Here is a 144179-nt window from a genome sequence, read left to right as displayed (position 1 = left end):
GCTCCCCCAGACCTAACCCACTCGTGAAACAACAAGATGCCTGGGTGTTGTGTTTGAATGTGAAGTATCATCTCACAGGTTTGGACCTTGATCCCAGCCTGTGGCTGTGCTTAGGGGGCCTGGGGACTGTAGGAGGCAAGGCCTCTGGGGAGTCAGTGAGTCACTGGAGGCAGGCCTTGACTTCCTGCTCATTATCTGTTTTCTAAGTTTGGATACAGTGTGACCAGCCAGCTTCCTCCTCTTGCTGTCTCATCTTCCCTGACATGACAGAGTCGTCCCTCAAATGGTTAAGCCAAAACAATGGCTTCTTCTCTTAAATTTCGTCTTGTTAGACATGTGGTCATCCCTGTGGGAAAAGCAACTAGAAAGTGGCCAACCACCTTGTGCTAATTAAGGAATCATGGTGAACTGAGCAAGACGTGCATACCTATAACCTTAGCTCTTTAGAGACATAGGTTCAAGATATGTCACATATTTACAAAACTTGGCTTCGTCCTCTCTCTGAGACACAACTTCTACCATGACCCCCAAAACTCTGCAGATGCTGATGCATGACTGAAATGCCATCAGAGGTGTCCCCGGCCTTGTGGAGGTGCTGAAACTTGGATGTGCCATACTCACACTGGAGGATACAGCCTGCCATCAGAAGCCAGTTGGCAACAGCTGTGTGTCTGTCACACTATAAACCAGTACCTCGGCACTTGGGCAGGTCAGAGGACACTTCAGTCTTGTGTACCCAACCTTTCTAGTGCCACTAGTTGAGGTCCTTTCCTCATCTCAGTGGAGAGTTTCTTGCTGGCATTCTGCCTCTCCTTGGGCAGTGCTGCCACCATGGTAACTGTGCCCCTTGGCATGATGGACAGCCCACTCTCACTGCCACAGCTTTACCTACCTTCAATCTATCTGCTGGTGTCCCAACATCTAAAGCAAACAGTCTTTCTTAAAGGGGCTATTTTTTTTTAGCATACAAAGAGTACAGTTTCTAAGGGATAGCCAGTATACGAGGGAGTTAGTAGCCCCCGCGGGGTGAAAGTTCTAGGTAAGGGAGAGGAGTTGGAAAGCTGTGAACAAGATGCTTCGGGGACGTTCTATGAGGAGCTGTGATCTTCTGTTCAAGGACACAGCTGAGCAAGAGAAAACAGAGGGAAATACATAAGATGGGAAGCAAAGAAACCCATCACTCTGGAATCTGCTCACCTTCAAGAACCATTCACATACCTGACAAAATCAAATTGCCCACAGAATAGCGCTCATTTGCCTGAAGATATCACAAATAAAAATTGTTTTTAAAAACAATGAATAATGTGTACTTGAGGTAAGAGTGCTTTCAACCCTGAAATTTAATGGTGTTTGCACTCCTCACATTCCTAAATCTAAACAATGTACATCATAAAACCACCATAATATTTCATATACAAAAGGAAATTCTTCAAGATAAGAAAAACCAATAAACCAACTCCTATTTTTTTTTACATAGTTTTTTAACTTTGCTCAATCTTTAAGCCTGGTTATAAATTTCATCCTTTGAACAAGGCACCTCAAAAGCAACAAGATTAAGACACTTAAGGGACAAGCAGCTCTCTTAAGCAGCCACAGCCTTGTCTCGGGTGTGTGCTCCTGTCCCTTGGTCTTATCTTCCAAACTGCTCACACTTAAGCCTAAAGTGAGTACTATCTATCCCTTATCTCTACTTAATAAATTAGTTGGCATTATCCTGGCACATCCTGAAATTCTTTTCTGAACTGTAGACCAGGGCCCCATCTTTGCCTCCGTGAAGGCCTCTAAGCAGGGAGCTACTCAGGCTGCAGGAGGCACAGGGCACCTCCCCTAACTGCTACTGACTTACACCAGAAAAGGAGCTTTCTGAGGAAGGGATACTCAGTCTCACTCTCAGGATTCTGCTGAGGTGTCCCACGGGCAGTCCTTCAGGACACAAGAAGGCAAAGTGGCATGCTCAGCCCCAGAGTGGGTACCCAGCTCTGCAAGGGAGAATAGAAACCCAGTTACAGTCAGGTAACAAGGCACAAGCCTGTCCCCAGGCTGGGTTAGATCACACTATGTCAGGCCATCTTTGCCATGGGTCCTGTCTCTTTCTGCTTGCATAGTAACTGTATTGCAAGGATTTCTTGAACCATCTCTATTCCCCAGATTTTGGGGCACTGGCCCCTGAGGAGCTGGAAGCACAGAAAACAGTATGGTCTGTAAATAGCATCTCCCTTCTAATAAGTCCTACCTTACCAGTGAGTAGACAAGTAGACATGCAAATTCTGGGGCTTTCAGCAATATTCCTATTGTTTTCTCCCCTGTAAAAAATTAAAAAGCCAATTTTACCTCCACTGCCTTCAGTTCAATCCCTCTGCACCACAGACACCCAGACTTGGTGGCCTTTCTTTTGAATTAGATGTAAGAGCTGCCTTGTCTGTTGTGTAGGAGAGTTCACTGAGGGAGACTGGGAGTTTGACACTTAGGGATAGAACTCAAGGGCTTGCACATGAGCATGTGCTAATTTTAATATTCATTGAAGAATCAACATTTTCTGAAAATAATTATTTAGCAGAAATCTCATTAATTTCCCTATCAGGAGGCTCTTTGAATCTTTAAGAAAAATTTTCAATCCTACCCTAACAAGTTATGGATTTAGCAGATCAATAACTTATTTCAAGAGATTAAAAATAGGCACAGGGTCCTATGTTTGATCCTCAGCTCTGGAAAAAATGATTAAAGATTAGATTCCTTTTTATAGAAGGTTTGTAGAAAATAATCAGGCTGGTGGCATACTAAGAAAATCTGCTGTGTTAGCTTAGCAACTATGGAAATGTTAATTCCTTAATCAAGTTTTATAATCCCATCTTTGTGATTGTTCTATTGGTGTGGCCAGGACTCACAAACTCAATGAGATTTGTCAGCCATGGTATTTGGCTTCCTGGTGTAATCCCTGCTATTTTTTCAGCTCTGCCAAATACCTGGTGTAGAGAACATCAAATGCTGAGTAAGTATTGGATGGAAGGCCCTGGGTGCTTCTGAAGTCTCCTAGAGAGGGAGGAGGAGGAGAGGGAGAGAAAGAACGTGTGAGTTCCACCTCCAGAAATTGACTAAAGAAAACCAACCGCCAAGCCCCATAGGCTGGAAATACTCATTCACAGCTGCAGACTTGAGGAACTGCTTCCACTTTGATAAGTCAATATGTTATCTTTTTAAAATCGCATTATTAAAGGGCTAGCCCAGGCTAGTGCCCACTTTTCCTCTTTTATCTCCCCCCTCCTAAGCAGAATGTTTCAGAAGTTCAGAGTCTGCCCTCAGGATGTGCCATACCTCTCCTGGAGCCCTGCTGCACTGCAATCCACCGACTTCTGAAGCGCCTTGGTGCCTCTACCCGTGTAAATGAACTGTTCAGTTCCTTCGAGCTAATTAATCACCTCTTCCACAAAGGTTTTCCTGACTGGCTTAGCTGGAAATGAGGACGTCTACGTCTGTTTTTGGTGTAGTGTCTCTGTCGTGAGTCCTGATTCGGTGGTGTGTGGTGGAAGGGGAAGAGGGGAGGAGCGGAGTTGGAGAGGAGGGCTACAAGTTCTCAGGATCTGCTGCTATAGGACAAATAACAAGACAGCAAAGTGCGTCTTCTCCCTCTGTGGATTTCAAAGCAGTTAAGAAAAAGACAGAGGAGCTGGGTAGAGGTCCACATGTCAGCTTGATTGTGAGCAAATCTGGATTATAGGGCACTGCTTGGTCCTATAAAGTAGCCAGCTTGCTATTATCTCATGCTAAGTTGGATCGACTTACCCTACCAGGCCTGGACACAGCGAGAGTAGTGGAGATAGTTGCGTATCTCCCAAACAAGACTGTGCGGCACATGATCCACACCGGGTAGCACATGGGAATTGAGCCCGAAGGGGCAAAGGCACCAGTGAGGGGGTAGAAAATTCTCATTTGTGAGCCTGACGATCACAGGATGGATCAGGGGATAATCATGCCTACACACTGAAGGTATCACTATGGAGCCGGAGAGATGGCTCAGTGGTCAAGAACACCTGCTGGTCTTACAGAAAACCTGGGCTCAGTTCCCAGCACCCAAAGCCAGCTCATGATCATGGTTAAGTCCAGTCCCATAGGATAGTCTGCTGCCCTCTTCCGACCTCGGCAGGTGCCAGGTATGCTCGTGGTACACAGACATGCATGGGGGCATTATATAATTTGTGTATGCAAGTTACTAGTTCATCATTTTATCGCCTCTCTGGGATGAAATCCGCATGCTTGTGAGTAAGATAAACATGAATTCATGGCTTCCTGAAGTAAGATCGAGAACTACCTCCAGCTTCCACAGTGAAAGCGGGGGAGCTGTCAGACCGTTGGGGAATTGGAAGCATGGTCAAGGTGGAGTCGTGCGGGGACACTTTTACAGCAAGGAAAGATCTGAACACAGCAATCCAGAGTGAATGGAAACAGCAAGCGGCAGGACTTGAAGTGAGGGATTCAAAAAATCTGAAGGCCCAAACCTCTAAAAGCTTTCTGCTGAAGAGTCCTGGGACTTCGGGGAGTTCCTCCCAAGAATGGAGTCATTTACCTGGGAATGTCTGAAAGAGGGGTCTTGACATAACCAAACCATGCAGATACAGACTCTGGGGTCGGTTTCAGTTTTATGTCTACGGTGAGTGGAGCAGGGTAGAAAGACAGGAAACAGTAAGTGGGAAGGAAGGAAAAGGAAGCCCTCAAGCTGAGGTCCTCTTGGGTCTGAGAGTTCCTGCTCAGTTAAAGCCTTGCTGTGACTGTGACGGCTGCCTATGGATACACTTTTACTGTCATAGAAATGTTTCTAAGGACTTTAAGACAGCAATTGGTTATGCTTAAGGTCTAAAGAAATAAGATCTTCCTAGTTGTAAACCTGTAATTCACTAGGACTCTCTCAGAAACTGCATTTATAGTAAAGCCATGTCTTAATTCCTTGTGTAGACCTTGAGACCCAAGCTTTTGTCTTGTCTGGTTGCAATCCTAACCACCTCGGCGACACTTTATAATCTCTTTTAGTGAGAAAAGGGAGGAAAGCAGGGTAACAGTCTCTGCTACCTCTTGACATGCAGCTTGGGAGTCACTGAAATCTCTCTCTCTCTCTCTCTCTCTCTCTCTCTCTCTCTCTCTCTCTCACACACACACACACACACACACACACACACACACACACACACAACTTCACCTTGTAGAGAACTCTGAAAGAACTCAGGCTGTGGCCGGTGGCTGCATGGCGCTGTCTCCAGCCCTGCTCCACTGCCACTGAAATTCTTTCTTCCCTTTGAGGATAAAAAAGTTAAGCACTTCTAGGCCAGAACAACAGAGTCCAATCTCAACCCCTCCTTGTCAGGAAAGCAGGAAAGGCAGCATGTGTGAAGATGTCCCTAAGCAAGAGCCTCAGTCCCCTCTAGCCTTAAGGAGCCTGCTTGGGTCCTCTAGAGAACCAGAGCCAATAGGAGTAGGGGAAGGAGAGGAGAAGACAGACAAATAATGTCTATAGTATTTTCTCGAAGAACTGTGGGAGCTGCAAGTCCAAAACCAACAGAGCAAGCAAGCAGATTGGAAACTCAGGAAGCTTTAAACTTGAAACTGCAACTACAGGATTTCTTCTTTAGAAAATCTGATTTTGCAGAAAGTTTTCAACTGACTGGATGAGACCCTCCACATTCTGAAAAGTACTCTCATTCACCAGGTCAATGGAGTGTGGACACCAACCACATCTGCACAATAGCACCACAGTGACCTCTAGATCTGTTTCATTAGGTCACGAGATGCATACTTCTTCACCTTCTCTTCCCTTCGTGTCAGCTCCATCTACATTTCACTTTCAGAATCAACTGTTCTTACTTTTCCAAATATAATTTAATAGATTTTTAATCTGGGTGTGAGAATGCTTACCTGTAATCCCAGTACTTGAAGGAAGAGGCAAGAGGACCACAAATGTGAGGGCAGCCTGGCCTAGGCAATATAGAGAGACCATGTTTCTAAAGTAACACAAAAGAAACAGGCAAACAAAAATATGCGAACATATAATTATTAATATATTTTTTAATTATCTAACACAGAATTCAGGCATGGTGTTCTATTTGTCATGGAAGAAACTAAGGAGACTGAGACAGTAAGACTGTGTGAACCAGTGGGTTAGAGGCAGCATGGGCAATATCATGAGATCCTGTTTCACAAGAAAAGGGGATAGAGAGAGAGGGAGAGGGAGAGAGAGGGAGAGGGAAAGAGAGAGAGAGAGAGAGAGAGAGAGAGAGAGAGAGAGAGAGAGAGAATTTGTGACATAAAGATGAATGTAAGATAAATGAGTGCCCAGATCATATCCCTATAGTTTGACAGACTTCAGCCTTAACCTTCTTTGAACTTCTGTACCCTTTGTACCTCTGGTGTCCATCACTGGGTGATCTGTGATGGCCCTGACACCACAGGTCACAATGGTGCTGTGCTGCATGACCATCGTCTATGAAGAGAAGTCACCCCCAAACAGAAGGATCTCCAGTGACTGACCCGACTCCATTGTTTGTGAATCTATCTGACTCCACCCTGCCTTTTGATCAGTTATTTTCTTTCTGAGATCTCTTTGTATTCTTGGAATAATAGGACTGTAAGCACTTTACGAGGAGAGACTGAACCAACCATAAAGCAGCAGAAACTGTGTTGATGACAACAGAGCTCTGAGGGAGCCTGAGATAATAGAATGAGAGATGATTAAGAAGACTTTGGCCCAACCAAGACTGCTTGCCTTGCCAGTGCTGCAAACCCAGATTCTGTCCTTGTTCCCCCGCCCCCTTTTCTTTAAATAAAACCCTAAGGCCCTTGTCAGCTTCTCCAAGACAAACCTTGAATAACTAGACCTCTTTATTCTTCCTGGTGCAGCCACACTTGGAATAAAGATCATCTAGTGCCCTCACCCCCACATAATCTCTTTCTGGACAGTTGGCCAAGCAGCCTATGGGATCCCTGTTCCAAGGAGACTAAAGAAGCAGATCCTGGTGGAATGCTTTGGTTTCTTCCTTCCTGAGAACCCCTTTAGAACCCGATCCCATCCCCATTCCTAAATGTCAGCTCCCAATATCCAGAAACACATTTCATCTGGAACCTCCAATGGCCATACTTATCAAGTCCAGAGAAAATTTCCTATCAGGCAACACACATCCACCATACTCTTCTAAAATCCAGAGAGGAAACAGAAATCAAGGGACAAAATGCCCACTCAATAAAGACAAAGGCGGATATTAGCACCTAGAACTATAATCTTCCCAATCCCAGATGTCAAAATGATAGCATATAAACACAATCAATAACAGCCAATAACAACTGTGACTCCACTAGAGCCCAGAAACCCTACCACAGCAGGCCCTGAGTACTACCACATAGCTGAAGCACAAGAAAAAGACCTTAAAACCAACTTTATAAATATAATAGAGATCCTTAAAGAGAAAAATGAATAAATCCCTTTAAAAATTCCAGGAAAATACAAACAAGATCAGAAAATGGAAATAGAATTAATAAATAAAAACCAATCTGAGGGAATTGTGGAAATGAAAAATTTAGGTATTTGACTAGGAGCTACAGAGGTAAACTTTACAACAGAATGCTGGTTTAGTATTTTTTGGGGGGTGGTCTCTGATTCCTGTGCCTTCACTTGGAACTCTTTTCCTTCTGCTGGTTTGCCTTGTCCAACTTCACTGTGCAATGGTTTTTGTTTTATCTTATTATATTTCATTTTGTCATGTTTGGTTGTTATCTCTGAGAAGCCTGTTCTTCTCTAATGAGAGACAGAAAGGGAGTGAATCCAGATGTGAGGGGAGGTGGGGAGGAACCGGGAGGAATAGAGGGAGGAGAACCTGTAATCAGGATGTATTTATTGTATGAGAAAAGAATCTAATTTCAATAATGGGGGGTGGCAAGAGTAAGACTCATGATCAGAGCTGTGCCAGACAATTGTGTTTAAATTGCTCTGCCCTATCATGAAATTTGGAAGCAAATGAACAGAACTGGAAAAAAATCATCCTGAGTGAGGTAACCCAGACTGAGAAAGATAAACAGTATGTACTCACTCACAGTGGGTAGTAGATGTAAAGCAAAGGATAACCAGGCTATAATCCACAGCCCTAGAGAAACTAGGTAACAAGGAGGACCCAAAGAGGGATATATGGATCTCCCTAGGAAGGGAAAATAGATGAGATCTCCTGGGTAAACTGGGAGCTAGGAGGAAGGAGGTAGAAGGGAGGAGATAGGGGATGGGAGCATGAGAGATAGATACGATCGAGTTGGGGGATGAATGGAGAGGGAGAGCACCAAAAGAGATATCTTTTTTTTAAAAGATTTATTTATTTATTATGTATACAGAACATGGCGCCAGATCTCATTACAGATGGTTGTGAGCCACCATGTGGGTGCTGGGAATTGAACTCAGGACCTCTGGAAGAGCAGTCGGTGCTCTTAACCTCTAAGCCATTTCTCCAGAGATATCTTGATAGAGGGAGCCATTATGGGACCAGGGAGAAACCTGGTGCCAGGGAAACTCCCAGGAATCCACAAGGATGACCCCAGCTAAGACTCCTAGCAATAGTGAAGATGTCTGAACTGGCCTTCTCCTGTAATCAGATTGGTGACTACCCTATGTCATCAGAGAACCTTAATCCAGTAACTGATGGAAGCAGATACAGAGATCCACAGCCAAGCACTGGACCAAGCTCCAGGAGTCAAGTTGAAGAGATGGAGGAGGGATTATATAAACAACTGGGGAGGTCAAGATTGCGATGAGGAAACCCACAGAGAAAGCTGACCCGAGCTCGTGAGAGCTCACAGACTCTAGACCAACAGCTAGGGAGCCTTCATAAGACCAACCTAGGCCCTCTGCATGTGGGTGATAGTTGTGTATCTTGGTCTGTTTGTGGGACCCCTAGCAGTGAGATCAGGACCTGTCCCTGGCACATGGGCTTGCTTTTTAGAACCTATTCCCTATGGTGGGATGCCTCACTCAGCCCTGATGCAGAGGGGAGGAGCTTGGTCCTGCCTCAACTTGATAAGCTTTGTTGACTCCCATGGGAGAACTTACTCTTTCTGAGGAGTGGATGGGAGGGGCATAGAAAGGAGGTTGGGGAAAGGAATGAGAAAAGAGGGAGTGGAAACCATGGTTAGCATGTAAAATAAATTTTTTAAAAATTAATAATAAAAAATAAAAAATAAGTTGGTTTGTCCTGAGAAAGTTCTAGAAAGGGCTGCTCTATTAATATTTAGTATGTGCTTACTGATGTTTACATGTTTTCCTGACCATGTTTTGGTGAATTCTAACAACCTTCCTTGGATCATGGTTTTCTTCGCTTTATTCATGTATAAAAGAACACTGAAATTGAAGTCAGGTTGTCTGCAGCATTAGACCACAGTGTACCTCATTCTTTCATGTCCTCAAATCCCAGGTCTTGCAGACAGATCTGCATAGGTAGCTGAAAGGTCGACAATAAGGCAAGAACGATCTAACTAGAACCTCAATAGCACAGAAAATAGCACTTACACAAGAAGATGAGAATTTGAAGATTGTTTTAAATATCAATAGATATAAATCGTTAGTGTATGGCTGAGACTGGTGAAGACCATTAGAAACCACATCTGCTTTAAGGTCTCTCTTTCCATAGAAAAGAAAGGTGAGATTAACCATGCCCCACAATCTTCCTGCAGTGAGAGCTTGAGGATCAGGTGTTTTTATTAAATGGGTCTATCACAGTCCTTCACAAAAAAAGGGACCTTAGCCAAGGATGCATCAGAAGCAGTTTATTACATTCAAAATGCAGGGATATTGACATACTTTCTTCAAAAACATCAGTGTTCCAATAAAGAACTAGCAAGCTCCATTTGAGTTATGCTGGGCCAAAATATCCAAAATGCCAAGGACAACATTGTGTGACTTTTCCTGGCAATGCATGAACAAATACATGTTCACTCCAGATGGAACACCGATAGAGAAAAAGCTCCAGAGTCTACTGGAGTAGACCACTGGGTCCAGTTAACTTTAGTTGGGACGGGTACTTGAAGGATCGAGAAGCCTATGGATAAAAAACACAGAAAAGTGGCATCCCTTGGGTTTCCCTGGACAGTGTGTAAGCAGCCCAGCTGATGCCTGAGGGTTCACTGCTCTTCTAAACTGAGGGAGAAACTTTTACAAACCTTGGAACTTTTTTAGCTTCCTGGAACTTGTAAGTTTTGTTTACTCCCTAGGTTTTGTCAACTTCCTTTACTTTTGATTCTTAGGAGCCTTTCTCTTCCCTGCACAAGAGACTATTTCAGTGCAGAGAACATCTGCACTACATACAAGATTAGTTTCCTTGGGTCTGTTTCACCAGCTTAAATATCTGAGTGGGAACTGATAGCAGATGGATTGGCCAATCAAAACAGAACCAACGTAGTTGATCAGTATTCAACCTCCAAGATCCCTAAACAGCTCTAGCATATTACAACTCTATTAATGCAAAAATTGTAGAAATATACAATTTTCCCCATCTAATGACTAGTCATTCTGAGACGGAGAGTACCAAAGTCTGGAGTTTATGCCCACTTCACTGTTTAATAAGACATTAGCAATTGTCAGTGAAGCTTTAATGATAGTATTAAAATGCAAGCCAGAATAATTCATATACTATTCCATTACTTAGAAGCAGAACTTTTGTTCTGTGGAACAAAATCTATTCAAACAGCTTTATGCATAAATTGAGACAGAATAATTTGCATAAAACAGGTAATTAACTCCTGCTTGTGTGAGGCTTTAAAATTTACAAAGTGTTTTAACATAGCATTTCTCATTCAAATCTTATTAGTATGTTGTGGTATAGGCTATAGGCTGCATATTCAGATTTGCCATTACACAATCTAAAGACCTACAGTCATGGTTCTCAGAGTAGATGAGCACTATCCTAAATCTACAAATAGGCCTTCACAAGCTTGTTTCTTGATAAGACTATTGACAGCTTCCTTGAGACCAGATCATATTTAAATGATTCTTGTGCCTGTAATACATACGTTTGCCACCCACAAGCATTGCATATTGTGGGCAAATGTAATACAAGCACAAAGAAAAAGATGAAAAATAGCTCTAACACTAAGAGCCCTTAATTACCACAGAAAGACAAAAACAGAAAAAAAAAAGGCTGAAGATCTGCTACGCATAATAGCTATGAGATATTCTTAAACTGTTTTAATTTTTAAAATTAATTTGTTCCCTTGTGGGTGTGCTTTAGGATTTTGTATGTTTTGACATGTAACCAAGATAAATAAAGTATTTTAAAACATGAATGTATTCAAAATTGAGATAACTGCCAAGCATAGTGATACATTCCTATAATTCCAGTTCTCAGGAGACTGAGACAAGACTTGAAATGAAAGACTAGTCTGGGCTATATACAGAGATACCCTGCCTTCCCTCTATCTCCTCTCCCTATAAGGGAGAGAGAGAGAGAGAGAGAGAGAGAGAGAGAGAGAGAGAGAGAGAGAGAGAGAGAGAGAATTCCTAGGGCAAATGACCCAGCAAATCCTTAAGACAAAAATACATACATAAAAACTACAGCTAAAAAAAACATGATTCCATGACTCATTATATGGATTTATGCCAAACATTGTTGGTAGCCTCCATAAGATAAACAAAGAAATAACACTCATAAAAACAAGCAAGGAATCTAAATTCAAAGTAGTCAGAAATAAAATAAGAACACATATTGCTAAATGAAAATCAGTGGGCAGAGATGTGTTTCAGTTGGTAGAGTGCTCCACAGCATGCAGGATGCTCTGGGTTTGATCCCCAGCACTACATAAACCAGTGTTACACACCTTAATCCCAGCACTTGGGAGATGGAGGCAGCATAATGAAAAATTTGAGGTCATTCTTTGCTACTTGGTGAGTTGGAGGCTAGCCTAGGCTACAGGAAATTCTGTCTCAAAAAATGTAAAAATTAAACATAAAAGCATTGTGATTTTGAAATGATAGACAAAGTAACTTCTGCTGGGACTCAAAGGGAAAAAAATACTCTATAAATGTAAAAGTAGTCTGGGAAATTCACTGAGAATATACTACACAGACACAAAGAGAGCTGATTACCTATGGAGGAAAGGTGGGAGGAAGGAGGAAAAGAGGAGGAAAAGGGGAAATGGGGAAGACTCAAGTGAATGCTTGAGTGAAAGAGTGCCACAGAATTTCAAGATAGTGCATGACTGTGGACCTAAAGGTCTTGAAGCCAGCTCCTCAGGTTAGTGCTGTGACTTATTATTTAATAATATCTATTAACACTGAAGAAATCATTTCCCTAGTTTGACAGTTGCATAACTGGGAAGAAAGATAATTGTTCAAACAAGGACATTATGATAATTTTTAAACTTCAATATAATGGAAAAGCATAAAGTAGTTTAAAAATTGGGTCAAGAAAAATGGAATTTCAAGCTAAATGGCCATTTTCAAAAAGCAGTTTTTGGACTGGGGATTGTCCTTAATGGTAGAGTGCTTTATCTGGTCTGCACAAGGCTTTGGCTTTAATCCTCAGCACCACACCAAAAAACAAATAAATTTGTTTTTTAAAAAAATGGTTTGCGGCCGGGCGGTGGTGGCGCACGCCTTTAATCCCAGCACTCGGGAGGCAGAGCCAGGTGGATCTCTGTGAGTTCGAGGCCAGCCTGGTCTACCAAGTGAGTTCCAGGAGAGGCACAAAGCTACACAGAGAAACCCTGTCTCGAAAAACCAAAAAAAAAAAAAAAAAAAAAAATGGTTTGCAATAGTTTAATCCTTACCAAATGGGGATCCCTTGGTTGCCCACAATTTTATGGCACATTGTACTCAATGTTCAAAGAATAGAGAACTTCTGGTATATAAAATAACTAACTGATATGAGGAGTTAGGGAGCCAAACCAACTAAATGGTGTGGGGCTCTGCAAGTACAACAAATGAACCAATGGAATGGTGGCAAATGCTCAGACCGTGCACGGCAACTTGCCCCCAGGACAGAGTATACTAGGAAGACTTTGGACTAATTAATAACTTTTCTGAGAAAACAACCATGGACATCACTAGTGATTCATAAGATAAAATGTATGAGTCCTCTGTCATATACAGAAATGCATCTCAGAGGCTTTAATCATCAAAGTAGAAGGATAATTGTAAAGTTTCATAAGCTAATGCAAATATTTGTGTTATTGGCTGGAGTATGAATCTTACATATAAAATAGATAATAAATCCAGTAAGTTAAAATAGAGCCTCAAACAACAACATAAAAAGACTATTGATCTTGGTGTGGTGGCAACATGCCTTTATTCCCAGCACTCAGGAGGTAGAGACAGGTGGATTTCTGTGAGTTTGAAGCCAGGCTGGTCTACAGAACTAGTTCCAGAACATGTTCCAAAGCTACACAGAGAAACCTTGTCTTGAAAAAATAAACAAACCCAATAAGTGATCAGAAGCTGAGATACATAAATCATGGCCAACATGTAACCAAGATCCAGAGTATCAAAGGTGGCCACTGTCTTAGTTAGGGTTTTTATTGCTGTGAAGAGACACCATAACCACTGCAACTGTTATATAGGAAAGCATTTACATGGGGTGGCAGCTTACAGTTTCAGAGGTCCAGTCTATTATCATCATGGCGGGGAGCATGGTGGTGTGCAGGCAGATGTGGTGCTAAAGGAGTAACTGAGAGTCCTACATCTTGCAGGCAACAGGAAATTGATTGAGACACTGGGTGGTATCCTGAGCATAGGAAACATCAAAGCCCGCCTTCACAATGGCACACTTCCTCCAACAAGGCCATACCCATTCCAACAAAGCCACACCTCCTAATAGTGCCACTCCCTATGAGATAACTACCACAGCCACCAAGCCAATGGAAAGACAAACTACCAGGTAGCAGAGGATATGAGCAGACATAGTACAGAGAAACATATTCTGGAAACGATGCTCGTGCTCACAGTAAAGTAGACTACAGAAATCAAAACATCCACAAGAGACCGTTTCACACACATCAATCTGCCAGAAACTAACAATAGAAAATGCCAGGTGTTAGAGAGCAAGAGGGAGACAGAATTCCCCTGTACTCTTTGGGGAGTGGGGAGGGCTGGTGCAGCAACTTAATTTGACATCTAGTAAAAGTGAAGATGCCATCTCCTTTGTCAAGCAATTCCCTTGGTATATGTCTTGGAATTCTTATATACATGAAAGTGCTTAAAAACTGTGTGCACGCGCGCGTGCGTGCGTGCGTGCGTGTGTGCATGCGTGCATGCGTGTGCATGTGCGTGTGTGTGTGTGTGTGTGTGTGTGTGTGTGTGTGTGTGTGTTTGTGTTGAAAGCTCTGGGAAGGATGGAGAGAGTGACGGGGTGAAGAGAGCAAATCTTGTTGGATTGTTCCTCTCCCTCCCTCCTTCCCTCCTTCCCTCCCTCTCTCTCTCTCTCTCTCTCTCTCTCTCTCTCTCTCTCTCTCTCTCTCTCTCTAAGTTCTTCCTTGCTTGTGTCTTTATTTTTGGCTTTTTTGAGAGGTTCTCCCTATGTTACACAGACTAGCCTGGAACTGACCATGAAACTCAGGATAGTCCGCAACTTGCAACTTTCATGAGTATGGGGTTATAGGGCTTGCTCCAGCACCCCTAGCTGGTAGAAAACATGGAAAATATTTATTAAAATTTAGTTCTTAGTTGTGTTTGATGGTTTAGACCTCTGATCCTGGTACACAGAGACCAAGGCAAGAGGAATTTATGTTCAAAGCTAGCCTGTGCTACATAGTGAAAATCCATTTCAAAAAAAAAGTAAAAAATTGTTGATATGTTTCTTTGTTAGATAATTGCAAATATAGAGTACTTTCTAATCATAGTAGTTCCTCAATACCTTTATAAGGAAACTTCAACTTTTTAAAATTAACTTTTTGGTACTAGAAATTGGAACCAGAGCCTCATGCATAGTAGGTAAGTACTCTGCCACAGAGTTACATTCTCAGCCCTAGAAAATACAGAAAAGAGCAAGTTTGCTAAAATTCCATTGACTGAAGGAGAACAGAAAATTCAAAATCGCAGCAATAAAAATTGTCAGAACTTGAGGACAACTATCGCTTTCAAAATAAAACTCAATATTATACAATGAATTAATAGGTTATATTCTGTTTTTAAAAGGTATGTGGATGAATATGAATCTGGACATGAAACTGGAGTACACTGAGGCACAAAATAAGAAACTGTTTTCTTGGAAACCTCACTTATTTATGAAGCCATCTAGAAAAAGTGACAAACATCACCACACGCTTTCAAGGTCTCATTTTCTATTTCAACCCCTTTAGTGATTTCATATATGTGGCAGTGTCTGTGGGACCACATAAGAGTCCCCTGTTTGAGGCTGTGTCTTAGTCTCACCCCTGAATCTAACAGGTCCCAGCCAGGACATAGTAGCTTTTCTATCTTCATAGTATAAGAAACATTAGTAGGCTTTTCAGACAAACATGGTAAAATTTTTGTTTACAAAGAATTTGTATATCCTTATCTTACCTAGCTGGTAGAATCTTTATGCAAATGTTTTATCCCTTTCCAGGGTAAAACTGTTTTTATAGAAAGGTCCTGCTTTGCATTCTCAGAACTTAAGTGACCCAAGTGACCCACCCGTTCTGCTTTATCTTCATTTCTTTTGCTCCAATTCTTTTTAAATTAGTCACTCTCAAAAGACGGTGAGGATGGACTCCAGCTGTGGTAGTTTGGATGTAATGGGCCCCCATAAGCTCATAGGGTGTGGCACTATTAGGAGGTGTGGCCTTGTTGGAAGAAGTGCGTCACTATGAGGGTGTGCTTTGAGGTCTCCTCAGCTTAAGCTTCACTCAGTGTGACACTCAGCTCACTTCCTGTTGCCTGTGGATCCAGATGTAGCTCCTATGTCTGCTGTATGCTGCCGTGTCCCACCATGATGATAATGGACTAAACCTCTGAAACTGTAAGCCACCCAATTAAATATTCTCCTCTATAAGAGTTGCTGTGGTCATAGTGTCTCTTCACAACAATAGAAACCCTAACTAAGACACCAACCAATGGGAAAAGACACAGTCACCACCTGGTTAGAGTAAAAACCAAGTGCACTTTCCTATCCCAGTATGTTTGTCCTCCTACTTTTATGAGTAGCAAACCCTTGTGATGAGAAATAAAATTTTCGCCCGTTACTGCTAGGATTTGGTTGAATTATTTTTGTATGTATTTAGTCTGAAGTACTTCTCCTTCTATCTCTGTGATTCCTAAATTTGGTCTTTTAGTGGTATCCCTTGAACTTTTCTCTGTATCCTAGCATCCGTGAGACCAAGTATTTACGAGCACATCTGAACTCATTGTACAAAAAGAGCAGTACACAAATGTACTCATAAAAATGCCCAAACTGTAACTAGGCTGCCCTGCCTCATGAACAAATATGTGATAATAGAGTTGGAAAAGATAGAAAATAGAGGGGTGTGTGCACTGTGGAGAGTCAGAACTGGAGACAGGACAGTGGTGACAGGAGTGAGAGAGGGCTGAGGTTAACAGTGGAATAAATTGTTGCCCAATGAGGTCAACAGGGTGGTGTGCAAGCAGCCTGAAGCTTACTAAGACATGGACTCAGCCCCCAGAACGTGCCATCTGGCCTCAGGATAGTCCTGACTCTGGGCAACCACAGAAACCCGAGATGAGGAATGGTTCAATTTCTAGAGTGGACCTCCTCAAAATACCACCATGGTTCGTGAAGCCACTGGAGTTCATATTGGTGTCTGTGGTCCAGGTTGCTGCCCCAGGCCGTGATGATATGATGGATGTTCACCATCTGTGCCACTGACTGAATCCATGGTGATGTCTGTGGACTGTGCTGCCACCAGGGACCATACTGATCTGAGTGGCCTTCGCGGCCTCTGATGGTCTACTCCGTGGTCCTACTGATGTCCGGGTCTGTGTTGATGTTCATGGTCTGTGCTACAGTTTGAAGCCCTGTTGATGTCTGCAGGTCATGCTGCCACAGGGGACCATATTGATGTGGACAGCCTGTGCTGCCACCTGAGGCCGTGTTGATGTCTGTAGTCTGGGCTGCCTCCTGAGGCCTTATCTGGGTCTGTGATTCTACTGCAGCCAGGGGGCCGTGGTCTGTGCTGTTGCCAGAAACCATGTGGAAGCCCACAATCTGTGTTCCGGCTGACTGTGAAGGGCAAGGAAGCTGCTTTTGCCATGATGTAGATGACTGCAGATGCACAGTCGAGAAAGAGGGACATGGCAGGCTTCTGTGACAACCCTACCCCCACCCCAAAAAAGTAACAGCTTGAACAGGAAGCCATCAAAGAGACTACTGAAAAGTGTGGTAAGGATGGTGAAGTTAGCTCTCCACAATTCATGGCTTCTGGCCAGGGTGCAGAAGGGGTAGGACTCAGTCCTGTTTCAGGACAGTCCATTGAGAATTTGACCATGCTCCAGTGAACACATAGATAATAGAAATTGGACTTGTTTTTTTTCTTTATTTTTCTATTTTTTTTTATTTTCATTTTGAGGGGAAGGTCACAAGTGTTGGGGGTGGACATGGAAGGACTGGAAGTGAGTGTACTCAGGGATCATGGATAAGAATAAATTAAAACATTATGTTAATTTTTAATGCCCAAAATGTAACATTGAAGGATGACTTGTGGGTGTACTGCTCATAGAACAACTAAATGTACTTTTCACATTTTCATATCATTATTTTATCTTTCTCACTGTTTAAACATTCTAATTCATCTCTTTTCTTCTATCACTGATAATCCATCTTTTATTTGATCCATTTTAATTGATGGAATTTTCTTGTTGCATTTTTCATTTGACTTACTGAGTTTTTTATTTCTAAAATAAAAAATTTTTTCAGTGTTGCTATATCATAGCATTCCTGTTTCACACCTGTATTATCTTTCTTATTTCATGCAGCTGTTTATTGTATCCTCTTTGAATTTATTTCAGCTTATTTCTATCCTTTTTTATTTCATCCAATAATATTATAGTCAATCTTTTGGGATTTCATATAATGTACTCATTAGAGTCACTACTATGAAATTTATTTTTTAAATGATATTTCTACTTTGAATCTTTTATGTTTTTTAATGTTACTACATTGAGACTTACGCATCTTTGGGTATTTTGTTGATTAGACTTTTTATCAGCTATATTCTTTCAGTGGTAATATCTCAATATTCAAGTGGGGTTGGATTGTAATAGAGTTGAGGTGCATAGTTAAGAAATCAAACCTTCAATCCATTAAGGCAACACAATTTTGCATGTTCCCAGCTCAACTCAAAGAGAGAAAAGTCATGAAAAAAAGTGGATTCAAACCATGCTAGAAATTCCTGTTTTAATCAGCTGGGTCTGGCATGAACACCAGTTGCCAGACTGGCAGTGAGGCTGCCACACTTGGGAAGCAGCTTCCCAAGGAGCCACTTACACCCAGTTATGAAGAATGTTTAATAGCAATTCTTTTATTTACTCACAGCCCTAGGAAACACAAGCTAGGATCTCTGTAAGAAGACTTTTACTACTGAAAAATGAGACTATATTTGTTGGATCAGAAAATAGTAAAGATAATTAAAATTTGGTCTTTGCAAATGGTGGGTAACTCAGTTTGTGGCCAGATGTCTCTCTAGTTTCCAGGTTCCTTCTCTGTGATAATAGAAAGAATGAACCAGCTCATCCCTAAGGGCCATGGTTCTGTCTAAGAAAATATGGACTTTGCCAGGAACTATGAAAGATACCAAGGTCAAAATGCTAAACTGCCAGGCTTGGGACACATTTGTAATCGTGTTGCTGAAGAGTCGGCCCCAGCAGGCCAGAGAAGCTGGAGAGGAGATGTAGACTAGGCCAACTACTGGACAGACCAACAGCCACGAGGGGACTTTGTCTTTTGAGCCACAGCTTAACTCTTCGTTTTATTTTCCTCTCTGCTGACGGTTCTGCTCTCCTCCTTTTCTGTCCTGTTCTCCTACCTGATCTTTTCCTTCTTCTTCTCCTTCTCCTTCTCCTTCTCCTTCTGCTTCTCCTTCTCCTCCTCCTCCTCCTCCTCCTCCTCCTCCTCCTCCTTCTTCTTCTTCTTCTTCTTCTTCCCAGTGGTTTTTCTTCTATTTCTTTCTACCTCTTCCCTGGTGTTTTCCTTCTATTATATATCTTATTTTTTCTTATCCCTTTTATACCTCCTAAGACAAGAAAAGATTCCCTCACAACCACAAGTTACATATTCTCCAAAAATAAATTAAAATCCTCACACAGGAAGAAATCACATTATGATCACAAGTTCCATGTTTTCTTTAGACACCCACAAATAGTTAAACATTTTTGTATTAATTTCCCAACCATAACGTCTTTTAAAGCAATGATTCTTTTATAATTGATTAACGTAGTTTTAAGCAAGCCAAGTAAATTTTAGCCCCTTACTGGCAGGCAGCTGTTTGTGGTTACAATGTAGCAGATTTCTATTTTATTTCTTTACACACAATAGGGTCATTTAATTTCCTTTCGCGGCTTTGTTTTTTCAAGGTATATACCAGGGCCTGTGATTAATTCTGTAAGCTACATGACCAAAGAACTTGGGCCTAACCTTGGGTGTAAGGACATGATTGCTTTCTTTGATCATCAGCCTGTTTTTCCACAGGCAGAATTCATGGCTCTAGAATGGATGAAACTTCCTTGTTCTTATTTTCCATCTTCTGCAAATCTCACATCTAACAAAGGGGAAGGTGACTTCTAGTCTGCTTTTGTCTTTGTGTATCTCTTATTGGAGCAACAGGCAGAATAATCTAAACCATTTCCCTAATCATTTGTCTGTCTTAACCACCTGTACCTGTTAGGCTGACTCAGAAAGTTCAATTAAATAATAGATCCAACTAATCATCATTGCTCTTATAAGAATCATCTTCATTCTGATCTGCTAGTGAATTGTCGGGTGAGGAGGGGAATTTTCCCATGAAACAATCATACTAAACTGCAGTGGGATCCTTTCACATAGTAATCACCGTGCCAAACACAGCAGGAGCACAGCAGCAAGCGAGAGGGAGCACAGCAGAAGCAAGTGAGAGGGAGCACAGCAGAAGCAAGCGAGAGGGAGCACAGCAGCAGCAAGCGAGAGGGAGCACAGCAGCAAGTGAGAAGGAGCACCGCAGCAGCAAGCAAGAGGAAGCACCACAGCGGCAAGCTAGAGGGAGCACAGCAGCAGCAAGCGAGAGGGAGCACAGCAGCAGCAAGCGAGAGGGAGCACAGCAGCAGCAAGCTAGAGGGAGCACAGCAGCAGCAAGCTAGAGGGAGCCAACAGCAGCAGCAAGCGAGAGGGAGCACAGCAGCAGCAAGCTAGAGGGAGCACAGCAGCAGCAAGCTAGAGGGAGCCAACAGCAGCAGCAAGCGAGAGGGAGCACAGCAGCAGCAAGCGAGAGGGAGCACAGCAGCAGCAAGCGAGAGGGAGCCAACAGCAGCAGCAAGCTAGAGGGAGCACAGCAGCAGCAAGCTAGAGGGAGCACAGCAGCAGCAAGCGAGAGGGAGCCAACAGCAGCAGCAAGCTAGAGGGAGCACAGCAGCAGCAAGCTAGAGGGAGCACAGCAGCAGCAAGCTAGAGGGAGTACAGCAGCAGCAAGCTAGAGGGAGTACAGCAGCAGCAAGCAAGAGGGAGCACTGCAGCAGCAAGCTAGAGGGAGCACAGCAGCAGCAAGCTAGAGGGAGCACAGCAGCAGCAAGCAAGAGGGAGCACTGCAGCAGCAAGCTAGAGGAAGCACAGCAGCAGCAAGCGAGAGGGAACCAACAGCAGCAAGCGAGAGGGAGCACAGCAGAAGCCAGGGCATTCTGAAGACAGCCTTCCGATGTGGTCATCGGCACAGTCTCATTTATTCTGGAAGTCGAGGAAGGAGGATCATGACTCTGAGTCTAGCCTGGACTACATAGCAAGACATTGCCTCAGAAAGAAATCTATCTTGAATTTTAGATGCCTCTAAAGTCTACTGTGCTGTGGGATGTCTTTCTGTACTCTGTGAATATGTGTTGCTCTAATTGGTTGATAAATAAAGCCGTTTGGCCTATGGCAAGTCAGGTTATAGCTAGGCGGGAAATGGAAGAGAGAGACAGGAAGAAGAAAGGCAGAGGGGAGAGAGACACCAGCCACCGTCAGGAGAAGCAAGATGTGAAAATACCAGTAAGCCACAGCCACATGGCAACTTACAGATTAGTAGAAATGGGTCAAGTTGTAAGAGCTAGCTAGCAAAAAGCTTGCCATAGGCCATGCAACTGGTAATTAATATAAGCCTCTGTATGTTTACTTGGGGCCAAGCGGCTGCAGAACATGGGTGGGAGAGATTCATCCCGACCGCAGGGCTGGGCAGGACCAGAGAAATACTCAGGCTACTGTTATAAATTGAGGTTGTATAATTTCTGTGGCAAGCGCATACCCCGGTTATGGGGGAGAAATGATCACTCTTGGTTCAGACTTGGTATAACACTTATTCACACAATAAGATTACAAGCAATATTTATCCCATCTTCCAAGTGGAAGTGGGAATACCTCTCCAGGCATACAGGTCTGGACTCACCATGTCTGTTCCTCTGGATCTCGGGTCAGCCTGCCTATGGTCAACCTCGTCTGTGCTGAGGACAGGATCTTTTGTCCCTGGCAGAGGAGTCGTCGCACGCGAGGGCCTGACAGCTCTGTTGGGCTTGTCCGAGGCTTCCTCTTTTATACCCCTTTCTGGGTAGGTTCTAGTCTTATCACTAATTCCACACATAGCTTATCACTACTCCATTTGTGGTTTATTTATGTCATTCTATTGCTTATCACTCCTGACCAGGGTTGTTCACCTAAGTCTTACATGTTCCTTACAATTTCAAAATGAAAAAAAAAATCCTTCTTTCTTGAAGAAAACCACTGTTTTTGGGTTCCTACAATTATGATAAAACACCATAACCCAAAGCAACTTGGAGAGAAAGAGGTTTATTTATTATTAAAACTCTCAGGTCACACTCCATTACTGATGGAGTCAGGCCAGGAACTCAAGTTGGGGGCAAAAACTGAAGCAGAAGCCATGGAGGAGTGCTGCTTACTGGCTTGCTCCTCATAGCACGTTCAGCCTGCCCTTTTCAAAAAAAAGACTTATTTATTTATTTTATGTATATGAGTGTGCTGTCTACACGCATGCCTTTATGCCAGAAGAGGGAATCAGATTCCACTATAGATGGTTGTGAGCCACCATGTGGTTGCTGGGAATTGAACTCAGGACCTCTGGAAGAGCAGCCAGTGCTCTTACTGCAGAGCCACCTCTCCAGCCCCAAAACTTGTATAGTTTCTTTTTTTATTATTATTTTTATTTTATGTTCATTGGTGTTTTGCCTGCATATATGTCTGTGTGAGGGTGTCAGAGCCTTGGAATGGGAGTTACAGACAGGTGTGAGCTGCCATGTGGGTACTGGGAATTGAACCGAGATTCTCTGGAAGAGCAGTCAGTGCTCTTAACCACTGAGCAATCTCTCTAGCCCCATCAGCCTGCTTTTTTATACAACCCAGGACCATCTACCAAGGGGTGGTACTGCCCACCGTGAGCTCCACCCTTCCACATCAATCACTAACTAAGACAATACCCCACAGACATGCCTACAGGCCAATCTTACAGTGGTATTTCTCTCAATTAAGATTCCCTCATCCAATATATATTTAGGTTTGTGTCAAGTTGACCAAATTGGAGAATTTCATTATAAAACATTAATTTGTTAGCAATGCAAATAGAATAAAAATATTAATTTCAACATGTATATGAATTTTTATAAGAATTAGCAAATAACAACTTCATATATCATACTCCATTCCACTGAAGTTCTAATTAACTTTGGGGATGTCAATACTGAAAAAGCAGGCCTCCCCCTACCAGCTCAGGTATAGCTTGGAGTCTATTAGAGGAATTCCTGCAGCCCACATGGAGCCCAAGGGCACTATGTGTCACCAAGCTTCACAAGGCACTGCAATGGGAACACCAAGACCTGTGATCACTTTTTATGATCCCCTAGGGATGTATTATACAGTTCATCATGTTACTGATTCACTCACTGGAACTTAATTCTGTACTAATGACCAGGAGTTATACAGATCCCACAAATTAGTGTCCCAGTCCCCACAGGACCCCCACTACTTCTGACATCAGTCAGACAGCAGGGCTCATGAGCCATTGGCACTTCTGACCTACCTGCTATAAACTGGGGGATTTCTATGAGTTTCTCAGGGTTGTTAATTTTTTAGTCCAACTTATAAAACTCAGAAAGTGTTATACCTGCAATTATAATTTTGTTACAAAGGACACAGGTCAGGGCCAAATCTCTCCAGCTCCCCCCCCCAAAAAAAGGAGACATTGGCAATGATTATAAAGTCTTCAACTACCAGGAAGCTCCAAACATCCAGAGTTTAGATTTCAGGATGTAGACATTGTTGAGCAAACCATTGACCATCTGATCACACTTATCACTTAGAGACATGGTTTTGCCTTTTTGGGTGCATATTGCCAAAACCAATACAGGCCAGATCAGTCCTCCTTACCCTCAGACTAGGGTGTATTGAAATACATTTGAATGGAAACAGCCCAATTTGATGTCGTTAAAGGAGAAACTTACTTCACTGTTTGGAGTTGAATGTTATATGCAGCTCAATGCAGTGGGTGTCCAGGTTATTGGGTGCTTTGCTCAGGGTGGGGTGTGTGCACAGTCTATGCAGGTAAGAGTCTCAGGCTGCCAAGTGCATTATTACTAGAAAGGGAGTGTGAGGATAGCCTTAGACAAGTGGAGCCCGAGGTGGCTAAGCTATTCCTTATCCTTGCCTGCTTCAACATCACAGAAGAGGGGACAGAAAGAATGCGAGATCCAGAGGATGGGGGAGGCATGCTGTGAAAAGCATCTTCTGGACGTGATATGGCTGTTGCTCCCATGAACTCACAGCAGCTGTGGTTACCAGCACAAGACCAAGCCAGTCAACATTCCTACATGGATTAGAGAGGTGTTTTCAAGCCCCACCCCTACCTGAGGAGCTACTGTAGCTAGTGGATGGCTGCCGGGTCTGGGAGAGTCATTCTTTTTAGAAAGTGGTAGGTTTCCCATGTTCCACTACTGGTACACTAATTGGACTCTGAGTTATTAAAAACAGAAAACAGGGACATGAAGGTAGAAGGAGGGTGTTGGGGGAGCCTAGTAGGGACTGGAGATAAATATGATCATAATACTTTATATACATGTATGAAGTCTGGTAAGAATAAATAAAAAACATTTAAGAAATCTGGAGCTAGAGATGTGGCTTAGCAGTTAAGGACACTTGTTACTCTTGCAGAGGACTGGAGTTCAGATCCAAGTACCCACATTTGGAGCTGCACAACTTCCTGTGACTCCAGCTCCAGAAGATCTGACGCCCTCAACTAATCTCTGCAGACACTCACATGCACATATACAGACACACAAATACAAATAAGATAATATTTTTTAAAAATTTCTAAGTTCACTTATCAGTCATTCATTTATGAGACAAAGATAGAGGAGAGAAGGAAAGGAAGAAAATAAAAGAAAAAAGGAAAAATACAATCTGATGCGTCATGTGTATCTCATGAGGCAAGTATTCTTAATTCAATTTTTCAAATAAAAAAAAAGTGTGACTGAAAGTAACGTAAGTACCCAAGGTCACCCACTAGCAAATAGAAGAAATACAGTTCTAGCTCAAGTGTGTCTCCATGACTGTCTCTTCCCACTTTGAGGTTTGCCATGAAACTCTTGGTAAGATCATCAGAGAGCACTAGACAGGCTTAATGAAAACTACTGGGTACTGGATGTTCTGACACCAGTGTCTGAGGATGAAACAGCCTGTATGGAGCAGGAGAAGGAACTGGACCAAGAAGGCAAACACAAAGCTGCTCTACACTCCCCCACCCTGCTGCGGGATGTTCTGTATGGCAAATGTGTTGCTCTGATTGGTCAATAAATAAAACACTGATTGGCCATTGGCTAGGCAGGAAGTATAGGCGGGACAAGGAGGAGAAAAAAGCTGGGAAGTGGAAGGCTGAGTCAGAGAGATACTGCCATCCACCACGATGACAAACAGTATGTGAAGATGCCGGTAAGCCACGAGCCATGTGGCAAGGTATAGATTAATGGAAATGGATTAATTTAAGCTGTAAGAACAGTTAGCAAGAAGCCTGGCACGGCCATACAGTTTGTAACCAATATAAGTCTCTGTCTTTACTTGGTCGGGTCTGAGCGGCTGTGGGACTGACAGGTGAGAGAGATTTGTCCTGACTGTGGGCTAGGCAGGAAAACTCTAGCTACACCACTCCCAGATTCACAGCCCAAAGCTGTTGCCTTAGGACTTGGACTGAGCTGGGAGGTGGAGCACCTGACTGGGGTGAACAAAGCTACCTCAATTACTGTTTCTGTCGTTTGTGATGAAACGCCTAGCACAAAGGGCTAGAGAGATGGCTCAGCAGTTAGAAGCTCTGGCCATTCTTCCAGAGGACCCAGGTTTGATTCCTGGGACACACATGGTGACTTACAACCACCTATAGCTCCAGGGGGATACAATGCCCTCTTTAGGCCTCTATAAGAGTCAGGCACATGCATGGTGCAGACATGCATTCAGGCAAACACTCAAACACATTAAAAAAAAAAATACGTAGCAGAAGCAACTTCCGGTTACAAGAGTTTGTTTTTGCTCCACCTCTACTTTAGAGCATTCGGTCCAACGTCAGTTGGCCCCACACACTTGGGCAGAGCAGAGTGATTGGAGAAGACCACAGAGAAATCTTCACTACTTGGTAGACGCCAACTGACAGACGCAGCAAGAGTACCTAGTGTACTAAGGACCTAGTGTAGCCTCCAAAGATGACCACACCCTGTCCCTGCTTCCTCCAGCTCATTTCCAGACCCTCTCAGAACAGCACTACAAGCTGCAGATCAAGCATGCAATGCAGAAGGCTATGGGGGGCAGGGGATGACGGGCAGCTTCCATCCCAACCGTAACAACATCATAAGAAAAATACTGCCCTTCGTCTCCTGGAACCTAAAATTTCCAGGAGGGTAATTAGGCTCAGTAGGATAAAAACATCCCAATACAAAATAAAAAAAAAAAAATCAAATAAAAGTTGAGACATTATCTTTGAGAAAAAAATTAAAGTCTACACACAGATTAAATAATACAAAACACATACTAGGTTTGTGGTTGAAGAGATGGCTCAGGGTTTAAGAGTACTTGTTGGCTACTATTCCAGAAGACTCAAGTTCAATCCCCAGCATCTACATGGGTTCACAACCCTCTGTAACTCCAGATCCAGTGAATCCATCGCCCCTTCTGGCCTCTGTGGGTACTGCATGCATGTGGTGTACAGACATACACACAGACAAAACACCCATATGGAGAAAATAAATATAAATAAAATCTAAGAAACAACTAAGAAAAAGACATTTTCTAAGTAAATTTATGGAAAAAATGTGCGGCCCCACTATCTGTTCATCCAACCACAGTGTTTCTCTCTCTCTCTCTCTCTCTCTCTCTCTCTCTCTCTCTCTCTCTCTCTCTCTCTCTCTCTCTTCTCTCTCTCTCTCTCTCTTTCTCTCTCTCTCTCTCCTCTTTCCAACAGTAACCAAGTTTATAGAGAGTGTTATAGACTATGTAAGAAAAGATATACAAAATGTTATTTGATTTCTTTCTCTTTTATTTTTGTGGTTCTGGAACCCAGGGTCTTGCACATGCTGAGAAAGTATTCTACCACTAAGCTACATAACAAGTCAGTGTGACACAATTTCTATTCATAATTAACAGAGCCAGGCAGATCTCTATGAGTTCCCCAGGTGGATCTCTGTGAGTTCGAGGCCAGCCTGGGCTACCAAGTGAGTTCCAGGAGAGGCGCAAAGCTACACAGAGAAACCCTGTCTCGAAAAAAAAAAAAATTAAATTAAATTAAATTAAATTAAAAAAAATAAAATAAAAAGTCCAAACATGTGTCTACCCTTTGATACAACATTCATACTTTTGGGCATGTATTCTAAGACAAAGTTTGGCCTAAGAACTATGAAAATTAATTTTATGTGTGAATGCCTATAAAAACAGAATACCTAACTTGAGCCATTCTTGCATAAAAATTCTTTGCAATCATGAATATGTTTGCTACAACAGAGTCTGAATATTCTGAATAATTAAGTTAAATGAGCAAAGTGTGTGTTGTTTGTATTTACACATCTACATACATAAGCCACAAGTGAGCTTTTATACACTCACTTAAAAGGCCTGCAGCAGAGCAGAAGCCATGGTCTTATTTGGGGCACAGGGTTCTTCTTTGTGCATTGTGTTGTTCTCTGCTTTTCTGTTTCTATAACTTAAATCACACTAAAGTCAGAAAGCACCTGCTTTTGAGTTAAAATGTACACATCAGGGAAGGAGGCCCTATCTCACCTTGTCTGTGTGTAGTTTAGTCCTACCGGAAGAGATCATAAGAAACACAGAACAGTCTGGATGGCTAGAGGCAAACGCTGCCATCTTCACAATTTTGCAGAATCATCTTAAGCACTCTTTCCCAACAAAACACAAAATACGTTTCTAATAAAAATGATTAGCTTTAGATGACAAGCCTCTCACAATGCAATTAAGACGGTATTAAGATTTTTCAAAGGCACCAGCACAAACCATAACGACAGCATGAAATGCACAATAAAAAGATGAAATACAAGCCAAAACAAAGCTATCTCATTAAAAACATGAGATTAAGGTTGGAAATGTCTAGGCACTCATCAAAAGCCCTTCTTTCCTCTAGTAATAATTTTAATTTGAGGATGCCAACTTCAAAACAGCTTGATTTTTCCCTCCTTCATGGTGCTGTTTTTACTTAGGCACCTCTGAGGCCATGGATAGTTGTCTGCTAGGCAGAATGTGAATAGTGAGAGCAAATGTATTACTGTAATATTCAAAGGAAATAAAGCTAAGTAGATAGCATGCTTATAATTTAAATATATATTCCTATAAACATAATATAAATGGAGGCAGGTTTGAGCAAAACTGGCCCCTCTCTTGTCACCCATGTCTGTGTCCCAAATACTTCTCATATATCATGACAAAGTGGTCAAAAAAGCTCTACCACTGAGCTGTACCCTTAAAGTGTTTACCTCACCAAGAGCCATTATTGAAAAGCAGGTACTCACTGGAACATACTCATCTCTATTGCTGAGCAGAAACCACACCAGGGACTTTTGAAGAGGACATGTGGGAAGCAAAGGGTCACAAAGGTAGTCACTGTTTGCCAGCTCTGTGTGTGTACAGACAGTGAATACAGCCATCAACTTCAAAGTAATCCATGTGTTTCAAAATCAAGGAAGTGAGCACTTCATTTAATCATCTTAAATTATAGTTGAAAGCAGGCCAGAGGTTGCCTCCAATGAGCTACTTCCTCTATTAGCCACATGGTGGGTCTCTGTCTGGGATCTCTGGTGCTCCAGTTCCAAGCTCAGAGTCTCAGCAATGAACAGCTTGTGATAGAATGCCACTGATAAACCTTGCTTCTCTGGCCCCATGGGTTATGCTGTTTTTCATGCTCATCAGATATGTGACCCAGGTATACTCCATCACCCAAGCAGAGCCTTGTCACTGTGGATGAGCTTCACGGGCAACTCAATATACCTCCACATCAACTGTTATCTCTGTTATAGACTGTGTGTTTGGGCATCCCAAAACCCGTATGTTAAGGTTCCACTCCCACCCCCAGGGTAACAGTATTAAGAGTTGGGGGCTTTTAGGGAGATGTAAGTGTAGATAAGGACTTGAGGATGAAGCTCCATTGTAGATTAGTGCCCTTTTAAGCAGAGAGGGATCTGGGGAGACAGCTTAGTGAGTAAAGCTTGCTTTGCGAGCATGAGGACCTGAGTTTGAATTTCCAGAACACATGATCTATGGCTTGCATCTGTTCAAGTCTATAATCCTAGGAACAGCAAGATGAGAGATAGAGCCTGCCTATGCAGTCAAGTTCCAGGCTTAATGAGAGGGCGACCCAACACACCTGTGTACACCACATATTCGCACTCAAACAATGGCACACACACACACACACACACACACACACACACACACACACACACACACACACAATGGCAGGAGACATTATCATGAGCTGTTACAGGTCACAGGATTATGCAGTAATTATTCAGCCTTCATTTGATAAGGTCTACCCATTAGAATTAAGGATTCTACTGGAGGAAACCATCATGCAAGGCATTTTGGAATCACTGCCTTTTAAATGAATTGGCTGTTTTCTTGCTGTAAATTCTTGCTGTAGCCTTTTCCCATTTGTTACAAATTTGGGACTCATTTCCCACAGTTTAAGGGTGTTCTGATTATTTATTAGGCACAACTTCCCCTATACATTTGGGATATTTGGATAACATCCCCCACCTATGTGGGAAAACAGTCACATCGTCAAAACCTGTTTCCCACAACCAGGTCTTTGTTCCTTTCTCCAATGTAAAGGGAGATGTGTGCCTTCCTGCCATTATCTTCACTGACGGGCATTTGGTCAGTGTGAAGTGTCCAGGTAAAAGTATCTCATTTGAGACATTCTCAGATACCCGAGGACATAGAATTACAAAATGTCTGAATTTGTTGATTCACAGCCTTTAGATAGACAGGGAACAAGCATGCCCCGATTTCACCCCACTAGTGGATAGGAAAGTGCTGCCCCAAGCTAACCTCGAACTAACAAATTCTTAACTCCTTGTACTTACTTTCACCTCAGCTTACTAATCAGCTTATTATCTAACCACACGGTGGAATGCAGTATTACACACAAATTCCATTTTTTCCTTCTTAGATTTCCCTAATTGATTTAAGTCTCTCCCTCTCATTTGACCCCATTCCCTTTAAGAGTTCACTGAGGCTTTTATAAGTCACTCCCTCCTTGAGTCTTAAAGAAAGCCTGACAGTTACCTCCTTCCACAGTTCTTATTGGCCTTTTATAACACTGAAAGAATTCAAGCCTTGTGACCTTGCTTTGGCCAGAGAATTGTTGATTGTATGTGTATAAAAACCGGAAACTTCAGAGACTTGCTTGAACAAGAGAGAACAGCAGAGAGATGAGAGAGTTTACTTAGAACAATAAAGAGACATGGACTGAAAGAGCACAGTGCATAGAGTAATTTCTTACCCCTCAGATTGGATCCTTCGCTGGTTGTAGAGTCTCCTTTGAACTCTGGGAGAAAACCTTTGAGGTCAGCATTTAAAGGCTTTTATTAACACACAAAGTAACTACATCTACTGGGTGGGGATACAGCTACCAAGAGCCAAATCCATAGCTATATGCAAGCAGGTAACAGGACCCAGGAAAGAATAAAGCTGTCAGCATCTAAATCTTGGACTTCTAGGCCTCCAGAATGGTAGACTAAATGAGCTTGCTGCTTAAACCAGGCTATGGCACTTTGTTATAGTTGTCCATGATATCTAAGATTAAAAACCAATACGGAGAAGTGTAGTGCTGCCATGAAAAGTGCAAACATGGAAGCGTTTTCAGAGCATGGCCATAAGTAGAGGCTGGGCTTGTGAAGAAAAGAGGATCACATATGAGAAATGCATGGAGAAATGTGAGTAGCAAGGACTGTCCCTATGAGGTCCCAGATGGAAAGGAGCAGGCGTGCAACAGGGGAGAAAGGATGATTCTTGTTGCAAATGGCAGAGAGCTTGACTTAACTGTGATCACACTGTGATAGGCAGGGCTCTCAAGGGAGGAAACTGGGTCTTTGGGTGTGGATATTTCTAAGCAAAGTGTTGAAGAACTGATTTGGCTCCTAGTGACTATAGGAAAATCCCAAAAGAAGTAACTCCAAGGTAAGTCTTAAACAAAAAAGAATCAGAACTTAAAGACTCAGAGAACTGCCAGCCTGTCACTATGGAAAAAAGAATGAGACGCTCAGAAGAGAACAGCCATTTGATGAGGAGACTGACGTAGGTGTGGACCACGGATCAAAGCAGCCAATTGACAGACGCTGCAAATGGAGTGGAATTACAACAGAGAAACTACTACCGTGGACACAAAAGGAAACAGAACACAGGGCACGAGGAAGAAACCTGTGAGTATGAGAATTCCGCCTGAAAGAAAAGGCCTTTCCCTTGTGAGAGCACACCAAGAAGGCTGTCAACAGGAGAACGACCCTCAAAGATCCAAATCTCCTGGGACCTTGAACCTGGACTTACTCTGCTGTATAGGCCACTCAGCCTGAGCAATCTTACTCAGCAGCTCAAGCAAGGAGACCTTTTCATTTGCAAAGCCTTCTACTACCTCCTCTCGTTCATCGGTCCTTCCCCTTCTAAGATCTTGCCCTTTAGTTCTATATCACAGCAAAGTGCCCCCTCTCCAGCTGGTGCAGAGCTGTACCACCCAGGTCAGCAAGCCCTAGCTGCCATCCAGCTGCCAGTGGCTAAGCTGCAGATGTCACCTGAGACTCACATCCTCCCAGAGCAGCCTGATCTGATGGATTGGAGGTGCATGGCAGACACAGAGACCCAGAGCCAGCCAGACATGAGCTAATTCTAACAGACAATATTTGCCTATAGGTGCTACAAAGGATCTGAGAGACCTAATGCCAACATTTGTGTCGGGATCCAGTAGTGGTGGTCAAGGTCAGTGCTGGCCAGGTTCTTGGCCTATTTAACAAAAAATTGAAAATAAGAGCTGAGATTTTCAAAAGTAGCAAGACAAACTATATTCAAAGTGAAGCAGGAGTATACATTAGAGAGAGGTGTAGTGAAGACTGAAAGAAAACCACTACCAGTGAGTAAGGATACTCAAGGACTTGCCAGTGAGTGAGGATACTCAAGGACCTATCAGTCAGTGAGTGAGGATACTCAAGGACCTGCCAGAGAGTGAGTGAGGATACTCAAGGACCTGCCAGTGAGTGAGGATACTCAAGGACCTGTCAGTGAGTGAGGATACTCAAGGACCTGTCAGTGCCTGGGTGAGGATACTCAAGGACCTGTCACTGAGTGAGTGAGGATACTCAAGGACCTGTCACTGAGTGAGTGAGGATACTCAAGGACCTGCCAGTGAGTGAGTGAGGATACTCAAGGACCTGTCAGTACCTGAGTGAGGATACTCAAGGACCTGCCAGTGAATGAGTGAGGATACTCAAGGACCTGCCAGCGAGTGAGAGAGGATACTCAAGGATCTCTCAGTACCTGAGTGAGGATACTCAAGGACCTGCCAGCGAGTGAGAGAGGATACTCAAGGACCTATCAGTACCTGAGTGAGGATACTCAAGGACCTGTCAGTCAGTCAGTGAGGATACTCAAGGACCCAGTTATTGTTCGGTGCTTCCATTTAGAGGTTCAAGAGGAGAAACTGATCATTAACGGGTGTAGTTTGGGTGAGTCTGTGTTTTGATTGACAGACTAAGTAACATAATCATTTTTCTACTGTGGGTGCATGTCCCTTCCAATAATTCAGCTGATTTTAATCATATGCATGTCCAACTAATGCATAGGCATAAGATAATAAACAAAGGACTCTTGCTAAACGTTTACATAAGGGCTCACAGAGTCTGAACTAACACCGGGGAGCCTGCGTGAGACTGACCTAGACTGTCTACATATACGTGACAGTTGTGTAGCTTGGTCTTCTTGTGGAACTCCTAACAGTGGGATAAGCGGCTGTCTCTGACTCTTTTGCTGGCTTTTGGGACCCTATTTCTCATACTGGGTTGCGTTGTCCAACCTTAATATGAGGGGAGGTGCTTAGTCTCACTGCAACTTGATATGGCATGTTTTGTTGATATCCATGGGAAGCCTGTCCTTTTCTGAAAAGAAATGGAGGAGGAGTGGAGGGCGTGGAGGGTAGGGGACATAGGGGAGGGGCTGGAAGAGAGGAGGGAGGGGAAACTGTGATTGGGATATAAAAATAATTTAATTAATTCGAAATTTTTAAGGAACGTTCACTTAGGAACATGGTTTTGCCTTACTGCACAAGCACCGAAAATTAATTCAGGCTGGTTCTGGGTCCTTACAGCCTCAGGCCAGGATCATTAAGATATTTTTGAATGGAAGCTGTCCCAGTCTGCTGATCCTCAGTAGAAGGACAGGCTTATCCTGACAGGGTATACATGCAGCTCAATGAAGGTCGGAATCTGAGATTTCTCGGTGCATTATTTGAAGAGGGGTGTGTGTGCATAGTGCATGCAGGCAAAGAGTTAGGTGGCCAAGTGCATGTTTAGAAGAGGTGGGCATGCATAACCCAGGTAGGGTATCGCCCCAGGCTACTAAACTCTCCCCTGTGCTTGTCTGCCTCACTTTCATAGATAATGATCCCGGTAATTACCTTCTAATCCAAAGAGTCTACTTTCAGAGAAAACAACCTGCGACAAGGCAAAGTTAAACATCTCAGATCATCTGAGGCTGACCAGACATTGAATAACTTGCAACACTGAACTTCTACGTTTATACAACCTTGGGTTTTTCCTCACTTTTTGTTCATATATAAGTATATATGAATACTTGAATGTTTCCCATGAGGTAGGCACGGTGGTTTGTGGAAGGTACCTGAAAACTCCTGGAATGCAGACACAGAATCACAGAAGGCAGAGGTGAAGCAGCCATGAAAATGAGAACAAGGGATGCCAGACCAGGGAGGTGGAGAGGAGTTTCACAAAGCTAGAACTGCTGCTAGCCTGCCCTGCATGGGCCTTCCTTGGGCTTTCTGTCAGTTGCAATGGAAGCATAAACTGTGGCTCACAAAACCCACCACTTGGCACTCTCTACGTTCACACAAGCACTACGCCTCACTAACCCCTTGTTGATTTCTTGACTGAGTGAACAACAGTGTTTATTATTATTGTAGCCCCCATTTTCCTTGATCAAATCCATAGTCAGCCCATGAAAAGGAATAAGGACCTAAGAAGAGCCTGAGTCTCTGGCTGCCCAGCCCGACTCACCGGCATCAGTTACTTTTCTGTTGCCATGATAAATCACCATGACTGAAAGCAGGTGTAGAAGAAGGAGTTCATTCTGGCTTCTGGTCTCAGAGGGATAAGTCCAGGGTGGTGGAGAGGAATAGCAGCAAGTGTCAGGAATGGTGGCAGGAAGTGGAAGACGAGAGCTTACATCTTCAAACCGCAAGCAGGAAGTAGAGAGAGCAAACCGCAGGTCCGGCCAGACTATAAACCCTCAAAGTCCACCCCCAGTGACACACCTCCTCCAGCAAGACCTCACCTCCTAAACCTCCCCAAACAGCACCACCAACCGGGGATCAAGTGTTCCAATACTGGAGCCTACAGGGGACTTTTCTCATCCAAACTACCACATCTTGTGTTCTGTTCTCCTTTCTCATTCCAAAAGCATATCCATGTTCTTCCCTGTTAGTGTATCACCACACAAAAATCTTTAAAAATCCAATGAAATGTTTTTGACACTTTTTTAATATCATCTATTCAAAGAAGAAAAAAATCCACTGTGAGGCATGTAAGGGTTTCATAAACGTACAGCATCTTATTTGAAAGTTTCAGTTTAGAGGAGCCAAGAGGTGAATGGCAGGTCTATAATTATCCCTCCGCAGTCAATAAGCTTCAGATTGCTATCTGCTCCCAAAAGCAAAGAATTTTTAAAGTTTTTTTTTTAATTTCAAGTATTACATATTCATTAATTTGCTGTACCGTGGAGTTCTAGACACCGAAGGTATTTTGAGGTAATGTTTATGGAGTCAGTCTAGTTGGGATTAAAGACGGTCAGCATGGCTGGTTGGCTCCCCAAGCACAGCCAGACTGGGAGGCTCCAGGAAGCTTTCCACAGACTGCACGGCATTGATTTAACTTATCTCCTGATCAATACCTTCTTCTTAGCTATGTTTTCTATTAACTTATTGATTTGCATGCCTGTTAAACAAGCATTCATGTCATACCAGCAATGTAAATGCACATACCAGGTGCTAGGGAAAATGAGGCATGGCTCTGCACCTCAGGAGAGGAACTTAGAGAGACAGATGTGCAGACCCACCATGAAGAATCTCCAAACAAGTACAGCCACCAGTAAGATGACTCAGCCAGTGACAGCACTTGCTACCAAGCCAGAGCACTGAGTTGGAGCCCCAGGACCAGCATGGTAGAAGGAGAGAACCAATTCCCAAAGGCTGTCGTCTGACTTCCAAATGTGCACTGCGGTATGTGCATGTGCACATGCACACACACATGTACTCATGCACAAATTAAAAAAAAAAACTTAAATTAAAAATACAAACCGTCTAACAGAAGTAAACTCAGGCTGCCTGGGGGAATTCCAGAAGACAGCTAAACTAAGCATAAAGGAGTCCAAGGGTTGTCTCTCTGAGAAGGCAGCCTCTGGGCTATCTTCAACAGTCAGCACACATCACCTGCTCTTTGTAACTATGGTTCTGAGCCTGGTCCATCACCTGCCAGCTGAGCACCTGCAATAGCCTGCTAGTAGATGTCCCTGCAGTAGGCCTTTCCCCTGTGGCAACCAGAGTAGGCTTCTGAAAGCGGCCTGACTATGTCATCCCTCCAGTGGCCTGAAATGAAAAACTTCGGTGGGAGCCGTGAGACTTCTTCAGGGGATAAGTCTGAGAAGAGCACAAATGGCTCTCCTTGTGGCAAGGCCCTGGAGACCCTGACCCACTGGGCAAAGACCTGTGGACAGTTCACTGCGTAACTCTGGGCATGCCCCCGGGAGTGTGTGTGCTGCCCGCTCTCCTTGCTTTCACTATGCTGGTCATACTCCGGGCTTGAAAGAGTCATACTAGGTCATGAAGTTTAATATTACATATTTGCATAACTGTTCTGGAGAGAATGATTTTAACCACTAGAGTCTTTGAGAAATGTTATTAAATAGACGTTATCAGGAGTTAATGGGAACAGTCTAGGAACAGGGAATGAAGTAGAATCCACGCTTCCCTCGTTTCTAATAACTGTGCCAATACCCCAAGAAGTTAAGGAAGGACATTAAGAGCAAGGAATAAACAGTGCCAATTACTAAGAATAAGTTTCCAAGTTGTGTTGCCTGTAGGATAAATGGAAAAACTGGTATATCCCCAGAGGAGATAGAGTAGTACAGAACGCAGAATGGATTGATCCAGCTTTGGCTGGTGAGTTGATCGTGAGAACCCAGATCCTACCAGATATAAATATTAACCACTAGAGACAAAACTGTCTCTCTCAGTTTGCATAAACCACGTATGCTGCCAACTGGGCACACTGTTCTACGTGTACGTGTGCCTAGTAGAAAAGTTCCTTTGTAGCTTGCAAGACTGCTTATGCTTCTGACAATAGAGACATAGATAAAAAGGCAATGGCCACCAGTGGGCAAGTTGGGGGACAGAAGGGGGAAGAGGCAAGGAACAAATTGGCAATTATTGTAACCATTTTTAGAAACTTAGAAAATAAGAACTGATTGTGAAACTGTTCATGCAAACCATTGAAACTATAAAGACAGCCCAGGCTTTCTGGGGCCACTTGTTTGAACAACAACAGGTGGTCACAGTCTCTTCTTGGTGCCAACTTCACACATTCGTCCCAGGTCATCAAACCCATCTGAAGCAAGGCTTCCAGCAGTCTTCTTCAACATGTCCATAAAACATACATGATCAGGTAGGGTAGCTGGGGGAGTGTAGCTCAGTAGTAAAGTGTTTTCTCATTACACACACACACACACACACACACACACACACACACACACATTGTGATCTGGTAGCTAGCTACCTAATAAGACTTGTTTCTACTGCCTCCTCTGGCCCCAGCTTTATCCTCTATCCACACAATCCCCTGGACATTCCTCCTACACACCAAGCAATCTGCCTGAGGCCGGCCTGAGGATATTCTAATGGCTAACTCATTGTATTTGGCTCTCTGCTCAGGAGTCTCCTCCTTTGAGTGACAGAATCATCTAAAATAATACTCCCATCACTGCAAACTACCACTTGGCTTCGTTTCTCCTTGTGGTGCTTGTCATGTTCTAGCATGGTGAGCAGGTACATTATTTATCCTCCCTCTGTCTCTCCTCTTTGAAGTAAATCCCATGAAAGCAGAGTGTTATTTGCTTTGCTGTTGTGCCCCAGGACCTTCAGCAATCCCTGCAGTCTGTGGACACTCAGTAAACAAATAGGCAAAGCCATCGTATGTCCCAAAAAAGGGAAGGAAAGAACAGTGTCCAGAATGAAGCCCTTCACTCCCACTCTCATTGAGATAATAATCTATTCTAGCTAAGGACACAGCAAAAGGAAAGATCAGCTTTGAAGGGAATGCAGAGGGCAGGGGAATACTGGTCTGAAAAGCTTTGAAAATATTGTCAAAATTGGAGCCATTATACAAAAAGGCTTTTAAATTCCACAAGATCTAAGCGAATTCACACCCAGGGTCCATCTGAATGCACACCTTATGTCCACCACCAGCTTAGGGCCATGTTCTAAAAAAAGGCCAGAGCTGCTACACAAAAAAATCCTGTCTGGGGGAGGGGGGAGTCTTTTCTGATCAACAAGGTACGTTGGAACTGTTTGGAACTGAACTATGTGCCTACAGTAGGAAGTAATGGAAAAATCTTCCTGTAGAGAGTTAAGAGATAAGTGAGTGAAAGTACACACATGTGTATGTCTGTTTGTGTGCCCATGTGCACATGCTTTGGACACCAAGCCCAGGGTTTTATGCATGATAGGCAAGTACGCTACCACCAAGCTACAGCCCAACCCTGAGGGAAGAGTTCTTTTTTATAATACTTTTTATTTGAGATTGTAATATTATTACATCATTTCTTCCCTTCCTTATCCTCCTCCATTCCCTCTCATGTGTGCCTCTCCTGCTCTCTCTCAAATTCATCACCTTTTTCCCTTAATTTTGTGTGTGTGTGTATAATTTATACATAGATAATAAATTCCTAAATATAGAAATACAACTTGCACAGTCCATATGTTATATATATATATAAAGTGTGTGTGTGTGTGTGTGTGTGTGTGTGTGTGTGTGTGTGTGTGTGTTCAGGGCTCACCATTTGGTATTGGGTAGCCAGTTGGTGTGCTCTTCCCTGGAGAAGACTATTTCTCCCACTCTCGGCATTCACTAGTTTCCTGTAGTTCTTTGTCTCAGATTGAGACTTCATGAAGTTTCTCCCTTCCACACTGTCATGTCTAATGGTATCATTCTTGTTCAGGTCTTGTTTAGGCAGCCATATTGGTAGTCTTCGTGGGTATAGCTTTGCTGACATCTCTAGAAGACACAGTGTCACAGAAAACCCCTGTTCCTCTGGCTCTTACAATTTTTCCACCACTTCTTCTATAATGATCCCTGAGTGTTGGGTTCAGGAGTTGTGTGCGATATATATATATATATATAGATAGATAGATAGATAGATAGATAGATAGATAGATAGATAGATAGATAATATACATATATCCATTGGGACTAGGCTCCACAAATCTGCATTTTGCTCAGTTGTGGTTTTCCAAAATGGTCTCTGTTGCAAAGAGAAGTTTCCTTGATGAGGTGTGAGAACTGCACTTATCTGTGGGTATAAAGACAACTATTTAGAATGCAGTTAGAAATTATGCTTGTTTAGTAAGGTGGTGCTTGTAGATTCTCCTCCAAGATCCATGACTTCAACAACCCTGTGTAGTAGGCTGTGTTTCCCACATCAGGCGTGATTTCCCTCTTATTGAGAAGGCCTTAAGTCCAATTACAGAGCTGTAGGTTACCACCAAGGTATGAGTGCCACTACTGTATCCTTAGGGTTATTCATTGTGCTGGTCATTGTTGTGTTTCATAGGTATCATAGCTAGGTAGCAGGTTGATTCTCTCCTTTGGAGCCTTGTGTGGAAGCTTGCATTTGGGTACACTGAAAACCAGTCCTAATAAAGGAGGCTGGGTAAGAGTTCCTTGAAAGGCAGTAACCTACAATCCTACTCTATATTCAAGGGGTTGAGGGGTTGCTTTTTGATTGCAGTTTGGTTTTTTTTTTATTTGAGTTTGTTACCTGCCTTTAAATAATAAAACATTTCACATAAGAAATCATAGTTCCTTTTATCACGTGCACGTGTGAAAAATCTAGAACCCATGGCAGTCATCTAGATATGGCCCTCAGCTGAGGAGCACTCTGCAGTGTGCCAGGGTGTTCACCACAGCCTCTTCATCATCTCAGATAGTATCTTCCTTGGCTTCCTGAATCTGAAAAAAAAAAAAGGCTGAGATGTTTCTAAAGATAAGAGGTGCTGTGGTGTTTATCTACAACATCCTCCAAGGACCAAATGTTAAAGGCAGTGGTCCCCATTAGGCAGCTAGAAAGATAGCTAAAAATGAAACAGGGGATATGAGATGGGGAAAGCAATCCTTCGTCCTGGAATCTAGTCAAAGCAGACAAGCAAGAACTACATGATTATCACCAGCTGCTAAGGCTTTCCCCTCTTCCCATGTGTAAACCTGACATTTTCTAGAAATTCCACAAGAAACACCATTCATAGGAAAGTACATATAACCAACCCCCTTGGACAGCCCTAGTGGCTTCTTATCTGGCCAGATTTTAACTCTGGCATCTCCAGAGCCAAACTGTAATCAATATCCAGTATGAAAGAAGAAAACTGGGGTAGAGGAGGGATGGGGTACCTAGAACCCACTGAGCAATGAAGCTTCTGAAGTCCTATATTCAGCCACCACAGAATATGTGAGCTGTCTTTCAGGCTTTGAGAAGCCTAATTTCATCCTCTTGGCTATGTCTCACTTTTTTCTGAGTGCCTGTCTTTCTCTTAATCCTCATGGTTAAGACTATATTAAAATATATTTAATAAAAATCTTCCACACTGCTTCAAGTACTGGCTAGCCTTGAATTATTTTTCAGCATCAAGGCCATAAATCCCCATTCAGACTTAGTCCCCCTAAATCTCTAGGGGCACTCTGGTTTGTGAGGGTAACAGCATGGAGCTGTGTCTCTGTGCCCTCACCGCTGACACCCAGCTCACAGTTGTGGGGGGTTAAAAGCTGACAATCAGGTGGCCTCATGAGCTAGGTCTCTGAAGATTGTCTAATAGTGAATGATATGACAAGGTCATTAGCCTAGACATTCAGACTCTACACAGCTAAACAGAAAGCCAGAGGAAGGAGAAGTTGAAGATTCCACATGGAGGGAAGGAAGTCAGGGGAGCGCATTTAGAAGATTTTACATGGCCATAGAGAAAGCCAGGATTTGCTGTCTTACAACAATTAACTCTACCAGGTGCTAAGTAGGGGGAGGCGGTGTGGTATCTCGGTGATTTCATTATCTTCTACTAGGTTCCAACCCCTGTTGCCATCACCACACTGAGCAGCCCCCAGGTACACAGACCATACCCAAATCATGACAGATATTTTATTTTACCTGTCCACATTTAAGATTTGATTCCTGGCTTTAAAATTAGTCATTTTCCCGAGAGACAGGAAAATGGTAAAAAAAAAAAAAAATCAAAAATGTTCCAAGTAGTTATAAAGAACCATGAACTGTTAGATGGCAAAGGTCATTGCAGAAATGTAGAGTAGGGGCTCAGAAGTCACCTAATTCTCTCAGTACTGTAGGAGAGTGTGGGGGCCCACAGAGGCTTCCTAGTAAGGCCTTACTCAAGGTCAGAAAGTCTGAGCTTTGCTTTACCCAGCAGAGCTGTGTAAGGAGATGATTTGGCCATGAGTGTGTTTACCAGATGTTTTGAAGGGTCTACACTTGGCTGTATGGTATACTTGATCTTGCAAGGGGGAGATCTTTTGCCTCTCCCCTTTGTATAAAAAACCCTTTTGAATAAACAATGGGGCAGCTGGGTATTGATCCAAGGCCCTCCACAAGCTATCCTGTGTCTCTGTAATTCTTATTGTCCCTTTCTATCTTTCTACCTGATATTTCCTCATTCCTCTCTCCTCCACCCAAGGACCCTTCAAAAGGTGGGAGCAGGTCAGAGCTGGACTCCAGCAGACTCCCACAGAAGAGAGGAAGGAGGCCCAGAAGAGTCCTTGCAGGAGGCCAAAAGTAAGACTTCCCAATGCCCAGATAAGATCTGTGTCCCCACCTAAACTTCTGGGACGCACACATCGATAGCTCAGTCATTATCACAGTGTGGTACTCAGTGCTGTGTCCTCTCAGTGGCTCTCATTCTTAATGTTTCCAAAGGATTTTAAGCCTAAATATTAGCAAAAGACTCCATTTCTAACCATTTAAGATCAAATGAAAAATATCTCTGGAATATAGGAGGCTGGAATATGTTTATAGAATGGAGATCGGAGCTCAGCAAATTCTCTCCATGAAGGACCAGACAGTAAGTATTTCAAGCTCTGTTGACCACATGATCTCTATCAGAACCAAAGCCAGTCATGGACAAAATTAAATAAGTGGGTGTTATCATGTCCCAATAAAATTTTATGAGTTGCATTGAAAGGCAGATTTCATGTTATTTTGCTGTCCTAAACTATTACCTATTACTCTTTGATTTCTTTCTTTCTTTCTTCCTTTCTTTCTTTCCTTCTTTCTTTCTTTCTTTCTTTCTTTCTTTCTTTTTGAACCACTTAAAAACACAAAAAGCGTTCCTACTTTACTATCCTTACAAAGTGGGCATTGAGCAGGTTTGGCCATGGGCCATAGTGTGTGGATCTCTAGCCCCACACTGTGAGGAAATAAGAGAAGCCAGACCTGGTCCCCACAGCTGTTCAAGGCAACATACAACCCCCTGTCCTGACTGGCCTAGCCCCACTTTCTGTTTGCAGATTATCACATTCATCCCATGTCTCAGCACCTTTGAGGTGATCCTGTGGGGAGCACAGGGCAGATGTGCATGATGCATTCCTAATTCTTTCATTCTTTATACAAGTTACAATGACATCAACAGAAGAAAATTTTACTCCAAATAACACCTTCAAGAAATACTATTCTACATGCCGTGGGGTTTTATATGCCCTTAAAGAATGAAGTCATATCATCTGCAGGAAAACAGGCAGAACTGGAGATCATTGTGTGAAGTGAAATGAGCCAAATTCAAAAGGACCAACATCACGTACATATACTGCACCTAGATTTGGAAGGTTGTTTATGTAGTACGAAAGTAAGAAAGAGTTGTGTGGGGGGAGATTGAGAGAGCAGGAGTAAGTGATGGGGAAAACATAAACAAAGGGTAAGGCCAGGTATAAACGCACATGCCAAAGTCAGACCCACTGTTTGTATACTAACTTAAGAAAGCAATATAAATAGAAAATATTTAATGTTTATATTTCTCTATGCCTTTTTATGTATATGCAAACTTTTATGGAATTGGCATTGCAATGTACATATTGTATATTCTATTTTTTCACATAATAAGTCTTGGTGTTATGCTATATTACTAAATAGGACTCATGCAGAGTTGCTTTGCAGTGCTAGGAATTGAACCTGGGACTTCATGTAAGCTAGGTAAACATTCTCTCATTGAGCCAGGGGCTGTCTATGCTGGCCTTGAACTCACCACCCTCCTGCCTCAACCTCCTGAGTGCAGGGATGGCAGATACATGCCACCATACTCAGCCTCATAGTGAAGAGTTAAGATGCTCTATGATGATGCTTTTTATTTTCTCATTCAGTGGGCATTCAGACACATTTTTATCACCTAGTGTAGGGGAATAATGCTACAGGGGATATCTTTATTCTCTTTACCTTTATATTTCTAAAGATATTCCCAGATGTAAGATTATAGATAAAGGGACAGTAATGTTGATTATCAATAAACTCTGGAAATTTCTTTCAAATTTACACCAAAGCAACCATCCCAGACAGAATTCTCATCATCACAGAGATAAGAGTGTAAGGCAAGGAGCAGCCTGGCTCCATCGCTAACGCCAGGACTCCCTGAAGAAAGTCATTTCTCCTTCAAGCTCCAATGTCCTTATCTGTCTAAAAGGAAAATGATGTAGACATTTGATTTCAGACATGAGAGAGATGAGCTATGCCATGGTATTCACAAGAAATAATTTCCAGACATTAGAGATGATGTGGTGATGGGGGTGATGAGGAGACTCCATTGTGTGTGAGACTCGGATCATCTAAACTCGTGGGATGCTGAGTGATTGGCTGGAGAGAATTTCTGACTCTGATGCACAGCATTTGCTATTTGTCTTTGAGGGTACACAAGGATATCCTGGGACTTTTAATATAGTAATATTTCCTCCTTGCTTACTCTTTTTAAAATAATTTATTTAATTGATTTAGTGAGTGTGTGTGTGTGTGTGTGTGTGTGTGTTCACCTGAGAATGCCATAGCATGTGTGTGAAGATCAGAGGACCCCTTGCAGGAGTCTGTTTTCTGCTTCCGCCATGCCAGTTTCAGTTCTACCATGCCGATTCCGCCATGCTGATCTCAGGGGCCTTTACCCAGTGAGCCTTCTGACATCTCTTAAGGGTAGTCTATTTGCGTACTGACTTATCATATTGAGCATCAGTCAGTTCTGTCCTCTAGACCTGAGGACCACATTGAACAGCTTTAATCTGCTCTGAAACCCAAAGTTCAAGCTTTTTCTTCTCTTCACTGGTGATCACAACTATGGGTTTTGTCTTAGTTAGGATTTTTATTGCTACAATGAAACACCATGACTAAAAGTTGGAGAGAAAAGAGTTTATTCAGCTTACGTCACGTTCATCATTGAAGACAGTCAGGGCAAGAACCTGGAGGCAGGAGCTGATGCAGAGGCCATGGAGGGGTGCTGCCTACTGACTTGCTCCCCATAGATTGCTCAGCCTGTTTTCTTACAGAACCCCAGACCACCTGCCCAGGGATGGCACCACCCACCATGGGCGGGGCTCTCCTCCATCAACAGCTAATTAAGAAAATTTCTTACAGCAAGATCTTACAGAAGCATTTTCTCAAGTAATGTTCCCTCTTCAGACAACTCTAGTTGGTGTGTCAAGTTAACATAAGACTAGCCAACACAGGTTTCCAGCTCTCACACCAGCTGAGTCAGCAAGCCTGCCACAGCAACGATTCCTCCTAAAAGTGTTTACGTTGCCACTTGAAGCAAGGTGGAATAGTTCTCACCTGACTTTCTTTCTATTCATCATCTTTTATCAGAACTCTAAAACTCAAGATTAACAAAATCATGGCTTCTAACATGAAAGGCTGATATCCAGTGTGGAAACATATTGTTTCCTCTTTATTTCTTCTTGTAGAAAGGGATTATTTTTAAGGAAAGTCAAAATATTTAGAACAAACAAGAAGCTTCTTAAAACTAGTGACATTCCCAATTTTAGACCTCCATAGTACATAAGTATTTGTGCTCTGTGCTCTTGATACCCGTGAGTGCTGGTGGCATTTGCAGTTCCAGAGGGTGGTAGTTTTTGTATTAAAGTTCATTTCCCAATCCTGAAATCATGGTCCTAAGCCTAGCAAACACTAGAGAACATTTGTTGAACAAATGTCTGTACTTGAGTCTACAAGAGGTGCTGAAAATCACATGTCTGATACTAACTCTTATGATTCATATTTTGTTTCTCTCCCTAACTGACAATTTCATTTGGGGAATAAAATGAGAGACTTTAGCCAATGGGTAGCTGGGATTTCATTGCTTCCTACCTTCAGTAGCTGTGTCAGTAAAGATTCATTGAGGATCTAGTACAAACAGGGTATGCCTACCTCTCTACTCGTGAATGTCCCTTGTTGGAGAATTGTACATCTTCCAAAACACCATAGGGAAATTTCAACATTTTATGAGGGATGTGACTTTCATTTTACATAGATTCTGCTGGTGTTATCCTTAATAAGTAGACAGGTTTGTACCTATTGCACCACACTAAGACTGCCACACAGGGGTTTAAAAATTCTAGTTTTTGTTTTTGTTTTTAAGTTTGAAAGAATAAGGACAAAATTAGGTCTACCTTATGATTTAACAACATAGTTAGAAATAAAGCATTGTGTTGAAAACACAACAAATAAACATTTTTTAAATAATCCAGTTAAGCTTCAGTGGCCACATTTCTGCAGAAGAGGAAGTCAAGGTTCTGAAAGGCCTGTTAACACCAAGGCTTTGGCTCCATCGTGTGGCCATTTGGATTATTTTACTTTGTTTTTCCTAAGCTTCTTATGGTATCATTCACAAATTTAAAAGTGCATGTATCTAAGATTTACAGCATGATGTTTTATCTTTGTATATATTATGAAATTATGACTGCAATCGAGCTAATTAGCATATCCATCATCTCTCAGAGTAACCTTTGTATGTGACAATAAACTTTAAGTTGACAGTCTTGGAGCTGGAGAGACAGCTCAGCATTTAACAGCACTTGTCGCTCTTACAGGGGACCCAGGTTTGGTTCCTAACACCCACACTGGGCATCTTACAGCTGCTTATATAACTCCAGATCCAGGGAATCTAACACCCACTTCTGGATTCACACATACATAAACCCACACACAGATACACATATATTTAGTCAATAAAAAGATGCTAATAAAATATAACTTGACACACATATGATAAGTCATAATAAAAAGATACTCCTAAGTACACCATACATTATTGTTACCTGTGGTCACCAAGCTGCACTGAGTGTTCTAAAACACACTCATCTCATAAGTGAAGCTTTGGGCCTTGATAAGATCTCCCCACAGGGTCACACATTTAAATACCTGGTCCCCAGGGCAAAGTCTGGGGACGATGAGCCATCTTTGGGAGATGAGGCACAGCTGGAGGAAGTGCATTGCTGGACCATAGGCCTTTTGAGGTGGACCAGGATACATCGAGGTGATAAAGTGCTTGCCTAGAATACACAAAGCCCTGAGCGTGATCCGTACCATCATCACCCCAAAAATTAACAAATAAAATTCCAATGTCATCTGTCACAAAACTGGGGGGAGGGCAGCCTTTGTTTGCTTATTTTAGAGAGCCACGAAAGGCTCTAAATAGCCAAAGCAATCTTGAACAAAATGAATAAAACTGAAAGTCTAGAATCTGACTTCAAGATATCCTAGAAAGTTAGGGTGATCAAAAAAAGCACAATATTGGCATTAAAAACAGATATTCAGGAGTCTGTAAAGATGGCTGTCAGTAAAAGTGCTGCCAAACCCAAAGACCCAAGTTTGATCCTCAGGACTTGCACAATGGAAGAAGAGAACCAAAATCCTGTACATTACCTTCTGAACTCCACAGCTGTAGACACATGTGCACATGCACACCCAAGAATATATACATACAGACATGCATATGAGTGTGCATACACACACACACACACACACACACACACACAAAGTAAAAGAAAGATATACAAATAGCACAGAATAGAGTGCTCAAAAACAACCCCAAATATAGCCAATTAATTTCAAACAAAGGAGCCAAGAACTCACAAAGAGGAAAGGACTTGTCTTCAGCAACGGAATTTGAGAAAGAGAATGTCCACATGCAAAGAGCATGAAATTAGGCTTGCTTCTCATAAATCACAAATACTGACTCAAAACATATTACCTAAAGGTGTTTATTTACTATATATTAGGAAAACACAGAGTCAGTCTGGACACTAACTTGGGTAAAGATTTTTTTAATTAATTTTGTTCTTTGATAATTTCATATATATGTGCGTTATATATGTTTATATTATATATTTATATTGTTTATACATTCACATATAATATATTTGTGTACTATATTATTTATAAATATGTATATATGATATTGTTATATATTGTTATTTATAAATATGTATATTTACATATAAAAAATGCATTCTGATTATGCTCCCTTTCTACTGTCTCTTGTTTCCCTTCTATTCCTATCACCCACCCTTCCCAAATTCATGACTTGGTTTGGTTTTGTAACCCATTTAGTTTTACCAGGGCCATCTGTGTGACCATTGGATTGGAACCTCTCCATTGGTGCCCAGTAGGCTTATCAGTGGCTCCACAACTGGATGTAATGATTCCCTCCTTACTGAATCTACCAACAGAAAATAGTTCAGTAGTGGTGGTTACCACCACCTACCCCAAGCCACTCCTCCATCCAGGCCTGACTATCAGAAGGCCTATTCTTATACAGATCCAATACAGACATCACTATCAGCAGGCCCATTCTTGCACAGATTCAGTCAGGCATCTACAGTTGCTGTGAATTTGTGATTGCAATGGCAGTATCTTGCTCTCACAGCTCTTCTCCCTATCTTCTGGCTCATACATTTGTTCTGTCCTTTCTGCCATGGTGTTCTCTGAGCTTTGGAGGGGATGATTATAATGTCTTAATTAGGAATGGACACTCAGCCACCTCTTATTTTCAGCACTTTGTACAACCATGAGTCTGTATTCACAACCCATCACTGGGAGGAGACACTTCTCTGGTTAAGGCTGAGAGTAGCACTTGTCTATAAATATAAAATGTATGTATAAATAAATATTTAGAAGGCAGTTTAACTCTAGGTAAATTCAGCTAAGAAATAGTAATGAGTTCTCCCAGGCCTATGATTTCCTCAGGTGTTGACCAGTATCAGATCTGTATTCCCTGTGGAACGGGCCTCCACTCCAGAGACCAGTCAGTTATCGCCTAACAGCAGTGCCACTACTGCATAGGTAGCCATATCCTGCCTGGCCACTGACAGCTGGGTGAGATTATTGTTGCCATTTCTCCCCCAGCAGGCTGCATAGTACCTTCTAGCAAGACTCCTCTTCCTAAAGGCCCCATTCCCCCCAAACAGTCCTGCCAACTGGGGACTAGGTGTAAAAGTGTGTGAATTATGTTATGCCCAGATCACGACCCCAAAGTGACCACTGAAGACCATGGATGTCCAGAATGCAACAGCAAGGTTTGTTCTATAGATACAAGTCTAGACAGAGAACTTGTTCCTACACCCAGTACAGTGAGGCAGGGAGGAGTTGCTCTTTCTTTGTGTGGCTAACTATTTAAAGGCAAAAACCGCAAGCCCTTCAGGGCAGTTGGGGGGGTTTGGCACGGGTGCAACTCGGATTGGTTTATTTTTATTTTTGAAGGTCTCTGTTCTCTTTTAATTGGGTGAGGGTATGTAACCTTTGAATTTACTGGTTGGAGGTTACAATTATCATTTGGGGGGCAGTCTGGGACAAGTCCCAGGCTTTGTCCTTGAGCTGCCATGGGGGCTGGCTGGCCTTGCACGTACTAACTGTGGGGGCTGACTCAGTGGTCCATGCTCTGTCCTTGACTCACGCACATAGCTCTAAGTTGGTGAGGGGTCCCAGACAGTAAACAACTGGCTGAACTTTGAGCAGTCAGAGTACGTGCAGAAAGGGAGCTACTACAAGGACTATGTCTTTTGTTCATGGCCCTCCCAGAAACTGCTTGCTCAGTCTCAGGAAACTGAAATTGAGGCCTGATCTCTGAGAGAAGACTGACAGCCTGTTATGCATCTGCTTGGTCCTTTCAAATCACATTAAGGAATTACCATTGTCACATTGATGATTATGTTCTGGATCTCTCACAGCTGTTTTGTTCCTTTCTCTTCTTTCTACTTGGCTAAGACAGGGTCCTTCTTCTGTAGTTCAACCAGGCAGGCCTGCAGCTCACCATGTTGCCCTTTGGCCTCCAACTCATGCTAATTTTCTTGTGGAATATTTCTTTACACTGTGTGAATATATGTCACTAGCTAAATGGCCAGTAGCTAGGCAGGATTTTCAAGGCAGAGAAAATGCTGGGAAGAAGGTCAGAGTCGGGGAGTTGTCAGCCAATGCAGAGGAAGCAGGACGTGTACAAAATGAGGTAATGAGCCATGAGCCATATGGCAGCAAATAAATAAATAGACATGAGTTAATTTAAGTTATAAGAGCTAATTAAGAACAAGTCTAAGCTATAGGCCAAGCATTTATAATTAATAATAAGTCTCTGTGTAGTTATTTGGGAGCCAGTGGTTCTGACAAAAAACTCTGCCTACGTTTTGTTATCTCAGTTTTCCAAGTATTTCTATTACCAGTATAAGCCACCACACCTGGCTTCCTCTCTTATTGCTCTTTATTAAGACTTGCTTTTGTTCATGCCTCTTTACATTACATAGATTTTACTGTTATACTTATCAAGAGACTTATATAAAATATTTTATACTTATGATCATCTATTTTAAGTCAATTATAATTTCAATTGCACCCAAAAATTTTTTTACTCACTTCAAATCCCACATTGCTAAAATCAGTTTACTTTTTAAATATTAATTATCTATTAATAACTTTTTATGGTCATACTTAAACTTTTTTAGAGCCTTAGATATAAACACATTTAAGTAAAATCCTACTGATAATATAATATAGACTTTTTTTTCTGAAAGGGTAATACAAGAAACCAGAGCTGAATGTGGTGGCATATGCCTTTAATCCCAGCACTTTGGAGGCAGAAGCAGGAGGATCTCTGTGAGTTTAAGATCAGTCTAGTCTACATAGTGAGTTCCAGGATAGCCAGAGCTACATAGAGAGACCCTGTCTCAAAATTACCAAAAAGAAAAAAAAGAAACCAGAGTTTTACCGATAAAACCTGACATTTAGATTTGGTCTTACTTTTAGTGAAAAATAAACCAACATTTTAAAGGGAATAACAAATTCCCCCATGGAACTCTATGGTAACTAGATGATTAATGTATCAGAAGTCCAAAAATGAAACTACCGTGTTTTGTTCTGTTTACTGGCTCCTTTCATACTTCGGTGAACTGAAGCCACTTTAAGAACACACTTAGAACATATCTTCTGGGGATCTTTTAAGTGAGGAAGTTCATTTCACTACAGAAGAAACAAGGTTTGCTGTGAGCTGTCTTGTGTGTGCCAGGAACAAAACTCAGGTCCTCCGCAAGAGAAACACTCTAACCCACTGAGCCGTCTCTCCCTCCAACCTCAGTGCAGCTTTTCAACCAGCAGCTCTCCCTGCAGACAAGAGCGTGGGCAGGTGCACTTGACCCCAAGGAGGTCCTGTCCGACTGTGGCCTGGTAGAGCAGCTGCAGCATCCAAGTTGTGGGGTCTCTCCCCAGGACCTTTGTGAGCTGGATCTACAAACCAAGTCCCCTAAGCCACCTGCCTGCCTTTTTTCGTTCCTGGAGACTGAACTCTGAATTGTCTTATTCTTCGTGCCCTTCTCTACAATCTGTCTTCCTCTTCTGCCATCAAAGGCTTTGGGGCAGTTTGTGAGCACACATAACTGAGGTGTCATCTTGTATTCTCATGGAACGTTCATATCCATCATATCCTGTGGTTCAGTTTGGCTTTATGGAATCCAAAGGCAAAATATTATGCATGGCATTTCTTTGCTTAAAAAAAAATCTATTGAACCAACTCTTGAGGATTTCTACCTGCTGAACTTAAAAACATGCCACAGCATGAGATTAAAATCCTGTTGTTTTTGTGGATTTTGTTTCTTTGTGAAGGTTATTTATCTAACAAAGAAAGGTCTTGCTCTCTGTATTTATAGTGCTTGAAGAGAGTTTCTCTAAAGGTTGAGAAAATAAAACAGAAACTGAATAAGAGGCCCCCAAAGTTGAAATAGTCTAGGCCTAGGATGGGCTTTACAAGAACAGGGCCTTCATCTGAAACTACACAGTACAAATCCTGCTTCAAGCTCATTTGCATAATTGGCTGAACAGAGGTCTGCTATCTGGAAGCAGCACTTCCAGCTTGGTCCTTTCCGTTTTGTGCTGGGCAGCCCTGGCAGCTGGAACCCCGGCCGGCCCCTCGCCTGGCACACACCCAGGAGTGCTCGCACAGATCCCAGCTGGTGGCATATGGAACAATTTTACTGGAAGACTGCATTTGTCAAGCAGGTGCGATTGGGCGCCAGGCATTTTCCACGTGATGAAATCACATCCCTCAGCCTCACACTTCTTGATTAACTGACGGGGCTAAACTTCATTGTTTCTGAGCAAAAGCTTTCTATTCAAATCGTGTCTTACAGCAGAAGGAGCTGTCAGGCTCAGAGCAATCACGTTGACCACAGCTTTCTTTACAGTAAAGTGTGGCAGCTGCTGGGGTTGTATAGAAAGTGCACTGTGACATGGGGACCAAATGAATATCTTTGATAGCTGCTCTGCCACAATTGATGTAAAAAGAATAAATACACAATTGAGAAAATTATAGGTAGTCAGATCCAGTTATTTAATTAGCCTAGTCAATCTGAATGCACTAATGGCTTTATCCTTACCATATCTGCTTTTATGTCTGTCTTAAACAGTTATTATTCACCTGCTATAATGTGAATATGACTTGTCCCCTCTGAAACTCATGGTGGAAAATTGTTGGGGGCATCAGGGATTGAACCCAGGACCTTGCACATGCCAAGCATATGCTTTGCTGCTGAGCCACACACTCAGACTTGTGTTGAAATTTGATTATCATTGCAACATCGTTAGGAGCTGGGCCAGTGGAAGGTTATGGGGGTCATCAGAGGGGCCTTTATGACTGAACTCATGGAGACCAGCAGGAAGGGCTAGTTGCTGCTAGTTGCTGCTAGGCGGCTTGGTGCCCCCTCTCACTCTCACCATGTTCTCTCCTGGCACCTGCCCACCGTTTGTTTTTCCATCCTCACAAAGCAGCATGTATCCCTGGCTACACAGGGTCCTTGGTCTTGCGTGACCCAACCTCCAAGGCCATACCTAAGATAAGCTTGTTTCATTACAATTACAGTCTCAGATGTTTTCTTAAAACAACACAAAACCAACTGACGGTATTTATCCTCTGACTTTGTCTGTACACCAGTTTTCTTTCCTGCTTTGTCTTCTTCTTTTCCCTCCCCCCTCCCCCCATTCTCCCTTCCTTCTTTCCTTTCTTCCTTCCTTTAATTTTTAAAGACAGTGGTTAAGAACTTGCTATGTAGACCAATGCTTGCCTCTTCCTCCCAAATGCTGGATTAAGACATATTTCCTGCCTGGCTACACACTAGTTTTCTAAGTTTAAGCCTATATTTATATGATAAGTCCTCTTGCTGACAAATGATGTGACACATCCACACGTACATATACCCACATGTATGCATAAATATATACATGTACACACATGAACAAACACATACATATATACACACATGCACATGCAGTCATACACACGCATAAAAATACACACACCCACATATGTACATACAGATCCCCTGGTGAGCTATTGCTAGCCACTGACCCTTCCAGTGAGTCTGAGTAGATTGCACATTGGGTGTATGCTGATTAAAATACCTGCTCTCACTCTGATTTCCTTTATTCTCTCTCACTGGAGTTTTTAGGATTTGGGCATCCACTCTAATTGTGGTTTCCTCTCAAGGGTGCTCATTCCTGTGAAGGGAGTTCACACCTTGGTTCATCCTTTCACAGCCGTGCTCAAAATCCTTCCAGCCTCTTGTACCTGGGATTCACCTTTCTCTATTAGCTGCCTGCTGTGGGATGCCTTTCTGTACGCTGTGAATACGTGTTGCTCCCATTGGTTAATAAAGAGGCTGTTTTGGCCTATGGTAACACAGGATATAGCCAGGAGGGAAATCTTAGAAAGACACAGGAGAAGAAAGGCAGAGTGGGGGAGATGCTGGGAGCCACCAGGGGAACAGGATGTAACAGAACACAGGTAAAGCCACAAGACACATGGGCGATACATAGATTAATAGAAATGGGTTAATTTAAGATGAAAGAGCTAATTAATAATAAGCCTGAGTGTAGCTAGAGTTTTCCTGACTGGCCCACAGTCAGGACAAATCTCTGACACCTGCCAGTCCCACAGCCACTCAGACCCAACCAAGTAAACACAGAGACTTATATTGGTTACAAACTGTATGGCCGTGGCAGGCTTCTTGCTAACTGTTCTTACAGCTTAAATTAATCCATTTCCATAAATCCATACCTTGCCACATGGCTCTTGGCTTACTGGGATCTTCACATATGGCTTGTCATGGTGGCGGCTGGCAGTGTCTCTCTCTCCCAGCTTCCTGTTCTCTCAATTCTCCTCTCTGTTAGTCCCGCCTATACTTCCTGCCTGGCCACTGGCCAATCAGCGATTTATTTATTGACCAATCAGCAACACATTTGACATACAGACCATCCCACAGCACCTGAGCCATAGACCAGTTTGCGTGTTTATTTGGGACCAAGCAGCTACGGGACCCAGGAAATCTTCCGGTAGAGCTGCCCTTGTTTCTGGTCCTGTTTCACCGCCATTGTCTCGGTCATCAGCCTCAGTGTCTTCTTTCACCTGCAGCACACTCCCCAAACCTCATCTGCACGCTTTCAAGGCACTTTTCTCTGTTCCACCAACACTGGATGCTGCCTGCATTTTAATTTTATATTATCTGAGAATCCTTAAAAAAATAATTAAGCCTACTTGCTCTTTAATAAAGTATATTTCATTGTATTTTGTTTTCTTTTGAGGCTTTCTTGAAGTAGAGTAGTTGGTTGATTTTTGTTTGTTTGTTTTATATTTTGTTTTATTTGTTTTTTTTTACACAAGGTCTCACTCTAGCCCAATCCGGCTTAGGACTCATGATCCTCCTGTCTCAGCCTCTGGAGTTCTAGGATTATAGGTGTGTACCACCAAGCCCAGATCACTGCATTTTTAATGATTTATTGGTACTCTTTATATATTATGGAATTGGACCTTTTGCTACAATGTCCCAAGTAATTCCTTCCTTTCAACTATTTTTTTGCTACATAGATCTTCACTCTTCTCTAGTGAAACATCACTCCTAAGTTCAGAATTGTAAAAATATGCTGCTTCCAGGCTTGGTTTGTAGCTTAGAAAGCTCCTGACATCTGCAGGATCCTGTCAATCTCAGCAGAGATTAACTAAATAACTAAAAATAACTGAATAACTAAACATGGAATCCAGGTTCATGTGTTTGCATTTAGATTTTTTTTTTTACTGTTTTTGAGGGGGTTGTGGGTTTTGGTGGTGGTGGTGGTGGTGGTGGTGGTGGTTATTCATTTTGGTTTGGTTTGGTTTGGTTTGGTTTGGTTTGGTTTGGTTTGGTTTTGAGACTCACTATGTAGTCCTGTCCAGTCTGGAACTTGCTATGTAGAGCAGGTTGGTCTCAAACCCACAGAACTCCAGCTATTCTGTCTCTTGAGTGCCAGAATCAAAGTTGTGCAGCAGCACACCCAGCAGCTTCTGTTTCTATTTTTCTAGCATTACGTCACATCCAACTTAACCAACATGCATAAAACAACTTCAATAAATGTGTGAGTGTTCCCAGAAATGTGTTCCTAGAATTAACAGAGTGAGAAAATGAATACAGCTGGGCAAAGTGACTCATGCACCTGTCATCCTGTCACTTGAGAGACTGAGGCAGGAAGGTCTCACGTTCAAGAGCAGCCTAGGCTATAGAGTGAGACCCCACCACAAAAAATAAATAAACAAACAATGAATGAATAACTAAATGAACATGCCACTCAAAAGTGCTGTTCAAACAAATATTTATATTTAAATGTTTATCTCATCATGATTCATACCAGCTGAATGTGGAAACAAACCGAATGTCTCTCAAATGACAGACATGTGGAAAAACACAGCGTCATCTACCTCACTACAGAGTATGACTCAGTCATAGCGAGGATGAAACATGGATGCAGGTACAACCTGACTGAGCCTCGAAAACAGGAGCAAAGCCAAACATAGTTACTCAGTGTCAGGTTTCCTTGTAGACAGCAGGTTTAAAAATAAATAAATAGATAAAATGTTTTAAAGAACTAGAGAAATGGAAAATAAATAAGTGGTTTCCAGAGGCTTTGGGGACAGTAACAGCCAGTTTCATGAGTATGAGACTTCCCTTTAGGGTGATTTTAAAAACCTTCAGGAATTTTGAACAGATCAAATGCTACTGACTCCTGTGCTTTCAGTCACTAGGTTGATGTCATATGAAGTGTGTGTGCGTGTGTGTGCATTTGTGTGTATGTGTATGTGTGTGAGTGTGTGTATATATGTGTGTGTGCGTGTGCGTGCATGCATGTGTATGTATGTGTGTATGTGCGTGTGAGTGTGTGCGTGTGTGCATGCATGTGTGTGTGTATGTGCATGTGTGAGTGTGTGCACGTGTGTGCACGCGTGTGTATGCATGTGTGTATTGCGTATGTGAGTGTGTGTGTGTGTGTGTGTGTGCAAGTGCAAATATATCAGTAAACATTTGCTTGTTAGGTGGAGGGAGAATCACCTTTACCTGCTGGTGGTAGTTGAGGCACAGCTTGGAGGGTACCCAGGAAGTTACAGCACCATAGAAATAGCGAAGTATCACAGTCATGATTCCTGACCTTCCTTGGAAGGAAAGCCCCTCCCACCTTTCTCACAGGCTCCTGGCTGGGTCAGCTTGTGAGGACCATGAATTGCTTGGTTTCCACCACTGTTCTTCCTTGACTCTCGGTGTAAGAAGAGTGATGCTCGCCATGTTGGTCACTCTCTGCTGGACTCCAGCTAGAAGCAGGCAGCTGGTGGTGCACTGGCTGGGGGAAGCACAGGCTGAAGGACCTGGGACCTCTTCCCTCCCCAGGGCCCATCTGGTAGTGTCAGATGAGCTACCATATGGTGTCACTGCTTGTTTTTCTTAGTCACAAATTAAGCATTTTTGAGCACCTACTATGTGCCTGTTACTATTACTAAAATGAACATTTAGGATACTTTCAGGAACACAACTGACCAAGAATGCCAGCCCTTGTGGAGCTTGCCTCTGCAGAGGGTAAAAATAAACAAGGAACAAGCATCAGAAGAAAGTAAACTTTATATTATGTTACAGGGTCAAATGTGGCGTGGAAAAATGGAAAGGGAAAGAAACATTAAGGAGGATAGCAGGGTGCAGAGTTTAACACATGATCAGGGTCTGCCGCCAAGAGAAGAACGTGAATGATGATGTCATGGAAGAAAGAATTAGACCTCCAGCACTTAGCACTCAGCTGCAGCAAGCTGAGCCTATGGCCTGACCTGAGGCAAGAGCATACAGAAACAGCAGCACGAGGAACAGCTCACTGGGGACGTAGGTGACAGAAGAGGAGTAGAGATGAGTGTAGAAGTAACCATCTTATTCAATAAGAAACACAGAGCCAATGTAAAGATAAAAGCCCAAGAGGTCAGAGCTAAGAACCTTACCCTTCCTGCTTCAGCGATCCTCTTCAGCCAAGAGAGACCTACTTCCTGTGTGTTTGTCTTTATATAGACTTTCTGTTCTGCCTTTTCATTGGTTGTAAACCCAACCACATGACCACCTTGTCACTGCCTGTCTATACAGACCTCCAGGTCTTCTATGGTTGGTATTGAGATTAAAGGTGTGTGTCTCCAATGCTGGCTGTATCCTTGACCACACAGAGATCTACCTAGCTCTGCCTGCCAAGTGCTGGGATTAAAGGTGTGAGCCATGAACACTCAGCTCTACTATGGCTTGCTATTAGCTCTGACCCCCAGGCAACTTTATTTATTAACATACAAATAAAATCACATTTCAGTACAAATAAAATATCACCATAGATGAGACAAAATCAGAAAACAATACAAGGGGAACAAGAGCACATCCAGTCATGTTAGACAAAAGGTAGGACTCCCACTATTAGAATGACAGACACAAGAAATATCACAGGTTCTGAGCAGAGGCCTTGACTATGTCCTGCTTGAGTTCTGTCCCCGGCAGATTTCCCTCGAGATTCCAGGACACATGTTGCCTCCCAAATGAGGAGCTTTCTAGGCTCCTGTGCTTCAGTCTCCTTAACCATCCTCAAACAAACGCTGTAGCTACAAATTCCACATGGCTTTGACCTCCTTCATGCAGGGACAATTGGGTTGACTTGTGTCAAACTGCACAGTGACTCCCCTTGTTCCTGGCCAAGAGTCTCCAGGAAGCTGGCCCAACGTGTCTTCAAATCTTGTGGGATCTGTTTGCTCTCAATGTGGATGCACAGAGGAGTTAGTATCCGGGAGGATCCTTGACCTTGAACTGATGAACAAATCCTTCATAGTTCATCCTCCAGACAAACTGCTCCTCACACTGTCTCACTGGGTACATCCCAGACTCCTCTCACACTGTGCCAGCCCATAACTTAGACGACTACCCCTCCTTCCTTGGTCCTTCCTTACCCTATACCCTGCATCCTACACAACGTGTTTCCAAATGAACCAACTTCATACAAGCTTCTGTCTCTTGTTTTGCTTTAATGTAAGGATCCTAAGACATCTTTGTACACTTTCAAGCTTCACTTATATGTCTCTAAAGATTACTGTGAACCACGGTAAGTGCCTGGAATCTGCAACTTGTCTTTTTCACCTGTTTTGGTCAACAGCATGGTCGATACTGGTTCCTTTTCAGTTACTTGCAGTTTCCAGGCATCTTCTACTTCTTCCTTGCTGAGAGACAGAAAATGAGGCTGGAAAACAACTGAGTACTGGATTATAAATGTATGGTTGTACATCTGGCACAATAAACAAGAGAGATTTGGTGGCTGGTTTTAAACAGTGGATTGCAGATGGCTCCGTAGCAGGACACTTGCCTGGCATGTGCAAGTCCCCGAGTGCCATCCCTAGCACAAGGAGGAGGAGAGGACCAAGGACCAATGACAGCTTGGGTGGTGGAATAAGAAAGTCTGCAATCGCCGGGCGGTGGTGGCGCACGCCTTTAATCCCAGCACTCGGGAGGCAGAGCCAGGCAAATCTCTGTGAGTTCAAGGCCAGCCTGGGCTACCAAGTGAGTTCCAGGAAAGGCGCAAAGCTACACAGGGAAACCCTGTCTCAAAAAACAAACAAAAAAAAAAAAGAAAAAGAAAGAAAGAAAGTCTGCAATCATAAAGACTAATAACAAATGTTAGGATGCCTGCTGTATGACTGACACTATACCAGCTGCCAGGGATTCTGAACCACAGTGGAGTTGAGTCAAGGATGGTGGCAGCTGTACCCCTCAGTGAGACCCCTGGGGAAGCTGGGAATGGTAGGAGGTATGGATCTTAGGACCCAGTGGGTACAGAAGCAGGAGACTAGGCCAAAGGTCTGTAAGGGTCAAGAGAAGAAGAAAGTAATGGGTTTGGGAAGGGGCAATGAGGTGAGACTTTAAAACCTCCATTCCCTTCTCTTGTGACCCTCAGAGGGACACGTGGATAGAAAGCATAAGTACTCATCAATCAGTATTAACAGGGATTAGCTATAAATTCCAAGACAAATTGTATTGAATATAACATGAAATTCAGTCCTGTTTAATTTACGGGAACTAATTATTTTATTTTAAAATCTAAAATGACCTTAAAGTCTACAGTGAACCAAACTTCTATTGGTTTTACATAAATGTTAATATGGACCCATGGCTGTAGGCCTGAATAGTGAGGTCAAAGACTGCAGAGAAACTGGGAATTGGCAAGTAAGAGTTTTAGGAGTTACTGGAAACGAGATTCAGCATCATGACCCTAAACCTAGGGAGAATAATCTCATCAAAGTCAGAACCTGCCTCACACAGCATGGAAGGGTTGAAGAGGCTGCTGGAAATACAAATAAGCCAACCATCACTTCAGCCAACTCACACCGCAGAAAAATGAATACATGAAAACAAATGGAAGTTTTTTCCCCTGTTCTAAGTAGCTTAAATTTTCTATTTGATGTCTGTAAAGTGAAAAACTAATTACTCGTCTTACTTTTCATTACTAAAGCAGTTTTCAGACATAAAATCAAAGCCAAAATAAATGCAGAAGATCAAGTCAGGAACCAGGTCCAGAAATTATCTAGTAAGTGCTGCTGGTTTGTCCTTTCCTCTGACTGCCACCTAATTATAATGATGCATAGTGTCACCTCAGCACAGTCGCGCGTGTTCCCTTGGGCATATACCGGAGAATTAAACCCTAAAATTGATAGATCAGGACTATGGCTCAGTTGATAGAACACTTGCCTAAAATACATGAAGTCTGTGGTCAATCCATAGCACTACATAAACCGAGCATAGTTGCATATGCTTATAATCCCAGCACTTGGGAGGTGGAGATAGGAGAGTCAGAAGTTCAAGGTCATCCTCAGTTATATAGTGAGGTCAAGGCCAGCCTGAACAACCTGATACCCTGTCTAAAATAAACTAAAGGAAAAAGAAAAAGAAAAGTCAATACTTTGCACTAATTTAAAAAGCAGTTAAGCAATCCTCCACTGTACCCACTGTCCTCATGACTTTTGAGAAACAGTAACAGGCCTCACTAGTGTGGGAACGTGAATCCCGAGCATCCACACCTCACCATGCCCCCTCCAGTGTCTGTGGGTCGAACAGCAGAACCTGGTCTGGTCCAATCATCTCAGCTAAGGCAGTCCTGTCCCTGCTCCTTGATGGTACTGTCCTTCTTATGGCGCCAGCAGCTACCCCAAAGAAAATCACTCCTCAGAACTCAGCCTGACATCTCACTGATTCCTGGCATCCCATTGGCCCAAGCAAGATCCTGAGACCAGTATGGACATAGCAGCCGACTCACAGTGGGAAAGCATGCCCACAGCCTTTAGTGCAACCATCATATCCACTTTGGAGAATTCACCCAAAGAAAGATTTCAATAATATATATAAATATACATATATGTGTGTATATATATATATATATATATATTGTGTGTGTGCACAATTATATAAAATGATTACCATATGAAAAAATTAGAACCTAGGTATTCATAAATGAATACATCATGATATAAGAAAATGAAAGGTTTATAGATGTTAAACTTACCATTGATTACTTTGGGGACAGGGTATGTGTATCTCAGGCTAGCCTTAAGTTTGCTATGTAGCTGAGGATGACCTTGAATTTCTGTTCTTCCTGTCACCGTGTTTCAAGCGCTGGAACTACAAGCTCTTATTGATATGCCTGGTTTATGCCATTCGAGATCCAGGACAGGCACCAAAACTACACAGATTCATTTTATTGGTTTTTGTTTATATGAGTGTGTGTCTATGTGCAGGCATGTGCATGTATGAATGCAGCTGTCAAAGGATTCTGGTAGAGGACACTAGATCCCTGGGAACTGAAGTTACAGGTAGGTGCTCATGAGCTGCCTGATATGAATTCTGGGAACCAAATACTAGTTCTCTGGAAGAGCAGTAAGCAGTTTTACCCTCTGAGCCCTCTCTCTAATCCACTTTTTATTATGAGGACATTGAATGACATAATCTCATTCTTCTCTATGGCTGAACAGAATTCCTTATATCTTTATCCACTCATTTGCATATGGACATCCAGGCTGATCCCAGTGTGGCCATTGTGAATGGGCAGAATACACACGTGTGTCCAGGTATTTCTACAGCATGTTGAGTTAGTGGTGACCTTCAGAAATACACCAGCGGGACAGAGCTGAGTTAGAGGAAAGTTCCGCTTTTGAGTGTTTTGTGGACTCTGCCCTGTGTGACTGGACTAGTTGACCTCCCACCAGGAATGTGTCAGTGTTTGCTTCCTTTCCCGTGCTCACTGGCACTTGTTATTTGTTTTCTTGATGATTGCTATTCTGAGTGCAATGAAATGGATCTCAGTGTTTAAATTTGCATTTCTCTCATGGCTAAGGATGCTGAACATGTTTTGGTATGCTTACTATCCAGCTGTAGATCATTTGAAAAGAAACTTACTACGTTTATTTATGAGGGGAGCAGTACAGACATGTGCCATGGCATGTGTAAAGGTCAGAGAACACCTTGCAGAAATTGATTCTCTCCTTCCAATATGTGGATCCTGGGACCAAACTGAGGTCATCTGGCTTAGCCACAAGCACTCTTCCTACGCCGCTGAGCCCTCTCACCCACCCACATATACTTTCTAAATTGAATGACTAGCCCTTCTCCCAAGACAGCCTTACATCGGGGAAATTTACAAGCAAGTGTCAGTAGCAAAAGAAGGCATCATTCTCCCTTTGCCCCTATGAGGAGCCTTCCTGGAAGTCTACCCCCTTGTCAGGCCCAAATGACTGATTCATGTGTTCAGTGCTTACATAGTAATGATGTGACAACAAAGAATATCTCCACCCTCTAGAAAAAATGTGAAGCAAAGAATAAACCTGTGAAATATTCCTTTACACTGTGTGAATATATGTCACTGTGATTTGGTTTAATAAAGAAGCTGATAAGGTTAGTCTGGAGAGCTAAACTGAGAATGCTGGGAGGAAGAAGAGCAGAGTCACCAGCAGATGCAGAAGCAAGATGGGCATACCTTACTGAGAAAAAGTACCAGGTGATGTGACAAAGCATAGATAAAAAATATGGGTTAAGTTTTAAGAGTTAGTTAGTAACAAGCCTGAGCTATTGGCCAATCATTTGTAATTAATATAAGTCTCTATGTTTATTTGGGAGCTGCTGGCAGGACAGAAACTTCCACCTACATAATCAAACTGAGAGGGCTTTCCAAACAGATTAGTAAAATTGATAGGCAAGCATGGAAACAGTGTGAAGTATCCTCTTGTGCCTTATTTTACACAGGGATTATTGAGAGACTTAAACCAGCACCATGATGGTGCACCACACAGACACCCAAAGATTTGAAAACAGACCACTAGAATTTAGTTGTGAGTATAAAAATATTGGTAACAGAACACAAAGCCCCAGAAATACTATAGTGGAATTGTGGAATTAAAGAAATGGGGCCCATTCCCCTGACACATAAAGTTATGTTTTCCTCAAACCCCCAAAGGTCTCACATTTAACTCTGCTCAATAAAATTTTGAACTGGGAATCACCATTCTTTTCTGTCTACATTCCAATTTTGTATTGTATGTCAGTGCTAACAAAAGAAAATAGAGAAGAAAAACAGAGCCTTGATATCGGGCCTTTTACCTTTCTGTTAGATTTTGATCCCATTATCACATATTTCTAGAAATACACAATAGTGCCAAATATTGTTCTCTATCTTGAGTTGGTTTCCCTGTATATTAGCTGTCAGAGTAAATTATTGTGCCTCCCACATGGAGACTAAAATTCCAAACAATGGTTGCTGACAAATTTCTCTGTTGTTTCCTGATTCCACAAAGAAAATGGATTTCCCAATGAGCAAAATTAAATACAATTATTGCAGAAATTGAAATGTATCAGGCAGCTTTAACATAAAACACTGTGTGCTTTCTTGCCTTATTATTACACCAGTAATCATTTTCCCCAAAATCAATTATAATAATATAACCTTCCTAAAAAATGACAGCACACTGAATGTGCACAGTGTAGAAACATCAGGGGATGTGGATGGAGATGTGTGGGTTAAATGCTGAGAAAAGACATCCAGGGATAGAACACACAGACTCTGAGAAGGTGATACAGGTCCATGCAGACAAAGGGAGAAGTCCCAGGTGTTCTATTTAATTTCTGTCAAGCCCCATCCCACCCCAGGAAGACTTATAAGCTTGAAACAGGCAACATGTGTTGTATCTCATGCCTCCACAGGCTCCCAATCAGGGTGTCCATCTGAGCTCACTCCAGGTCACAGACACCTTGTAGGTTCCCTACAGATTGGCTGGCCAGCAATGGGTCAGCAGCGACAACTCAAAGGCTCTGATCCATACTGTCCTTTTACCTCTCAGAAAGCTGACATGGCTATTCCCACTGCAATATCACAGAGGACAACTGCACACAAGGCCACTTCATGCTGAGGATTGGAAATTATGTCCACCACAGGAATTTCATGCCACTAGCCAATGCCACCAGTCATCCTAGACTTGAGGCAGGGAAAAGGAGTTGTTGCTTCATAAGAGACGTTTCAGTTATATTTCAAAGTTCTTAAACACAAAGGCAGGAAACTAACATATTATTACAGCGATAGAGCTCCCGGCAAGGGGAAGTGCCTGGCTGCCTTTGGATGTCCCTGGTCAACTTAGCCATACATGAAGGTCGTGTGCTTTGATTTTGTTGTTTTGCTTTTGTTTTGAAGGCAGGACTGCCCAGTGTATTCCAGGTTGGCCTCAAGCCCCCAGCACTCCTACTTCAGTCTTCTCAGAGTTGGAGATCACAGACTTTCACTACTATGTTCAGCTGGGGCCTATGTTCTTGCTGAGGTTTCACCCACTATAGCCCTATTTTTCATGCTGTTACATTCTTGATGGCAAATGAGGTAAAGGCCATGGCAAGAGAATATGAGCAAGATGCCATCTATGTCTGCAGGACTGCATTGTCCCCCAGCCACCAACCGTTATGTGTCCAAAACCCTTGGGACGACCTCATACTGGGTAGGCAAACTTCCCTGCCCCTTGACTCTCAAAGTATCTTGCTTTGGCCATGGGATAACCCACCAGTGTCAGGAGCCATTGTCACAAGTTATTGCAGGCCATGATTAAATTACAGTTTATAGCAATTGATAATTCAGATGTCAACCCACCAGTGGAATGTTCTCTTGTAGATGTAATAGTCTTTTTTAAATAAGAAACACAGAGCCAAATGCAGAATTAAAAGCCCAAGAGGTCAGAGCAATAGCTAAGAGCTAAAAACCCTTTCTTACTCTTCACTGCCGCTGCCATCCTTCCCCTGAGAAAGAGACCTACTTCCTGTGTATCTGTCTTTTTATTGACTTTCTGTTCTGCCTTCTCATTGGTTGTAAACCCAACCACATGACCTCCTCATCACTGACTGTCTATACAGACCTCCAGGTCTTCTATGGCTGGTATTGAAATTAAAGGCATGTGTCTCCATGCTGGCTGTATCCTTGAACACATAGAGATCCGCCTAGCTCTGCCTCCCAAGCGCTGGGATTAAAGGCATGCACCACCACCGCCCAACTTCTGCTATGGCTTGCTATTAGCTCTGACCCCCAGGCAACTTTATTTATTAACATACAAGTAAAATCGCATTTCAGTACAAATAAAATATCACCATATTCTCTGAAGGGGTAACCTGTCGAGTAAGACTTGCAGACCACTAACTCTGAATATTGTTGCTTCCATCTCTAACTTCTTGTGCAATAACAACTTTGATATCTCCCCTTTACCATGCATCTTTATGTAATATGTATATGTAATCTCATGATTACATCTCAGTCTTATGGGCACATATATCTGTGGGTGGTTAGGAAGACAATTTTTCACTTAGCTGTATAATTTTGATATATAGAAAATATACTAGGATATGCTTCATAGTCAGATCTATTGTCCCATGAGACTGTAGACACTGAAGCCTGCTTTGTTCCTTTTACTCAGTCTAACACAGAAAATAATAATCTCTCCTTAGTCTAACAGAAACTGCACACATTTAGCTCATTTTTACCTCAGAGCAAGTTCAAACTAGGGATCATAAGTTTAAAACTTTACAGTTATGCACAAGTCAGATTTGCAGGTGTGTACCAAGGTTACTAACACAAAACTCCCTAGGAAAAGCCTGCCAATTCTTTGCTTGCCAGTCTGTTGATAAAAAGCTATGTCTTGGAGTTTGTGGCACTGGGCACTGTGGCCCCTCCCTCTGGTCCTGAGACTTTGGAACCTTGGGTTACTATGGTAATGGCTCAGCTCCTTATCATCTATTCTGGGAATGTGCTAGGACCTTGAGAGTTTTGAAACTTCTCAGGATTGTAAGGAGTCTCCTATTAGCAATGTATGGATACTCAGGCAAGAGAGGAGCTAAGAATGAGAGCTGAAAAGAAGCTGTAGATTTAGAGAATCTGGAGAATAAAGAGACATGCAACAAAGTATGAAATGAAAAGATTCATTCCTTTGCCCTCAGAGTATTAGTTTTCCTTCACTTGCTGAAGTGTCTTCATTGGACCCAAGAAAGAGCTAAATTTGTGTGTTGAGTCTATATTACTGGAGTCAGTGTGAGAAGATCAGGTCTCTAAGAACTGTGTCGACACTGTGTCCTCAGGCTGAGGCGGAAACAGTCTGACTAGCCAACAGCTCTGTTAGTCAGAACCAGATGTTCCTGGTGTGTAGCCCAAGTTATACGTTCATCACACAAAAGTCGGCCTGAATTAGAGCAGTAGCTGAAGCAAGGACTCCAGCAATCAGGAACAAATCACTGTCGTTTACTGGAGTTCATTCAACATGGGAATTTTCAGGGAGGAAGCAGTCCTTTTCCCCTCTGAGCATTACAAGTTTCGGTCCCAGAATTTCTCTTCTGTCAGTTATACTCTAACTGTGAGTGTTTCATATGTGTTGGTGGATGTTGGTATGGCCACTCACTGGAAGAGTACTTCACACCTAACTTTTGTTAGTGCAACAGGATGCATTGGTGTATGTTCAGAGAGAGTTTCATATCCCCCATCAGTGAAATGGAGATTAATATGCTAAAAAAAAAGTCAATGTTGCATTTTGTTTGTAGTTTGAGGTATTTTTATCCAAAGAGTAATGGAAAACAATAATTGAAAACATTTAAGAAATACGAAGCAATATCTAAACACTAAATAATTACTGTGATAACTGAGAAAATTGTGTTGCATTACAGCCTTGTCATCTGTGAGCAAAAGCTAATAATAACCCTCATTAAACATTCTAATTATCATTCTTACCCTTGGCTTTCTCAATTACAAAGTAAAGATGACTCCAAATGGAAAAAAACTTAGAAGAAAAAAATCAGAAGGTATCATTCATCCGAGTAAATCAGATAGAATATCATGACAACTGGGGGGTGGGGAGAGACTGATTCTATATGAATACTTTTTCAATGACCCTAAAAAAGTTTTCTGCCCCCTAAAACAGACACTGACTTCTGTATTTGCCCTGGAGACAGTCGGCAGCCTCCTACATTAACCCTGAATTATATCTCTTAAAATTCTATCTAGTGAGCAGAGAAATAGTGGAAACAAGCAACATGGGGTGTGCCTTGTTAAACAGCTCTGGCCAAGGTGTGTCATTGTCTCAGCTCTAATTCTGCAAGGTGGTCCAAAGACATCCTCAGGGAATCATTCAGGGTGCACTTCTGCCTCAGGCAGAAGTCACTGCCCTCATCTGGGGGTGATCTCCCTGTGAGGCTCTGATTCTCTTGGAGTTCAAGGTTCAGGACCATGAGTGACACTGTGCTCCCAGCCTTGAGGCAGGACAGGATAGGTAAGGCAGACACTCCTTGAGGGGTTACCATGCTTGACAGAGGTGTCAGACTTCTTCCTGCTTTTAGTCACCTGGTGAGTCCAGGGGAGTCAAAGTTTTGTAGCAAAAGCAGCATTTGTGTGCCTGTTAAATTTCATGTGGAAGTTGACCTTATTGCCTTAAAAGCCTCCTTGTCTTTTAGAGTGAGAATTGGCAAAGTTTTCTACCAAGGCAGATAGTAGACAGGAGAGATGGCTCATTGGCTAAAGAGCTAGCTTCTCCTACAGAGGACCAAAGTTCCATCCTAGGCCCCACGTCAGCAGCTCCCTAACACCTCTAACTCCAGCTCCAGAGGATCTGATGTCCTCTCCTGGCCTCTTGGGCACCCACAAGCACATGCACATACACACAGAGAGACATATATGTGCCCATACATAAAATAAATCTTTACTTTTAAAAGCAGGTCATAGAAAATATATTAGGCTTCTGTGACTACTAAACAAATGTCCTGGATCAAGAGAGACACAGTCCATCAAGGAATGGTGTCATCCATGTCAGCAAGAAATAACTTCTCTGCTTGCTTAGTATACGTGTGTCATAAAGGGGTCCAAAATAAACTAAAAATTAAATCGACAAGATAAATGACACACTTTTGTCATCTATGTTTAGGAGAGTTACAGAAAATGTGACTGGAGGTGGTGTTCAGAATCTCCCACTTAAATGTCATCTCAGGGTGGGAACAAGAGAAGGCAAAGAGTGCTTATAGGAATACAACCCCTAAGAAAAAGAGAGAAGGAGGAGAATTTTGTGCAGTATTACCTTTTATGTATGGTCCCAACCTCTCTTCCAGGAATCCATCCTTCATGATTACAAGAATTCTGGGTAAGATTTTTAAGAAAAGAGCTCTCCCAAGAGACTCAGTATGATGGTTTAAAAGTAGAAGTACTCAGAGATGACACTAAGTAAGGGATTGAGAGATACTTAACACAGAGACATACTTTAATTAGTTGCCTTTACCATTGTGGTGATAAAATTACTGACAAGAATCAACTCAAGGGAGAAAGACCATGCTCTGGCTTACAGTCTGAAGGTACACTCCATCATGGAAGAAGAGACATGGCGACAAGTGCAGCACTGGGCTGTGGCCACAGGTGTGAGACTGAGGTTTACACCTGAGTAGATCAGTAAGTAGGAAGACCCAATCTGGAAGTGGGCCTGGTCTGTAATCCTCAAGGCTTCCTGTCCCTCTTAGCCACCCACTTCCTCTAGCTCAGCTCTGCCTGTTAAAGGTTCCACAGCTTCCCAGACTTCTCCAGAGCCTGTTCTTCTCAAGCGATATGGGGGGACTGCAGAGATGCTGGAATGTTTGACGGATTCTCTCTGCCCTTCCTCCCAGTGCTGCTCTAGTTAATATACAGCTCCAGTGCTGGTTTGTCTGGGGGATTACTTCCTGGACCTCTACATTTGTTGACGAATTTCTAAACGGTCTTATTAAATATGAAACACAGAGCCAAATATAGGGGTGAAAGCCTTAGAGATCAGGGAAATAGTGATAGCCATCAACCTTACCTCTCTAGCTCTGCATCTACCAAAAAGGGCTACTTCCTGTCTTACCCACACCTTTATGGCCTTGCTGTTCTGCCCTCTCATTGGCTCTTAGCCCAGCTACCTCATTTCCTTGTCACTGCCTGTCTGTACAGACCTCCAGGTCTCTGTGGTTGGTGCTGAGATTAAAGGCGTGTGTCACCACACTTGGCTGTTCCTTAGTGTGACCTTGAACACACAGAGACCCTGCCTGCCAAGTGATCGGATTAAGGACGTGTGCTACCATTGCCTGACTTCTATGTTCACTTAAAAATAGCTGGCCATTTCCTCTGATCTCTAGGCATGCTTTATTTATTAACATACAAATAAAATATCACCACATTTCAGCACAAATAAAATAGCACCACATGCATTCATCTCTGAATGCCAATGTAAGAACAGCATTTAATCATTAGAACACTCCAATTCCTTCTCTGAATGCATTTTTAATCAAGCTTCTCTCTCTTGATTTAAACCAAAAGACAATTTCTAAAGGAATCTTTGTAAGGAGAAAAAAGAAGATGCAGTGCAGTGGTGTATGTAAACCATACTCATTCCAGTCCTGTTCATCTCAAGTATGCCATGCAAACCAGACAGGCAGACCTGGGTCATGTTCTCACCCAGCCTGTGTACAAGGGATTCCATACTGGCAGCCTTAGCATAATCTTTAAATAGACACTTAAAAAGAAAACATAAGCTAGAAAGAACCTCGAGCAATCACCTCACCACTGCCCTGCTAGAGAGGGGGCTTTCTCACCTTTCATCTCTTCAGGAAGAATTCTTCAAGTTCCTGTGTCTGTTCCAATGCTTCACACTGATTATTATTTCAGGGAAATATTTTTGAAGACTAGATAGGCACTTTTTACTCTGGCAAACCATTGTCCTTTGGGGGCTATAACCCTAGCCACAGTGAATCCCAAAGACAACAGCATAATAATAATAACAATAATAATAATAACAATAAATTTATATACATCTATAATAATAACATAAAAATATTCTATGGACTTAACAACCAATTTCCCACAGATGAAAATGTCTGTGAGGAGGATTACACGTGCTGCATTAACCAGCTTTACTGGAGCCTAGAGACCATTGTTAGACAGGTATTATTATAATTTATTATGATTTTATTGTAAGTGTGTTGGGAGGGTTTCACTCTGTAGCCCAGGATAGCCTGGAACTCTGTATGTAGCTCATGATAACCTCAAAGTCACAGCATTCTTCCTTCCTTAGCCTCTATAGTACTAGAATTCCAGGCAGGTGCCACTTTACCCAGCTTGTTAGACAGGAACCACTAAACTCATTTCAGAGCTGAGAATAGTAACTTAGATCCAGATCTACTGAGTCCAAGTCTTCCCCTTATCTCAGGATGCCACTCTGAACAGCAAGAAGACTTATGGTCAGCTACTCTCCACCAGTCTATCTTTAACAGAGGGCGACTATGTAGAACCAAGCAGTAAAGAGATAAAGGCAACTTTCACTGGCTCTTTAGCCAAGGCTAATCAAACAAAATGGTTTCAGCAATGTGCTAATTGCACTCGATAATTAGAAATTTCCAACTCCTTCTCTATCTAAATCCATTTCTAGCCAAACTCTTGCTTTGGACCAAAAGACATTTTAACAAATCTTGAGAGAAAATGCTAGAATGAGCTGCACAAGGCTGTAATGGGGGGGGGGGGGACGGGGGAGGGGAGGGGAGGCTGACACAGCCGCTGCACTGTTCCAACTCCTTTTTGTGAGGTTCGTCTTTGTATGCATTCAAATATACAAAAATGAATGTATGAAAACTTGTATTCTTATCTGTACATAATAGTGGGTCTTTAAGATTTTTATGGTGATTTTTAAATTTATAAATAAAGACACATATAAAAACCTAGAGAAATCAAATACCTCTACCTATGGATCCATTTAATGTGGTGCTGGGATTTGGCTAAGATGGCTGACAAGTTCTAATTTAACCATTGGTATCTGCAAAAACGAAATAGCCATACTGTGCTCTTACCAAGTGAACACAGATGATAACCAGTGAAGTTCTTCAGTTCCTTCACACAACTCAGAATAGAGTCCTGAAGAGCTCTGCTCCCCCTGTAAGTGTAAGACCACTCTTGGTGGGGAGGCTCAAGCTTGCTCTTAGGGAGAGTGGTTTGTTCCTGAGGTCAAGGGTTTGCTCCTTGATGTCCATCCATAAGGCCCTTTGAATTCTCATTCTGTCACCAGGCCACTGAACTTCTAGATTCCTAATCTGGTCTCTGAAGTGCGTGTCTGTAAACCTGGTACCTGGAGACTATGACCAGCCTGGATCATAAAGCATGGACCCTGTCTCAAAATACCAAATGTAAAGAGGCTTCAGATTCTTTATTCACAGAGACAACAATGTCACACAAAGCACATAACTACTGTGTGGTCTAATTCAGACCGCTCACATTTGGGAGAGCAGGCATAAGAGGTACAGCTCCCCATCACCCTCAGTGTTAGCATTTAGGCGTCTGTACTGGCCTGCCCTTAGGGTCCTGACAGGATATATCCTCAGCTGAAGCCTCTAAGAGCAGCGCCCCCCGCCCCCCGCCCATGCCCCATGTGCATTCGCTAGGTTTCCTTATAATAGGCGGCCTTGCCCACTTCCTGTCTCTTTCTCTTCCTTTGCTCTTGTCCCCAGGGACCGGTCTCTGCCCCCTTCTCTGCCCCTCCTCTCCCTTCAATAAACCTCCCACATGGGCTCTGTTGAATAGTGTGACTCCTTCCCGCCGTTTTTAATCCTACCTCAATCCAGTAATCAAGATATGCCCCAGAAACATCTTCCCAGGCTGACCCAATCCAAGGAAGGAAAAAAACAAAACAAAACATGGAATTTGGATCAGAAAGTGAGATCAATCAATTGTTGAATCCTGATTTTATCTCTTAAATAGTTCTTGCAAGAAGGCAAGTTGAAAATGGATGGCAGTTGTACTACAGTGATGCTCAGAGTGGGCTGAAAGGGATCAGGAGGGAAGATATCCCAAAGAGGCAAAGCCGCACTGGGTATCAGTGTATTTGTTTGTGTATTCGTTACTTTTTGTTGTTCTAATAAAAACATCATGACCAGCAGCAACCTAAGAAGAGTTCAGATTATTGTTCCAAAGGGGGGTTCCATAGTGACAGGGGAGGCACGACACCAGGTGGATGTGTGAGGACTCAACTGGGAATAGGCAATTGGGGCGAGGTCAGAAGGAAAGAGATAAAATTCCCACATAAGCAGCTCTACCAGCGAGATAATATCCTGATACTGCAGCCAGAATGCTTCCTATGTTACCGGCCTGGACCAAAGGCCGTCTAGGTTGAGGAGATAAAGGAATGAGAGGGGAAGAAGAGGTTAAGAAAAAGTGGGGATCAAAAAGGGGAGAGCCAGGGGTACTATAGAAGATCAGCCCAGAGTCCACTTGATGGTCTACCGCTCTGAGATACGACCTTTCCCAGCGTGGTACTTCCTGCTTCAATAAACACACGTTTTCTTCCTTTCTGAACCTTCACTTATTTCATTCCTGGGCATTCAATTCTTTGTTGGACTCTGAGAAGAACAGGGACTCCTGGGCAGCTAACCTATAACCCTAATCCTTTCCTTCCCCTTTCCCCAAAACAGCTGGTGCAGAAAGCTGAGCGATCACACCTTCAACCATTCATGGAGAAGAGGGAGTGAAGCGCAAGTGGGGCAAGGCTACACACTCTCAAAGCCCACTCCCAGTGGCATGCTTCCTCCAGCAAGACCATCCCTCCTAAAGGTTTCACAGCCCCAACAGCATCACCTACTGGAGATCAGGTGTTCAAACGCATGGACCCACGAAGCACATTTCTCATCTAAACCACCACACTTTGTTAGCAGAAGGAGCCTCCAAACTGAAAATGTATAAAGAAGTCCTGGCTTTGGGTTAAGGGTCTCGAAAGCATGGACTGGAACAAGAGAGAAGAATTTTGATTAGAGGTTCCTGAGTGGACACGTAGACACCATATTAAGAGTAAAGCCATCTGAGTCACATTCATACTCACCAAAAGCACCTACACAACAGAGGCAAATGACTGCCAATTCACATTAACCAGCCTTACTCACTAGCTATTTCGAAGCTCACACAAAATACATCTGGCTAACAAAAGTGGTGGAAATGGACCCAACAATATCCAAGTGGCTCACTTGCATAGCTTGTGATACGGCCTCATGTGTGAATTCCAGTGTCTTGTGACACATACACAAGGCAGAGAACTTCAGAACTCTCAAAAAGGTCCAGTACCTGTGACCAATAAACATTTAGAAAGAACTGAGTAGGCAGGGTCTCAGATTGAAGTGCTTGTGACCAGGTTAGAATTACAGGCAGGCCACAGTTGCCTGACATCTGCATGGATGCTGGGAATCTAAACTCTGGCCCTCATGTGCATGAAAAAGATAGAGGACAATCATCAATGACTCACATTACTTAGGAGTGAAAACTTGGGTTACAGCACCAGGGGGGACACCAAGGTCTGTCAGGATGATGGCTGAGGTGACTGATGTTACCATCTAAGGGTTTTGGTTGAGTTTTCGTCACCAGTTAAAGAATTAAAGGGGAGCTGGGCGGTGGTGGTGCACCCAGCACTCAGGAGGCAGAGCCAGGCAGATCTCTGTGAGTTCGAGGCCAGCCTGGGCTACCAAGTGAGTTCCAGGAAGGCGCAAAGCTACACAGAGAAACCCTGTCTCGAAAAAAAAAAAAAATTAAAGGGGAAATTTTTGAGCATGACACACGCAGAAGGGAGAGTTCTCAAACACAACAGACAAAATCAGCTGATGAAAAAAGGCTTTCATGAGGGGTGAGGAAATGCTTGCACACACAGCAAGCACAGAGAGAAAGAACCCTTTGCAAAGCAAGGGTTGGATTTGGGAATCTGAAAATCCAGTCTTTCCTCAAGGGCTAGAGGCTTTATGGAACTTCAGGGGTCTTCCTCCTCTAATTCAGTATTGGTCAGTTTGAACAAAGACAGGGTGCTTTTCTGTCTTATAGAGTGGGCATGGTATAACAGAAGAACCCCGGGGCACCTTCTTGTAACAGGTTACAAAGCAATTTTAATTGTGATGAAATTGTTCATTTTGACTGAAGCAGCATTTACAGATATGCATGTATGTTTATCAAAACTTATGTAACTACACTAAAAGCAGGTTGTATGGCAATATCTTAGAGCTCATTTTAAAAAACACCGTTGATGTACTTTGGAACACAAATGAGTCACCACATCCTGCTTACCTTTCCAACACCCTTTAGGCTCTATTCCCTTAAGGGACTCAAGCTTCCTGGGGTTAGCTCCTATCTCAACAGCCACTTAGACTTCTAAGATAAAGTGGTAACAGTACTCATACTATAACATCCTTTCCTCTTATATCAGTCAAGGTTCAGCCTGAGAAACAAAGCCACAGAGGCGAGTACTTCTTATATGGATCAGGCGTCACACGACTTCAAGAACTGCTTAAGTGTCTTCTGAAATGTTGCTGTGACCTTCTGGTGCTGGAGTTAGAAACACAGAGCAGGTGCAGGGAATGGAAGACAACTGTAAGTTCCAATAGCCAACCATGACCCACAAATACGAGGAACTGAAACGTTGGCAAGTTCCTGTTCTTTATTTTGATGGCGTGGGCAGGAGCTAGTGTCATGGAGCCAAAAGCATACCTTTGCAGGAGTTGGGAACGATTCAGGACTCACAGGAAGAAGAGTTGCAGGCTCACTCACTGATTCACATTAAAATTCAATAACATCTTTCATATCATTCATAAAAAATCTCTTAAAACTAATCCTAAGCAAAAAGTGAATGCTGGGAAACAGTTCAGCCCAGCCAAACGGACACATTACAAAGCCACCCTGCCATTTCAAAACCTAAATGGCTTATTATCCTCACTTCCTTAAAACTTGCCGAGTTCTCTGTGACCCAGCATCTAACAGGCCTTCTGACATCTCCCAACCTTCCACCTCAGAATATATTGGGTTTGTTTAGTATAAGTGTTCTAACTTCTAGAACTTTCTACATTGAATCCTCTCAGGGTGGAACACCTTTCCTTTCTCATCTTCCCCCTTACCCTGAGATTTGTTGACTTACGTATTCAGCCCCGCTTTGGAACTTCTCTAGTGCATACTTTTTTACAGGTGATAATGCAGGGCACCATTAAGTTCTCAGCTGAGCAAACACGTTAACGGAAATTAATACTGAGTAGTGTTTGAGCATTAGAGGATTGAGAACCATAGTTAGAGTCAGTGTAGTTTTAGCCTGCTAAAACTAATCCAGGTGTGGTGCCACAAACTTATAATGCTTGCACTAGGGAATTTGAAGCCTGCTTGTTCTTCAAGACAAGTGTGAGGGCAGCCTGAGATACACAGAAAATTTGGTGCCAGCTTGTGCTACAAAGTGAGACCCTATTTTCTTTTTTTTCATTGAAAAACTGGGCTCCATAAGCTGGCTCAGCAGATAAAGGTGCTTGCAATATACGCCCGAAGACCTGAGTTCCATCCCTGGAACTCATATAACAGTGGGAGGAGAAAACCAACTCCACAGAGTTGTCCTCCGACCACCATTTTGGCACATGCACCCAAAGACATGCCCCCAACCAACACAGATTTTAAGAACCAAGGACAAGGGGCTGAGAGATGGCTCAGCACTTAAGAGACTTGTTGCTCTGGCAGAGGACCCGGGTTTGGTTCTAAGCACTCACGTGATGATTCACAACCATCCATAACTGAAGTTCTAGGCCATCTGATGCCTTGCTCTGGCCTTCCTGTGCCCCAGACTCACACATGAGGTACATACATATATGTGCAGGGAAAACATTCATATGTGTTATTTAAAAATCTTAAAAAAAAAAATAAAACAAGAACAAAAAGTTTTAAGTAAAATGTGGGAATGTTACTCATTTCTGCAGAAAGACATATAACCATTTTTCCTCTTTTTCACTGTCTCATTGTGTGAGGTACTGAGAAAGCAGAGTCCAGGAGAAGGCGGCTTGTTTGGGGATGGCTCATGGGATAGGGATAAAAGCCATGAAAGCTGAACAGGGACAGAGAGGCTGGTAAAGGTGTCCCTGGGCAGGGAAGGCTGTGAGTGCCTGAACGAAGCTCCCTATCACTGAGGACCTGAGGGTCTGCATGGAAATGGAGCACTGACTCTGAAGTAAATGCCCCATCCGCAAATGCTTCCCTGGCTTATTGTCACCTCCAGGAAACGTGCTCCTCTGGCTTTAGAGAAATTCCCAAGGCAGGAAGTAGAGGGCCCACCAGTTCTTAGAATAGGAAGCTGCTAGAATACTGCCATAGGCACAAAGAGGTAGACTGAGGCAAGGGGGCCTAATTTACCAAGAGTCTCTTTGCAAAGGATCTTTTTGTCCATTCTTCACAGCACAAATACACCCAGAATAAGAAGTGTCAAACAGTTTCACTTCCTCCTTCTGAGAAGTGAACACTTGAGAGTTCGGGGAAATTCCATTAACGACACCTAGGTAGGTGAATAGGTCATCACTGGTCACAGCTGTCCTCAAAGGATGCTGACTGATGACACACACTCCCACTTGTATCATCTTTTCCTACATGCAGTACAAAAAACGGTGCCCCTGGAGTTACAACATGCAACAGCACAGCCTTGCTTGGAGGAGCTACTCTCTAAATAATGTCTGAAAAGGACAGGAGTAGATAAAATAGCACAAAAAGGTATTTGATTCAGAGCATTAGGAAAATATAAATTAATCATTCTTGGGTGCAGGTTATTTTAGGCCCCAGAAAACATGACGACATGTCTAGAGACAAATCTGGTTGTCACTAGCTGCACCTGAAATCTCACAGGAGACACCAAGTTGCTGTAAAATACCCATAGAGCACTGGGCAGCCCCTTCCCTAGCAAGAACTACTCTACTACAAACACCAGTTGTGTTAAAGGGTATTGATATTAAACATATGTATGCACATTATTATTTATACATTTATGAGAGTTAAAAGCCAATGTTCACATGCCAGCAAGACAAAGTGTTGCATTAGTACCACCAAACCCAAAGGAATTGGTGAGTCCAATACGTCGACCCTCAGTTTTCCATTCCTGCGCCTCCAGTGGAACATAATTGAGATCAAATTCTGGCTCTGTACAATCCAGGTTTAAAGTTGGTGGTAGTTTTTGATGGTAACAAGCCAGTGCGGTAAAAGCTGCCTCAACCGCCCCTGCAGCCCCCAACAGATGCCCAGTGGCTGCTTTTGTGGAAGATATGGCAAGGGCACCAGCGTGATCTCTAAAGAGCCTCTTAATGGCCCTGTTTTCAGCAGCATCACCCAGTGGTGTGGAGGTGGCATGTGCGTTGACATAGGATATCTGTTCAGGTAACACACCTGCATTTTTCACAGCAGCAGCCATGCATCTGGTAAGAAAAGAAAATGATCAAATAAGTTTAATTTCAACAGACTGTTCACCTGAGCAGCTTGTGTCAAAGAAAGAAAGGTTTCCAAGTACACTGGGTAAGCTCCATCCTGAGTGTCATGGCCGAGACCCTGTGATCCACAAAGCCAAAAATAGCTAGTATTTCTCCCTTTACAGGAAATCCCGCTAACTCCTGGCAGATTTAAGTAGATAAAGTGTAATATGGTCTAAGCTGAGAAAGTAACATATTATCTAGGACTTTTTTCAAAATATGGTCTTTAGACAGGAGCTGGTTAGAAATGTACCCTTTGAGTGTCAACCTAGATCCACAGTCAGAATCAGTACATCAGCAAGACCCCTGGGTGACCGGACTGAGAAATGCTGCTTTGAAAGGAACAGAACCCAACCAGACACATCTACCAGATCTTGTCTTTATTCTCTAGGTCTGATAAGGGTTCAAAGGGAAACTGAGGAAGAGAGCTATCATAATTACCAAGCAGAAAGGGGGACACAGGGAGTCAGCAAAGACACAGCTCTATTGGCTTTGACTAAAGTCCATTCAATTTTTGTTAAAAGATATTCAAATGTTTTCAAATATTTCAAGCAAAGAATTAAAAAAAAAGTTTAGTCTAAGACAGAAAAATATATACTATACACCAAGACCAAATAATTCTTTTTGAATTTGAAGTTCCAATAGTTTCTTACAGGAAAAAATATTTTGAAGAGAACAACCAGTCTTTACCTGAAGGCACCTTCTCCTTCAGAATCGGGGGCAGTTATGTGACCAGCATCACCTGAGAGTCCATAGCCCAGAACTTCCGCATATATCCGGGCTCCTCTCTGAACAGCATGTTCATGTTCTTCTAACACCAGCACAGCAGCACCCTCGCCCATGACAAAACCATCTCTCTCTGGATGAAACGGTCGGCAGGCCAGCTTAGGATCTGGGTTTGTGCTCAGAGCCCGGGCTCTGGAAAACCCAGCAAGAGATAATGGACTAATGCAAGAATCTGTGCCCCCAGCCACCATCACATCTGCATCACCATGGGCTATAAATCTAAAGGAGTCTCCCACAGCATGTGCTCCTGTTGTGCAGGCTGTGGACACTGAGTGATTGGGACCCTTGAGTTTATAGCGAATGCTGACCTGGCCTGCAGCCATATTGATCAGAATCTTAGGGACAAAGAATGGGCTGACTTTATTGTAACCTTTGGTCTGAAACATCAAAGCAGTTTCAGAAACAACTTCAAGAGGAACCATGCCCATGCCAATGGCAACGCCAGTAGCCACCCGATCTGCTTCTAACTTCGGATGCCAGCCGGAGTCTTTCAGGGCCAACTCTGCTGCCCCGATGGCCATGATGGTGGGAGATGACATGGACTTGGTGTCTGATTTGGACACAAAGTTTTGTTCATTGAACTGACCTTCATCAGCACCTCTTGGCACATAAGCAGCTACACTGCAAGGAATACTCTTGTACTCATCACCAACTACAGAAACAACTCCACTTTCTCCTCGGAGAAGCCGACCCCAAACTAGTTGAGTCCCAACACCAAGTGGTGTCACTAGTCCGATGCCTGTGATGACAACTCGCCTGAGAGACACGGCTGCTGGCATAGTTCCAGAAAACTTGCGTTTGCTTACTAACCAACAGCATGACGCTGGATATGGATGAGAGCTTGTGGCTTTTAGAAATTTTAGTAAGCAGTTTGACAACATGGTTGGAATTCAGAAGATCAAAAACACATTCCTGGAACAGACCACAAGAGACAGCAAATGTCGTTTAAACAACGGAAGGGTCTAACAAATACCCTAGGTGTGCTTGCAGTCATGTGCTAAAGGCCACAGCGAAATGCCACCCTCGTTTGGACTTAACTTTTGTTTTTAAGCTGTGAGAGACCTCAGACAGCCAACTGATAGCTAACTTACTAGTTTTCAAGAAAATTGGACAAGGAAAGCCTCGAGGCCACCCCACCCTGATCCGATTGCAGGGGGCATCCACCCTTCTTTAGGCTCACCGAGGATTACTGTACAGTGTGGACTGAGTCTATGTGACATTTCTACGGTCAATGCACAGAAGGCCGGCCGTCGGGCCTATTCCGTGAAGTGTCCTTTATCTACTTCCCTGTAGGGCAGCGAACCTTTCCGGAGGCCCCGCCACAGCCCCGCGCAGCCCTGGCAGGCAGGCTGGGTGTTACTTCCCCAGGTCAGCATTAGGAGCTCTCAGGGCTCCACAACCACGCCACGCCCTCCACCCGAAACCTGAAACCCGGGGGCACTCGGCCGCCGCCAGGGCAGACCGCAGCCACTACCTGAAACAAGCCTTGGCGGGCGCCCACCTTATGCGCATGCGCGCACACGCCCACAGCAGCAACGTTTCCGCCCGGAGACCGGCGCCCGGTGTCAGAGATCAGATGAGCAGGGCGGGACTTCCGCCGGGTTCCGGGCTCTGAGTTCGCCGCTCTGCGTGCTGAGACTGTCTTGTTTAGCGATCCTCACCTTGGGACACAGCGATAATGCACAGATATTTCGGTGTTGCCAGAGAAAGAATGCAATCATTTCCTCAGGAAATTCCGGGGAGGACAAAAAGCTGTAGCCTCAGTCAGGCCTCCATGGTATCTGTGGGGAAGGTATTGAATAGAACTCTTCAGAATATCACACGCCATGAAACCGAAGTCCTTTGGAGGCCATCCAAATGCCACGCAGCCACTGAAAACAGTGTGAATACTGGTGAATATTTCGTAATGTGTAAAGACGTTGAGAGTATTTGTTAGGAGTTGTTAGTTGCAGAACAGAATATAGCGCTTTCAAATTTAAAGGTCTGCAAAGAAATCAGGCACAGTACACGCCTGCAATTTCAGCACTGGGGAGGTAGAGAGAGGATCAGGAACTCAATCCTCAGCTGTGTACCAAATTCAAAGCCAGCCTGGGCTACTTACCTGAAGACCCTGCCTTTAAAAAGCAAAACCTGAAGTCTCTAGTGCAGTGTTTGTGGTATCTCCTCTCCATTTTTTTCCCCTACCCTTATTTACCATAGTAAACAAATAATGTAAATAAATGATGCTTCTTTAAAATTAAACTTTTAATTGCTGACTTATGGCAGGAAGTGAATGGAATATGCCCAATATCTAAGCAGAAGCAAGAATAAAAAACACGTTTATTTCTGAGCTTATGAAAAGTTTAACTTACTTGTTCAGAGCTGATTGTGAATCTGTAGTAGGAAAGTATGAAACACAGCAAGGCGGTGTTTATAAACCATTTGTTCAAATCTGTCCCAGCTGTGAGCTTTGTTTTTCCTTCTTCAGATAAAGGATGGATTATGCCATCTGCACCTGAATCTTTTAATCATGCTTATGTTTCCTTATGATAACCTCTTGTGGCCATTGTTGCCAAGTATACTATTTCTTCTTTTTCAACTGCAGAAAAGATTTTGGGTCAAGCTTATCTTTTTCCTTGTTAGTCCTGGTTATGCTTTGTTTGGAAGTCTACTTTGTCTATAATGATTAGGGAAGCCAAGTTTGTCCTTGATCCCAGGGCTTTCCACTTGCTTAGTATGAGCTCTCCGCGTTGAAAATGTTACTCCCTCCTGTACCTTTGGCAATTTGTATGTAATACTGTCCCAGATGCAGGCAGCCTCAGGTCTCAGAAGGTGCAGGGGTATACAGACTGTGGAAGGTTAACTGAAATGTCTATGCAGCCATGGAGAAGTCATGTCATCATCCATGCTGCAATGAAACTTCTTGGTGGTGCAGATGTTTGGGGGTCTCCCACACTCCTGTAAGCAACTGCTCACCCAGGCTCTGTAAGTAAGCCGAATAAACCTACAGGCACTCCAAGCTGGACGTTAGGATTCTTGCTTTGATTTATTATTCATGCCCTGTAAGTAGTTATTTGTTTCCCTCTTCCCAGGGAAAGAATTCTCAAGCAATGTACACACACATAAATGTGATGTAACAAGATTGTAATTTCTATTTCCATTTTTCTCTGATCATTTTACTTCCATCTGGAAAGGAGTAAAAATTTTACAAAATCCTAATAGCTGTAGGTGAGTTACTACCACAGTTCTTGTTAAAATACCGTGGTGTATTGAACACAAATCTTCAAATTGGTTCTGCGTATCATAGCTTCCTCTTAAAATTTGTCTCGTTCAAAGCTTTATTTCCAAATATAGTTCCCAATTAAATAAACTTTCTATCCAACAAGTTGAACTTCTCACTGTTTGTAATATTATTGTAACACTAAGACAATGAAGTCAGTGCTACTACTGCTTAAAGTCAGGAAATGCTTAAAAGTAGTGGGTCTTGATTTCAATCTGTGAAACGAATAAAAGGATGCATCGCTAGTCAACTCGGTGGAAACAGGAATTTCACTAGGAACAAAACAAAAGGTCCATATGGCCAGTGTCAAATTTGAGAAGTTAGACTCAGTAGAGCTTTATGACCTGAATTCCTTTTCCAGAACACTTTTTTTTTTTTTTTTTTTTGGTTTTTGGAGATAGGCTTTCCACTGTGTAGCCCTGGCTGTCCTGGAACTCAACTCTGTAGACCAGGCTAGCCTTGAACTCACAGAGATCCACCTGCCTCCCAAGTGCTGGGATTAAAGGCGTGTGCCACCATGGCTCAGTTGTTAAAGGTTAGTCTCACAACCATTTCCAGAACTCTTATAGTGGAAGGAAAGAGCCAACTCCCAAAATCTGTCCTTAGATCTCCAAATGCCATGGCAAGGGCATGTATATGTATGTACTTCACACACACACACACACACACACACACACACACACACACACACACAAATAAAAACATTTAAAATTAATTTTTAATTAATTTTCAATTTAATATTAAGAATATTAAAATATTAAAAATAAATATTTAAAATAAAAACTTGAGGGGCTGGAGAAATGACTCAGAGGCAAAGGGCTTATAGTTCCAGAGGGTTGATGTCTATCAATGTGGGGACAGCATGGCAGCAGGCCGCAAGCATGGTAGCTGGAGCAGGAAGCTCAAAGCTCACATCTTTACATGAGCATGAAGCCAAGAAAGCAAACAGAAAGCAGGACAAGGATATAGATCTTTTCAAAGCCCAACCCCAGTGAGTACTCTTCCAGGAAGGCTACACCACCCAAATGTCCCCAAGCTGTGCCACTGACAGGAAACCCTGAGTTCCAATACGGGAGCCTGGGGGGAACATTTTCCATACACCACCCAAATGTCCCCAAGCTGTGCCACTGACAGGAAACCCTGAGTTCCAATACGGGAGCCTGGGGGGAACATTTTCCATTCAGTCCACCACATCTCACTCCCTGGTCTTCATAGGCTCCTGGCCATATAATGCTAAATGCATTTAGTACAACTTCAAAAGCCCCTGTAGTCTTTCACAGTCTTCACTGTTAAGTCTAAAAGCCTCAAGTTTCTTCAGCATGTAACCCTCTGTAAAAATCAAAAGGCAAATCACCTATTTCCAACACATGACACAGAATATACATTACCATTCCAAAAGGGTGGGAGTGGGACATAGTAAGAAAATACTGGCCAAAGCATGAACAGGTTTCAGCAGAACAAACACCAAATCCTGTAGCTCTGTGTCTTCTGTCAAGGGCTTAGATAGCTCCACCCCTCCAGCTTTCCAGCCTGTAGCGTATATGCAGCTCTCCTTGGCAGATTTCTCATGGTGTTGACATCTCCAACATCTTGCGGTCTCCACCGCAACCAAGCTTCCCTTTCACAGCTCCACACAGTCATCTCTCACAGCCTCTTACTCTCTCAGGGCATTCATGCAGGGACTCCCTGTCACATGCTACCTGCCCTCAGAGGCTCTCTGAAGCCACAGAGGGAGGATGTATGACTCCCTCACTCATCTTCATGTCTAAAGCCAGCACCATGGGACAACATAGCCAAGTGGAGCTACAAGCTTGGGATGGGTCCCTTGAATCACATGAGCAGCAATGCTTTTATTCAGTTGCTTTCTGGGATCAGAAAATGCCTTAGGTTGTGTTTTAACACTGGAAGCTTGGCTAGGTGGGGTCTTGTGCAGAGTACCTTTTTCCTTTGTTCCAGTGCAGGGAAAGCTTCTCCTAAACCATGCTAATTTTCCTCTTTCCAGCACATGCCTTGGCTGCAACATTAAGCTTCCTAGAGCTCCTTTTCTCTACAAAATGTACAAACTGTACATTTTTATCTTGTTTTCTAGCCCAAATCTCCAAAATTCTTCCACAACACTCCTCTAAAAAAACAATATGGTCAAGTTCATCATAGCAATATCCTTCTCTCAGTACCAAGTTCTGTTGTGTTAAGTCTAAAACCCAGGACAAAGGGCTGAGGTGCCTATTTAACATATCAAAGCTGACCTGGCCACCAGGTTCTCCTAGCATCCCTCAGTCCCTACCTGTTAGAGGGTATGGCCTACACACTCTGACCTCTACTCTGAACTCTCCAGACCAGGGGTTGGGCTGCCCTTCCCCTAGAGGAAGGGGATTAATTCAGACGTTTTGGTTACCTGCGCCTCTTTGTACTTTTGGGTCTCCTGGCTGCTGCACCAGGTTCTCCTCTCTCCATTTCCCCTTCCTTTCTCCCCACATGGCCTAGGTCAGGGTCATGTACACTCTGGACTCTCCCAGAGGTTCCTGCCTCTGGCTATGCTCTCCCTCATATCTACAATAAACTTCTCCTCCATTATACCTAGAAGTCATGTCCTTTCTTTCCTTTTATTTCTTTTTTTCATTCATATTGGCACTAAGCTTTTCTACTGCTGTGATAAAATGCCACGACCAAGGCAACTTAGAAAACAGTTTATTTTGGCTTATGGTTCCAGAGGTTAGAAATTGTAATGGCAGGACAGCATGGCAGCAGGCATGGCAACCAGTGCAGAAAGTTGAGAGCTCACATCCTTTACCATAAGCGCAGCAGAGAGAGTGAATTGGAAGTAGGGCAAGGATATATAACCTCAAAACTTTTCCCAACAGGGCTGCACCACCTAAACCTTCCCAAATATCAGCATCAACGAGGGGACCACATGTTTGGATATGGGGAGCATTTCTCACTTGACCCGCCACACCCTGACATGCTGACCCTTCTGTGCATTTCTAACTAAATGGTTTTGTGGAGCTATCTGGGCAGAAACTAATAACGTTAGTTTTTGTCTTCATTTAGATTAAGGTCTTTTATACCATCTATCTCAAATTGCTTTGCAAATAACAGACACTGAATATTGCTGACTCATCATTGGCTATAGTAACACAATGAACTGAATCACCACACTGATTCCTGAAGGGCTCCTCTCTTCATTGATGGTCTTTACTGAGGTCAACAGTTTTTTTCATGACCAAAGTGATCCTGGGGGAAAATCTGTGGGTTATTTCTTTATTTCATTTAAGAATTGTGCCACTATTTAATAAAGCTGAGATGCTAGAAAAAAAAAAACGTTTTTAGTGATTGATTTCTGGCAACAACAGATCAAATGAATAAGAAATTCAAGGCTAATTTAACATTACATCATAGTTTGTTTGAAGCTGCTGCAGACATAAATAAAGGTAACTAATATCTTGACTTTTTCTAGAAGAAAGAAGAATGAAAATGTCTTCAACATGACAAGTGAACTAAGCAGACAGAAGAGGACAAGGTTCTTTGTTAAAGTAAATATCTCTAATAATTCACAAATGGCAGAATTAAAAGAAATTTACTCAGAATTCATCCTCTTTTTTTTTTTTTTTAAATAAAGCCAAAATACTCACTACCAGACCTTTTGCAATTGACCTTAGGACCTAAGCAATGGGCAACCCAGAAGCCACTGAATTCCATATCCTTCTGCCTATACCTATTTCTTGGTGGGGGGGGTGGCCTTAGAGACAGGGTTTCTCTGTGTATCCCTGGCTGTCCGGGAAATCGCTCTGAAGACCAGGCTGGTGGTGGTGCACACACTTTTAATCCCAGCACTTGGGAGGCAGAGGCAGGTAGATCTCTGAGTTCAACAGAAGCCTGGTCTACAGAGTGAGTTCCAGAGAGAAAAATATTAAAATTAAGGGCTGAGTGTGTAGTTCAGTGCTGGAGCCACTACCTAGCATGTGAGAAAGCCCCTAGGGTTCAATCCCATTGACAAGGACCAAACACATTTGTTGAAGTTTGGAATTTCTACAAAAAAAAAAGCTCTTAACAAAGTATTCTATCAAGGGTATGATGAGGCATTGGCTGGACTAAAGAGGTTATGGATTCATTTTCTTTTCTTTTTTTAAAATGTGCATTGATGTTTTGGCATGGGTGCTGGGTCCCCTGGAACTGGAGTTATAGACAGCTGTGAGCTGCTTTGTGGGTGCTGGGAATTGAACCCGGGTCCTCTGGAAGAGCAGTCAGTGCTTTAACCGCTGAGCCATCTCTCTGGCCCTGAATTCATTTTCTAAGATTAAATAAAGGACACTGGTAGATGATATGCATGTATAAGTCAAAAGATACAATGTGTGTATAAACTTTGTCCTCTTCTTTGTTCATTTTATTCTATTACTGTATATGTGTTTTATGTGGGTTTTATCACCACATGATAAACTGAGTCCCCAACTCCCGAATAGGGTGCAATATGCTGTTGAAAAATGCTCCTTACAATAGAATCGTACCTTGTGAGCGAGGACTTGACGTGATGTTTATCAATCTAATTCGGAGAAGAATACACAAATCGGAAAACCAGGTGAGTTCAGAGCCGTGCTCTTTTGTTCCTGAAGCCAGACAGACGCCCGTAATCCCAGGCTGAGGCAGGACTGCTGCGAATTCAAGAGTTTGAGGCCAGCCTAGGCCACAGACCAAATCCCGTCCCCCTCCCCTACAAAAAAAAGACAAAACAAAACTTATTCTTCCTTCTGGAGTCTTTTCTTCCACAAACAACATTTATCTATCGTGAAGGGAAGGCTATAAAAATATCTGTGGGCTCCTGCCCCTCACAACCGGTAGCCACGTACCTCTCCTGCAGTGGCTGGCTCCCCTGTGCCAACGATCAGACCCGCCTCTCGATACCTAGCCCCGCCCACAACGCCCCTGTCCCCCTCGGCGCCCCGCCCCTCGGCGCTGAGGCCCCGCCCCGCCCCGCCCCCTGGCCTCAGGCCTCTGCGGCGGCCTAGGCGCTCGGCGCCTGCTCAGTGCGGGCCGCGGCGCGCGAGGTGGCAGAGGCCGCGGCTCAGCCATGGCGTCGGCCGCCTTGGGCAGCTCGTCGAGCTCGGCGTCCCCAGCCGTGGCTGAACTCTGCCAGAACACCCCGGAGACCTTTCTGGAGGCCTCCAAGCTGCTGCTCACCTACGCCGACAACATCCTGAGGTGCAGCCGGGGCCCTCGAGCCTGAGAGCCGCAGACGGGCGGGGCCGCCGGCGCTCGGGCCTGAGGCGGGGCGGGCAGGGCGACGAGGGCTCGCCGAGGTTGTCACTGCCGCTGACAGCCCTGGGGTCCCATCTCACTGCACGATCCCGGCTCTGTGACCCAGCCCGAGTGCGGGTTAAATATTCACGCCGTGTTTGGTGGTTGAAACATTTGTGGTTTAAAGTTACGAACTTCCTATTAATGTCTGGGTTTTACTTCAACCTGACTCCTAAAGAGTTTTGAAGGAAAGCGTGCTGGAGAAGTCACTTCTGTTCAGAGGGCAGCACTCTCCACAGCTGCTCCTCACAGGGTCGTTGTTGGAAGTTGGAGGCAGCCCCCTGCTGCAGCTCTTTGGGTCAGAGGGAGCTTTTTTTGGGGAAGGCGTGCAGGAGGGGGCGTGCAGGGAGGTTAAGGAGGTTAAGGTGCTGGCTGACGTCATGCCCCGGGCGCTGGCTCTTAGAAGTACACTGACATGAAGTCTGTAGGAAGTCTCAGCTTCACCCCTGTACATGTCATGGAGCCCAGTTTTAGCGAATGAGTTGGAAACGGTTTGTTTGAGACGGGGTGCAGTCCTGTATAGCCCAGGCTGGCATGAAACTTGCTCTGGAGCCCAGAACTCATGCCAGTCCTCCTGTCTCGACCTTCCGAGTGCTGAGATTACAGGTGTGAGCCACCCTAACAATAATTGTCCATTTAGGTATCATTAGTGATTTGAAAGTAAACGTATGTGGTTATATGCCATGTTATGCAGCATCAGCACCGAGCCTGCTCACAGCTACATAATTGTGACCTGCGTGACCATCACCCTCCTTTGTGACACCTCAGTTTAACCTTTTCTAACCTGAGATCTAACAGCACCTCACAGTACAAGCTGCCCATGGACTCTGAAAGAACGCATAGGCTTGAATCTTGAGAGCCTACAGCTGAAATTTCCTCCTGAATTCTCAAGTCCCCCACCCCATCCCCTGTACAGAATAGAGGGACGGATTTGAGAAGATGATTCTGCTTTGAGTACACTGAAACCAAAGGTGCTAAGATCAGGGTACTTGAAGGACAGCTTTGCATGCAGACAAAATGGCTATTGGGATCATAACCATCATTGTGAATGTTTACTAAACTTCTAAAAGAAACTGCTTCATTTTACAGTCTTTACTGTGACTTGGATTTCTGATCTTGAGTTTTTGTCTAAAAAGGAAATTAGAAGTTTGTAACTAAAAGATTCAGACTGATGTGAAAAATTGCTCCTTTAGTTTGTTTTCAGTAATAGTGTCCTTGTGTTCTTAGAATTCAAGGTCTGGCTTGCTTGGGGGTGGTGTCCTTTTCTCCATATTCAAATCCAGTGACTTTCTAACACTTAAGGAAAAGCCCCAGGTGTCTTCCTGGGCCCTCGCCACACATTAGAATTGTACTTCTCTAATTTGAGCAGAGAAAATCAGGTTTCTGTTTCCATTGCTATTTTTTTAAATCCACTAGCAGCAGAGTGAAAGCACTTTAAAAGGCATATTGTCCCACCATCTCTTCTGACCTCAGAGTCTCAGAACAGTTTATAGAATGGAATTGCAAATAAAAATTTCATTAGGATATTTTTAAACTGATGCTTGTTGCTGTAATCTCCAGTGAAATAATACTTTTAAATTTCTGCTTGAAGTTTATCATATCCCCAGCAGTAATAAATCTAATTAAAATACAGAAAGAAATATAAGCTACTTTGTATGCAAAAGCTTCCCCCAAGTTTTAGATAAGATGAGCTTGCTATCTACTTTGTTCAAAGCAAAACAGAACAACTCTGTATTAGTTTCACTGACATCATGGATGGGCTGTTTGGCTAATTTGATTCATGTATCCAGGTTTGGCCTAGAACTTGACATGTTATCTGAGAATGATCTCAAATTTCATAACCTCCTACCTACACCTCTAAGTTATAGGCATGGACTCTCACACTTAGTGTTATGAGGTGCTAGAGATTGAACCCAGGGCTTCATGAATGCTAGGCAAGCACTCTATCATCTGAGGGTATCCCCAGCCCCTAATTCATTCATTCTTTAATGTACGTGTTTGATAGTTCACTAATTTTGTTTACAAAGCACACAGTTATTATTGACTGTACTGGGTGTTATTGAGAAGAACCAAGAATTGAAAGTAGTTTCTCTGTTTAAAGAATATAAATATATTTGGGAGAAAAACAGGTATGGAAAAATAGCTTATAGCGTAACATCAAAGAACAATTCCAAGATAGTGTTTATGTTTCTGTATTTATGCTCTTATGTTAGGAGACAGTAAAGAAGAGGATTGATAAGGTAGGACCAATTGGAGTAGCAGAGGACATTTCTGCAAAGTGATAGGTGAAGGGAACTCATAATTCCTGGAGTGGAGTTTCATGAGGAACAGCATTAGAAGAAACAGGCATTAATTGTAATCATAGAGCCATTTTGTAATCATAACCATAAATGCCGATAGAATGAAGACATTGACAGAGGTTCACAATTTTAAGTGGCAGTGCAAGAAGTAATAGAAGACTAAACTGACTTTTAATTTTTAATGTAGCTTGCCACTGACACACCAAGAAATTGAATGTTGAGGGTTGGTGAGTTTGTTGGCAGCTTATGTGGTAGAGTATGTTTAGACTTCATAAGTAGAGCAGTAAGCTTCAATTCTTGTCAGCTCTTTTTAAGTATGATCATAGGCAATTCATATATCATTTCCAAGTTTGAGGTCCCTTACTTATAAAAGGTATAAAAATACTCTATTCTAGGATTGCCATAAAATATAGAAATAAAGAACTTGGCACACACATAACTACTGCTGAGGATATCTATTATCGTTTTATGTATTATTATTATTATTTCTGTTAAATTAGTTTACAAGTTTGTATCCTTCCTAAGGCCAAGACCCTGTTTCCAAAAAAAAAGGGGAGGGGGAGTATTACTTTTCTTACCTGATTCAAATACAAAAGCAAATGTTATTTTTCTGAAAATTAAGTAACTTGATAGATAACTATGAGAGTAAAACAACTAGGAAGACAAAATATTTTCAAAGTGACAATTGAACAAATACAAGGAATTCTGCTGCCTTCTCAAGATTCCATCCTTTTAACATCATCAAAAACCACCCATTCAGAAAATGTTCCAAGAAAAGATACAAGATAACTGCTAACAAGTGAAGTAAATATTACAACTTACAGAAATATTTAATAGATAACAGAGGTGTGCGCGCATATATGTGTGTGTGTGTGTGTGTGTGTGTGTGTGTGTGTGTGTGTGTGGAACCATCAAAGTGTGACAACAAAACAAGAAAAATCTGCAGAGAAAATGAAGTTGATGGAGAATCAAGCAAAAATTAAGGCCAGTGTCCACAGTGCCAGGACATGGCAGGGCCAACTTTTGGTCTTAGTCTGTCCTTAAGCTCATGCAAATCTGCTTGATATTTTTTAATTATTTAAAAAAAAACATTTGGGTTGGGCATGCATAACTTATTCAAGGGAACTAGGAGCCTGAGACAGGAGAATTTTGAGTTTGAGGCCAGCCTGGTTGAAACAAAGAAAAAAGAAAAAGAATCTGGGAACTAGATATTATCGCCATTGCTAGACTCTGTTTATAGTATGATAAAAACCAATAAGTAATATGTAATGATCATATAGAGCCCTAGAAGCTATTGGGAACATTAAAACTGTGTTTTTAAACTGGGATATACGATTGTGGTGACACTGACATGTTTATCACCTTGTGGCATGTATCATGAGAAGTCACAATGATCTGTTTAGCATTGACAAATGTTGGGGTCATTTTATAATTTATTTTTGCTTGTTTAAATGGTATGCCATGGAAAGCAAGGATGCTGAACATTCTGTGTTGCATAGGGAATCACCCCTCAGCTGTATCCTAAATGTTGTGGGTGTCAAGATTGAGAAACCCTGGTCTAATACACAGAATCAATGTAGAGAGGATAAACTGTCCTTAGCTCCCAACAGTCTGTGCTTGCTTTGGAAATCATTTGTGGAAATAATTTTTTTAAACTTCCAATCCTTTTCGAACCTACAAATTTTTACAGAATACAGTAGAAATCTCAAAGTACTATCAGGTTCTTCTAAAAGTCATTGACCACTCAGTCTTGCAGTTCTCATGGATGAAAGGTTGTAGACTAGCACTAATGTACACTAGTTAAGCAGTAGTACTTATGCTTTGTCCTTGACTAGTCATGTTTTCCTTTTATTACCTTACTTCCTGTACTAAAAATACATTTTGAACTGAGGTAGAAACTTATAGTAAAAACAGTCATTGGTCCAGGGAGGAAAGGAAGCTAAGTGACCATTAAGGTTCATGCTGGAAGCAAAGCTTCTTTAGCCAGGTTTCAGTTCACAAAGGCTTCTTCATCACCATCTTTGTGCCATGGGCACCATTATAGATGATGGGATCCCTCAGAACAAGCAAAGTTCTCTACCCTCTGCCTGGAGCTACTATTGTTTATTTTCTTTTAGAAACTTAAAAGACTCAAAAGGTATTTTGTTGGTTTAAATATTAAGGCAACTCCATGTAGTTAAAAGGGAGGTTTATTTTGTGTGGTAACTTACAAGTAAAGGGATAGGAACCAAGAGAGCTGGCTCATCCAGACCCGAGATCTGGATGAGGGTCTTCAGGGGTCCTCTCTCGGCTCCGCCTTGTAGGCTTGACAGTTAGCGAAGCCTCAAAGGGTGTGGTACTTCCAGGTCAAAGCTGGAACGGCTACCCACTACAGTATTTAGCTGTAACAGCATAGAATTAAAATGTCACACAATTTCCTACGGCAGCATTAATACTGTCATCCATAAAGTTGGACAATAGAAGTACTCTTTAGTACAGAAGTAAGAATCATGAAACTGAACTGCTTGTCTGGACTGCTCACTCTAAAGTTGGAACCTGTACTGCTATGTAAGAGTGCAGCTGATATAAAATGTGAAAAGAAACATACATAAACTCTTTAAAAGATAAGTTGCTACATATTATCCATTATATTATCTTTTTTTTTTAATCAGAAACCCCAATGATGAAAAGTACAGATCCATCCGTATTGGAAACACAGCTTTTTCTACTAGACTCCTGCCTGTCAGAGGAGCTGTTGAGTGTTTGTTTGAAATGGGCTTTGAAGAGGTGAGTATCTGTAAGGGTTTCCTCCCCTTCGTGTGCAAAGCAGTCAATAGTAGTGGTGAATAGTTGTTTGAATGAAATATTATTTTTAACGAATTGATCATTTTGAAAATGTGTAGAACTAGTTTTTTTTTTTAACCCATTAGACATTTTTTTTAAATACAATGAAGTCAGGATAAAAATGTAACAAGTTTCTATAGGTAGAATTCTTACAAGTCTCATAGATTTAGAATAAAGAGGGTCAAATACAACCCAAAGATTAAATGTGGTCCCCTCCCAGTCTTCTAGCAAGCACTGGCTTTCTGAGTATGCGGTGATCCTAAGGTATCACCATATCCTCCAGTAAGAAGAAAAAGTGAGACAAACACAGAAGAGAGGAGTTCACCTGCCCCACCGAATGGTTTTCTTCTGTGACAGGAATCTCAAGCTGTTTTATCATTTGATTTCACAAGAAGAGTTTGGTGTTTCCATCCTCTCAAACCTTGTGGCAGAGATAACACAATAAACATAATTATCAGAATTGTGAATTTTAGCCAGGCATGCTGGCATATTCTATAGACTTACATACTTGGGAAGCTGAGGCTGAAAGACCGTGAGTTCAGGGCAGCCTGGATTACATACTAAGACTGTCTCTAAAAGACAGACCGCAGAGTCTGAATCTTCAGTGCTCCCCTATTACTGATGTGTAGGACGTTGGAAGTTGAGCAGGACCACAAGTGCTAGTGGCTATCAGAGTCAGCATTTGTAGACTTTGTTAAAGAAATAGGACATACTTTTCTTCCTATCTACTCTTCTTAACCAAATTCTGTTGCACACCATGAGGATGCAGCGTGGTAAATTAATATAATCCCATTCCATCTAGAACGTATGTTCTAATGTGTAAGACAGTATGAAAGCAGAGACAGGTATAGAGAAGAGGACCAGACAGGATGCTGTACTCATACTGTGCACCCCAATACACTTATCTGGGGTCAGAGAACAGAACAGCCATAATATTAAACATAGAGGTTAGGCAATGGTAGCACACGCCTTTAATTCTAGCATTCCAGAGGCAGAGATTCATCTGGATCTCTGTGAGTTCAAAGCCACACTGGAAACAGCCAGGCATGATGACTCACGCCTTTAATCCCAGGAAGTGATGGTAGAAAGCAGAAAGGCATATAAGGCATGAGGATCAGGAACTAGAGATGGTTACGCTTTCAGGCTTTCGAGAAGCTGTTCAGCTGAGATCCATTTGGATAAGGACACAGAGGCTTCCAGTCTGAGGAAACAGGATCACCTGAGGAATTGCGAGGTGAGGAAGCTGTGGCTGGTTCTGCTTCTCTGATCTTCCAGTGTTGACCCCAGTACCTGGCTCCAGGTTTGCTTTTATTAATAAGACCTTCTAACGATTCGTGCTACACATAGCAATCAGAGTTGCACTCAGTGTAGCAATAAAGTGACTAGGGAAAACCTCTGAGGAGATAAAGGTAGGACCTGAGTGATAAGAAACCAAGTTCATGCAGAGGATTGGCGTGCACAAAGGGCTTCTAGCTGTGGTAGCTCTGACACAGAAAATAGCTCTAGGGGTAGACAGAGACCAGGCTTGTACAGATGTAGACTCTTTTGAGTGAGAGAGGAAACTGTGATCAAGTTAATCTTGATTATCAGTTTGATTAGACTGATATACACTTGTGAGTTTAGTAAAACATACCCCTTATCTGTGGGAGTATTTCCAGAGACAATTCAGGATGTTCATGACTAAATGAATGGTTGAATCCCTTGAGGGATTCAAACTTTGAGTAGGTTGATTAGACAAGGGTAGAACTATGGAGGTGGGGCTTCAGTGGAAGAAGTAGATCTCTAGGAACATGTCTTTGGATGCTGTCTCTTAGCCTGGTCTCTTCCTGTTGCTGCTCTGGTATACTTCCTGTCTGACTAGAGCTGCCTCCTCCTTCACATGTTGCCACCACCATGTTACTCTGCCTAGCTGTAGGCCTGGAAACATGTTTCCAAGTGACTAGGGACTGAACTCGCTGAACGTGAGCCAAAATAAATCCTTCCTCCTTTCGATTGTTTGTATCAGATACTCTGTCACAGAGACAAGAAAAGGAACTGATATTGAGGCCATTGGAAAGTTATAAGTGGGGAAGATATTCTCAAATATTGCTTTAGTTATTGTAAAGAGAATATTCCGGATAATCTGGAGTGCAGGCAAGGGATGGTACAGGAAAACAAATTTAGCTTGTTAAACCAGTCTCACAAGGCATGGCAGTGGTTATGTAAATGTTGGAAGAACCTTTACCTGCTCTGTCCCTGGTGTTCCTAGCTCCCAGAGGATCGCTATTACAGCACAGATAGGAGGCTGGAAACATTTGTTGAATTATGTACTGATGGCCGAGAGGTGAGAGCTAGATGGATTCAGGAATTACGTATGTGTTCGTGTGTAGAGGAGCCAACAGTTCTTGATAAATTAAAAGTCTTGTAGAAGGGGAAAGGAAGAAATTGGGGACATCTAGCTTTAAGTTTCAGACACTGAGTCGATAAGATTACCACTAAATGAGATGAAAAAAAAATCTTGGAAAGTGGCAGTTTTTAAGGGAAAAAGTACTACATGGGTTTTGGACAGTTTTGACTCCTTTGCTATTAAATACTGTTTAAGTAGAAATATTAGTCAGTTGAATAAGATAAGCCCACAACTCAAAAGAGATCAGGCCAGGATTTTAAAGCATGGTATCATCTGATTACAGATTACATATAAACATCAGAATGTAAAGAATTTCGAACTATATAGGGAGAAAAATGAGATCACTGCTGATTCTGTGCAAAGAAATGAAGACTTAAAATTAGGCAAGAAAACTTAGTAATTGACATATAGAAGTTGTATCAGTTTCTCATTGTTGAAGTGTCACAGGTTGAAGGGAATCATATTTGTCTTTCACCTAACAAATATTTGTGTGCTAGGTAGGGTAACCCTCTGACCTAATTTGCCAAGGACTTTATTTGTTTTCGGCCCATACCCAAGAAAACGCCTCAATGTTAGGCATTTGTCATGGTTGGTCTCCTCCATGCCAGATAATAAACTACTCTGAGACTTGGAATAATATTTGATGTAAATGGAGTCAGTGTTCTGATAAAATGAAATCATATTTGCTTTCTGGCACTCTTTAGACTTTACACTTCAGGACAGATCTGAAGTAACTGTTTCATCAGTGTGACTAAGTTTTGTGAAGGACTAATATAGCTGAACACGTATTAGGAGTTTTTATCAAGTTGAAGTTTTATTAAGTTGAAAGGTACATCTGATGTTTACCCTGAAATTACAAAGGTATCTTAAAATCTTGAAAATTACGAGTGATGTTGAGGAAGACTGGGGTCCAAATGTCTTTTGATCTGCGTTTTAGTGTGGTGGGGCAGTTCTCAGCAGGAGCCAGACCTGTCTGTCCTCCACCTGCATCTGCTTTCCCACTTTGGTAGGGAGGAAGCATGGGAAATCTGGCAGAACAGTTTGGGTTTGGTTTTCTGAAACATTACTGGCGTTTAGTTGTCATGGGCCAAATTTGCTAAATATCCTGCAGTGAGAATTGTCTTGGAAAAAATGTTTTCATACGCAGGTTTGTTGAATCTTAGAATTCTTGATTTCTTAAAATGTTCTTGGATCTATTATATTTAGCCTGTAATTTTGACCTTTATGAAAATGTGCTATGGATTAAACATTTTAATAAGAACATAATTGGCCATAGTTATCATTTTTAGGATTGGTTAGAGCCACACCTCTGTCCTCTTGGTGTTCTGAGGTGTGGACTGAGATATAGATCCAGATACGTAGGTGCTCCATACTTAACTCAAATATATACCAGTTCCATTTTGGCCACAGAGTTCAATTTCGGTTCCATTTTCCTACAGACTACCTCCTGCATTTTCAGTGCTGCTTCACTAATACCAACTCACCAGAAGGCTCCATTTGTGGGAACAGATGGTACACGTAGATGTGAAATTTTTTCCTTTTTTTAAAACTTTTATTATTTGTTTGTTTGTTTGTTTGTTTTCTGAGACAGCCTGTCCTGAAACTCACTATGGAGTCCAGGCTGGCCTCAAACTTGGGATTTTGCTGTTTTGGCTTCCCCAGTACTGGGGTTACAGACAGATCTTTGTTTTTTATTGACATGTACTATTTTATACATTTCTGTGAGGTCCTATGTGATGTCTTGATTTATGTATATACATGAGGTAATAATCAAATCAACATAGTTGGCATGTCCATCATGGTGAGTACATTCAAAATCCTCTGGAGATAGAACTGCACAGTTGTAACTACATTCACTCTGCTATACCAAAAACACACCAGAATGTACTCCAGCTGTAGCATGGTACCCATTGACCTGTCTCATACCTGTCTCTATCCCGCTGTCTAGTATTCACCATTCTTCACTTCCTTTCCAAAGTTGGAAAAGCCAAATCCATTAGAAGTGAGCCATCACTATTGGGGATGTTCTGTTTGCTCATCCCCTTCCAGCTGTTTGTGAAAGCTTGTAGATTTTGATCTCTGTTCAGACTAAGTTGGGGTCAGTCATAACAAAACAATTGAGGTCATTGCAGTTTGAATCCATGATCGAGCAATTATGGGGTAGCACCAGCTAGATTATTCAACTTCTCTGAGCCTTTGTATTTTCACATAAAATGTATGTAAATGGTATAATTACAGCCTTTCAGATGGTTCTGAGAATTAGTGGAGAGAATGTTCATGAAATGTTTGCACAGTACCTATACTACATCAATACCATGAGTGGTAGAAATTAATTTTCATAGCTAATATGGTTAATACATGAAGCATCATGTACATTTGAAAAAGGATTGTGTGTAATGAGGTTTTCTGTTATTATTAATTCTAGCAGCCTGCTATTACCAGAAAAATAGTCATTTTCAATTGTTTTAAGTGATCTGCAGGTGTCTTAGGGTTACTGTTGATGACCAAGCACCATGACCAGAAGCAACTTGAGGAGGAAAGGCTTTATTTTGCTTACACTTGCATATTTTGCTTACACAATTCTTGATTATAAGGACTAGAACTCAAACAGGTCAGGAAATTAGAGGCAGGAGCTAATGCTAAGGCCGTGGAGGAGTGGGACTTCCTGGCTTGCTCGTTATTGTTTGCTAAGCCTGCTTAGAACCCAGGACCACCAGCCAGGGAGGTGTCCCCTCCAACAATGAGGTGGGCCCTCCCCCATCAATCACTAATTGATAAAATGTCTACAGGCTTGCCTATAGCCTGATCTTATGGAGGCGTTTTCTTTTTTTTTTTTTGGAGCTGAAGATCGAACCCAGGGCCTTAGCGCTTGCTAGGCAAGTGCTCTACCTCTGAGCTAAACCCCAACCCCATGGAGGCGTTTTCTAAATTGGGTCCCTCCTCTCAGATGACTCTAGCCTGTGTCAAGTTGACAAAAACTAGCCAACATAACGGGGGTGGCTGCTGTGTGTGGTAACAACTTTTAATCACATTACGGTTGATAGACTTACTGTTTGCCACTGTTCCTTCTCAACACCTTGAAACTTGGTTGGATATGTTTTTATTTTACCTGTTTTCTTGATTTACAATTTACTATTTTAAATTGAGAGTTTTGTATAATATTTATATTAAAGCAGTCTGTGTTATGGATATGCACTTAACTAATTTCAACAAATATTGCTTATTTTTGTTCTGTTTTGTTTAGAGGACTTTTCCATTCCTGTTAATAATAAATAATCTATAGGGGTTTTTTGTTTTGTTTTATTTTGGGGGAGTTGGAGAATGCTGGAGAGATGGCTCAGCTGTTAAGAGCACTTGCTCCTCTTGCAGAGGACCTGGGTTTGAGTCTCATCACCTACACACAGGGCCTCACAAAGGTCTGTAACTCCAGTTCCAGAAGCTCCAATGCCATCTTCCTGTCTTTGTGGATACTTGCACATACCTCAACACAGATAGATATATATTTAAAAAATAAGTACATCTTTAAGAAAATAATCTATAGTACTAGGCCTGGTGGTACATTCATTCAATCAGGAAGCAGAGGCAGGAAAATCTGTGAATTTGAGGCCCACTCAGTCTACATAATGAGTTCTAGAGAAGCCAGAACTACCCAGTGAGACCCTGAATTAAAAAAAGAAAGGAAAGAATAAATAAGTCTATAGTTTGGGGCTAAAGATGTCACGTGAGGGTAGAGGACTTGCCTAGGGTGTATAAGACTCCTAGCACTACGAAACAATTATATCTGTATTTTCAAATTAACTGTCAGTGTATACTTTTAACTGCTCTTGGAAAATGGTGAACCCAACACACTTCTGATGTAGCTATTTTCTAAGGGCTTAGGTTTATAAAATGTCATATAACTTTTATAAAAAAATATGTTTTAGTTACAGTTGTACACAACTATTATTATTATTACTACTGTATACAATTTATTAAACCAGGTCAAGATAACTGACATATCTATCACCTCAGACATTATTTCTTTGGGAATGTTAAAAATGCTATTAACTATTTTGAGATAGCCAATTAATTGTTATCAATCATATTTGTATTACTATGTGTCACATAGCTTCTCAGTAGTTTTATGCAATACCTTCTTGATCTTTTCATTGTGTTTAAAAACAAAAACATCTGTACTGGGGACTGAACCTTGTTCTTCATAAATGCTAGGCAGCCAATGTATCCCACTGACCTATATCTCGAGATTAAAAAACAACAAAACTGTATTGTGAGACCATCTCACTAGCTTGTCCAGGCCCTCATTGATTTTGGGATTCTGCTTCTCAGTGTCCTGAGTAGCTGAGATTATAGCCTCAGCCTCCTGGCTCAGGCCTCTTGTATGGCAGTTTTTCTACTGCCATTACTTTGTATGGAATTTAATAGAAACTTACAGTATTTTATTTTATTGCAGAGAATTTAGGGATATGCATTTTGCCACTCTTATAATATATACTGTATTGCATTTTTCTAAAGTTCTCCTAAGACTAGGATGTAGGTCAGTTGGTAGAGTGCTGCTGGCCATGTATGCATAAAGCCATAGGTTCAAGCTCCAGCCCGGCATTGACTGGGCTTGGTGGTACATGTCTATAATCCCAGCATTTAGGAAGTGAACTCGGAGGAAGATCAGGAAGTTCAAGGTCATCCTCAGCTAGAGAGTAAACTCAAGGCTGGCCTGGGATATAGGAGATCTTTCACAAAAAATAAAGTAAAATAAATAAAAGTCTCTTGAACTACAATAAATATGCTAAGCTTTATATGTTAGCAAGGAAACACATTTTCTTAATTTTGTTTAAAAACTAGTATATTCTTGAGATATGTTACCTTCAGGGCTGCAAAGATGGTGCCATGGTTAAGAGTGCTGTCTACTCTTCAAGAGGAACCGACACCCACATGGCAGCTCAGAAACATCTGTGACTCCAGTTCCAGTGGAGCCAGCACCCTCCTTTGGCTTCCCTGGGCACCAGGCACACACACAGTGCACAAGACACGTATATGCAGTCAAAATACCCATACATATAAAAAATAAAAAATATATTTTTTAAAAAAGATATAATACATTCAATAGTATTGGTTTCACCGTGTATAAGAACGACTGTCAGTGTAAAACAGAAGTTAAGATTTTTCTCAATTCTGTAAATTCCAGGGAGAAACACATCTCATCTTTCCTAAAAAAGCCTCAGTGGAGCAGCTGCAGAAAATTCGTGACCAGATTGCCTTAGAGAGAAGCAGCAGATTGGATGGGTCAAATAAGAAGGTGGAGTTGTCTCAGCAACCTGCTGCTGTCCAGTTTCCTGCGGAGCAGTCTGAGGATCCTGCTCGATTAACACAGCACTCAGGAAACCAACCAGGGCAGCTGCCAAGCCTGCCCTCTGCTCCAATGGTAGTGTTAACAACCCAACATTCCTTTACATCCTGTCAGTGGTGAGATAGCAAAAAGAATTATTCCTGCAGTTATTTCTCAAATATTCTTGGTTTTAGAACACTAATATCTTCAAATTTGTTAAGCATTTTGAAAATAGTCGAAGTTATAGCAAATGTGGGCAAAAATGGCTACCATTTATTTTCCTCCTTCCTTTAGTTCTTTCCTATTTTTGCTGTGTAGCCTAGGCTGACCTTCAACCCATGATCCTCGAACTTCAGCCTCTGGAGTGCTGGGATCATAGTTGTGTACAACCATGGCCAGCTGTTGTATGTTAAAACTCAACCTGAGGTATTATTATTTACAAATGTACCTACTTTCTTGGTACTTATATCAGTTGCACAAATGAGCATGTCTTTAATTAACCTCAAACAAATAAACTTGCTGAACCGGTGTGTATTATGGCCATTAGATTAGTTGATTGCCACTATTGTATTTATACTTGTAATCTGAATTTTACATGCTGCCAATCTCCATGGGCATTATTAATTCTCATGGTCTAACCATTATCAACATCTTAATGAAAAAATGACTTCTTTAGGTTTAAAGTAAATGATAATTTGTAACAAGTCTTCTTCCATCCTGTCTGCCAGCTCCCGAATAATGACACGGAGACTTATTATTAATTATGAAAGCTCAACCTTCAGCTTAGGCTTGTCTCAGTTAGCTCTTACAACTTAAATTAACCCATTTATATTAATCTACATTCTGTCACATAGCATTACCTCTCTTTCATCTTACACCACCTATTTCCTCTCCATCTGGCTGGCAACTCCTCCCTTCTTCTTCCCAGAGTCCTCTCTGTCCCCCGAAGTCCTCCCTGACCTCTTCCTAGCTATTGACCATTCAGCTTTTTATTACACCAATCACAGCAATACATTTCCACACAGTGTACAAATCTCACATCAATAACCTATTAGTAAACTGATAATATATTCTTAAAGGCAGTGAAATTTAGTTATTAGCATGAAGAATTGAAATCGGGTTTTTTGTTGTCTTAGCAGGCACTATTGGCAAATTTAAATGATCCCATTTAATAGCTGTTGTGTGTCTTTTCCTGGGGAGACATAACAAATGTATATGTACCTCAGATAGGGCACTAGCAGCAGACCAAGAGAATGAGTCCATCCAAGTCCAGCTAGGTAAACTAGTTGGGTTTCTTGGGCTTATTTATAGGCTTATAAATGATGCCTAAACAGATGCATCATTAAAAAGTTGTACCCTAGCCTGGGTCATGGGTGAGTTCCTCCCTGAAGCTGCATAGATGAAAAATGCTTTTCAGTTAGTTTTCCAGTGCTTAGATACTCTGGTCATTCCTGGTGGCACATGGAGCTGGATTAGGACATAAGAGCAAGGGAGAAGCTAAAATCTCAGGTAAGGGTCTGTGTTAGTGACTTTTTTATTGCTGTGATAAAACACTGTGTCCAAGGTAACTTTATAGAAAAGGGGGTTTATTTAGAGGTTGTGGTTAAAGAGTGTTAGGGTCCATAGTGACAAGGGACAGCATTGCAGCAGGTAGGAGACACGGAGGCTAGAGCAGCAGCTGACAGGTTACATCTTGAACTATAGACAGGAAGCAGAGAGAGCACTAACTAGGAATGGCATACAGCTTTTGAAACCTCAGAGCTAGCCCCCAGTGACACACTTCCTTCAGCAAGGCCACACCTCCTAAGCCCCCAAACAGTGCCTACAACTGGGGGCCAAACATTCAAATGCCCAAGACGTATGGGTGACAGCATCTCCCTGAAACCACCACAGGCTTCCCTTCACGCTTTCCTTCTGAGGGACTGGCCCAGTCTTGTGAAGGTCTCCTGAGTGCTGATCATCACAGCTACTGTGACTGAGATGGCAGTGGCCATGTCATGCCTAGAGGACAATATTCTGTAACAATAGGAAATACTTGGTTTGCAAAAATTCCTTTTGATGAAGGTTATTAAATATTCCCAATTTTCACTATCAGAAATTTTATGTGATATTTCTACAGTTATTTTATTAGTAACCAGTTTAAACTCATATCTACATATTGTAATTTTAGTGGAATACCTTGTCACTGTCCTCTATATAGAGAACTTAACATAATCCTTAAATCCACCCATCATCTTCTCAGATTAGCTTATTCTGGACTCTTTGAGCTCTTCTTTCCTTGGTAGTCAAGAGATTGAGAATCTTTTCTGTCTCGTCCTGGAAAGCCCCACACTGCCCCTTTGAAAATAAAGAATAAAGGTGGTAGGTTCTGGCCAGCTAAGACACAGATGTGTTCTGTCCTTTTCTTGTAACCTGTATTGAGTATTTTCCTGACTTTTGTGTGTGTGTGAAAGATTTAACTCCTCTACCCATACTCATATTTGTCTCCTTTGACTGATGAAACCTGTACGTCTTTTTTTTTTTTTTTTTTTTTTTTTTTTTTCTGGTTTTTCGAGACAGGGTTTCTCTGTGTAGCTTTGCGCCTTTCCTGGAACTCACTTGGTAGCCCAGGCTGGCCTCGAACTCACAGAGATCCACCTGCCTCTGCCTCCCGAGTGCTGGGATTAAAGGCGTGCGCCACCACCGCCCGGCTGAAACCTGTAAGTCTTTAAAGTACTTGTTTCCCTTTTCATTAGCCTCACACATTTCATTGGTTTATAGTAATAAACCCAGCCAGCCAGTGCTTATGATGGTTCTTAGAAATGTAACTGTCAGATCGACAGTACCAGGAGTTAGCATGTGTGAAAGCCCCGTAAACTCTGGAGCTTCCCTAGGTTTGCTTTTAGAAACAAGATTTTTTTTTTTTTTCCTTTTTGGCTTTTCCAGATGGTTTCTCTGTGTAGCTTTGGTTCCTGTCTTGGAACTCGCTCTGTAGACCAGGCTGGCCTCGAACTCACAGAGATCCGCCTGCCCCTGCCTCCTGAGTGCTGGGATTAAAGGCATGTGCTACCACTGCCCAGTGAAAAAATGATTCTTTATGTAAAGTTTCACATCTTCAGTACAGAGTTGTCAGTCTCAGAGAAGTAGAACTGCTTGACTGACAGAATAGTAACTCAAGTCTCCATTCCTTACAGCAGTGGTTTCTGTCTTTTTTCTTTCTCTCTATTTTTTTTTTTTTTTGAGACAAGGCCTCATTTCAGCCCAGATTGGCCTTAAACTCACTTTCCTTCGACCATAGGCTACCTTGCCTGTCCTCTACGTTCATTTTTGAGTGTATGTTTTACCTATAATAGAATGTTGACTGCATAATCCAAAATGGTTGCCTATTTCTAGATTATATGCTTCTATACTATTTCTATACTAATATTTCATATACCAATCATGTAAAAATTAAGGAGTAAAATAAGAATAAATTTTAAAACCCTCCAATGGACTCTCATATCCCCTCCATCTGTGTAAGTAGCCCATCCATGACACCTTAATTCTGTATCAGTTTCTAGATACACTGATGTAGCTAGAGTTTTCCTGCCTTGCCCACAGTCAGGACAAATCTCTGACACCCGCCAGTCCCACAGCTGCTCAGACCCAACCAAGTAAACACAGAGACTTATATTGCTTACAAACTGTATGGCCGTGGCAGGCTTCTTGCTAACTGTTCTTATATCTTAAATTAACCCATTTCTATAAATCTATAAGTTGCTTTTCATGGCGGCGGCGCGCTGGTGGCATCCCTCTGCCTCAGCCTTCCACTTCCCCGAATTCTCCTCTCTCATTGTCCCACCTATACTTCCTGCCTGGCTACTGGCCAATCAGTGTTTTATTTATTAACCAATCAGAGCAACACATTTAACGTACAGAACATCCCACAGCACACTGATACAGAATTGGAGCCTCACTTACCACCTTTCTTTGATTTCTAATGGCTTTGAAGCTTTCTAATTACAGTGCTAGAATGTATCTTTTTGAGATTTCCTACTACCTTTTGTTTAATTACAGTTTTAAGTTTAAAATGCTCAATGCTAACCAGTCTTACAAAAAAAGCTTGAAAATACTTATATGTATTCCTGAACCTTGTAAGTATTTCGTTAGTGTTGTAGCTCAGGAAACTTCCTACTTTCTGAATCATGGTTGGATCCCTAACCTTGTAGTTCAGGAAAATGTAAGGCATAGTGACAGTTTTAAGATGCTGTCACTGAAACAAAGTGTCATTATTACCAACAAAAATTTAAAGATGTATACTATTAGTGGGGTAGTATTTATCAACTTCTCCTTGGTTCTTTTGTTTTGTTTTTATGAACAACTCTTGGTTGTCCATGAATTACTATAATATACTTTTTTTTTCCTTGTAACCCTGCTTGACCTCAGACTTGGTATGTAGTTGAGAGTGACCTTGAACTTTGTACCTTCTGTTCCCACATTCCAAGTGTTGAGATTATAGACATGAATCTGGAATACACTTTTAAAAATAAGATTTATTTACTTATTTTTGTATATGTGAGCCTGTATGAGTGTGTGCGCTCTACATGCATACAGGGGCCAGGGAAGCCAGAAGAGGGATTCAGATCCCCTGAAGATGGAGTTACAGGCAACTGTGAGTTGCCCTGTAGGTGCTGGAAACTGAACCCAGGTCCTTTGCAAGATCAATAAGCGCTCTTTACCACTCAGCTATCTCTCTGATCCCTGGACTATACTTGCCTTTAAATATCATTTTATTTAATCATCAATTTTTATTCTATAGGAGAACTTAGCAATTATTTTTACTATCATCAATTTGAGTGATAATACCAATTGAAATTTATAATGAACTAATGTCAAGGAATAAGAGACATACTTTAAAAAAAATTAACTGCTGGGCAGTGGTGCACATGCCTTTAATCCCAGCACTTGGGAGACAGAAACAAGTGGCTCTCTGTAAGTTCAAGGCCAGCTGGTCTACAGAATGAGTTTCAGGACAGCCAGGGATACACAGTGAAACCTTGTCTTGAAAAAACCACCAAAAAAAAAAAAAATTAACCTCCATAGAAGCTAAATAAATTCTAATAAACTCTGTAACTATTTCTTTAGCTATATAAAGTAAGTTTTTAAAGTTTAAGTTAAGACACATAGAAAATTGTTAAGAACTCTTCATAAATTCTTTACCATTAGAAATTACTGCCTGTTTTGTGTAAGGATATATTTTTAAAATAATTATCAGAATTTTTGATTATTTCATTGAAATTATTAAATAATATTACAGTAATAACAAAATAATCACCTATACACATTTATCCTTTTTACAGTGTTAGGAGTTGACAACCAAGGCTTCTCAAGTGGTAGACAGATGCTGAGCCATAGTCTTTCTGGGCTAGTTAATTTTTAAATTTATTTGTCTTATGAACCAACGATTAGGCAACTTCTTAGTCTGAATCTATTTAATAAGAGAAGAGATCTATAAGAATTTTAATGTTCTGTATCTCATTTGCTAATCTGTCACTCTTAAAGGTCAAACATAACTTTACATCCTTAAGTAGGGGATTGCTTATATTATGATACATCCTTATGTTAGCACACTTGGTCTCTATTAAAATGGTGAAGCTGGGACCTGGAAGATGGCTCAGTAGTTAAAAGCATGTGTTGTTCTTGCAGAGGATCCCAGCACCCACATCAGGTGGCCCACAGCCATCCATAACTCCAGCTTTATGGGATCCAGCAACCTCTTCTGACCTCACAGGCACCATCACTCATGTACACACCTTTTTTTTTTTTTTTTTTTTTAGTAATGATCATGAGTGTGGTGGGCAGGATATTAATCCTAGCATTTGGAAGAAGGCTGAGGTAGGAAGAGGATCACGAGTTCCAAGATAACCTGGGCTACATAGGCAGACCCTGCCAAAGACAAAACAAAACAAACAGCAAAAAGTTGTGGTTTGTTTGATATCAAGACCATTATTAGATGGAGAAGAAAGGTAAACTGAGACTGGTAACCCTAAACACTATAAATTATATGTGTGTAACATTTAAATTTTTCATATTGAAAATCATTAATTTAATTCTTCATATTGAAAAAAGGATAAAATTTTAAAGTCTGGAAAATCTTACACATATATCTTAACCATAATTTTCCGTAAGTGGTAAAATTGTGGGTGATATATTATTTATACCTCTTAGTTCATGATCTTTTTGGTACAACATACAGTTTACACTATAGGAAAAGTTATTTTTTGTAAGAAATGTTTATTGAATTCCAAAATGAATTAAAAATGTTACTTAAAATTTATTATTTAATAGAATGTTCATGCTTAAAAATAGGCTCCACATCTAGAAGTCACAAATATAAAGGATGATATTAAAAGTGGAAAAGAGCTGGTAGACTTGGAGATCATTGCCTCTTTGCTAGAGTAGTGATCATGCTCATCCAGCATCATTGATTTGACAGAATCATGAGCTTTGTACTTTCTTATAAAGAGTCTTAAATATCTCATATCAAAAGCTAAAATAATTGGAAGTATGAATAGTGAAGAAAAAGCCTTTTTGGTCTCAAACAGATTTCATATTTTAAACTTCCATTTATACTGCAAATAACCTTTTCTCTGTCAGGCAATTAACTACTGCCTTGTGTAGCAATAGTCCCTGGTTATCCAGCTGCCATAATTGCCCTGCAATCAACAGCCTTCTATTTTCATGGCTTAAGCCTCCCTCCTTGGACCAATGAATATGTAACAAAGTAAGGCAAGAAAATAAACCTTATTGTTCAAGATCATTTGATTGCCATTAAAACTACAACGAATGAGGTAATTTCCAGATAGAAAAGGAATAAATTGAAAATAAAAATACTATAAATGAGTTCTTAACCCTCTCACTAAATGAAAACTGCATTCAAGAGAAAGACAACACTTCAGTGCATCATTTTAATAAGAATTCTTTCAAATAAATGGAGAGTTTTGTTTTTACATCAGTTTTGCTTTATAACAATTTCTGTTTTATATCAATCAGCATGTTCTCTCTGTTGACTTTCCTACTGCTTCATTTCTTAAAACCTTGTATCTGCTTTCTTCTGAGCTGTTAAATACAGCTGTTAACTGGGATCCTGTCTCCTCTGACATGCTGGTCTCAGACACAGGGCCCACCTATGTTGTTGGCTTTTTTTTTTTTCTTTTGGGAGACCCACCACCAAGCTCCCAAATAAATCACATATGGAGATTTAGTCTTACTTTAAATGCCCGGCCTTAGCTTGGTTTGTTTCTAGCTAGCTTTCCTTAAAGTATCCCATCTGCCTTTTGCCTCTTGTCTTTTCCCATTCTTTTCTGTAACTCTTACTCTGTGGCTTGCTATGTAGCTGGTTGGCTGACCCCTGATGTCTTCCTCCTTCTTTGGCTCCTTTTCTTCTCAGATTTCTCCTCCTGTTTATTCTCTCTGCCTGCCAGCCTCACCTATCCATTCTTCTGTCTTGCTATTGACTGTTCAGTACTTTGTTAGACTATCAGGTGTTTTAGACAGGCACAGTAACAGCCTCACAGAGTTAGTCAAATGAAACATAAACAAAAGTAACACACCTTAAAATACTATTCTGCAAGACCCCTCTGATCTCTTTTCTCAGGAAGGCTTCTTGGTGGCATTTATACCTTTCTCTAGGACCATTCTCTCCCATGTTGCACTGTCATCACAAATGCATCTCTGAACGTAATCCCGTTTGTAACAGACCATGGTTTAGAAATCTTTCCTCTAAACTGTTTTAAAACAAGTGAGCATACAGTTTTCCCTTGGGTCCCATATGGCCTGGATTTCCTGCTACTTCTTCCCCATCTTTACCACTGTCTCTTTATTTCTCATACACTTGTCTTATACATCTCCATCCTTTAATTATGTGCCATCAATAAGATATTATGAATACATATTCTAAATATATTTTTATTTCTTTGCTTTATTCATGAATATTGTACTGTGTACATTATACAACAATACAAAGAGGAACTCATTTAATTCTAAAAATTGTTAACAGTATATGTATATTTTCTAATTATTCACATAGGTCTACATTTTACATAGTACTAATAATTTTTAATTTGGGAAGTAACTTTGTTAGGTCTCATGATTTTTGTTGTTACATTATAATGCAGCTTTTCCTAGTGAATATGTGAAGAAGTGAAGGAGTCCATGAAAGAAATGTTCTGGCCTTCTCATTTTTTCCTTGTCTACATATATTAGCTTTAATACCCATAGTTCTTTGTAATATCATTAAGCCAGGGATGAACTTTTGTTAAAACCAGCACTCAGGAGGCAGAGGCAAGCGAATCTCTTGAGTCCAAGGCCAGCCTGGTTTACAGATCAAGTTCTAGTACAGCTAGAGTTACACAGACAGACCCTGTCTTGAGAAACCAAAACCAAAAAGCTCCATACCTACAAATGCACTTAGCCAGGAGCATTTAAAACTCAAACACTGAAACACATCACAGATACAGGGAAGAAGAACATGCCACTCTTCTACTTTCTGCCATTTCTTTCTCCTCTGAGTAGTTTCTGCAGTTCATGAGGGAGCCACTTTTAGTCTAAATATTAGCCGGTATTTTAAGTTGATTGATTTGCATTTTGTACTAAAAACAATGGTAGTTCTAGCATTTTCTTCCCAGTGGACCATTATTGGTGCCTGCAGTTAGCCCACTTTGGGGCCACTTGGACAGTTTGGTCCCTTGTAACCTATTTTCCCTGTTACAGGCTGTACTAAGATCTAGAGTCCCTGTTCTGCTATATTTATTCAACTTTTGTTTGTTTGTTTTGTTTCAGACAGGCTCCTGTGTATCCCAGGCTGGCCTTGGAACTCACTGTGTAGCCAAGAATAGCATTGAATTCGGTGAGCTCCTGTCTCCACCTCCCGGTGCTGCTGTTGTAGGTCTGTGACACCACACCTGGCTGGAGGGACTTTCTCAGCTTGTTCTCACTGGATCACTCACTGCTCCTTTGTCATGTCCTAGGTCATTTCTTATTGTAAGTGGTTCAGCGGCGAATCTAGGTACTCAGGTGAAAAACCCACAGATCATTCCTGTTTTTCTCTGCTTGGTGCTGTCCACAGTGGGCTGAATCTTCTCTTCAATTAATTTAATCAAGATAGTTCCCCAAAGACCATCCCAATGTAGACAGTCCCTCATTGAGACACTTCCCAGGTGAGTCTAGGTTGTGTCCAACTGATAAAGTTAACTATCATACCTTCCAACTGGAGTGACCATTTTCCATTCCTCTTTGCCAAGCTTAACTTCACATTTTACCACATCTTCAGGAAGGTCTTATTTTAGAACCTTAGTTGTAAAATCTCATTTCATTCTTTATGTGTGATTTATAACTCTATCATACTTTTTTTGGATAGGGTTTTTATATATCCCATGCTGACCTGGAAGTCACTATGTAGCCAAGGATTGCCTTGAACTCCTTGTCTTCTTGACTACTGAGATTACAGACGTATATCACTACACCCAGTTTGATATATGCTAGACAAGTGCTGCATCAACTGAGCTACATCCCCAGCCTTCTTTGGTACTTAAGAATAAATTGTTTAACTTATATATTCCTAGTATCCTAATAAATAGACGACCAGTAAACATTGTCGGGTTCCTGTATGCCCATAAGCTACTTGATTTTCGAGGACAGTGGCCTTCTTTGCATCAGTCTTAATTTTTCCAGTGTCTAATTCATTCACAGACAGATATTTATTGATTCGCTGTGGTGGATCTCTGAATATGTGATTCTTTTTTTCTTTCCTACCTTCATTTTTCCTTTCTCTTGTCTTTTCTTTCTCATCTTCCTCTTCCTCCCTCCCCTGTTTTCTTTTTTGTAATACTGAAGATTATACCTAGGCCTCATGCATGCTATGCAAGTGCTATACCACTGAACTCTATGTCCCCAACTCTCTTTTTACCTTTTAAAAATTTTGAGACAGTCTCACTTAGTTGTCCAGGCTGGCCTTGAACCTAACAGTTCTCTGACCTGAACCTCTGCAGTAGTTGGGATGCAGGCCTGTGCCATTGGACTTGACTACTGTTTCTTGTGCACATATCCTAGTGCTTAATACAATGCCTGGCGTACTATATTTGGTGAGGATTTGCTGATCAGTCACATTTATTATGATTGCGCTTGGAACTTTTGGCTTTCTCCCCTGTTATGTTGGAGGTAGGATCTTGTTAAGTAGCACCTGCCTCCTGATTAATGCTTTCTGTGTTGTGATATTTTATAAAATATGTTAATTTTACCCTTCTACATGATTAGTTTGGTTGGATATAAATTCCATGTACCTACGCATTTTTCCATCAGAATTTCAAAACATGTGCTTCATGTGTTTTCAGTAAGATTTCTGACACCAGACTCTCCCCACCCCCACCCCATACATACTTAGTTTTCCTTACTGTTTAAAGGCCTTTAGGATTTTGGTTTTTTACCTACTGCTATGCAGTGGTGTAGTCTATTTCACTTTGTTTTCTATTCATCCTAGTTCTTTAGCTATGTGAAATTTGCTTCTTTTATTTCTTTGAGATGTTTCTTTTTTCTGTTGCTTGTATTCTTTTCTAGAATTTCTCCTAGTTTTAGAAACTTTCTGATTTGAGTGTCTGGTTTTTTTTATGCCTTACTCTTAGAAAATGTCTTACTTAGTCTTCTGATCTTTCTTTGATACATATATTCTGTTGTTTGATTATACCAGTGCCTTCTTTATTTCAATGTTTAAATTTTTATTCCTAAGATCTGTACTAGAGCCTTTTGAATACAGATGTTTCCCACATCACAGTGTTCACCTTACAAATTTGGCTTGAGTTTTCTACTTTACAGTGGTATGAAAGAAATGCAGTACACATCCAGTAGAAACCACCATGAAAATTAAGTGAGTTCAGTGTTTTCCTGGACTGGAGATACATAGCAGACACTCTGTAGCAATAATGGACAAGGGCAGTCAGCTGCAGCTCCCCTAGCCTCAGCATCCTGAGGCCCACAGAGTACCATGTCACTAAGCTGTGGTCCAATAGGGGGACTAAATGCTTTTTCACTCAGGATACTGTCAACTTGTGATAGGTTTTCCAGACTATAACCCCATTGGAGGAATATCTATATGATATGTCCTCTAGTCTTGGAAGACATGCTTCTTTTCGGACTCTGCTGTGTTTTCCATTGTTACTGTATGATTTGCTTTTCTGGGACTAATTCTAACACATTTTTTTTGCCTCGTGGCTCATGCCAGTTTTACAGGCCCCTCCACACCTGGCAGAGCCTAGGAGCCGCCTGCCAGCTGCATTTTCTTCCAGCATCTGTAGTGAGGGGCAAGACAGACTACCTTGGGTATACTGGAGGCACCTGGTGTGGACTTGATGACTAACCTGTCTTTTGGAACTCTAAGCATATACTGCTGCTGCAAGAGGCAGGCTTCTTTGGTGATGAGATTACAAGCAGGGAGAAACACCATCTTCCTGCAGACTCTGCCCAGCCATTTCCTTCCTTGCTTTCTAGTCCTCTGGCTCCTCACACAGTAATTTTGGAAACTTTTCCACTTTCTGTCAACACTTTGGCAGGTGGGCATACTGTTTTGTGTTCCTTCCTTAGCCCATGCATATACCTTTCCTCTTAGATATGTATTGACATTCTTGATCTCATAAAATCATGTCTCCTTTGTAATTCTGTATGTTACAAGGGTTTGTAGTTGAAAGTGTTATCAATGTGTTGCTCAGAGCACTGTCTTGATCAGAACATGTGACTACGAATTCAACAGCAAATGTATGTCCTCAGCAGTGTATACACAGTGGAAAATAGACTGACACAAATGTAGCTTATCTCTTAATACTAATATTATAAAGGTATCCATCTAATTGGTTTTTTTTTTGTTGACTCCATATGGTATCTATGAAATCATAGAACCACAGTGGTTTTATTATACTATTTTTGTAGCATTGCCAAAAAGCTAATTTTAGTGCTTTTTCTTCTTAGGTTGTTGGTGATTCAACCTTCTTAAAAGTTCTTCAGTCCAACATTCAGCATGTGCAGCTCTATGAAAATCCTGTCCTTCAGGAGAAAGCATTGACGTGTATCCCAGTCAGTGAACTAAAAAGAAAATCTCAAGAAAAGTTATTCAAAGCTAGAAAATTAGATAAAGGTAGTAGCTTCCATAATGGTTTGTTGCTAACTGTGCATCATTGCTAAATAGTAGTGCCTTTAGCTATGTATATATACTGTAAATAGATAATTGATACATATATAGATTTTTTTAAAGTATAATAATAATGGACACATCTTTGCTTTTTAAAAATTATATTGTGGTAACAGTAATGTAGAAAACTTCCCATCCTACCCTTTTAATCATGCAGTTCCTTGCTATTTAGTACTTTATGCTGTCACATAACCTTCATCACCGTCCTTTCTTTTTGTCATATAAAATGGAAAGTCTACCCATTAAATAGTTATATTCTGCCCTTCCCTACCCCCAGCTACCGGCAACCACTGCTCTTCTCTGGCTCAGATTTTGACTGCTCTGTTGCATTGAAGTATTTTGTGGTTAGCTTATTTGGTTTAGTGTAATTTCCCTAGGACTCATTTGTGTTAAAACATACTGCAGAATCGTCTTCTGTTGTGTGAACATCCATGTCCTGCCTGTCTAGTTATCTGTTAGTGGACACTTGTATTGCTTTCATGTTTAGCTCTTGTGCCTCTGTGAACATGAGTGAACAGATACCTCTTTGAGACCTGGTTTTAATGATTTGGTGTTTTAACCCAAGAATGGTAATATTCTAATTCTAATTTTGTTTTGAGGAATCACCAAACTTTTTCTCAGTGCCTGTACCATTTTGCCTTCCTATCAGCAGTGCACAGGATTTCAGTTTGTCTTTACCAGCAACATATATATTATATAATATATATGTGTGTATATATCTGTATGTATGTATATATACTTTACTATAGGTATATGTTATATAAATATATATTTATATGTATTTCTATAATAACTGTGTTAATAGAGATGAGATAGCATCTCATTTTAGTTTTGGTTTGCCTTTCCAATAATGTCTAACATCTTTTAAGGGCATTTGTACATCTTCCTTGAACAAATGTTTATTTAACATTTCTCTTAAAAATAACTTGAATATGCATTTTCATTTTAATATTGGTATATGAATGTTAGTGGGTAAGGTAGAACTTTATGGACTATACAGTAAATATTAAATGGTACTTTATGTTTTGTATTGTCTTTTTACTATGATACAGATTGAATCAAGTGTCTTGCATATGTTAGACAATGATCTGCCACGGAACTATACCACTATCTTTAGTTTGTAAAATAGGGTCTCAGTGTATAGCTCAAGCTGACACTGACTTCATGATCTTACTGCCTCTGCCTCCCAAGTGTGGGGACTGCAGGCATGTTTACTATGTCTGACTGTAGTGAATCTAGCAAAATTAATCCCTAAAGGTAGACACAGGTTCACTTTTGTTATTATATATCATTTATTGGCAGAGAATAATTTCGTAACAGTTGTGTTTGTATAAGCTCAGGTTGCTACTTACACTGTGCAACCTCTCTAACTCAGTTTCTTCTTTTGGAAATAAGAATAATTTAAAGAATAAATGAGGTAGTACATTTAAACAACCCCCAAAAAATGGTTTTGACCTTTATAGTCATTTGTTAACATGAATGGTGTCAGGATTTTAGTTGCTAATTTTTTTTGTAACTATAGGGTTTTTGCCTTTTTATATAATGGATTTTTATCCAATTATCTTATTGTTCAGTGTAGTAGAATATTATTTTAAAGTGTGTTACTTTTGTTTATGTTGCATTTGTTTAATTCTGTGAAGCTGTGTTACTGTGCCTGTCTAAAACACATGATTGTCTAATAAAGAACTGGCCAATAGCAGGTTAGGGGAAAGGATAGGCAGGGCTGGCAGGCAGAGAGTATATATAGGAGAAAACTGGGAGGAGTGAGCTAAGATCAAGCAACCAGAGGAGGAGGAGGACTCCAGGGGCTAGCTACCCAGCAACACAGCAAGCCATGGAGTAAGAGTAAGATTTACAGAAGTAAGAGAATGGGAAAAGCCCAGAGGCAAAAGATAGACAGGATAATTTAAGGAAAGCTGGCTAGAAACTAAGCCAAGCTAAGGCCAGGCATTCATAAGTATAAGCCTCCGTGTGTGATTCATTTGGGAGCTGGGTGGTGGGTCCCCCCAAAAAGAGTAAAATAACAACAATAATAGTTCAGTACTATGCTTTTTATAGCACTTTATAATTTGGGGGAAAGTGGTTGCCCTACTTACAATAAATATTTTTAATAATCTGTCTTCAAAATACTACTCATGCACATACATTGCAGCACCTTTTGAAATGGTTTTATTTCTTCTGTCCAGAGCAATAGTGTTATCATTCACTTCACTTTTCTACATACTGTGATTACTGAACATGTTGCTGTTATTTTTTTTAGAACAAGAATAGGAAAATTAATTTTTTTAACCTTAATCTCTCTTTTCCCTGATGCTCATCATTTCTTGATGTAAAACTAAGTTTTGGGCCTGTATCATTTTCATTTTTCCTATTTTGAAAGATAAGAAACCTATTGAAGAGTTTTAGTAACATGATCTACACTCCCATCCCCATAACATCCCCCAGGACTGAGGATAGAACCCATAGCCTCCAGCAAGCTAGACAGATTGAGTACACCACATCATAATACTGGATTTTTTTCCAGTGAGAACGCTGTTACAGGTAGAGACAAGGCTGAGGAGGATGCTGACAATTCTCTTATTTCTCAGTTTACTTTGAATGTGACTGTGTCATGAATGTTCTGCTGGAAAACTTCCACGTTATTCAGGAAAAGTTAAGATTTTCTTCCAGTCAGTCCTTGCCCCCTCCGTATGGAATGGTTTTGCAAAATTTGTTCTTCCAAATAGTTCTATGTAAAAATAGCTTAATTCATGTGGGGGTTAAAGAAAATTTATCTCACATGTATTTCAGTTCCTTGATAGTTTTGGGGTCTCTGTTAAATGCAGTAGTTTCCACAGTTCCCTGAGGGATGGGCACTGACATTGCTGTCTGCTTTTCTTTATGATAATGCCCCCCACCAAAGCTCTCATAAAACTTGCCTGTTGGTCCTTGCACAAACTCCTCCTTGGCAATGGCATGTGGCACTCCTTCACAGAAGGGCAGAGTATTTGTACTTCTGATGTTGAAAGGGGGTGATTAGTATTGTGACTAATTTGTAGGAAGGTTTGTGTTCTAGATTGATCCTTTTCTAGGCTAGATGTAACACGAATCTTAAAAGGTCTTATTAAATAAAAAAAATGGGAGCCAGATATTGGGGTTAATGCTGAAAGATCAGAGAAGCAGAACAAGCCACAGCTAACCTCACCTCACCAGCTTCTCAGCGGATCCTGTTTCCTCAAACTGGAAGCCTCTGAGTCCTCACCCGAATGGAAATCAGCTGAACTGCTGCTCAAAAGCCTAAAAGCTTAAAGGGCTCTAGTTCCTGGTCCTCACATCTTGTATACCTTTCTGCTTCCTGCCATCACTTCTTGGGATTAAAGGCATGTGTCACCATGCCTGGCTGTTTCCAGTGTGGCCTTGAACTCACAGAGATCCAGATAGATCTCTGCCTCCAGAATGCTAGAATTAAAGGCACGTGCTACCATTTTCTGGCCTCTGTGTCTATCCAGTAGCTTTTATGTTCTCTGACCCCAGATAAGGTTATTAGGGTGCACAATATATGGGGGGACACAGTATCACCACAGCTAGACACATTAGACTTTTACTCTCCCAGTGTTCTTTGTCCCTTCATTTGATCTATCCTCTGCAGTTCAGAAGTTTACATTTGATGTAACCTACTTTCCCATTGCTGGTTTTATATTATTGGTCTTATCTTGCTTTTAAGAAAGCCTTCCCAAGCTGGGGAGACAGCCCAGGAGTAAAGTCCTTGCCACACAAGAATGAATTTCTGAATTTGAACCCCCTGAATTCACATAGAGGACTGATATAGTAGCACATATCTGTAATCTGTGTGCGCGCACATACACACACACAGGCCTTTCTAGTCCAATTATAAACATCCTATCTTATAACTCCTACTTTTGTAGTACTCTAGAGACAGGCAGACTTCTTAAATAAATGAATTAACAATATCAGATATCTAGGTAGCTACTTGTCTCAACTTCATGGGTAGTCCATTCTCTTAGAATTTCCTTGAAATGCCAGTTTTGTCTTGGTGTTTTTATTTATGTGTTTTTCTTGGTTTTGAGGTACTGTCTTCCAGTGTATCTGGGCTAGCCTGGAGTGCTGCTTGCCTCTGCCTTCAGAATGCTTGGGATTACAGGCCTGCACTATCACATGCAGTGCCAACCTTATTAAATACCATTTATTCACTTAAAAACTCTCATTTACTGATATAGAGGACCTGTCTCAAAAAGACTAAGGAAGTTTGTCTTTCAGTACTCTTTCTTGTTTTGTTGACATTTTTTACAGTAATATATTTAATTATTAAAAATGGGTTAACAAATTTACCTTTAAAAAACCTTTATATATGAACTAAGAAAAACAAGGATATTTAATAAACATGCATGTCGTTACCAGTGAGAGTAGTCTGGATAGAATGACAGATAACCCTGTGCTGTGTAGGTAGTATACACAGTTGTCAGCCAGTGAACATCAAGCACTTGATGCCATTATGGTTCTCAGTGAGAAGTGTACTAGCCGTTTTGTTTGTTTGTGTTTGCTTGTTTGCAGTGCTGGTGTGAGCCCAGGGCCTTGCACAGTTCAGGCAAGTGTCCCATGACTGAGCTAAGTTGCCAGTCTCTGTTGCCTATTTAGCGTTTCTTCTTTTTCATGTTAAATTATTTAGTACATAGAATTTTGTGAAAAAAATCTTTTATGATTTTGAGATTCTATCTAATTACAAATTAATTTGGGGAGAATTAATAGTTTTTAAAAACACTGAGTTTTCCCATTAGGGAACACTATGTATTGCTGAACTATAAGTGCCCCCCCCCCCCGTACTTTTAAATTTTTGAAATATATCAGACGAAGCTATGAGAGAATAGAGTACAGTTGACCCTTGGCCAACATGAGTTTGAACTATACAGGTCCACTTATAAATGGTTATATAAATTAAGAAACTGTTAGGTATGTCACATGCATGTACATGTATATCATAGTCCATTTTATCATTGGTTCTGTCTTTCCATACACACAAATACATTTTTAAAAGTTAAAATTGCTTTGGGGTGTGGTTCAGTGGTAGCGTGTTTACCTAGCATGCGTGAAACCCGGAGTTCCATCCCTAGCACTAAAACTTAGAAGTATAATGTATCCGAAGGTAGTGCACACAAGCAGACAGCCGTGCTGGCAGGCATACTGGAGAAATGCAGCCCTAAGTCCGCCGTCGTGTAGAGTAGCCTCTAAGGTCTGGCAGTCTACTTATCCCCTCCTCTCTGTGTGTGGAGACCTTGTGGACAGTCAGTATCAATGTCCCAGCTCTTTTATAAGGAGCAGTGATGGAGTGGCATTGACAGCCAAGCACATCAAACAGAACCTTTCCATTGTGTCTGTAACGACCTCTTCTAGTCATGACAGCATGTTTTACCTAATTTACAGTCTTGCTTTTTAATACACCTTTGAAAATTTTTAAGTTACTTCATACCTAGACAAGTTGAGATTTTTAAGAACTTAATGTAAACTTACTACTTGATTTTAAAAGAGTAAGTACATTGCAAATACCTGTTAATAAGGGGCTTAAATGACTTTTAAAAATTTGCAGATATCCCTTTAGATATCTTCACTTCTAGTATTGTTAAAGAATACTCTTTCAGACATCTGTGACTAACATCAGATATATTAGATCTTAACATTATAGTAGGTATTTTCTTCATAAATATTTTTATTTCTTTACTAACAAAACATTAAATGTGCAAGACTGGGCATGGTGGGTAAAGGTGTTTGCCTCCAAGCCTGATGACTTTTTAATCCCCAGAACCCACATGATAGGAGAAGAAAACTAACTTCTGAAAATTGTCCTCTCAACTTCATATGCATGCAGTGCCACTCACACCCCCAAACAAACAAATACATGTAAAATATATATACACAGAGAGGAGAGAAACTCGTGTGTGTCTCCCTGATTCCCAGAGAAGCCATGGTCTTTAATGTGGTAGGAGGGGTTGGCAAGATACTCAGTAAGTTAAGCCACTTGCCACTAGCCATAACAAGCTGATTATGATCTCTGAGGACCAATGTAGGAGGAGAGAACCAATGTTGTCTCTGAGAACCACGGTTGTCCTCTGACCCTCACATGGGTGCACTGTGGTACACCACTCATACACATGAGTAAGTGTAGTTTGTTTCCTTTTGTTTTATTCTCAGTGTAGTCCAGATGTCCTGAAACTCACTGTGTAGACCAGGCTGGCCTTGAACTCAGAGATCTGTCGTCCTCTGCCTCCCAAGGGCTGGGATTAAAGGCATGCACCACTACTGCCCAGCTGAGTAAATGTAATTTTTAAAAATAGATATAGGAGGTAGTGCTTTATTGATAAATTAGACAAAATATTTTGTGTCATGCTTACTTCCTGGGGCTGTTTTGTATACCGTAGATATGGTTTTGTGTTTATGTCTTTTGGGATGTATGTCCACAGGTGAATTCTATTGCACAGTTGAAGCACTGATTAAAAAGAAAAAAGCCGGGTGGCAGTGGTGCACGCCTTTAGTCCCAGCACTCGGGAGGCAGAGCCAGGTGGATCTCTGTGAGTTCAAGGCCAGCCTGGGCTACAGAGTGAGATCCAGGACAGGCACCAAAACTACACAGAGAAACTCTGTCTCAAAAAAAAAAAGATAAAGATTCTGGAGAGCATTGTCTGCTCTTCCAGAGGACCTGGCCTTGATTCCTACTACCCACAGGGAAGCTCACAATGTTCTGTAAGTCCAGTCCCCTGGGATCTGATGCCTTTTCTGGCTTCCAAGGGCACCAGGCATGCCTCGGTACACAGACATACATGTAGGTAAAACACCTATACACATAAAATAAATGAAAAGCTAGCAGCATGATGTTTAAAATATCTAGTATTTTGATTTCCACCTGTCATTTTTTTTTACTGTTTCATGTTTATCTGTGTATATACCTAGTAGCAAATTTAATGTGGCCAGTATTAACATTTTATTTGATGGTGACCTGCACATATCAACCAGGTGCTCCACCACGAGGCTGTATCTCCAGCCCTAATGTAGCCATTTTTTAAAATGTTTTTCAAAGTCATCCATATTTTTCTATCTCGTTTGTGTTTTATGGGTCGATTTCAAATTGACCCCAGTTCCTCGAGACAGTACCATGCTCTGCTAACAGCATAGTTAGCACAGAGGCTTCAGTGGTCACACCCTCTGCTGTGACTGTCAAGTCACACAGGTGACTTAAACTTACCACAGCATCTAACATTGTTCCATACATGTTCTTTGTGAGAGCTTTTATCATCTTACACTTCCATATGTTTCTTCTCCCAATTTGAGCATAAACTATATAGGAGTTTTGCATTTTGTCAGCTTTAAACATTAACTGATTCTCTCCTAACATCCAAGGTACCAGTGTAAGTGATGAGGACTTCCTTCTACTGGAGCTCCTGCACTGGTTTAAAGAGGAGTTTTTCTGCTGGGTGAATAACATTTTGTGCAGCAAATGTGGTGGAGAGACTAGATCTAGAGATGAAGCCTTGCTGCCCAATGATGATGAGCTGAAGTGGGGTGCAAACAACGTGGAGGACCATTACTGTGATGCGTGCCAGTTGAGCAACCGGTTCCCAAGGTGGGTGCCTACCAAGTGAGGTTGGAGGGTCTTCCAGTGGGATTCTTAACAGGAATATATTATGAAATTAGCTTTTTAATCTCCATTTTCACTGGACTTGATATTTCTTTAGGATCAAGGTCTGCAGACTAGACTTAAAAGGAAAAGTATGGGCTCAGGACCCCCAAGGCCAACTTTTCAGGACAAAGGAGATTTATTTGCCACAGAGGAACAGAGGGCAGGGAGTAAGAGTCAAACACAGGAGATAGTGGACAAGTGTGAAAGGGAAAGGAATAAAGGAGAGGGGACAACAACAGACTACCTGTGGATAGAAAGGAGACAGATGTGGCACATAGGAAATGGCAGTTTGTAAAGGTACAAGAGGAAACCCCATGTTAGGATGAAGTTTAATTTTAACTGAGCATGTTAATTAGGTGAGCCAAAGGGGACTTTTGATTTCTGGATTTCAGTACTTTGATAGCTGGACCTTGGTAGTCAGCCTCAGGAGGAGGAAGTGGCCAAATAAGGGAATAGACCTTGGTGAGTACCTTTAGAAATGTAAGCTAATGGTTTTTTAGCAGAGGCAGAGGGAATGGGGGAGAAGGGCAAGGCCTGCCAGAGCCACATGTTCGAGTGGGCTAATGTCCCTTGAAGACCAGTAGACCAGACCTAGCCATATCTACATTCTCTAGTTTTGTTAGAACACAGTTATACTGACTTAGCTGGTGCTGTGACAATTTTCAAGCTACAGCAGAGTTGTTGAGAGCTGATGACCATAAGACCTGCCAAAATATTCTCTATCATACCTGTGTGTCTGTGTCTTGTATAGTCCAGGCTGAACTAGAACTTCTGTTTTGAGTGGTAGGATTGCAGACATGTGTCACTGTACCCAGTTTATCCAGTGCTAGGGACTAAACTAGTAGCTTTGTGCATGCTAGGCAGGAACTTTGCCAGCTGAGCTGATCACCAGACCTTACTGTCTCCTTTTATGCAAAGTTTGTTGCATATTTCTCCTTATTCTAAGGTATAAATTTCTAAACGTATTCATAGCATTTTAAGTTCTGAAAGTGTTATGGATGGGGATATACAGTGACAATAATAATAACAGTGATACTTATAAGAGTACAGTGTTGTCTTTATTTAGTCATCAGATATGGAGGTAAAAGTAACTTATAAAGGCAGAAATTTGTTTTAATTAGGACTTTCCCTGTCCCCATCTTTCCTGTCTGTGTCAATTTCTGCATTTTTGTTTTGTTTTTCTTGTTTGGTTGATTGGTTTGGTTTTCTGAGACTGAGTCTTACTGTGTAGCTCAAATGTGATCCTCTTACATGCCAAGATTACACATGTGTACCACTAAGCCTGACTAATCATCTCCATTTTAAACTTGGGAAATTAAAATTTTTTAATTCACTTTTCCCAACCTTTAGCTTATAATAAGCCTCTTGTTAGATGTTTGTTTGTTTGTTTGTTTGTTTTTCCAGACAGGGTCTTTGTGTAGCTCTGGCTGTCCTGGAACTCGCTCTGTAGACCAGGCTGGCCTTGAACTCGTGGAGATCTGCCTCCCGAGTGCTGAGATTAAAGGCATGCACTGCCACTGCCTGGTTTGTTAGATTTTCTTAATAGGCAATACTTAGGAAGTTTAGTTCCATTGCCTATGTACAAAAAGGACTGTTCTGTTGGGACTACAGGACTCAGTTCTGTCCTAATTTGGGACCAGCCCTACATTATACATAGAAGAATATAATACCCAGTGGTTCTCTAAAACCAGTTTATTTGTTTTTTGGTGTTTTTCTTTCTTTCTTTCTTTTTTTTTTTTTTTACACAGCCTTTTTACAGGACTATACATAGTTAAATCTCCCTCAGTTTTGTTTTGTTTTGTTTTTAATAGTATGGCGTGGTGCTGCCTAGCATATTTATGCGATTTTTTTTTATTTGTTTTCTAACCATTTTCCTGCTTTACTTGTAGCTGTCGTTTATACAATGTTGGAGTAATAAACATGTTTTGGGGGTGTCGTGTTTTGTTTTGTTTTTATAGTGCCAGAACTAGAACTCAAGGCCTTAGTTTTGCAGTGCAATGAGTCACTGTTGAACTATAGCTCTTGATCTCTTCCATTTGATTTGGCCCAAGGCTAGGGTGTTTGAATGCTTTGTTATGTCTTAATGTAAACTTACATCTCTTCTCAGTTACAGAATTCTAAAGTCATTTAACTGTGCTTAAGCAAAACATGCACTCCACAAACGTCACTGCAGAGCCTGCTCATTCGGGGCACTGCTTCCTTTTCCTCCAGGCCTGGCTGACTTTCTGTCCAGCTAGAGGACTGGACACACAGCGGCAGAGCCTTCCTCATGCCCTCCATTCTTAGGATAATTTTATGAATAAATAACTTTCGGGAGAATGCTGTAGACATCTTGCTGGTAAATTAGCGAGCATCTTTAAGTGTGTCCAAAGAATTAATCAAAATCATTAGTAAAAAGAAAACTGGAATTTATACTAAGTTAAAATCATTGTATGGGGGTGAGGCGTCGAGGTGTGCACAGATGTGTTCACAGGGACACAGTGAAAGCCGGAGGAGAATGTCAGAAGTCCTGTTCAATCATCATCTGCCTTATTCTCCTAAGATGGGGTCTTTCACAGAAACTGGAACTAGGCTGGTGGCCAGCATGCTTCAGATATCCTTCTGTCTCTATCACCCACAGCGTTGGAGTTTCAAGTATGCATGGTCACACCCAGCTTTTTACATGAATACTGGATCCAAACTTGGGTCCTAATGCTTATGCAGCAAGTGTTCTTAACCACTGAGCCATCTCTCCAAACCCTAATCCCCACAGCCCTAGTTTTGATTTTTTTTTTTAAACAGGGTCTCACATAGCACAGACTGGCCTTGAACTCTGTATGCAGCCAAAAATGACTTTGAATTTCTAATCCTCCTCCTCCTTCCTCTTAAATGCTGGGATTGCAGTTGTACAATACCATGCCATCTTTATTTGGTGCTGGGCATTAAACCAGGGCCTTCATATATGCTAGGCAAGTACCCTACCAACTGAGCTAAATCCCTGCCCCTGCCCCCAAGCTAAAACCTGTTGAGTAGTTTTTAAAGCTAATTACATTTTAAACACGGTAAGCTAATTTTCTTGCATGAGAACTGTTGAATATCTTAATCACAGTTTTTAGAAAACCTGTCCATCTACATCTTATTTTTCAAAACATCCAAGATGAAAACTCCCCTCTCCAGCCATTTGCCTATGTCTTAGCTTTGTTCCATGGCTTGCATTACTGATCCTGAGCTGATGGTGTGTGTGATACTGCTAATCAGTGTACTTTCCTTCTTTGACTAGGTAGCACCTATTTTTAATTAAGACTAAAACTGATTGAATATAGTGAAATTATTTGTGTTCATCCCTTGCTCAGAACTATAGTCACTGAAGACAGTTCCACCATTTAAGCATGGTTCACAAAGACTAGCACAGTGCCTTATATAGGCTAGGTGCTTTAATCAGTATTTTAAATCAAGAAACTAAGAATCATGATTGATATTTAGGTTATAAGTAATATAAATTCTTTAAAAATTGGCTTTTAATCATGAATCACAGCTGTTGTCTTTGTTGTTTTTTTAAACCAGATATAACAACCCTGAGAAACTTTTGGAGACAAGATGTGGACGCTGTGGCGAGTGGGCCAATTGTTTTACGCTGTGCTGCCGTGCGTTAGGGTTTGAAGCTCGATATGTGTGGGATTACACAGGTACAGCATGTGGTAGGAGAGAGGAGGAAGTCAGATAGGAAAAGGGCTCTATAGACTTAAAATTCAGATTTATGGCCTAAGCCCCTCCTTTTGTCTTTGTTATGTCAGCCTAAGTTTTCTATTCAGCTTCTGCCTTAGTTTGAGTTTTTATTGCTGTGAAGAGACACCATGACCACAGCAACTCTTATAAAGGAAAACATTTAATTGGGGCTGGCATACAGTTTCAGAAGTTTAGTTTATTATCATCATGGCAAGAAGTATGGTGGCATGCAGGCAGACGTGGTGCTGAAGAAGGAGCTGAGAGTTCTATATCTTGATCCATAGGTAACAGAAGGAGACTGTGAGTCATAGCAGGTGTAGCTTGAGCATATAAGACCACAAAGCCCACCTCTATAGTGACACACTTACTCCAACAAGGCCAGACCTCCTAATAGTGCCACTCCCTGTGGGCCAAGCATTCACACACAGGAGTCTATGGGGGCCATTCCTGTTCAAACCACCACACCTTCTGTAAAGTAACAGCAGTACCAACGTCACAGGCATTCGCAAAGCTCCATAAGATTTTTGTAACACACTAACCCTATTCCTGGGAGCTGGACTCTATCCTTCTAATCTTTTATCATGACATTCATGGTAGCCCTGTTCTGTGTGGATGGGAACATACGTAATGATGTGCTGTAGAGATCATTTTTTAAGGGATTGTAGTTTTCATGGCTATATTGCAGCCTACACAAGCACTCTGAAGAAAGCCTTGGTATTTGACTTGGTCTTCATTTAAAAATTATTGTTATGTCTGGTTGCTTTCTATGTTTCAAGGTTTTCCTTATTTCCACTATTATTTTAGAATCAGATGAAACCTTCAATTAATAGTCTCCTCACAGAATCAAATATAGAGCCTCAGGCGGGGTATGGTGTCACATGCCTGTAGTCCCAGCATTCAGCAGAGGTTGTGGCAGGAGGATTGAAGCCAGCCTGGCTATCCATTTACCTATTGATGAGACTCCATTTTAAAACTAAATATAGACCATAAATAACCAGAAATCCTGTTAGGCCTTCTTCTGGGTCCAAGAGAGATTGTAGTTTCAGAAGTCACATTCATTCCTTCAAAGCCTGGAAGTTTTGATGCTTTGCTCAAAGCTTTGCTGGCTTTAGAGTTACAGCACACATTATTTTTGGTTAAGACTTAAAGTGAGTACATTTTAAAGAATTTAATTACAAATATTCTATAATTGTGTGTGTCACAAAATGCTCTAAGAATCATTACATACAGTTATCGAAGTCATTCTTGTTTTATAAACTTCTATTTCCCTTTTCTTTCTCTTACCCCACATGAGTAGACCATGTTTGGACAGAAGTCTATTCTTCTTCTCAGCAGCGGTGGCTGCACTGTGACGCGTGTGAAGATGTCTGTGACAAGCCTCTCCTTTATGAAATAGGATGGGGCAAAAAGCTTTCCTATATCATAGCATTCTCTAAAGATGAGGTAGGCCATAAGAGAAAACATTCCAAGAATAAAATTACTTTAAAGTATGTTTGACATACAGGTCACATACGTTTGCAGTATGCTGTTTAATATGTCATTTGTATATACCATAACTCATTGTAATCAGTGTTTTCAGCTGTGGGTGTACCAAGGGATGTTTATATCCATGTACCTATAAATGGACATTGGGTGGGCTCAGTTTTTATTATTTTAAATTAAGCTGCTACAAGAATTCAAGTATATACTTGCTTTTTCTCTGATAACTGCCTAGGAGTAGAATGGCTGGATCGTTGTCAAATTATTTTGCAAAGAGTGGCATCATTTTATTTTCTTACCAGAAATACATGAGATTTCCAGTTTCTCCACACCTTTGCCTAAGTTTAGTGTGGCTTTACTTTTAAATTTAGCCCTGTCAGCAAGAGCACAGTTGTGCTTTCCCAGTGTGCTGTCCTAATGGCACAGTGTGTTGGAGCACGTGCTAGGTGTTCATTTTCCAAACCTGCGTCTCCTTTGCCTAATTTTCCATTGTGTATTTTGTTCTCTTCTGAGTTTTGAAAGTTTCTTTTTATGTTCTTATGTAAGTGTTTTTTTTTTTTTTTTTTAGAATTATATGTTGCAAAGATTTGCCTGGTGCGTTCTAAGTTATTTGGAGAGAAAAAAATCGTAAATCCAGTTTAGCATGTTCTCTTACAGATTTTGCTTTTCATGTTGTATCTAAGAAAGTTTTGCCTGCCTCATAGCAATAATTTTCTCCTGTTTTCTTTTTAGAGCTTTTATATTTTTAGTTTTACATCTTAATGTAAAACTCTGATCCAGTTGGAGTTAATTCGGTTGAAATTTATTTTGAGCGTGTAGATAATGAATTGTTCTGGCATAGTGTGCTGGGAAGATTGGACATTTTCCCTCAGTTGTCCTTTCTGTCAGAAATCAGCTGTGGAATAATATAATCATGAGGGCAAAGTTTGCTTCATTTAATTCTGCAGTGGCTTCAGCTTTAAACTGAAACCCGAATATTCTGAAAACTTGATCCTTTTACTTATCAGTGTATTTTGTTGAAAAAATTAAAGCGTATTCTTTTCAATGTCTTTCATTTTCATTGTTTTACTATGACAGCTGAGGTTGGCCTTGAATTTGCATTCCTGCCTCAGATTACTAAGTGCTGGATTATGATTAAAATCCTCCATGCTCAGCATTTTTTTTTTTTTGATTGAGCAATACCCTCAACCCTGGTTTTAAAATTCTAACAAAGGGTGATATTTTTCTGAGTTGCATTATAGCTATTTATAGAAAATAAAGGATCAGTGTGATTTTCTTAAATAGTTGTGTTCTGTGATTGGTTCCAGGTAGTTGATGTCACCTGGCGATACTCTTGTAAACATGATGAGGTGATATCCAGGAGGACCAAGGTTACAGAAGAGTTACTTCGAGAAACCATTAATAGGCTTAATAAGCAGGTATGTGATGGGTATCATTTTAAAAAGGACATTTGAAATTTTACATATCAGGAATAGCCAGTTTTAACTCTTTATTTAAATAATTTATTGAGACAAGGTCTCATGTAACCTTGACCTCAAGTGCAACACCAATGCCTAGTTCTTAAAAATTCTTTTATTCTTTGAGAATTTCATGCAGTATATTTTGATCATATTCACCATTCCACAACTGTTCCCAGATCCATTCTACCTCCCTACCCACCCACCCAACCTCATATCCTCTTCTATTTTTTGTGTAATTTGTGCTGCCCAAATATTCTTGTGTATGAGGCCTGGCATGCCTGGAGCTTGATCTGCCTGCCAGGAGTCACACCCTTAAAGAAAACTGATTTTGCTGATCCTAATAGCTCCTTAGCTGGTGTGGGTATGCCCACCTCCTTGCCTCCATGCTGAGACTTTGTCAGATTTGAGCTTGTGCAGCAGGTTTTGTGCATACTGTCACAACTACTGTGAGTTTTACATGTACAACTGCCCTGCTGTGATACCTGCTATGTCTTTGCTTAGAGTCAGTCACCCACAGTGTCTCTTGCAGTCTTTCTGCCCCCTTCTTCAGTGACCCCCAAGACGAGGGGAGGGGTGTGCTATAGATGTCCCATTGAGTGCTGAGAACTCTGCAGTCTCTTAGTCTCTACATGTTGACTAGTTGCCATACCCAAGTTTATATATGCAGAGGATGGATGGAACCCAGGGCCTTAGGGATCCTAGGCAAACAGTTTACTAAATGAGCTGTATCCTGAGCCCCTGTTGAAATCCCTAAAGTAGTAACATCTTTCTAGCAAGAATAAGCCAGTGCCTTTTTATTCATGGAAAATGTGGATAGTCCATTTAAGTATTATGGTGTTTTATGTTAAATGCCACATTCCTTCTCAAAGTTCAGTAAAACAACATTTCCATATTTGAATATTTGCATGAGATGTGGTTGTGGGCTGGTGGGATGGCTCAGTGGGCAGAGTGCTTGCTGCATAGACATGAGGATCTAGTTCAGGTTCCCAGCACCCATGTAAACTACAAATGTGGTAGCTTGCACCTGTGACCCCATCACTTAGCAGTTACACACGGGTGGGTCCCAGGGCTTTCTGGCCAGCTAGTCTAGTTATGGTGGTGGGATTCAGTGACATTAGAGGTCCTGTCTCAAAAGTAAGATGGAAAAAGATAGAGGATGATACCTGATGTTAACAGTTAACCTGGTTAACACACATGCACACACACATACACCACACATATTTGCACACCACATATACATACACACCACACACATGTATAGCACACGCACACGTGCATACAGTATGTCATTGCTGAGCCTGTTGGTAAATGCTTGTAATCCTAGCAACCCTAGTCATTGGGAGGCTGAGACAGGAAGATAGTGAATTCCAGGCTAACTTGAACTGTACAGTATGACCCCATCTGAAGAAACAAAAATTGACTTGTTTAATTATCAAACTGTATCTTGACGATAATGATGCACTTGTATTTGTGTTCAAATGTATATATAATTGTATGTATGAAAATTTCTGAAATAAGGTATGGAATGATTATAGTGATTACTGGAGAAGGGAAGAACTAGGGGTCTGAGACGGAAAAGTCACTTTATACCCCTTTGGTAGTATTTTGTGTACATACACAGTTTTGTCATACTTTAAAAAACAACTGTTTTGCTTTGCCTGGCAAGAAAAATGAAGCCAATCTTCCCTTCGACTGACTCTCGATTGATGTGTGTGACAAGATCTCAGTCTGGTCCCACTCACCTTTCTGGAGACCCTGGCCTGGAAATGTGTGAACCTAGCTGGAGCATTTACATTTGCTTAGGTTTCCCTGCCTTCTACTCTGCTAGGAATTCTGTCTTGCTTCTCAGAGACTCAGCCCACATTTTGTGCCTGGTTTCTCAGCCTCTTTCTCATATTTCTCTTGCTTAATAACAGGCAAGTCCCTGGCTGGAGAGAGGAGTACAGTATGGTCCTTCACATTAGTTCATTCCCCCCCACTGGAATCTTCTTGCATCCTGTCTCCTTGGTAGCTTCCTATTTTATACACTGAATCCGTCTCCCCTCCCCCACTCTGCGTGTGCACATGTGGGTGGGTGAGTGTAGCTTTTCTTAGCAAGGCCATTGGCATATGACAAGCTAGTCCATTGCAACCAGAACAGAAGGTGCTACCTCCCATTTTAAAGCTCAGTAATCCAGGTCATGAAGAGTTGAAAATAGGTACTAAATGATTTCTCAAAATAAAATATATAAAATTAAGTTTTCCATATTTTTAGATTTTGTAAGTAGTGTGGAAATAAAATTGATTCCATTTTTCAAGACCTCTGAAAATATTAATGTTTTTATTTTGCTTATTGGTGGACTTCTGTATTCCCCTAAACTCTGATTTTAAACATTCATTACAGAGGCAGCTGTCATTGTCAGAAAACAGAAGAAAAGAACTTCTCCAGAGGATAATTGTGGAGCTGGTTGAATTTATATCTCCCAAAACCCCGCGACCTGGAGAACTTGGTGGAAGAGTGTCTGGGTCATTGGCTTGGAGAGTAGCCCGGGGTGAAATGGGTCTAGAGGTATGTGTTCTAGCCAAGGAATCAGACTTTCTTGTTTGCTGTACTACACTCTTGGCTTTCAGAAGACTGAGTTGGCAAAAGAGCAGAGTCATTTTCCTACTGGGAGGTTTTATGAGTGAGATATAGGGATAGGTTTACAATATGAAACAAGATTTAAATCTCATTTCTCTTCCATTTTAAAACTAAAATAGACACATTTCTTATAATCTGTTGCTTTAGTGGTTAAGGCTTTCAAAATCTTCCTTATGTAGTCTGTAAGAATTCTTAGGTAGCTGTTCCTGTTAGCACCGACCTGTACCCCTAGATGTTAGGGAGACTGAAGCAGGAGAGTTGCAAGTTCAGTGTGGCCGTGTAGTGAAACTTATCAGAATGAAAAGGGAGAAGAAGAGCTCGAGTGAGGCTCAGCTTTAGAGCACTTGCCAAGTATGTGTGAGCCGCTAGTTCATTCCTCAGTGCTGAAGGAAGGCTTGTTATCACGTGTTTCGTCTCTGGAAACCGAGGTAATAACACTGGAACTGATTTGTGTAGCTTAACTCTACAGTTGGGGCTCAGGTGAAAGTCTGTGTACAGTGTTCTGTAAAAAGCATTGAGACATAGTGCATTGGATCACCTCTTACCTAGAGAGCTTCAGGTAGCGTTGCTGGATTATTCAACATCATCTAGGAAGCTACATAATGAAAAGTGCTTGAAAGGAAAGTGATCCATCACATATTGTTACCAGACAACTCAACAGTTCTGAACAAATTAATGTTTTATGTTACCTTTATGTAAATATGCATTAACATTTTTCAGGTGTTCTAAAGGAGTGAATTATCCCCATTAAATATTGTGTTTGCTTTTTTGTTTATCCCATCATCTGTGACAGGCTGCTAGTAATGTTGGTTTAGCTGTAGAATTACAACAGCCAAGCTCAACAAATAGTTCCGATCACTGCTGACACAGTGCAAGTTAGGAGTCTGAATCTAGATGAAGCCATTAAAGAGAGCGCATTTAACTCACAGCTGTGTTCACTGAAAGCATGGACATTATTTAGGTCTTCATTTCCTTTTCATCTTTGGGGTGAGTGTGCTTCCTCTTACATGGGTATACACTGATTAAACTTAAAATATGAACTGGGTCAGAACGAGATCATTTTCCCCTTTTGAAAACTTTGAGAATTTCTCAGTTGCTGGAGACCATCTTAGTGCCGTCGATTTAAAAAGAAACCACTGACTCCCATTTTACAAATGAGAGTTCTAAAAGTGAGCAGAAAGGAATGTTAATCCTAAAAATATTTGGATCTTAATCACAGTCATTTGGAGCAAGAAGAAAATACTTTCCAGAAAGGAAAGTTTTATCTTAACAGTTTTATACAAGCCAAGAGTGATAGCACATGCCTGTAGTTCCAGCCCTAGGGAGGCTGAGACAGGAGGAACTCAAGTTTGAGACTAGCCTGAGCTCAATTTTGTATGAAATATTAATCTTATTACATGTTGTTTAGCTTCTTTGCATAATGCTACATTCAATAATGTACACACATTTTCTTTTCATTTGATAATTAGTCATCCTTTAATAGAGAATAGGTAGTCATTCTAAATATTTCCTTTGGTTGGTAACGCATTCTGAAATAACCTTGATAAAACAGAGGACGTGGGTTTGTAGGATTATTTGCTTCATATTCTCAAGGTACTGAGTCCTCACTGTCACAGGAAGAGGGAAGGAAGAGGGAGGAGCAGAGAGAGAAAGGGAGAGTTAAGAAGAGAATTGAGAATGTTAAAATAGAACTTATTAAAGCCAAATTCTAAAAAATAACTTTCTTTTATTTACCTTTTGACAGTGCAATATACAGGTTCTGCTAGAGAATTATATTTTTTCATATATTCTCTTTCATATAGTTTTTGATATTTTTTTTAGATAAGATCTTGCAGTGTACTTCAGGTTGGCCTCAAACTTGATACCCTCCTGCCTTAGCTTTCCCAGTACTGTGATTATGTTTGTACCACCACACCCTACTTTGTGCTACTATTTTAAAACATTAACAATCACACACACACACACACACACACACACACACACACACACACACGCACACACATTAGATATTTTTACAGTGTTCATTGTTTCTTGTACTTAGGGAGTTTTTGTACTTTTTAATATCAAGAGCCTAAAGTTTAATACAAAATTATACCCCATCGTCCTGATGAAATAAAAAATAATATATCAGCCAGGCGGTGGTGGCGCACGCCTTTAATCTCAGCACTCGGGAGGCAGAGCCAGGCGGATCTCTGTGAGTTCGAGGCCAGCCTGGGCTACCAAGTGAGTTCCAGGAAAAGGCGCAAAGCTACACAGAGAAACCCTGTCTCGAAAAACCAAAATATATATATATGAAGAAACATATCTTCACTTTCAGATGTTTGATGTATTCACTGATTTGGGGTAGAAAAGACTATTTTACTTTTAAATCAGACATTGATTTACTTTGGATGAGAACATCAAATTTGTCTGGGATTTTAAGCCAAAACAGGCTTTTATAGTAATTTTTACATGACAAAATACCTCTTTGACAAATTCCTAACTTATTGTATCAAGAAAGTACATTTTAGTGAAATGGTTTAAGCTTGAGGCCTAAAGGATGCCAAAGAGTCATGTATGTGGAGATTCTAGACAGAGGGTGACATGGGTCAGGGTCCTGAGGCAAGAATCCACTGTCCCTTTCTGACAAACTAAGAGGAAAGTAACAGTGAGATACAGCAAAGGGAAGAGCAACACTGAGATCTCATTGACAGGCGGTGAACAGTCATCTACAGGCTGTAAGCCTTGCTAAAGAGTTTGAAGTGCTGTAGAGTCACTAAAGTGAAGTGTCCCAGTTGGGCAAGGTGGCACAAGCTTGTCTTCTTGGTATTCAGGATGAGTATGTAGAAGTATGGTGAGTTCAAGACCAGCCTTGGGCACATAGTGTAAGATCTGGTCTCAAAAAAATAAAAAGGAAGAGAGAGTATTGGTAAAAAGAGATGCATCTGACATTGTGCTTTTAGATCAGGCTTTTAGAAAGGTAAGAGTGCAAAGATGAGAGTGAGATTTGGTGTCAGAGTCACAGATGGAGGTGGAAGAGTGGAAAGGAGAAAAATGTAGGAGTTTAGGTAGATGTATTAGTTTTCTATCGCTGGGGTAAACCATCATGACCAAGGTCACTTATATGTGGCTGGCAGCAGGCGGGCAGCAGGCAGCAGGCAGGCAGCAGGCAGGCAGGCAGCAGCAGGCAGGCGGGCAGCAGGCAGCAGCAGGCAGGCAGGCAGCAGGCGGGCAGCAGGCAGCAGCAGGCAGGCGGGCAGCAGGCAGCAGGCAGGCAGACAGGCAGCAGGCGGGCAGCAGGCAGCAGCAGGCAGCAGGCGGGCAGCAGGCAGCAGGCAGGCAGACAGGCAGACAGGCAGGCGGGCAGCAGGCAGCAGGCAGGCAGCAGGCAGCAGGCAGGCAGGCAGACAGACAGACAGGCAGGCAGGCAGGCAGACAGGCAGGCAGGCAGGCAGCAGGCAGGCAGGCAGGCAGGCAGACAGGCAGACAGGCAGGCAGGCAGGCAGCAGGCAGGCAGGCAGACAGACAGACAGGCAGGCAGGCAGGCAGACAGGCAGACAGGCAGACAGGCAGGCAGCAGGCAGGCAGGCAGACAGGCAGACAGGCAGCAGGCAGGCAGGCAGACAGGCAGGCAGGCAGACAGGCAGACAGGCAAGCAGGCAGACAGGCAGACAGGCAGCAGCAGGCAGGCAGCAGGCAGGCAGCAGGCAGGCAGCAGGCAGGCAGGCAGGCAGCAGGCAGCAGCAGGCAGGCAGGCAGCAGGCAGGCAGCAGGCAGCAGTCAGGCAGCAGCAGGCAGGCAGCAGGCAGACAGGCAGGCAGGCAGCAGCAGGCAGGCAGCAGGCAGGCAGACAGGCAGGCAGGCAGCAGCAGGCAGGCAGGCAGCAGGAAGGCAGGCAGACAGGCAGGCAGGCAGGCACTGAAGCAGCAGCTGAGAGCTCACTTCTTGATCCACAAGCAGGAAGCAGAGAGCTCACTAGGATGGCAGGAGGTTTTTTGAAGACTCAAGCCTCCCCCATGACACACCTCTAACAAGGCTAATCCCTCCCACATAGTTTCTCCAAAGGAGACCAAGTATTCAAACATGTGAGTCTGGGCACCATTCTCATCCAAACCACCACCATAGATGATGAAAATTAAATCCCAACTCACACTTCTTCTCTCCCAATGCGAGAGAAGTGTTGTATCAGTATTGCACTCATTATATGTAAGCTGTAAAATCTTTTCTGAGTTTTCTCTGGTGTAATACATTTTTCCTTTTCAGTTTGAGTGGGCCTCTTATTATAGTATATAACATTTCTTCTTTTTGTTTTCATGTCTCCATAATGTTGAATAGAATTTGTACTTTTTTTTAAGAGAAAGGAAACCCTGTTCATCCCTTCTGAAAATGAGAAGATCTCTAAGAAGTTTCACCTCCGTTATGATATTGTAAAGGACCGTTATATCCGAGTCTCAGACAACAATGAACACATCTCTGGATGGGAGAACGGTGTGTGGAAAATGGAATCCATATTCAGAAAAGTTGAAACAGACTGGAACATGGTAATTTAATGCATGAAACTTTAGAATTTGTATTACTGTTTAAACATATAGATTGCCTCCATTTTCTAATTATATACAATATGAAAACTGATATAATTGCTTTTGATAATTCTTTAAATGGGAAAAGAAAATCATGTTCTCAACATTTCATCAAAAATGCACTAGAGATTCTTGCACTTATAGCATGGAAATATCCATTTTCATCAGCGTTCAAATATAATTCTTTCTAAAAATTTCATTAGATTTATTCATTATATTTTATGTATGTGTTTTGCTTGCATATATGTATGTGCACCATGTGCATGCTTGGTATCCCCAAAGGGCAAAAGAGGGCATCTGGTCACCTGGAACTAGAGTTATGGGTAGTTATGAAACACAGTGTGGTTGTTGGGAATTGAACCTGGGTCCTCTACAGAGCAACAAATGTTCTTCACCACTGCCCGAATTTAATTCTTTCATAGGAAAAAGTAGTCAAGTAACCAATAACCCTCATGACTGTCTATCACATAACTATGTAAGAGTGCTATCATTTAATTTTTTTTCTTCCTTTTTATTTAAAAGCTTTTTTATATTTTACATACCAGCCACAGTTCCCCCTCCCCCCACCCACTCCCCATCAACTCCTCAGAGAGGATAAGGCCTCCCATGGGGAGTCAACAAAGTCTGGCACATCAAGTTGAGGCAGGACCAAGCCCCTCCTCCCCCGTGGATCAAAGCTAAGCAAGGCATCCCTCCGTAGGAAATGGGCTCCAGAAAGCCAGTTCATGCACTAGGGATAGATTCTGGTCCCACTGCCAGGGGTCCCACAAACTGCCTAAGCCACACAACTGTCACTCACATTCAGAGGGCCTAGGTTGGTCCCATGTAGGTTCTCCAGCTGTCAGTTCAGAGTCCATGGGCTCCCACTAGCTCGGGTCAGCTGTCTCTTGAGTTTCCCCACCATGATCTTGACCCCCCTTGCTCATACAATCCTTCCTCCCTCTCTTCGACTGGACTTAGAGAGCATGGCCCAGTGCTTAGCTGTGGATCTCTGAATCTGCTTCCATCAGTTGCTGGATGAAGGTTCTATGATGACAATTAGGGTAGTCATCAGTCTGATTACAGGGGAAGACCAGTTCAGGCACCCTCTCCACTATTGCTAGTAGTCTTAGCTGCGGTCATCCTTGTGGATTCCTGGGAGTTTCCCTGGCACCAGGTTTCTCCCTAACCCCATAATGGCCCCTTCGATCAAGATATCTCTTTCCTTGCTCTTCCTCTCTGTCCCTCCCCCAGCTCAACCATCCAGTTCCCTATGTTCTCATCCCTCCTTCTCCTTTCCCCCAATTCTTTCACAACCATGTATTACCAACCTACTAAATACTAGCAGCTGGGAAGTTTAGTGGATTTACCCCAACATCCAGCAAGTTAACTATCTCACAACCGTCATTAGGATGTGAGTGAGCACAAGTACTGGTTATTTCCTGTCTATGCCCTACAATGTTGAAGAAATGAAGCTTGCACTGTGGTTACTCACTGATACTTACTAAATTGCACATTATTGTCATTTTACCCATAAGAAATAAGAGCTTTGCTTTCAAGCATCCCTGTTCCTTGGAAACACCATAAATAATCTGTGTTACCCTCAAGACATGAATAGATAATACTGTATTTTTTATTGATAATATTGGAGGGCAGGGGATGGGCACACATGCCATGGCACATGTGTGAAACTCAGAGGATTGCTTTATGGGGTTGATGCTCTCCTTCCACCTTTCTGTGGGTTCCAGAGACTGAACACAGGTCAGCAGACTGTTTGGCAATGCCTTTCCCACTGAGCCATCTAGCTGCCTCTTCCCCTAGCCATATTATTGATAGTTGTCCCCTCCACACACACACAGTGTTGATTAACTCATAGGGAGCTTTAAAATTAACTTACAAAAAATATTTAAATAGGACATTGTTCGCTTGTAAGACATTGGGTAGAATAAAACAGTAAGTCACAGAATACAGGTGCCACATTCATAAGACAGTACAAAGAAACAAAACTAAGGTCTGCTTCCTGTCTTGAATTCATTGTGAGCTTTTGTTTCTAAACTTACAACTTCCCTATTAGAAGGTTCAGTTTAAGTTCCATCTAATGGGGGCTGGAGAGGTGGCTCAGAAGGTAAGAGCACTTGGTATACAATCATGACCTCAGCACCTGTGAAACAAGCTGGGTTCCACACGTACCTATAATCCTAGCTGTGAGTTGGGCAGAAACTGGAATATTACTAGAGCTTTCTGGTTTCCAGCCTGAGAAAACATGTGCCCAGGTTCAGGGCGAGACCTTGCTTCCAAAAAAAAATAGAAATAAAAATTAATAAATGAAGAGGCCTGCCACATCCATGCATGAGCATAGGTACCCACACTCACATGTGTACATACACTCACACAGACATGCGCGCGCGCGCGCATACACACACCCACACACACACACACACACACACACACACACACAAATAATCTTTAAAAATAAACTAATAAGCCAAGCAGTGGTGGCACACACCTTTAATCCCAGCACTCGGGTGGCAGAGCCAGGTGGATCTCTGTGAGTTCAAGGCCAGCCTGGTTTACAGATCGAGATCCAAGACAGGCACCAAAACTACACAGAGAAACCCTGTCTCGAAAAACCAAAATAAACAAACAAATTAACTAATAAATAATCAAATTTAATAATAAAGTGAGGAATCCTTACTGAACCAAGAAAGGGTTATGGGATTATTAAACTTGTAATTTCACAAGTATTTTTACTTAACTAAAGAAATGCATAAAAACAAAACAATAAAACTTAGAATTTCAAGGTGTGCATGTCTCTAATGATTGTGTAGTTCGTAGAAGATAGACATCTTCTGGAAGACTGTCCTTAGCCTAAAAACTCCTAAGCAGAAAGTAGAATGGAACAGAAACTTCCTTACTCAGGACCTAGCTTGTACTTGCTGAAATGAAGAAAGCTCATGCTTCTCCCTAGCCATCAGTGTTGCTAGGGAAAATAATAGTAGAGAAAATGATGATGTGTGGCAGAAGGTGCAGTGTGCTGAGAAGTAGGACAGCTCTGGCACACTTCTCTTTTGTCTTTCACACTTGTGTGTTCATCTGCAGACATTTGCTGGGTGCCTGTTATATATACCAGGCCTCTTCTTAGCTATATGAATGAATATGAGTCCCTTCTCTTACCATCTAACAAGGAAAACATAAACAGCCATCTTAACTACCATGCAGTGTGCTATAATAAGGATGTCAGTGCATTGCTATGGAAACGCTAAGGTAATTAGCTCTGGCTGTGGGAGTTGGGCAGATCTCCATAGAACAGGCAGTATTTGAGCTGGACACTGAAAGATGAGTAGGTGTTCATCAAAACAGCAGGCACATATCGCCTGTTTTGATACATGGATCAAAAAAGAACATTGTAGTCAGAAAGGGTGCATTGTATGAGGAGTTATGAGATGTGAATGAATGCAAAGGTCATTAGAAAGTACACATGCCTATTTGAGACATGCTTTGATTTAGTGTAGAGTAGGGCACAGTACTTTATGTTGAGTGAATGTGTTTCTAGCTATAGGGTTTAAATCCTGTAAAAATATGTTAAATCAATAAAAGTACTAGAATCTTGGAGAGGGGAGGGAAGAAGGGAGGAAGATAGAGACTTAGAATAGCAATTTTCATTAAACCTTGTTTCTTCCGTTTAGAGACATCAACCATCTTTAGTTGTTTGCCAGCTCTTCTGACTAGTAGGCCAGTTCCCAGCAATCCTTTACTCAGTGACATCCCACACAGCAGCCTGTTTTCAAAGTCTTAGAGACTCTTACCTCCCAAGGCCACACAGACATACTAAATTTGCTGGCTTCCAAATACAGTGTTCAGTATTATCTGAATTGAAAGGAACATAAAAGTCAAACCAAGAAAAGGACCCTCTTTGAGAGAGAGGCAAGTGAGCACCTCCCCTTTAAAAGCCAGGAGAATGATGACCTAGCTTGTCTCCATGTCTGCTGTGCTTCCTTCAAGCATGTGCTGTTTTCCAAAGTTCAGTAGCTCTTGAATTGAGTGTTCTTCCAGAAGTCACTCTGTTTCTCCAGCCTCTTCTTGCTTGGTGCTCTGCTGTGCACCTACCCTGCCTTCCGCCTTCTCCTCAGAACCTCCCCTCCTCTCCCCTCTGCCTTCTCAGAACCTCCCCTCCCCTCCCTCTGCCTTCTCCTCAGAGCCTCATTTACTTCCCTTTTGACTGACTGCTTGTCCTCAGAGCTTGCTAACGTCCAGGCCCAGCTAACTGGGACTTTCCCCTTCGGTAGATTCTTTTCACTGTGTACCGTGCACCTTGTCTTCACGTTTATTCAGCAGCTGTATGTAAGAATAGACTTGTCGCTCTTAGAGCAGCAGCATCTTCAAGATCGTTTCCCACTTCTTGCCATACTCGTGTATCTGATGCCTAATACATGTTCAGTGTTTGCTGCAGTCTGCTGCATGTAAGAATGAATGATTGAATGTGTGGACTGAATCTGCACCCTTGAGTTCACCTGCTTATCCTTTCTCTTTCATCCCTGTAGTGCTCAGAGCCTTTCACAAGCTTCCTGGTGATTGATTTACATCTCAAGCCCAACTTTTGAGCACCTTTTTTCTGTCACTATACTCATTTGTGTCAAGAATTTTTCATTTAGTCACTCAGCAAGCATGCAGGTTGACAAATGTGGTTGGCGTTCAGGATGAAATGAACAAAGAAGCAAGCCTCAGGGGCTATGACTGTGCTGCCTAGTTTTATGACAATTTGACACAAGCTAAAGTCATCTGAGAGGAAGAAATCACAATTTAGAAAAATGCCTCCTTAAGATCAGGCTGTACACAAGCCTTAGGGCATTTCTTAATTAATGATTAATGAGGGAGAGCCCAGCCCATTGTGGGTGGGACCATCCCTGGGCTGATGGTCTTAGATTCTATAAGAAAGCAGACTGAGCAAGCCATGGGGAGCAAGCCATCAAGCAGCACCCCTCCATGGTCTCTGCATCAGCTCCTGTCTCCAGGTTCCTGCCCTGTTTGAGTTCCTGTCCTTGCTGCTTTTGATGATGAACTGTTAAATAGGCCTGTGAGTAAAATAAATCCTTTCCTCCCCATGTTGCCTTTGGTCATGGTGTTTCATCACAACAATAGTAACTTCTAAGACAATGACCTAGTATAAGAAGGATATGTGGACTAGCTATTTGATAGCATAAGTTCTAGAGGAATATGAATCTCAGATGTTGAAAAGAGAAGATGTAAAAAGTCACTAACTTCCTGATTCAGAAATAAGATGTGAGTAGGCTTTTATAAGAAGACAGTTTTTCAGCTTCAGGACAAGATATGGAACAGAGTACATAGGATTGTGGAAATAGTAAGTAGGGAAGTACAGAGATGGGAAACAAGTTGTGCTCGGGGAACAGTGTGTGGAAAGGGTATGCAGAGAAGTGGGGAGTGAAAGTAGAGGGGGAATGTTGTCAGATCCCAAGAACTCAAATGACCTTGCAATTATTGAGTCAGGGAGTATGGGGTGATTATACTATTACCCCAAGGAGGTAACTCCAGAAGCTAGAGGTGGGATGAATCAGAAATAGCACAGAAGGATTTAAGTACAGGGCAGCTGAAAGTGGATTCATTGTCATTTCAGTGATAAAATAGAATAACCAAAATTAAGATTCATGAGCAATGCCAGTGTGCCAGCAGTGAATTAAAGTCCCTTGAAGTACAGATGCTCTGCTGGGTGTCTGTGGGAAGGGTGCCTACAGGTGCCTGTGGAATGAATGGGAACTTAGAGTGAACCTCAGCAGTCCATACTGCAGAAGTTCTTCACAGAACTTCACTAAAAGCCAGACCAGAAAGTCACAGCAAATGTTTCTCAGTCCTGAAATCTCTATCCATTTGTATATTTCATGACTGACACCTCACCCACAGGCTGTACATGCCTCGGTGTATGTGCATATGCTAAAAAGGGCTGGGATGGGTTGCTGGAGAAAAAGCTTCATGATTCCAGTTTTACCAGAGTTCCTGCTAAGGTCAGAGAGCAGCACTCATCTCTTCAGTACACCCGTGGAGTACATAGAAAATATGCACAGTGGAAATGAAGCCTGTCAATTAAAAACCCAGTAAGCAGCAACTGGTCTGGGAGTAGGACATTGAAGACAACAACCTGCAGGGGCCAGCAAGGTGGCTCACAGATTATGAACATGTACTGCTCTTATAGAGGATGCAAGTTCAGTTCTCACCAAGTCAGGTGGCTCACAACTGCCTCGAACTCCAGCTCCAGGGGATCTGAATCCTCTTCTGGCCTCCACTGTCACATGCACTCACAACATACACACACACACACACACACACACACACACACATACCACTATTTGGGAGCTTAGAAAATGTTTTCTGTCCTAAATAAGATAGAGTTACTTGTCCTGCTGGTATTCATTAGTCATAGTCTTGACTATAATCAAAGTCTTTCTATAAATCATATTTAGTGTGCTTCAGGTTACCAAACTAGACATTCCTACCACATCTAAAAGTATCATTTCATCATTCGAGTAAAAATACTGTGGACAGAATATATTGTATGAAAAAGAAGTAAGAATTTTTTAAATACAAATATGGTTTGTTTCCATATTTTATTACTTTAGCCTAAGTACCCTTTTATTTGCTCACAGTGTGTTTGTTTTTTTTTAGGCATTGATGAATTAAAAACCCTAATAAATCTTAAGTTTCTATGGTCTTAAAAGCTACTACCTTTAAGACTAAAAAGTAAATAAATTTGTAACCGAGTAGTTCTTTCAGGCATGTTCAGCAGCTTTTATAATCCTTAAGTTATGATCAGAGCTACAGTTGTGACCCAGACCCTCTCAATACAATCAAGGTAATTCTTAGAGTACGCTAGTAATTTGAAATTAACTTGACTTTAAATGACTATACTCTGTGCCCATCCATTAGGGGAAACATGGACTTAGAAATGTTTACTGGGGTGTAAATGTCTATTTTTGTCTTCACTGCTTTCTCCTAGACTTAGCTCTTTCTGACCGCCTTTCTTCTGGTAGCTGCTTTGTTTGGCTTATCTTTCCTAAATAACAACCTTTAGTGGCCACTCCCTTAAAGGGGTATTCAGGCTGTGACTAATCCTTAAGTGGATACCCAGTAGTTTAAAATGGTTGAGACCAGTGACTCCCAGGGAACATGGTACCATCACAGAGTCCCAGGTTCTTACAAACAGCTACAAGAGGAACATACAGTATGGAATTGTGAACACTAGAGGGTGTTAGAGCGAGGCTGTCCTGAACTTAAGTGGACTTGATAGTGCTACACATCTGAGCTTATGAAAAGCAAACAGTGGTTGACTATCCATATCTGGGGGTGGGGGTTGAGGCAGGGTCTTGCTGTCAACCGTGGCTGGCCTGAAACTTGCTGTGGCATTAGACTGGCCTCAAATGCAGAGATTGCTTGCTTCTGCCTCTTGCTTTATACATACATACATACATACATATGTACGTACATACGTACACACACACACACACACACACACACACACACACACACATATATATAGATATATAAAGTGCAGGTGCCTGTGGTAGTTAGACCAGAAGAAGAAGCCAGATCTTTTGCAGATAGAGATACAGGAAGATGTGAGCCACCTAATGTCGGTTCTAGGATTGGAATTCAGGCCCTCTGTAAGAGCTAAGACATTCTCTTAACAGCTGAGCCATCTCTCTAGCCCCCAAGACTATCTTCGTAGAGCAAGATTGTTCAGTAGATATATTATCTCTAATTTACTAATTCTGATAACATTTAAAATTAATAAGTGTTGCCCTCACTAGGGTTTCTATTGCTGTGATAAATCTTTGCCAAAAGCAGCTTGGACTATACCTTTGTAGTCTGACTGAGGGAAGTCAGGCAAGAACTCAAGCAGGGAAGTAACTTGGAGGCAGGAACTCAAGCAGAGACCATGGAGGGGTGCTGCTTACTAGTTTCTTCCTCATGGCTAGTTTAGTTTGCTCTCTTATACAACAAAAGACCACCAGACATGGGCCCTCCCACATAGACTTGCCTTCATGCATAATATATATAACCAGTCTATTTTGTAGCTTTAGCTAAAAGTGCCCCCTTAAGCAAATTAATTTATCTAGCATTCAATTTTTTTCATGGAATGAACTAAAATTACTAAAAAAAAAAAGAAAATGTGAACTACTTGTCTGCTTTTCAGGTGAGATGTGTTTAAGGCTAGAGATTTCCTCAGTACTTGATTTTTCTAGTATTTGTTTTTTAAGACCTGACTAGTGCTGTGTTTATTTATATATGCTGGTTTCAGTTCCACTGTGTTTGTAACCATTGGTAGCCTGGAGTATCTGGTACGAAGACTGATTCTAATTGAGCTTTGTATTCACCTTCTCCAGATCATTCCTCATCTATAATGTACCCCAAATGCAGCTTCATTTTCCATAGTATGTTTTCACATTAGTGTTCTTGGATTTCCTGCAAACATACAGGGCTTAGAAACACTATCTATCTTATACTCGGCAGCAGTAGTTTCTGCTAAGTGACTGTTTTCAGCCCCTTGCACATTAATGGGAACTGCAATTATATTGTTGAATATGAACTAAGAGCTATAGATTCACAGGTTTTCTTTATATTCTACTTTCTCCTGCCATTTGGAGTATTCTGGAAGGGTAATTTTCTCAAGAGTCCTTCATCCCAAGTATATCTAGGTTTGTGTCAAGTTGACAAAAACCAACCTGGAAAAAAAGTATTAGTAGAATGATAATAGTGGTTAATTTTACCTGATGATAGAGACTATAATACAAAATACAAAAAGATGCCGCCATAGTAGGTATTTCCCATATGGTCCTTTCAACCATATGCCCCACATTTAAAGAGTGTCAGTTATGTGTTTCTAGATGAACCAGTCAAATTTGAGTATTTTGCCCATTTGTGTGTATTATATAATTACACATTTTTAATGCTTGATAACTACTTCAAGTTTATTAGAACCTGCTCCCCCATGAATCCAGAGCCTCAGAGCACTTTTGATGTGGTTACATTAGACAGAAACCCAAGAGATAATAACACTGAAGTAAGGAGAGGTTGGCAAGTTCAGGCACGATGAAATTTTAAAAGATTTGGAAGTTGACAGTTTAAATTTAAGGCAAGAGCCTGGTACTTGAGATACATGCTAGACTAGGCAGATGTCATGGAGAAAGTGGGACTTAAACACTTAAATCTGATGAGAGTGGTTAGGACAGAGCTGGGTTAGGCAGGGCATCGAGATGCAAGTGTTATACTGTACGGCTAGTGCAGCGTAGTGAGGACGGGGTCTTTTCCAGAGCCCTTCTTTCTCTCATGCAGACTCACAGAGGTGGTGTGGGAGTACAGACAGAAGAGGAGATAATAGAGGGAGATTCTTAAGCTCAAGCCCAAGTGAGTGGGTCAGCCTACAGAGGATGAGGTACAGATGTAGTCGCATGGCACATAGAGAGAGAGGTCTCCTATGACAGGGGTATGGTAGAATCAGCCGGTAGACCTGGGCTCCTTACACTGTGGCTGTTTAAAGTGGGAAGGAGCACTGCGTGTAAGAGCAGGGAGTACTCTGGAAAGGCAGGCCTGTACGGCACTTCTGCATCCCTCGATGGTGGCTGAGCAGATGTCTTGTCCGTGGAGAGGCTGTGGCCTCACTGTGGGAAAGTATGTATGAAAATCCTGACTGAGGAGATGAGCTAAGGGGCAGTCATTTATAAGGACAATTCATGCTCAGCATTGTTCCTCTCAATGCTTGCTTTAAGTAATGAACTTCTAAACAGACTATAGTTTAGGGACACATGTACTCTAATAACTTTCTACACACCAAAAGATGCCATAGGATATTGCTGATGGCAACAAAAAAAGTGCTAACAGAATCTTTTTCCTCAGGAAAACTTCATCTTTAGTTATTGTTTATCTAAAGTGTCCTGCAGTGATGAGACTTCAGCTTTCTGCACTGTCTGATTTCTTTTGAAAAGTCCTCCCACTTGCCCTGTCTTTCTAGGTGTATTTGGCCCGAAAAGAAGGATCATCTTTTGCTTATATTTCCTGGAAGTTTGAGTGTGGGTCAGCTGGCCTGAAAGTAGATAACATTTCCATCAGAACGAGTAGCCAAAGCTTTGAGAGTGGATCCGTGCGGTGGAAACTACGGTCTGATAAAGCTCAAGTCAACCTGCTGGGAGGTGGGTGCCAGAGTGCAGGCTGTGGGCTGCATGCATTTAACTGAGCTGTACCAAAGCGTTACTCATATCGCTGCGGTAAAATATTTAATCTCATTTTGTATTAGACAGACTGATGGGGGTTTGTGTGTGTGGTGAAACACGTGCAGGGGAAAAATATCTCTGTTCCAAAGGATAAATTGCTTTTGTAAAGAAAAATATCTGCTTTTTAAGGGTTGAACTGTCAGTCCTATAAAAAGTACATTCCAACCCTCCCGATGCTTTTCAAATTACCAAAACTCAAGTATAAATTCTTTTTTTCCCTCCAACAGATAAAAATCTTCGTTCCTATAATGATTTTTCTGGTGCCACAGAAGTTACATTGGAAGCAGAATTAAGCAGAGGAGATGGAGACGTTGCTTGGCAACATACCCAGCTGTTTAGGCAAAGCTTAAGTGACCATGGAGAAAATGGCTTGGAGATAATTATAGAACTCAGTGACCTCTGAAAGCCTGAGCTTCAGGGACAAGCTGGCCACAATCAGGAACTAGCCATGGCCTCCAGTGGTGGGTTAGCTCAGTGTGTGTCTAGTTGGCAGTTCATCCTGTCCAACAGGTTTCTTTTGCTGCCTATACATCATGTAATCCTCATTAAAATATATCTTCATAGTGTGGACCATAAGAAATCTTCAATTAAAAACTCACTTCTGCCTGTGATTAAACTTTGACATAAGATGTGGCATAAAATAACCATATGAAGTTCTAATCTAAATACTGTTAGTTAAGTGTAAAAGGAAATAATGGTATTCATGATTAAATGCTGCTCATAACTGATAAAAATCTGGGGCTACTAGTCACTTAACATTTTCTGATTAGATTTTCATAACATTCTTAATTTTGAATAAATATGAAAGTCAAGTATCTCTTAAGTTATATGCATGAAGGTTTTTATGATTGTAAATGTATGGACAGTTAAAAAATAAAGCAGATTATTTTGTCTTATACTTTTTCAGTGCTTATATTGACTAAAAACTGGCTTTTTGGGGTATGATGAACATTGAAAACTACCTCAGTGTACACAAGTTATGAAAATATTTAACACAGCTTGAATTCAAAGATACATTGCAAATTCCATAATGTATGGAACTTGGTAGCTTTGAGTTATAAGCTACCTCGTTGAATACAATATTCTTGGCTTTGAAACTGTATTGTATGAGAAAGTTAAACAATGTAAATGAGATCTGAAGCCATTAGATGGAAAGCAGATGCATTGGTACTATAGTTTAAGTTTCATGAATCGGTTTCTAGCTATAGGATTTGATGCTAAATCACTAAAAATATTAGAATCTTATAGAAAGGATAGCAGTTGTTATTAAATGTCATCTCTCCCATTTAAATCAGCATCTTTAGCTGTTTACCAACTCTTAAATAGTAGGCCAACTTTTGAGAAGTACTCCCTTGCTAAAAAGTTGTATTTCCCTTTTTTCCATAAATATGTTTTATCATGATCCTGTATAAAAAAGTGAACTGAATAAAGGAGGACCAAGAAAGAATACAAGGCTACATTTGGCTATATGAGAACTATCTTTAAAAAAAAAATCTGCTTGTTAATTTTCTAAATAGCTTATGTATCTGAACTTATTGATATTTCTTGAATATTAATTTTCTGGAACTCTCAGACTTTGATTATTCATAGTAGCCTAAATGGCTAAAGTACCCACAGCTGGAGACACTGGACAGCAGCTGTGGCCTGGTGAGTGCATGAGCTCGGTTGGGCTTCAGTGGTCAACTCTGAGATGGGAAGCTCCAGGTCTGCAACTGTCTATCAGTAAGACGGTGCTGGACTTGTTGAAACACAAATGCTTCTGCTTTATCTTCGCAGAACATACATTGTAACTTTTACTAAGTCCTTACATAGAAAATGAGGAAAAAGGGCAGTTGGACATTTGGAGATTAAACCTAGGGCCTTGCATATGCTAGGGAGCTGCACCCGAACTTCCACACTGTAATGTCTCCCATGAGGGTTTCAGTGCAGAGAGTCCAATAAATGCTAACATTTTATCTGAATGTTGAGAAATGGTGTAGAAATCTGAGAAAATTCTCATTAGTTCGTGAAGTAGTAAACTAGTAAGGGAGTTGGTGAGCCAGGCAAGTGAGCTGATGGTCCAGTCCAGCCTCGCCGGTAGTCCAGGCTCTCACAGAGGGCACATTTCATAGTCATACTCCAGCCTCGCCGGTAGTCCAGGCTCTCACAGAGGGCACATTTCATAGTCATACTCCAGCCTCGCCGGTAGTCCAGGCTCTCACAGAGGGCACATTTCATAGTCATACTCCAGCCTCGCCGATAGTCCAGGCTCTCACAGA

General features: G+C 41.7%; 2 protein-coding genes across 7 annotated transcripts; one reads left to right on the top strand and one right to left on the bottom strand.

Moving 5' to 3' along the window:
- Window positions 1-75285: 75285 nt before the first annotated feature.
- Window positions 75286-84744, bottom strand: Oxsm (3-oxoacyl-ACP synthase, mitochondrial). 4 transcript variants are annotated; one of them, XM_059274191.1, is made up of 4 exons: window positions 84704-84744; window positions 78078-78384; window positions 76508-77515; window positions 75286-75766 (listed from the first exon to the last, which is right to left on the bottom strand). In XM_059274191.1, the coding sequence occupies exons 3-4, from the start codon at window positions 77482-77484 to the stop codon at window positions 75364-75366; spliced, it is 1380 nt and encodes a 459-aa protein (XP_059130174.1). In that variant the 5' UTR covers window positions 77485-77515; window positions 78078-78384; window positions 84704-84744; the 3' UTR covers window positions 75286-75363. The 4 variants fall into 4 exon arrangements, with proteins under 4 accessions (XP_059130174.1, XP_059130171.1, XP_059130173.1 ...); XM_059274188.1 differs by lacking the exon at window positions 84704-84744 and adding an exon at window positions 84365-84697; XM_059274190.1 differs by lacking the exon at window positions 84704-84744 and adding an exon at window positions 84365-84697 and having other exon boundaries at window positions 78105-78384.
- A 95-nt stretch (window positions 84745-84839) lies between these two features.
- On the top strand, window positions 84840-142817 carry Ngly1 (N-glycanase 1). 3 transcript variants are annotated; one of them, XM_059274187.1, is made up of 13 exons: window positions 85928-86122; window positions 88173-88255; window positions 90103-90217; window positions 97843-98079; window positions 109957-110122; window positions 117563-117785; window positions 121386-121507; window positions 122845-122990; window positions 124334-124444; window positions 126870-127034; window positions 131441-131626; window positions 141663-141840; window positions 142149-142817. In XM_059274187.1, exons 3-13 carry the CDS (start codon window positions 90203-90205, stop codon window positions 142322-142324), a joined length of 1725 nt encoding a protein of 574 aa, XP_059130170.1. In that variant the 5' UTR covers window positions 85928-86122; window positions 88173-88255; window positions 90103-90202; the 3' UTR covers window positions 142325-142817. The 3 variants fall into 3 exon arrangements, with proteins under 3 accessions (XP_059130168.1, XP_059130170.1, XP_059130169.1); XM_059274185.1 differs by lacking the exons at window positions 85928-86122; window positions 88173-88255 and adding an exon at window positions 84840-85055; XM_059274186.1 differs by lacking the exon at window positions 88173-88255.
- Window positions 142818-144179: the final 1362 nt, after the last annotated feature.

The sequence above is a fragment of the Peromyscus eremicus genome, chromosome 9, assembly GCF_949786415.1.
Source record: "Peromyscus eremicus chromosome 9, PerEre_H2_v1, whole genome shotgun sequence".
In the NCBI taxonomy this organism is placed as follows: domain Eukaryota; kingdom Metazoa; phylum Chordata; class Mammalia; order Rodentia; family Cricetidae; genus Peromyscus; species Peromyscus eremicus.
Note: the sequence above shows the minus strand (reverse complement) of the source record. Positions and strands in the feature narration are given on the sequence as shown.

Bases quoted from the DNA above. Each gene is read 5' to 3' on its own strand.
- Oxsm (XM_059274191.1), bottom strand. From the start codon at position 77,484: ATGTTGTCAAACTGCTTACTAAAATTTCTAAAAGCCACAAGCTCTCAT. The intron at 75,767-76,507 runs GTAAAGACTGGT...TTTTCTTACCAG, and splicing joins GAAGGAGAAGGTGCCTTCAG to ATGCATGGCTGCTGCTGTGA.
- Ngly1 (XM_059274185.1), top strand. From the start codon at position 84,925: ATGGCGTCGGCCGCCTTGGGCAGCTCGTCGAGCTCGGCGTCCCCAGCC. The intron at 90,218-97,842 runs GTGAGTATCTGT...TGTAAATTCCAG, and splicing joins TTGAAATGGGCTTTGAAGAG to GGAGAAACACATCTCATCTT. The intron at 110,123-117,562 runs GTAGTAGCTTCC...CTAACATCCAAG, and splicing joins AGCTAGAAAATTAGATAAAG to GTACCAGTGTAAGTGATGAG.